Here is a 127250-nt window from a genome sequence, read left to right as displayed (position 1 = left end):
CTACAAATATAATTTCCAAATAAGAGCAGCACTCATCCATCAGCCTAGAAAACTACTGTATAAATAACTAAAACACACAAAACCAAAAATTTCAGGACAGATTACACAATATCTCATGCCACTGTCGACCTATAAAATATTAAGTTTAACATGAAAAACCAGAGGGAAACTGCAAAACTCTGTTTCGGTGCAATGTACATTTCAATCTCCCATATCTGACAGAAGTGTTTTTATTGCATCAGCGATGTTCTGCAGGATGACTCTCCTCAGAGCCGCTGACAGTGATGCCGTCTGATGTCTGTCAAAGGAACATCACCTAAATGCTCTTTCAGTGGCAAAAAATTCTCCTTACTGCCCCGTCTGTTTGTGAGACGGGAAGATTGCTGTATGATTTTGACAGAAAAAGTATTTGGATATGTAAATATCTAAACAGTAAAAAGTACAGCACAGTTTTTAGTGATGCCCGGCCTAGGAAAATTGACATCTTCACTCTTTTATTCAAATATTATTCAAATATCTAAAAATATTTTATAAGCATACTGTGTAGTTGTGCTTTGAGTCAGATGTTTTATTTGTGAAAACACAATGAAACAAATTGTGCCGACATCATTTTTGGCAAGGCTGTCATACAAAGAAAGCACATGCAAAAGAAAGAGAGTATATATATATATATATATATATGTATATATATATATATATATATATATATATATACTATATATACTATATATATATATATATATATATATTCCTCATATTTTGATGGGTAATGTGGTTCATAAAAAACGATATCCCCTTCAGACATCAATCGCAAAAAAAAGTACAGTACAGTATGGTGTCTATGATAAACAAAATGCATGTATTTAATTTTTAAGAACCTAATTCAATCTCATCAAATCAATGCTGCTTTATGCAGTCACTGTGTATGAACAAAGCAAACTGTAAATCCAGTGGGAGTGTGTGATTGTGAACTTTACTTTCAACAGCAGCACACAGTCTGCGACTCGCTTTCAGCAGTAAATCAGTCAAAGCAGAACAGCTTTAAAAGTATTGTTTGGAAAATCCCCTTGACCCAGAAGACTGCTTTATCCTTGGGTCTAGAACACGCATGAGAAAGATCTTTTTTACCGCCTTTGGGAAAAAGAGTATATATTCCATTTAAAGATGAATGAAGAGAACGGATGAAAAAAGATGTCCGTCTCATCGCTTCCTGCATTTTTAAAGTTCAATGTAAGTTCCAAAGTGAATGCGGCTTTTACATCATTCTTTTGTGACAAAAAAGACATTTCAAGATTAAAAAAATATGTTTGTCATTATCTCAGTTTATAATTAGTCAAGTGTTGGCAACTGATCAGCACAATATTATCTGTAGGGTGCATTGAACTGTTAATTAAGCACAATAATGATTACTGTATGTGAATTAACCTAAAATCATGTAAATAGCCTATATAACTGGTCATAAACTACTTATAAATCAGTATTAATAATAACATCCATTTTTATTATTTTGATATGTTTTGTTATAATTTGTAGATATTAGCATATTGCAGGTTCTGCTGCATACATATTGCTATTTTCGGTAACACTTTATTGTACAGCGTCCTTGTTACACGTTACATTTAGTTACTATAGTTCTTACTATAAATTCTGCATAGTTTTGTAGCTAACCCTAAACCGAACCCTCATCCTAACCCTATAAGTACATGTACTTAATTATTATTACTCAGCAGTATCACTAAAATAAAACAAAATGTAATACATTTTCCTTATCCTCAAATTACAAATAATTGCATCAGCACACAATCATTTCAGCAGAATATGGTGACATATTAGCGACAGTGAACAGCGATCGTGACATTTACACAGCAGAAGATTAAATGAATGTAACTGACAGACTGTAATAAACATATGATTTGGGGAAAAATGTAACTATTATGCAGAATTACAGCAAATATGCATAATAGTCACCGAGTTGGTATATATCAGTCACCTAACCTATTAGATTTTAAATAACTTACCAAAACAGCAAACAATGGTAAATTACCAGTAAGAGATCATGTGTGAACAGGACCTTTTCAAAAATAAAATTGGTTCCGGCAATTTACCAGTAAGGGAAGTTGTAACTTTACCAGTAAATTACCGGTAATGTGCTCTTTGTGAACGCGGAATGAAGATTACCAGTATGATCATGTGTGAGTTCAGAACGCGCTGACATAAAAAGTCTGCTTTGGGCCAATCATAAAGTTCTTATGGAGATGAGATGATTACTCAGCGCTGTTTACAGTAATATGCTTTCCATGTAAATATGCGCAAGATGATTATCTTTGACCGGTGCGCCACGTTGCTCAGCTTTTTCAACGCGTCGCGCTCGAAACCAAGCCTTCTTTTCCATTCATCAGCTTTGCGGTTCTGTAGTTGGATACTATTATGCACGTCTTGTGTTTTTAAGAGCAAAAACGCATTCTGATCATCCCCTTATGCCTTTCACTCAGATATCAAAATTGTTTTTCAAATTGTATATATAGTGAAACTAAAGCGCTTCTCATGCGGGCAGATGAAGACAACGGCACGGCGTTTAAAGATCACTTCCGATGACATCACAGAATTTACCAGTATTTTTGAGCTGATGTGTGAATGGTCTCTTACTGGTAAAAAGCCGTAACGACTAGGGGTCGACCGATATGTAATTTTCAGGGCCGATGCCGATACCGATACCGATTATTACAGATCAAGTAGACCGATAACCGATATTTTAGAACCGATATATAGCCTATGTCTGGTGTAAAAATGTAGCCTAAGTTAATGTCAAAATTAAGAATAACAAAGAGTTTTGACAAATACTTTCTTTAAATTATTTTAAACATATCTTTAAATCTGAGAACTGTTAATAATAACATTATTATTATTAATAATTATAACAAAAAAAATGTGCAGGGAGTACCCAGCAGGATTCTGTAAAACTTAAAGACTCTATTTTAATGGTGAAATTAAATTTTAGTAATCAAAAAGCATTTCTATTTCAATTTAAATAATCAAACGTATTCAATTTATTTACAGTTTAACAAAAAATACATGTTTAGGGCATTATAGATGAATATCAGATGATGTCACCAACGTCTCCTCACTGATGTCACTCAATTCTAAAACTTGTCTTCCGCCATCTTGAGTACCTGATTCGGCAAGATCGATACGTCAGTCGCAAAGGAAGTAGAGCTTATTCTCTGGCCGAGCCCGAACTTGCGGGCCGATATTTCCCGTCACTATCCTCGGGCCGGGCCCTTGATCTAGAGACGTGCTCTCCCAATGCAAAAGAGTGCGAACTAGAAATATCTATGAATAAAACATATAAAAACTAATACATTTTTGCAGAAAAGCAACAAGAACTAAAACAAAATAGAAACGATTTACAGGCCAGTTTCCTTTTAAAACACGTTTGCAGCGTTGAGCAATGTAGCCAAAAACAGACATACGTGTTGATTTCTTCAACGCAAAGGCCAATCAGAAGCATTTAAGATAGACTCCCCTCACTGCTCAAAACCTCTATGCTCAAAACTGACTTTTTGTTCAAAGCTCTGTATGCTGACAAATCCTCTTATTGTAACAAACAAAGTGTATATATTATGAAAGATTCATTGTGCAGTCAGCTTAATTGATATTAACAGAGAAGTGAGATCGCGATTAACTCATGTCAGCTTTTTAGGAATTATTAAGGGAGCGCACTTTGCGCGCATTCAGTCAAAATCCTTCAATCATATCTTGCCCAACCATGCACGCAGCTGCTTGCTTTTATGTTATAACAGTGGTTTGTGTGTGCAAACTCTCTGTGCAGTGTTCATGTTGTCTGTGGTGAGTGGATGTAAATGATAATGAGCTTACGCTAGCTTAGGGCTGTGCGATATCACGATTTATGATCGTGGATTAAAATATATCCACCATCTGCTTTTGAAGAAATGTCGTAGTATCGTGCATTCCATCAGTTGCAGTTCTGGCGCCTCCGTCTCAGCATAGGCTACAACGCGACGTATATTCACATCAAATGTTTACGCAAAGGAACGGGACAATGCAGTTCACATAAGTTCATTATTTGCATGTGCTAACAAGTCATTCACGTGTTGATGCGCGGTTCTAACGAGCGCTTTTCTGAGCGCGTACACCCGAAGCGCACGCGCACTAAGCCTGTCTAACAACAGCGACAGGTTACTGAACGAAGTTATTTTTCTAGTCTTATTGCGCGAATACTGTCAAATACACACAGGGTTTACATAAACAAAGTTGGTTATGTATAAAGTGAAACAAACAGAGAAAATCTGCTTCCTAGCTAATGCCGTCTGTATTGTAGACAGTACCCGGCAGGTAATCAAGATGGCGGCAGTCAACTGGAAAAAGAGCGGATGACGTAAGAGGTCATGTGACTGATATTCATGTATAAACAAACTTTTATTTTGACGGGTTGCCGTGGAGATCTTTGAGTTTCCTGTGTGTTTATGATATGACGATAACTTTTCTAAGTTGAAGCTCTAAAAAAAATCATTAAGTGACTAAGCGGCTCTGGAGATGATGTTTATGCAATTATGTCCTCATATAATGATGCGGCTGAGGCTGAAAACAGCGCAAGCGTCCGTGCTCCAGTGTGTGTGTGTGGTAAATGAAATCACTCGTCTCCACCATTCATTTAGAGACACGCAGGATTCATATTTAAATAGTCTTTTTGCGGTTTGAAATTCGATTTGATTTGTACTGATCTGCTTTTTATTAATTCATCAAGAAGTTGACAAATTCCGTGACATTCTGCTTTATACAGTAAATTCCGTTTTTATGACTGGATTCCGCGATTCGGTCCATGTTTTCTGCATCGCGGACATCACAGGACCCTATTATATTGAGGTGTTTTGCAACTTCAGTGTAGTATTTCAGCAAAGTCTGCTGCTGCCTTAACTTTGAGAGACAAGACAACTGATGCATGATCAGTGCAGCAGCTCCAGTCAGCGAGTGCTCTCGGTGTGATGAGTGCTAAACTTTCAGTGCCTTCAGCTTTCCTCATTGATTGGCCGGACGAGTCATGACTCCCAACAAATCAGATGTGCGGGACATTGCATTGGTCTAGTCTACAGAGTGGTGAGTTCTGACAGAGGTGGCTGCGTCAGAGCCAAATATAGCGCATTTCAAAATTAAATTATTTTATAGGTAAATCGGTTTTGAAAATGGCCGATACCGATAACCATAAAAATGCTCAATATCGGCGCCGATAATCGACCAGGCCGATAATCGGTCGACCGCTAAGTTGCTTTAGTGAACAGCATATTAGTGTATTTACTGTAAAGTCATTCTGGCAATTTTACGGTAATTTACCAGGGTTTCTGTGCGAAAGGGGCTATTGCCATGACTTTTCCCAAAGCAGTTCAGCGGAAACACTGCCCTGCAGACGATTTTTAACCTTTTATTTGTCATATCAATCACAGTACTTATAGCCTACACCAAACACTGATCCCTAAACCTACCCGTGTCTATAACCTTAACCAATAAAATTAGCTGAAGGGCGAGATTTCTGGTAAAATGGTTTAGGGGAAAATTCATGCTTCCTTCCTCATTAACATAGAGAAGACTTAACCCTCACACCTAATTCTTTTTTCATTTACTACTTATATTTCTCTTTTGATCACAAACAGCTCTGAAACGCATTCAAAACCTATCATTAAGCCTAAAAAAAACCCTTTAAATCTGGAACCTACATACTGAAACCCACCTAAAACCTACCGTTATGCCTGAAACCCGCTCAAAACATCCTCTTACGCCTGAAAACCCATTCAATCAGAAACCTACATACAACAAATCAGGTTTCCGGGGTGGAACATGGATGGGGAGTCGCAAGGTGACATCACATTCTGACATCACACTTGGATGTGGGAGGGGTTGGATGTCCACCGCAGGATGCAGCGAGCCCTGCTTGGGACCACCAATCACAAAACAGGAATTGTTAGGCGGAAAATTTCGAATATGGAGAAAATGGGCATCAACACAACACAAACTGAATAGGCAGATTTTAAGGGTTCATTTCCTCAAAAAGATTTAGATGTGTATTGTCAATTTATGAATTCCAAAAATAGCTTTAGAGAGTTTGTAAATATAATTTTTTACAACCCTCTCTTTCTGAGGGCCCTGACGGCTCCCCCATATATATATTTTTAACACCGCACTGCCAGTTGCTGCTAACTACACTATCAATAACCCCTCTTTTTTTGGTTGATTATATAAGCAACTTCGAGAAAATTAGTTGTTGTTTTCTTTCCAAAGACTGCGCCATCTGTTAGGAGAGTCTGGTGCGTCTTCGTGGGCCATGAATCATATGAACATCTGGTCCAGGTGAGAACATGATAAGCACACAAACACAGTCACGTGACAAACTCAAGCAGCTCTCAGTGTGTGAGCACTGTCGACTATGAGCAGCACAGTCTGCTTTGCTCTTCAGTTTCCATAGTAAAGTCTTATTCCTAACTGTGAGAATGTCAGTGAGGGTAAACACAGCTGATCTACAAACACTTTCACACAGATGTTTGCAGTTGCATTGATTCCAGCTCTGAATAAAGACAAAGTAATCTCATCGCAGAACAGATTAATGGAATCCAATTCAATGAGCAAACAAAGACATATTCAACACAAAACTGTGCATCTACAGCATATGTCTCTTCTCTGTGTCAGCTTATTGAAAGATCAGCTTTGTGTGAAAACTTTGAGAAGACAAGGCTAGGCAGCTTGAATCTGTGCAGAATGAATACTGAAATAAGTAATGAAGTATTTCTGACCTGAGATTTGGGTCTTCAGTGGAGGTGTATTAGTGAAGTTGAGTTTAAAAGCACCCAGTACAATTCTCCCTATTTAAATCCAGGTGTGAGATCATTTAAAGGGATAGTTCACCCAAAAATTACAATTCTGTCATCATTTACTCACCCTCATGGCGTTCCATACAAGTAAGACTTTCGTTCCTCTTCGAAACACAAATGAAGATATTTTAATGAAATCCATATGACTCAAGGGGTTTAGTCCAATTTTTCTGAAGACTCGATCGCTTTATATGATGAACAGATTGAATTTAGGCTTTTATTCACATATAAACATTCATCAACTCACACATCAGTGGTGGTAAATGGAAGCTCAAGCATGTGCGAGAACCAATGAGGATGATTCTCGTGTTACGCAGCAAATTTGAGCCTCTGCAAGAACCAATGAGGTTCATTCTCGTGTGTCAAGCAGGTTCGGTTGAGCCTTTGTTTATGTTCGCTGATCAATGTTTATGTGTATAAAAGTCTAAATTCAATCTGCTCATCATATAAAGCGATCAAGTCTCTTCAGAGTATTTTGACTAAACCACTCAATTCAATATGAATTAGTTTTACGATCTCTTTATGAACTGTTTGAAGCGTCAAAGTGGTAGTTGCGTAGCTGTCAATGGAGGGACAGAAAGCTCTCAGATTTCATCAAAAAGATCTTCATTTGTGTTCTGAAGATGAACAAAAGTTTTAAGGGTTTGGAACGACATGAAGATGAGTAATTAATAAAGTAAAATCCTTTTTGGGTGAACTATCCCTTTAATAAACCTTCTAAATCATTTTAGGATACTTTTATTAAGTATAAATTACAATCAGGTCACTGTATTCTTTTTAAAACAAGATATATTGTTTTTAGTCTTTATTAATGGATTATCTTGCAATAGAAACATTTCAGAAAACTGCAAAACAGGCCAATACTATATGATAAATACATTTTTACACACTTTTTGATCTTGCATCAGTTCTCTAGAACTTTTGCAAGTTCTCCTGTCATTACAAGTACAATCTATAATAAAAATCTATGTGAAATAAATCAACAAGCAGTATGACAGTAATTCAACCTCAGAGATTTAAGTAACAATAAAGAAAGCACACGTCAGAAACACTGGAGCATTGCCGGTCATGGAGAGCCAAAGTCCTGTAGAGATTTGCTTCAACCCTGATAAAAGCTCTCCTGCCTGTAGCTTTCTAGTCCAGGTGTGTTTGATAAGGGTTAAAGCTAAACTCTGCTTGACTTTGGCTCTCTAGGACTGAAGTTCGCCACCCCTGGGTAAGACGGGAAAAAATACAGATATGCACAGCATTAAAAAAATTAAATAATAAATAAATCAGCATAAGAATCTCAACCCTTTTTATGTGCATCAACAAAAATATGTGTACCCCTTTAACTTATTTCCAACTAAATTTTGTCTTGCTTAGATAGATTGAAAAAACGTATTTGTTGAATTATTCCAGACAGCAATGCAAAATGACATGCAGATAAACCCTTAGTTAGGGTCAGTAGTAGAGATGGGTTAGCATATCAGACTACTGCTATCAGTTAAACATGACAATTACTCTATGGTGACACAAAATCTGTTTGGCATCATAACACATTCAATGGAGTCTTATAGAGCGTCAATATTTCTGTCTCTGAACAACGAACGAAAGATGAGTTGTGAGAAGATAGAAAACTTAATTTGTTTTCATTCCAGTTCTGACTGGCAACCAAACCTAGTTAAAACAGAACTTTAGTAGTAACCACACCAGGAGTTAATGTACATATTCATCATCACTGAGATCTGAGTCGTCGGCATCAACTTCCCCTTCAATCACAGATTTCTTCCCTTTACAGCACGAAACAACCAAACCAATGAGAAAGACCTGTAACAAAACAACAGATGCATTAAGACACACTACTCTCAGGATACTGCATCAATACTTTAGGTCCCTTCATTAATTTCTTACAGTTCATAATAATATAGCAGATCATTTTTAAAAAGATTTTTTTTTTTTGGCAAATTCATGAACTTACCAAAAGGAAAGCCCAGTTGCCAAAATAGTAGATGGTGCTGAAGAACCAAAACTTGTGCAGGAACAGATATGATCTTGTTACTGTGCACTGGTCTGTAAAACAAAAGGTGTAGAAAACGGGTCCTTTTAATTTAAGACATTTAAAATGTTACAAAATATTTCTATTTCAAATAAATCCTGATTCTATTTTTCAAAGTCCTGGTTTAAACCAAAATATTAAGGAGCACGGTTTTAAACATTGATAATAATAAGATATATTTCTTGAGCAGCAAATCATCATATTAGAACGATTTCTGAAGGATTATGTGACACTGAAGACTGGAGTAATGCTGCTGAATATTCAGGAATAAATGACATTTTAAAACATTAAAATAGCACTCTCGTCCCTAGATACAGCTCAGGTCCCTGCTTTAATGTTAGTCTAATAAGAATAAGCAAACGCTAATGTGTTTGCAGAGTCAGAAGGTCAGTAGGTTAGTCTTTACCCCGCCGTCATGCAGAGCGAGGGAAAGTAATCACACATGCGCGACGGTACGTGTTTTCATCAAGGAGCATGACACAGTAATTGCCAACACACACTCTTTGCAGGTTTGTGCTAACAACACGCTGCCTTTCAATTAAATGCATGAGAGAACCTCTTAGCTAGAGCCGCCTCAAGCTAACCTGTCACACTGACCAGAGAACCGGCGTCAAGCTGATGACCATGTCAATGAAGAGGAAACCAGTGAAAACAATAACAAACATCAGGATTAAAATGACAACAAATATTAAGGTGGTACTTGGCAAACCCAAAATAGCCAACATTTTTGACAAATCCAGAGAAAAGAAAAATATGTATTATTAAAATTTCCAATACAGCTTCATAGTTTGAGGGAGAAAAAAATCAAATTGCGATATTTCTGAAAAAATTGTGATTGAGATTTAAAATGCGATTAAAACAAATTCCAGGTTTGCATCAGGCGGATTATGAGCTATTCGCATGTAAGAACACATTGCAGCGCTTCACTCTGAAACACGCAGCGCAGCAATTTTTTTTTTAATGAATTGAGATAGGATAATCGCATAAAGACATATTGCCATTTCAGTTTTATTTTGATTAATCATGTAGCCCTACAAATATATGTATTTTTTTCCCAATGTCTAAGTATGAGGTCTTCTATATATATATTAAAACATTTTATTGCTGTAAGAAGCCTTTTTGAACTCAATTAAGGTTAATTTTAAAATACCCTTTGAAAAAATATATTTCAAAGCAGATTTATCATGTGATGCCTGAACAAAACCAAGAATAATAAAATCGAAAAAAATATATAATAATCATAATAATATCAATAATTGATGTTTGATGGATATCATCTGCTTTAAAAACAATTGGTCAACATCATCAGCCACATTAGCGCTATCAAAATAACATTTTCATTATCAGTCCATTTTGATAATTATCATGATAAATGTCAAATCTTTCTTCCAAGCTTAAAGGCAGATTTTTGCTTTTGAGTGAAAGCTGTAGAAACCAGATGGTTAATTGTGCTTTTAAACTCTTTATTTGTCAGAAAAGGAAACAAAAACTTGCCAAACAGGTTTCACAAATCTGAGGTAGAAAATTCAAAACATTTGTAATGATCAAATATTTCTATACATCAAAATATGCATGAGAAACCCTTTTCCAGTATTTTTTTCCTTAACAAAATAAATATATTAATAGAAAATTGTATTTCTTAAGTTTCTGCATGTCTGCAGATGTTATTATTTCAAATCATAAAAAAGGTTTATGTTGCCTGAGTTTGATGGCATGTATCTTTGAGACAGTTTGTAGTGCAGGCTGCAATATTAATGCATATTTTGTCTCTTAGAAACGCACATTTGACAGTAACTTGAATTGACAGTAGCAGTAGCTTGAGTTGGGACGTAGATGTAACGCCACTCATATCATGGTAAAATGTAACTATATGGTTTCTTTCTATGGTATTTGTAATGAAAAACAGTTGCCCAAATACATGACACAAATACTGTAAATATATTCCATTACTCCTTTTATCCACATTTCTGCCACAATACCTTGGTGCAGTTACAGTGAATCTATGGCTAATGATGGTGATTTGTAGATTGAAAAGCCTCCAAACTGGATGGTTGATTGCATAGTGTTTCTCGTGTCAGTGCTGTTGAAAATGACCGCACTGTTTTATCTGGCTTTAGACTATAAATCTTAAAGACGTGTGTTCTTCAGTGAATTCAAGCGCTTCTCACTGGATCTCACAGTTCAGTTTAATGGTCATGTAAACACATCTGCTCTAATAATCTTGCGCTTATTAGTGACGTTGTTCAAGCGCGGTTTCATTCCGCTTTTGGTGCAAAGGCATTACATCAAACTTTTGTTATTTTATCAGGGAAAATTATATAGTGATAATTATAGTTTATCAACACATGTGGTTTTAGTTTAAGGTTAATATGTCTGTTGGTCTTATTTTTGTACTACGCAATGAAGTGGGCAGCAAGATAGCTAATGTGAGATGTTCCTGTATGAAGAAGTTCATCTGGGCTCACGGATCAAACGGAGCGAGTGTCACTACAGCAGGAGGGTTGTAATCAGCTCAATCTGTCGAGGTGCTTGTGAAGAAGCAGGCCCTACTGAGTGGGCTCTACAGAGGGAAGGGAGGAGAAGTGGAGAGAAAGATCTGGTAGTGTTTATGCAGATCATTAGCAGCTCCAGGCACGCAACAGGAGGTTGGTTGAGGCACCAGGGGTCACTGAACTCACTCTGTGTTTTACATCCTATCATCTCATGCACATGCAGTCTAAGGCTCCATTTGCACTCGGCATTAACCTCGGCCCCGAGTGATCCCATCACAAGTGGTCAGCCAGAACCAGGATTGATGCTCAAATCTAGTATTACATGCAGTCTTAAATGTCTGCACTGGCCAGTTGCATATCACTTCCTACATCAGAGAGTATGAACTCTTCTAAATGTTCCATCAGATGGAAGCTTCCTTTAAAAAGAAAAGCCCTAGCGGTAGTTTAGTACCTCCACATGTGCTTTGAATGATCTGATCATTTAATATTGTGTCAAATTCATGTCATTTTTAAACAGAAAAGCAAAGTTATTAAAAATAGACTTGTTTGTTTTGAAAACTTGAAAAAAGTCTAGACAGACAGACAGAAAGAAAGATACAGACAGAGATAGATAGACGAACAATAGAGACAGACAGAAGACAGACAGACGAACAATAGACAGACAGACAGATAGATAGATGCAGACAGACAGAAAGAGCCGAACAGTAGACCGACGATAGATAGATAGCACCAGTCCTCTGGTTCTGGCTCAGTAGAAACAGGACCTGTTTGAGAGCAGGCACCTTCCTCCCCTCCTGCACTTTTCCTGCCATCTGCAGCTCAGCAGATGCTCACCTGAGTTACGGGGCAGATGGTTCTCAACAGTGCTCTGGCTAAACATATCATCGTGTACACACTGACCCGGTTCACCTTCAGATCGCAGTCGCTGCTGACGGAGAACAGCTTGCCAAAGACCACTGCCATTCAGACCCACAGTCTGCTCACTCGCTCGGTATGTGTGGCATTGTGTTGGCATGGGCCTTTTGAGCACTGACTGTTAAAGGGGTAGTTCACCCATATATAGAAAATTGTGTCATCATTTACTCACCCTCATGTTTTACGAATCTGTACGCTGCCATTTTGTTTGTGGAATACAAAAGTAAAAATGTGTGAAAAACCTGAATTTATAATTTTATGAGGTAATTTTCACAGGTAAGGAATACAGGTAAGTGATACATAGTCCGAGTCATAGTCCGGACAATGAGTGTGAGACAATGAGCACAGGTGTGTGTGCTTATATGCCAGAGGTGATGAGTGTACTGATGAGGTGCAGGTCAGGAACAAGAGGGATACTGGGAAACGTAAAAAAAAAAAAAAAAAAAAGTGTGATAAGGTGACTGGATATGGGAGCTTGTGACAAGGACCACTAGAAAAAAAATACTGTAGAATACCACTCAAGTCTTAGTCTTCTAAAGCCATACAATAGCTTTGAGTGAGAAGCAGATGATAATCTAAAGTATTTTTGTCACACACACACACACACACACACACACACACACACACACACACACACACACACACACACACACACACACACACACACACACACACACACACACACACACACACACACACACACACACACACAGACACACAATCCAGTGAGCGCTATCCAGTTTAAAATGGTTTATAATTATAATAAATGTAAAACAGAACAAATAAGCCTGGCTTATGTGCACTACTGTTCAATACTTTGGGGTCGGTACGATTTTTTAAATGTTTTTTAAAGTCTCTTATGCTCATCAAGGCTGCTTTTCTTTTCAAAAATACAGTATTACAGTAGAATTGTAAAATCATCATTTTTAGTCAAGTCATTCTCTTCAAATGGTATTGAATTTGAACCACTGCATTTGTACAGTCATAAAACCAACTGTAAAGTGTTCATGTAGGAGCATGCCAGGCATGAATGCACACCTTTAAGATTTTTTTTTTTTTATATTTAATAAAATAAACTGTCAAATCATGTGTAAATATTGCTATTTTTTCAGTAGGCCTACCGCATGATCTCTCATTTATTTTAATATCAACTAGGCCTATCTAAAAAGTGTGCATCATGTCTGACAACTAAATTAACAATTTACAGTTGTTTTTATGACTGTAAGTCGTTCTCTTCAACTGCTATTGAAGTTAGAAACATGTGTACCAATGTCGTAACTTTAGAGACGGTCCCTAAATGTGCGAGCGTCGAATATCCAGTGTCAAGCCAACTTTATAGCAGTATTTTACTGGGAATCGCTCAGTGTGAAACTTTGCGCGTTACGATCATATTATGAGTCAGTTTGCCTGTTCCTATATCTAGTATAGCCTACCTCCCAAATAAGGTGAGAGGTTTGGTCTTTTTTATTACTTTATTAGTCCATTAGCGTCCATTAGCGTTAAGTGTCCTGACCGCAGGGGAATCCTGGAGAATGACGTATTGAGGGAAACACTAGTACTGCAGCACATCAGCGCAATATAAAGTTAAGAAAAATAAACAACCGAGAGAAATGTATGTCTACTACCTAAGATTTAACGTTTTATCTGTACATCAGCATCGGGGAATAACATTATAATCTCGTTCACGGTAGAGAAAGCTGCTAACATGTGCAACAATAACTGTGGAGATTTAAATGTAAGCACAGCTTTTGTCTTTATCTGCTTTTCCATGTATATACTGGCCCTGATAATCATCGTAAATACATTTCTGTAAATCCGTTTTTATGAATGAATGACTCTCATCCGTTGCTCTATAGTTTTCTTCATCAACAGCCGCTTGCACCTCCTGCTGGCGAGGTCGACTAACAGCTATGGAGATTATCAATCGGCAATCTACTGAAATTCCTGCCGTTCAAGGAAGTCAAATGTTGAATTTTCTGTTGAATTTGTGGAAGCGAATTTGTAAAGCGAAATAAAATGGACCTAAAATTGCCTTTCGAATATTATAGGTTGTATTTTTAAACAGAATGAATATTTTGGAAGTGAAAGCTGAAAGGTGAATATGGATTATTGTATTTTTATTAAATTAAAACATGTGTGAAATGTTTTTAATTGAAATATTCACAGCTTAAATATACAACCTTGTTGAAATGTCAGCCCATAAAAATGCAAGCCCTAAAAATACAATAGTGCAATTCAACAAGCTTTTTTGTTTCAAAAACATTTGTCATTATTTTACTTCCATAGGTTTGGAACAAGATGAGTGTGAGTTCATAATAACAGTTTTCATTTCTGAGTTTTCATTATCCCATTAACAGAGGGAAGTAACTGAAAGGAAGCCTGTGTCAGAGTGTGAGTTCAGTGTGTGGTCAGTACAGCGGAGCAGCCCTCTCTGAAAGCATGCATTATTAATGATGACTCATTTGTTTCTGTGTATACACTGAAAAAGAACAGGATGGAAAAGTGCTCTAAAGTGCTCTCTCCCTATGAGAAGAACATTCTCTCAACCTCTCAGTTTGTTTGGGGATTTTTGATTGTTTTTGCCCTTCTTCTACAATGTTTTCTGAAAGCACTCTGCACATTTCACTATGTACCTGAGTTTTCCGGGGCCGTTGAACCTCTGGCCATTGCTCTCGATGGAAAGCTGCTATTATATATTATGATTTTACTCTATACTGTCTTGAGGTCTGAATATTATGTCTCTCAGATACTACCTCAAACACAACCTTCTGCCTTCTGGTTCCAGATGATGATGAACCCACTGTGGGTTACAAAAAGTTCCTCATTAAGAATGCAGTACTCAAACAAAATCTCATCAAAGTTTCTCATCTCATCATATATCTACTGATTTTTGCAACCTTTGCTTAAAAATAATGAACTTGATGGTCCCTGTCAGTGTTATCATCATCAACAGTACTGAAAAACATTATCATTAACTGAAATAAACATAAAAACTGAAAACTGAAACTAACATTTCATGAAATATGGTTTCCTCAAGAGCAACACAACTATTTTAAACATTGATAATAATAATAATAATAATAATAATAAGAAGAAGAAGAAGAAGAAGGCCTCTCAAACAGCTATTTCAGTCACGCAAGTGCAGCTCTTATCTCCTTGAATTGGGAAACATCAAAGCTGGCAATTCAATTTCACCAATAAAAACTGACACCAAATGTCTCAAATTCAGTTTCTAAATGTTCAAATAAAAACGAATGGCTTTATTACTTAGAAGACGGGACTTATTCCACCATATTCCGCGTTGCACTTTCTCCCATTCATAGTAATACTAGTGCAATGTCTTTCTATATATAAAGTCTTTGCTATTAAGTTTTTTTGTCACATATTGAGATCAGAAGTACTAAACTGATGTTAATTGGCATACATGTGCAAAGAGCCCTCCAATTAATAATCACTAAAAAGCTGTCACTCATCTCAGTTCATCACAATCTTACAAAGTTCTGTTATAATCAATGAAGCTGTCTACATTGCACAATGAATCTCTTATTTGCATTGTGTCTAAACTTTAAGGCTCAACTACCCCTGCCCCAACTGCCCCTACCCCTCCGTTTTGCGCGTTCATGTCTAGGGGTAGGATGACCCGATTCTTGTTGTGATAGAGACGAAGGGCGAAGGGGTAGGGCTACATAGCTCTCGAAACGGAGATTTTTCAGAGGCACACTCGTTCGGAGTGTGCCTCTGAAAAATCTCCGTTTCGAGAGCTATGTGGAGGGCGGAGCGCTACGTGAAATTTCCCAAAATGCATCGCGAATCACCGGCGAGATGGCTTCGCAAACGGTTAAGCGTTTAAATTTAGCCTCAGATAACGCCACCATGCACTTTATTTACTCTTATTATAATAAAATAGTCATTTAAATAAAGAAATTGTATAATAAATGACCTTTCCGAAACAGAAAAGACACACATTTCGGGTAAGGAATGTTATAATCATCATGTTTCCTCAGAGGTAAGAGCAGCAGCCCTCATTGTCAGTCGTTGTCATGGAGAAATCCTTTAAAAACTCGTCGCTTCCATAACGTCAGAACGATCATCGACGACTGATGACGTATCGGGTTCATGAAGGGTTGTTCCATTTCGTAGGGGAATATTTCAACTCCTTGGCGCTTGTAACTCTGTTTTTAGGGCCAAGGGGTACAATCGAAAACAAGGGGTAGGGGCAAGGGGTGAATTGGTATTGAGCCCAATTGTTATAAAGTGAGAATTCGTGAGCGTGCAGTACCCACCACTTAAAAAAAACTCTGGCATTTAGAGCGGTGTGTGGAATCTGACTAACTTAAAACACTTCTGATTGGCCATTGCGTTCAAGAGATAAACATGTCTGTGATTGGCTTCACTGCTCAACGCTGCAAAAACAGTTGTAAACAGAAACCCTTTGACACTTTTCAGAGCGCAAACACAAATATGCCCTGGGGTGTTTGTCTAATATGATATTGTTACAGTTACAACTGAGGGTGCCGTAGAAGCGTGCCTGCCTCTCAAGTGTCACCGCCCAAACCCCAACCCCCCCCCCCCCCCCCCCCCCCGTCCTGCTTTAGTGTACGCTATGAAAACCTCATCTTTTTCATTACTTGGATTACATTACAAAAAATAAAAATAAAAAGCAAGCCTGTTATATCAATTACTGTATATGAAACAAATGCTATTGTTTAGCATTTTTTGCAGTCTCAGTAACAGCATGTATATGAGAACTGTGTGCACTGGGTCTGAATCAGCTTAAATGAGACTCCATTAAGATGCATTAGACTCTCTCTATGTACCAGCGGCCCACATCTACCACTAAAGTAACACCATGGGGTGCACATGGCGGCATGGACCCGTGCCAGGCGGTGCCTGACGTGGCTATTAATTAAAATGTTCCTTAATTATCTGCTCTGTTTTAGTGCTTAGCTGAGTGATTATAGCCAGCTCTCAATGCAACAGACCGGGGGTGAATTCAGATAGAATAAGAGACAGACAAAGGGAGGAAAACAAACGATCGATGGTTTAAAGCAAAAGTTCAACCAATAAAAGAAAATTGTGTCATCCTTTTACTCATCCTCATGCCATTCAAAACCAGAATGACTTTCTTCTGTGGGACACAAAAGGAGGATTTTGTAGAATTGTACTGGTCACTCTTTTTATTGCATTTCCAATAAATGGAAACTGAGGCATTTACGCTTTTACAAAAAGGAAGTAAAAAGCAACTTAAAAGTATCATAAAATTTCTCCACATGATTCATGCAATATATTCTTGAGTCTTTTGAAGTAATATGACAGCTTTGTGCGAGAAACTTAATATATTATTATATTTTTCCCCCAAGTGAGCTGTTAACCTCTGTGACCAGATCAATGAGTGAGCAAGTCAACTCGAAAAGACTATTTAGACCAGTTTTGTGAACTAGATGAACTTATTTATAAAATAGATCAGACTCAAAAGAATGAATCAGACATAACCATTTCTGTCTGATTCATAAATAATTAATTATTTATATCATTTCTGTTTTGTGAAACCATCCATTGAAAGAATTAAAACTCAAAAGAATAAGTCGTCCTTACCTTGATGAACACATTAATGTGAATGTAAAGATCTTCATTTTCACTTATATGGTCTTTTCCTCATTATACAAATCTACCATATGTCTTGTGAAAACTTGGAATACAGTGAACAATTAATATATACTACGGATGCATTTTCATCCATTTTGAAGCGTGTCCTCATTTTTTCTATAAGCATGGAAAAGATCAACCAGCACAACTCTTCAAAATCGTCCTGTTGTGTTATAAGGAGGAAATAAAGTCATATAGGTTTAGGTAAGGATGAGGGTTGATCAATAACGACAACATTTACATTTTTAGGACAAGAAACACAAATCCTGGAGGTGTTATCACTCACTATTGGAAGCAAATGCACTTTCAACTTTTCCTTCCTTTTTTTCTCTCTGTCTTTCAATCTGTCTCTTTTATTGTTTAGCCAACAGATGTCTAAATTTGGCACTGATTTCTCAAAAAGCTTCAACTGGAGCATTTGCAAACCTTTATCACAAAGGAATAAAAGTGAGAGCCAAAAACAGGCAGCGACAAGGCATGGGCTTTCCATAACAACCTCAAGGGGAAGAGAAAAAGCAGCAGAAAAGGTGAGTGTAATGTTCACATTGATGAAGCTGCGGAATGGTAGGGTGTCAGATCGAGTGCAAAATTGCATTAAAAAAAAGTGGCACTTTTAACTACAAATAATCTTGTGAGGTTAGAATAAAATCAGATTGAAAGTGCAGTGGAGGAGTGCAGCAGGAGAGCATGAGTGATATCAGAGCTGCTGTCTCACCTGTTACCAATTCTCATATTTATAGCAGCAATATAACAGACAGACTCACGTGGCTCATGATTCATACTAGTCATCCATAGCTCCTCTCTGGGTAAATGTGCGTGGAGAAAGAAAATGGAGCATGTGAATACTTCACATTTAAACTATTACTGAATCAGAACATCTTTAAAATGTATCAAGGAAATGTAGTGAATTTGAATATAGCTCTGGTTTTAACCACATATGAATAGTTTAATGCCATACTGTTCAAAAGTATGGGGTCAGTGCGGTTTTTTAAAGGAATTAATACTTTTATTCAGCATGAAATGCATTAAATTATGATGCATTAAAAGTGATAAAATTGTCAGTAAAGACTTTAACATGGTTACAAAAAAAATCTGTTTTTTTTTAATAAAATGATTATGCTGGTGTGCTCAAGACAGCCCGCTACCCCAGGAACTCCCCCCTTTTGGACAGATGTGTCCATGTACCAATTGACCATCATAAAGGTGGTCAGCCTCTTCGCCAGAATCACAAGAAAAATCTTGCCTTCGACATTAAGGAGTGAGATGGTATGGGATTGCTTAATCCCTATAGAGTTATCTTCCTTAGGGATGAAGCATCCCTCAGCGACCAGGTTTTAATTATTTAAAACCTTTCGATTTAAATTTCATCCTGTTCTTCACATATTAAGATCCTATATGGCTTCACAAGACATGGAATTCAGTGCATGAGTCATATGAACTGCTTTTATGAGGCTTTTTATTCATTTTCAGAGCTTGACAGTTCCAGACCCCATTCATGGAATGGAAGAGCAGATATGATAAATGATCAAACAACTTCTCTTTTTTGAAACTTCCCTTTAAAAGTCACTTTAAAAAAAATCACTTTAAAAGTTAAAGTGTTCTGCTGCAACCACATTGGCCAATGTGGGTCTTTCATGTTAGATGTCCCTCTGAAACTGTGTTGGATGATGTTTATATATTCCAGGTAAATGTTCTTCAGAAGACATTTACAATATAATATTCAATAAATACAATTCAATGAAACAAATGTGGCCTTCGCCTATTCTGAAAAACACATTTCCTGTATTCATTCAACAAGCACCTTTGATAGAACTATCACAAAACAACTTACTTCTGTTCTGTCCTTCAAACTAATTTATCAATCACTGACATTTGGATATTATCTCTCGGTCTCTCTTCATTACAGCAGCATCTGAAGCTACAGAAGAACACATTGTGGTGAAGAATCTCAGGTTTAGGAACAAACAGAATGACTGGCATCTGCCGACCTCCGTGAGAGCGAAGACCAATTCATCCAGATAATGACTAAACAGTGATTTGTGTTGTGAAGAAAATAAATTGTATTGTAAAAAAAAAACGGGCATAAGTATCTGCCATCTTTGAACATATCAAACATCATCCTCCCCTGAACATCCCTGATGCTGTTGCTAGGGAACAGTCCTGACAGTAGGGTGAACACTTGATTTCTTCAGCATTATAATGTGTCATGGCTTCCCATGTCAGACCTATGACACTTATGAAATCATATTTTCAACTAAAAGAAAGTTTACCATTGTTTCATGTATATAATGTCATATTATTGCACTGTGATTACATCAAATGGCAATATATTTTAGATAATATGGGACTGAATTAATAAAATATTAAGCTGAAATGTAAAAAATAATATCATGATAAAGACACCATGCATTGCCAAAAATCATGGTAGTACCATGGTAATTTAGTAACCTCCCCCCAAGCACATTTTTTTGGTACTTTTTTGTAATAAGCATTATGAAAATTCACTCAATTCAATGAGCTGAAATATAAAAATGGCACAGACGTGCTTGAGATGGTGCCAATGTTCCCTTCAGTCAAACTGAGGCCTGAGCAGATCTGGAATGTACACCAGTGAGATGGAAAATGAGAATTTAATTAAAACTGCGGATTAGACAAGTTTCCTAAAGTTCTAAGAGGTTTATGAGAAAAGAAATGCATGCCGAGTAAATGACATTAAAGATACACTCACCTGAAGGATTATTAGGAACACCTGTTCAATTTCTCATTAATGCAATTATCTAATCAACCAATCACATGGCAGTTGCTTCAATGCATTTAGGGGTGTGGTCCTGGTCAAGACAATCTCCTGAACTCCAAACTGAATGTCAGAATGGGAAAGAAAGGTGATTTAAGCAATTTTGAGCGTGGCATGGTTGTTGGTGCCAGATGGGCCGGTCTGAGTATTTCACAATATGCTCAGTTACTGGGATTTTCTTGCACAACCATTTCTAGGGTTTACAAAGAATGGTTTGAAAAGGGAAAAACATCCATTATGCAGCAGTCCTGTGGGCGAACATGCCTTGTTGATGCTAGAGGTCAGAGGAGAATGGGCCGACTGATTCAAGCTGATAGAAGAGCAACTTTGACTGAAATAACCACTCGTTACAACCGAGGTATGCCGCAAAGCATTTGTGAAGCCTCGACACGCACAACCTTGAGGCGGATGGGCTACAACAGCAGAAGACCCCACCGGGTACCACTCATCTCCACTACAAATAGGAAAAAGAGGCTACAATTTGCAAGAGCTCACCAAAATTGGACAGTTGAAGACTGGAAAAATGTTGCCTGGTCTGATGAGTCTCGATTTCTGTTGAGACATTCAGATGGTAGAGTCAGAATTTGGTGTAAACAGAATGAGAACATGGATCCATCATGCCTTGTTACCTCTGTGCAGGCTGGTGGTGGTGGTGTAATGGTGTGGGGGATGTTTTCTTGGCACACTTTAGGCCCCTTAGTGCCAATTGGGCATTGTGTAAATGCCACAGCCTACCTGAGCATTGTTTCTTCTGACCATGTCCATCCCTTTATGGCCACCATGTACATATCCTCTGATGGCTACTTCCAGCAGGATAATGCACCATGTCACAATCATTTCTTGAATCATTTCAAATTGGTTTCTTGAACATGACAATGAGTTCACTGTACTAAAATGGCCCCCACAGTCACCAGATCTCAACCCAATAGAGCATCTTTGGGATGTGGTGGAATGGGAGCTTCGTGCCCTGGATGTGCATCCCACAAATCTCCATCGAATGCAAGATGCTATCCTATCAATATGGGCCAACATTTCTTAAGAATGCTTTCAGCACCTTGTTGAATCAATGCCACGTAGAATTAAGGCAGTTCTGAAGGCGAAAGGGGGTCAAACACAGTATTAGTATGGTGTTCCTAATAATCCTTTAGGTGAGTGTAATCAGAAAAACTTGATCAGAGATATGCAATTGTGATTTCCTTTCAACTGTCCATCACTTCAAACTGAAAATACTGTCATTATTTACTCACCCTCATTCCATTCCAAAACCTTAAAGGTACACTATGCAACCTTTTTTTGTACAAAATTAATAAAATTCAAATGAGTTAATATATCATCAATCAGCATCAATTAGCCTAATTGTGAATGTTTTATGAGCAGTAGGAAAAGCACACTTTTTTTTAGTTATGAGAGAGAACCATATTCATCTGCACAGTCAGGCAGAGCCGAACCATAACCAAAACAATGTTCTTCTGCAAAATGCATGAAGTTTTATTTTTAAAAGTTATATAGTGTACCTTTAATACGGTTATATTTTAATTCATTAAACCCCCAATTATATAAAGTATTTTGAACTTGTATGTAAGTTTCCTGAATCCTGAAGTAAAGTAAACTATCATGCACACATCATATAGATTATTAAAGGGTTAGTTCACAGAAAAAAGAAAATTCTGTCATTAATTAACACTTTGTTTACAAAAAGAATTGACCTGCAACCAGACGCATGTGTGTTGTGTTGATTCGAGAGCTGATGTACTGTTGTTCCATGAACTCGCTTTGGATAATACATTTTTGTGCAAACAAAGCACTCGCGTCGCTTCATAATATTAAAAATAGAAACTCAAACAGGCTTGAGACATTATGACGGAAGAAATATTGACAGAGAACTAATCCTTTAAGAGTAAGACTAAAGTATATTTTAATCTTCTTTGGAGTGTGTGAAAATGCCTTATAATGTAACAGAGGCATGGATATTTCATTTTTAAAATCTTTATTATTTATTTTCTATCTTGTTTCAACAGTGCTCTGAGCTCTTAAGATCGGAGCATTAAAAATCAACAGGATATATATTTCCAAACAAACCACATCTGTGCATTTGCTAAGAGCCAGACGAGCATCAGGCATTCATTAGACCATGGTTAGAAATCAATCTGACAGGATGAGGAAATATATGCCTGGCCGACTGGAGGGGAGAGCAGAACATTGTAAGTTTCATTTTAATTTGCGGCTGCTGAATCTATTGGCACACCAAGTGACTTGGTGGATGGTAGCCATGGCAACAATACTTGATTCTCCAAATACACTGCATATATCTGAACTAAAATGAACAAATATAATATCATTAAACGAGTGCAGAGAGAGACAGGAAGAGAGATGTGCAAAAGCTAAAATAAATCTGAAAGACTAAGGAAAATGATAATACAGTTGCCTGTTGAATGCATACATGTAGTAAAGACATAAGTAATGCCTTTTTATGTTAAATGCACTCCATATCTGTGCATTCAGCAGTGCAGATGTCTTCAGCAGCGGTTTAAACACGAATACATAGCAAGATCCCATGAATCCCAGCGGCTGTTTAACATAAGGGTAGATGGTATAACCGTAATCCTATATCACGGCATGACTAATTTAGGGTACGGATAATACTGCATGTATCCCAATATTGCTTTTTCTGCTGATTATATGTAACTCTTAAGTTAAAAAGACTAAAAAATAATATTTTATTGAGTCTTATTTTATAAAAAATATATAATATATATATATAAAATAAAAATATGTATTTTCTTACTAAAAATAAGAACAAAGAAGCAAATTACAAAGAGTAGGACAAATACAATAGAGCAAAGAAACAACTTAAATAAACTTTATGTTTTTCAGCTACAGTAGGTTTATTTAAAGCTGCAGTCCGTAACTTTTGTGGGTTAAAAATTATCCAAAATACACGTTTGAGCAAGTACACAACCAGCCAGTGTTCAAAACTATCTGCTTGCCTTAGCTCGATTCAAAACGGTAAGCTTGTAATAATGTTTTTAATTCCAGTGGTACTGGTGGGTTTCCGTGGGAAATTCGATCATGTATTTGCGTGTAATGTAATAAGAAATAGACTATTACAGAAATTTAATAATCAAGTGTATAACCAAAACACTGCATAGGCTTTACTCTATGAATGAAATATGAAATGATTCTTATTAAAGATACCAAAGTGATTCAGTCAAGAGCAGTCAGTTTTACTGTCTTATGTTGTTTGATTAACATAAATGAGACAGACAGATTATTCTGCTGCCCCTTTAAGACTGAATGCACGGATCCAATTTACTGACACACATCCGGTTTTCACCCAACTGGATACGTTAAATTAAGTCATTCTGCATCCCGATTCGCCTACTTATACTATGCCCTAAAAGTATGTACTGTTTTTGTGAAGATAAAGTACAAACTTTTGAGTGTATAGCAGAAGACTAGGCAAGCTTTGGGACATACTACTTCATAATCGTGTTATGTGCATCCTGTCACCTGCCCTGTCAATTATCTTGTCACAGTTAAAATCCTCCACATTCAATTTAACTTAGTTTCGGAGAGAAATTTAGCTGCATGTCTTTCATGCGGAGAACTCTCCTTGTGCGTTTGCAATTTGCATTATGATGCATTTAAAAGTTAATGACCAAACGTATAATTACAAAAGTTCACAATGCTGTTGCAGATTAAATATAATGTGGGTAACATTAAATAAATATATTTTTGTCAGGTTAGATTCTGATTATTAATCACTCAAACCTATTTATCTTAACCTCTCTTCTTGACCATCAGACTCAATCTACCATATTTGCATATCTGCCAATGGGTTGTGGGCAATATTAACCATTAGAGTGTGCACAAATCTGCACTTCAGACAATCCAGGTATCTTTGGAATACTCATTTCAACATACTACATACTAATTCTCATTTTGAATACTATTTAGCACAGATAGTATGGAGATTGGGATGCAGCAATAACTGACTATATTTATGCGACTACTCAACACGACAGCATTTTGACATTATTGTGAATCTATCTGACCATTCAAGACGTGAAAGAGAACTAAATTTCCCGATCGTATGCTGTCAAAGAGAGGTGGCTTTCTGTGTGCGTGCTTCGAGTAAATGTATTAAGTATTATAAAGTAATATATTATTGATTACTTAAATATTTCATAATAAAAGTATGTGTACACACATACATAAGTATATAATTTATAAACATATTCAATTAACAAATAAGTAACTGCTCAATTACGGCAAAAATCATAATTAGAATTATTTTGACCAATATTGTAATCACAATTATTTAACATGGTTAGTGGACGAGATGACCAAAATCTTACACTAGTATTTTTATAATTTTTTTCACAATAGCGATAAATATAAAACATATTTTGCTGGATAAATGATAATAACATTTAGGTACTAGTGAAATTTCACAAACCTTGACACCAATTTCAATACCAAAGCAGAGACAGACTAACGTAGGATAAAAAATTATATTATTAAAGAAAAGTTAACAGTCAGTAATACAATAAAACAAAAGAAGAAAATTATAAACAATAGAACAAATACAATAGAAAAAAAGACAAAAATGAAATAATGGTTTTCATGTAAGTATATCTAACAGTGTAACATTCAGCAAATAGCCTAGAAATCGAAATAAAGTCGTCAAATGTAAAACATATAAAAATACACTGTATAAATTAAATATAAATGTATTCTTATTACAGCTACAAGTGATTCAGTCAAGGTTAGTGAGTGATTTATCCTTTTTTTTTTTTTTTGATAAACATTATTGACCAACTGCAGCAGGTTTATAAGGTTGCTGTCAGTTTAAGACTGAATACTCGGATCTAATATACTGGCACACATCCGATATGTTTCCCAACTGTTGTTCACTTAAGACATAACTGACTGTGTTTATGAGAATACACAGAAACCTGCTGAGGAACAGCGTGAGTTCTTTCATAGCTTAATGTGCAGCCTAATAACACTATAATATCAAACATGTTCCTGTACTTTGATTGGACATTAAGGAGGGCCAAAAACGCACCGAAAGGAACAGAATGGGGAACAATAATCCCTTTATTTCAATTATCATGTTTTCATAATCATTTGAAGCCAAAATAAAAAAATTATGGTTAATCACAGTCAAAATCAAAATTTATTCAGGCACCTTCAACATTTATCACATTTTATTTATTCACTAGAGTTTAGAAAATGGATATAAAATATGACAAGAACTCAGTTATCAAATCAGTTGATATTTCAAGGGTTATGGCCATCATTCTGTCAGACTGTCTGAAAAATGAATTATGTTGAATAGCTGTCAGCTGTTAAATTTAAGTACATAATTAAATACCAATTTAGCTCAACCAATTACCAAGCAATGCTTAACTTTGTTCAATCCGTGGTGAAAAAAGGTCTCATTAGCAATTAAAGAAAAAACTCTTAAGCAAAACGTGGTCAGGTCAAAGTGTGAATAATTTTTTGGTCCCAAATTTTTATAAATTTTACTAGTAATCCACTGGTTGAAGAAATTTGGGGTATAATATATCACAGTTTACTTTATTTTGCTATCCTCACTTACATAAATTAACTATAGTGTCCTGCACCTAGCCTGGTCCCACCAGACTCTCGTACATTTCATTTGTACATAGAGTCTGGCACCGCTCCATTGACAAGCGTTAACTTCCTTGTAGGCAGGTACTCTATTGAAGTCTAAAACTATTGGATCTGCCCAGAGTCACTCTGGATCTGCCATAACTAATCGCTAACGTCTGGTCGTGACGTATGCCTAGCGTTCGCCTTAGCCAACTCATTCACCACTAACGGAGCGAGCTGGAAAATCAAACTTTTCCCGAACTCCGTGGGGAGGAGGGCCACAACATCATGGCCACCAACAAAACTCAGCAAAGATTGTTCTTGCTCCGGCTTTAACTTTTTGGTATTCGGCAGCTTTGCCACAACGGACAGAATGGCTTCGCTCGCATCTTTCTCCACTGCCATTACTGAACTACAACTCAAAATAACGCATGACATCAACGTCATCGTTCTCAGCCACTCCCTCTGTTCGCTGATTGGCCCGGTAAAAAATTTATCGGAGAAAACCAAAGACTACAGCACAATCCCAGACCTAGTACTGAAGGAAAATTAAAATTGAGCGGAAGTACGTAGGAGGGCGGAGCCAGGCTATCCTGCACCCACTAGTAAAAAAAATTATCAAAAATTATATCTGGTGTCCGAATAATTTATTATACATACAATATACATACATACATACATATGTAAGGCCGTCTAACTCGATCCAATGGCGGTATTCGAATTAGCGCTGAAGGTCTTTGTGTGTTACTGTCTTTTCTCGCGGCAAAGTATTTTTGGTTAAATGCAATACATTTTCTCATATGTATTTTCTCGTTATTTCATTTGACTCCATAAATGAAAAGGCTTTAATGATATCTGTGCAACATTAAATGTGAGCGAATGTTTTACTATTCTTTTAAACTCTTGAATGCAAATAATGTCAAAGTCAATTAGAATAATCAAATATCACAATTTAAAATGTCAGGTAAATGTATCATTACAATTTAATAACCAATTCAAAGATAATCAATGCAAAACATCAAATGCTCTAGAATAAAGAGGAAAAAGTTTACCCGACAAGAAATGCGTGAGGCTGAGAGTCTCGCAACTCTCAGCCTCACGGGCCGATCTCAGATATAGAAAAGGCCCTGAGCTCTCGCTGCGTTTCATTATATACCCAGACCTCATTTCAAATCTAAACATCATCTACCGTGGAAATTTACCTGTAAGTCACCATTGGCTAGCAGTGGAAAATTAGCATTCAGTCAAATGGTCAGAAGGTGTTAACTCAAAGACAAACCCTCCATTGTGGAAGATATTTCTAAACTTCCTAAGAACTTTTGTAGACATTTGTAACAATGTAGACATTTGTACCAGTCACACCGAGACATTTCAAATAATACCAAACATGTCTAAAACTTGATGATAATCATTCACATTAAACCATTTAGATTTGTGTGAGTTTGGGAGATCTCTGCCAGGATGAAGAATGGGGGTGAGAAATGTAGATTAGGATGAGGGAGGTGAGACCTTCGTCTCAATAGTGCATGAGGGGGAGTTCAAATGTTAATTTCCTTTGTTTTCTCAGAGAGTGGCCATCTCTTAAAGTCCTTCCAGTTTTTCCAGTCTTACACATACATATATATATATATATATATATATATACATTATATATATATATATATATATATATATATATATATATATATATATATATATATATATATATATATATATATATATATATATATATATGTACATATAAAACAAATACAATTCTTGAAATTCTAATTGGATGCCACATTCAAATCCATAAAATAGTCAATATCTGCATCTATAATTGCACATCAACTGAAGTCTATATAAATGTGTCAAGTTGTGACGTTGCTTGGCAACTTTAAGCAACTAAACTCTTAATGCAGCATACCCATAATAACAAGTTCTTCCACATTTTGACTTGTTTAGGATGTCACCCTCTGTATTTTCACATTTATTCGTATTTCACGTTCACGTGAAAATAACGTAAAGCAGTCCTGCTGACTACCAGCAACACACATATATCTACTACCTTAACGGATGACACATTCCTACTGTCGCACGGTATATCCCATCATACCGCCCGGCACTAATTGACACTCTCCATCACTCAAACACAAAGCACTTCCTCTTGCGCTTGAAGGACAACCCAACCCTGGCATTATTGCCAATCCAAGCTGTGCTCTATGAAGCAGGACTCGCCTCTTGCTATGTCGACTTAAGGCGTGGAAGTGGCGGGGTTCGAGAGCACGGGTCGGGCCCTGCGGGGAGAGATGCTCTCGGTTGGATACCGCACCCACCCTGTCGCATGTGTTCTCCCTGCTTGACACTTCCACCCACTCACGCCTGGTTGTGCAACGGCTGTTACGCAAGACAGAGCAGCTTCCAGAGTGATGAGAAGAATTGGGTTGCTGCACAAGAGGGAATGATCTGGCAGAGCGAGTGGACTGCAGATGAAAAACGGCAACAAAAGCAGAGAGAGCGAGAAAAAAGTCGATATTATTCAATTCTTTCATCTACAGGCCAGCTAGCATGGCAGGTTTTTGCTGCAGGTCAACAGGAACGGAGAGGACACAACCAGGAAACTCTCTTCTCATCAAGGGTCTCAAAGTGACAGATTATAGGTTGAGAGTAGAGTCTGGAGAGAATTGAGGAAACGGCTGAATTGATTACTCATTCAATTACAATAATTAAGCAGCTACTTGAGGCACTCTGTCCTAACACGCTTTTTTGTCATTTATTACTCTTTGAAAGAAAAGACGAGTCCTTCATTTCACTTTAAGACAAAAAAGAGCTCAACAAGGGACACTTTTGTGTTCATGAGCATCCAATTAATCCCTACGACCATACATACGGTATCAGCATCCAAATTGCCGTAAAAAAAAAAAAGAATTTTGTTACCAGCACATAAAAAAGGCCAGAAACTCTTAAAAAAAAGAAAAGAAAATGAGGTTCTCAGCCTTTGTAGGTTCTATTTATTTTCAACAAAAATAGACATTTTAGGAAATATAATCTTACATTTTGACTACTTTTACATTTCTTTTGACCTAACTTGCCACCTTATCATATTGATATAAAAATAATACAAAGAGAAAGAAAATTCCATAACGTAAGGGTTTCCTAAACTGGGGTTAGTAGAGAGACTACAAGGGGTTTGTAAATTTATAATTTAATTTTATTAAAATATTAAATCTTAAAAACATTAAATTAAAATAAATGAATCATTTTAAAATAAAAGGTGGCCACTTAATTTTCTGTTATTATGGTCGCATAACTGGTGGCCGATCAGTGTTTGCAATTTCACAAAACTAGAAGATTTTCCATACATATATAAGCAATAGGCTTTTTTTTCCTTTTTTTTTTAGATAGGAATGATTAGGGAAACTCAATACATGATGACTAACCTACTGCTATTATGTGAATATTATGTAATTATTATAATCAATAAAAAAAATACCTGTAGTCTGATTAAGTATTTTAAAACATAATATAATCTAATTATATAGAAAGCATAATTAGTCAATATAATGATATACATACATCTGTGACGCATTAACTGAAGTAAATCAAAACTGAATGTTTTATAAAAGAAATTAAAAATGTATACGGCAGTCAGAAGTACAAAAAAGGATGCACATATTGTCAGAAGTAGCTGTACTGTATATAAATCACAAGGAAAGTTTGATCTCTTTAATCCACAATACTCAAAACAGACCAGCATAGCAGAGAACAGCAGGGAACACAACCACTAAATTTAGATGACATGGAACCATGAGCAAACAAAACAGGAAGTATATACAAAGGTTGAACGAGGAAACTAAACAGGAACATCTGAACCGAATGATAACTAATGTGTAGCCATAGAAACTAACAAGACTGACGGACCACAGCGGCATCCACGGTATGGAGGGTAGAGGCGCAGCCGGAGACCCGAGAGTCCTTGGCTACGCTTTGATCCCTTTATATATATATATATATATATATATATATATATATATATATATATAAAAGGGCCCAAAGCGTTGCTTATTTGTTGAACGTTCAAACCATCTTATAATCAACATGAAACGCTGATTCATCCAGTTGCCCAAATATCAAGTAGACTTTGTTTTGTTACAGCTGGTCTATCATTCATCTGAGTGGCTGTTGAATGATGTTCATTTGAATGACCTCTACCAGATATTACACAGCCATAAATCATGTCAACACATAACAATCATTTATGCTCACTTTCTCAACCAAGCTGACCAGCTCTCTGCATCATTAAGCGGATCAAAAACAGTCTATTTTTGGACTTAGGCGTCGAAAATCAACCGTTAGCCTGTTCCTATTATCTAGAACAAAGACAACAAATTTGACTTCACTGCAACGATCTGAGAAATCATTTGGGGTGAGAAACAGCCGCCAGCGACTCCAATCACAGAAATCAAACCCCGATAATGAGGCGAGAGTCTCAATATCAGAGGCAACCACAGGAACAGTCAAATATTTGCTGCGATACACCATCTGGAGAAAGATCGAGACAGATGATTCAGAAATATAAGAAAAAAATAAAATAAGCGATTAACTTGTACCGCAAACAAACTGCTGGGAGCTTTTAATTCCACTCAGCATGCCGAATGGATTCAAACCTCAGTAGAGGAAACTTGGTTAAAATAAAACGAGATAATATCGAGGAAAATTTCAAATGCTTTCCAGATTGATGTAGATTGTCAAAAACCTTTTATTGGACTATGCTTTTTTTCCTAACCATTTTACCAAAAGCTGTATCACATTAATGTGAACAGTAATTCAAATAAAAGCAAATGGAAATCACATCTCCCACAGTGAAGCGATGGAGAGTCCCGTGCTAATGGACAGTGTGCAGCTCGTCTTGCGCTGTTCTATCTGAAAACAGTAATGAGGCGTTTTGCTGATGATGGGTAGGTGGCAGAAACACAATGACTGGGCTCAGCTGACCGACTGCAGATGGGAAAAGGCCAAAACCCACACAAACAGATTGGGAGGCTGTGCTGGTTGGCAAGCAGACGCTTAAAACTACGCTGGTTCTAAAGTGCGAGTCAACTGGAGATGGATCAATTTCGGGTGACCCGCAGAGCAACTTCTGTTGCACAGATTTATCCTCCATTGTGCGAGACAGCGCCTCATTTTGGCTTTGAGAGACTTAATTGGGTTATGATGCAAAGCATTGTTTGAAGGAGGCATATGTGGAAGTGTTCACGCAGGCACAGACTAATGCGACACAACCATCTTCTACTGTTTTTTGTTCAGCTTTTTCTGTCATCTTATTATTAGAAGTATTTCCTATTGAAAACATCACAATTGTTATTGCTCCTACAGTACCTAAGGTTAGGGATTTGAACAGCATGTGCTACGAACATGAATGATACTTCAAATCAAGCGGATTGTTGAGGAGAGGTGTGTTATTACTGTATAGAGCGATCTGACTTTTTCTTTTCACCTGGCAGGCGATAAAACAAGTGGCATATACTTACCCTGAATGGATCCGAGCTGTAACAGTGTAGAAACATGCTAAAAACCATGTTGAATACTGCAGCAAATGCCTAGCAATCACATAGAACACCCTAGCAACAGCAAAGAAACATGTTTTAAGCTATTCAGAATCAGAACAATTTAGCAACCGCATAGCAACTACCGTGGGAGTGAGTTTTGAGCAAGCAACACTTACATTTACTTCAGAAAGCTAGCTAATACGATCATTTGCGGCTGAAGTCAGGTCTAACATGTTAGACCTGAATTTTTAATAGCAGCCTATAAAAATGGGGAGTACAGGGAATTCTTAGCCTGTCAGTATGATATTCTGGCAGAATCCGAGGACTTGAAGAGAGTGAGAAGCAATTAGAAGGTGGAATATTGCCCAGCATAGGGAGGTGTATTTTAGGAAAGGTTACAGCTGATGGGGGACACGTCTTAAGGACATTACGGAAGATTGGCCACTTCTTCTTGGTTCACTGATCCAATTGCATATTAATATTTTTGATTTCACTATTATTCCAATATCCTTCAATGAGATTGGATTGTAATATCGGAGTGCCCTCCTCTGGATGGAAAACAGTATCATGACTGCACACTCAGGCTGGATAGCAGTATTTCAAACCATAACCAATCCCATTTGAATCCACCATGACATTAAGGAATAACTTATAGCTCCATTTCCCACGGTTTGAAGTTGATCTCATAAAATGTGTCAAAAACACACTGAGAGACAAACCTAGTATTAAATTAACTAGATGTTAAAGAGCTTAAAATCACTAGTCACAATCCATCGCATGACATCTCGCTGTTAAAACATTAAATCAAAGCTTTTACTGTAAATCCGGTACTTTTAAATCAGATTTTCCCCCTTCTGCCATCATGAGAATACAATCTCTGACTGCAGTCTCTATAATACATTGAACTAGATGCTGCCTTTGTGTACTGCACACTCAAAACACACAGATCTATCGGCAATTAACTGCAAACGTATGGTGGCAATTAACCTTATGGATCGTAATTAACACTTTCGCTGGTTTAAGCCTCTAATTTTACAGCTTTTTAATTAATGTAGATCTCTCTCTGACAGACTGTGCTATTTTCCATCTCACCCTTTCGTAATAAAAACCGAGTAAAGCTGCAAGGGTCATTTTCTGCAGGCATGACATCTAACCTCGTATCTTTGTATTATCATCAAGCCATTGTCTTTCCTCATTGACGGATTACACAAAACCAAAAACTCGGAAATGTTAAAACAGATACAGCAGCACAAAAACGCAATGGTCTGTCGCACCTGAAACGAATTTTATCTCCTATTCGAGTCTGTCTCCTGCTGGTTTACGATTTCATCTCACATCTATCATCATTAATAGCTGCTACCTCTTATATGCAAACTGTCCTCGGCAAAATCCATTTCATTCTATTTACTGAGTACTCGGCTCATCTCTTCATAACAGAAATACAAATAAATATTTAGAACTGTTTGGATCAGGGGGCGACTGATATATAGTCAAGCTTGTATTTGCATGGTTACCTCACTGTAATCGAGAACACAAACAGTTCAGAAAGAGCAAGTAAACATCAGACTGTTGCATATATAATGGGTGAGAACAGCACAACCGTTGGGTTCCCGAAGTAAAAATCCCATTCATTTTCTCCACAGAGAAACTGATGTTCAACAATAACATAAATCTTTCAAACAAGACCTACTATGAGCTCTGAGGTTGCTAATGGATGATATATGCTGCTTTAGAAACCGTAAGTGAGATTTCAGTTGTTTAATTGCAAAATTCCCAATGAACAACTAAACTGCCAACATAATTCTGAAGACACTAATTGCTGTTACCATGAAAACGTAAATCGTGGCAGAAGAGATCCAATCTCACGAAGCACCATGAACGATGTAATCGGGCCTCTCAAGCTACAGTACTTGCATACAAATTATTATTTTGCAATAAACTTAAAATATTGCGTTTATATTTATACATTTATTGTTTTATATTGTACTATTATTTTTTATTCATTTGAATAGTATATATAACAAAGTACACACATGTTCAAAAGTTTGCGGTAAGATTTTTTAAAATGTTTTTGAAAGTCTCTCAGCTCACCCAGGCTGCATTTATTTTATCAAAAATACAGTAATATTGTGAAATTGTATTACAATTTAAAAGAACTGTGTACAATTAATACATTTTAAAATGTATTTTATTCCTGTGATGGTAAAGCTGAATTTTCAGAATCATTACTCCAGTCTTCAGTGTCACATGATCCATCAGAAATCATTATAATATGCTGATGTGCTTCTCAATAAATGTTTTTTTTATTTTTAAATTACAACCCCAAATCAAAAAAAGTTGGGACATTTTGTAAAATGCAATAAAATCAAGAATCTGTGATTTGTTCATTCTTTTTAACCTTTTTTAACTGACAAAAGTAAAAAGAAAAGTTTTCCAATGTTTTCACTGACCAACATAATTGTATTTTGTAAATATGAACAAATTTTGACTTTGATGGCTGCAACACACCCCCAAAAAAGTTGGGACAGAGATATGTTTGCCACTGTGTCACATCACCTTTCCTTTTAATTACACTTTTTAATCATTTGGGAGTTGAGGATACTAATTGTTGGAGTTTTGCTAGTGGAATATTTGCCCAATCTTGTCTGATACAAGACAGCCGCTCAACAGTCTGTGGTCATCGTTGCCTGATTCTCCTTTTCATGATGAGTCATACATTTTCCATAAGAGACGTATCTGGACTGCAGTAAACAGGCAGGCACATCCCTTCCATGGTGCAGAGTGTCTAGAAACCACTCAGTTTTAGCATGTGCAGAATGAGGCCTGGCATTGTCTTGCTTCCCAGGAAAGATGTAATCTTGATGGCAGTTTATTTCTCTGTACAATCCAAATACTATATATGCCTCCATTTCAATGGTACCTTCACAATAATTCAAGTTACCAATACCGTTTGCAATGATGCACCTTAATATCAATACAGATGTTTGCTTTTGCACGTGTCGCTGGTGAAAGTCTGGTTGGTCCCTTTCGTCTTTGGGACTGAGAACTCGATTTCCATTTTCTCCCAAAAACAAGCTGAAACATGGACTCATCTGACCACAGCACACATTTCCACTTTCTTCTAGACCATCTGAGATGAGCTCAGGCCCAGAGAACTCGCCGGCATCTCCACATAGAACTGATGTAAAGCTTTCTCCTTGCGTAACAGAGATTCAAGTGGCATTTCTTGACTGTGTTCAGTGAAAATGGTTTTCCAAATTACTCCTGAGCACATGTGGCTGTATTTAACGGATTAGCATGATAGTATCTTGTGCAATGCCATCTGAGGGCTCAAAGGTCACGCACATTCAACAGAGGTCTACTGCCTTACCCAACACAGACTGAGATTTCTCTGGATTCCCTGAATCTTGTGACAATATGGAAGATGATGAAAGGCATAAATTCTTTGCAATCTTGCATTGAGAAATGGGATTTTTTAATTGTTTGACAATTCTCTCATAATATTTGGCACAAATTGATGAGCCAGGACTCATCTTTGCTTAAAAAGACTGAGAAGCACTTTTACACCCAAACATGATACCCTCAACTATTACCAATTCACCTGCTCATTGTGGATGGTTTCAAAATAGTTGGATAATCTAATTTGCATAATCTTTTCACTTTTATTTGGTCTCTGTCCCAACTTTTTTGGGGTGTGTTGCAGCCATCAAAATCTAAATTTGTTCATATTTACAAATACAATTATGTTGGTCAGTGAAAACATTGGAAAACGTTTCTTTGTACTTTCGTCAGCTAATAAAAGGTTAAATAGAATGAACAAATCACAGATTCTTGATTTTATTGCATTTTACAAAATGTCCCAACTATTTCTGATTTGGGGTTGTATTATCAATATTGAAAACAGTTGTGCTGCTTAATATTTTTGAGGAATACATTTATTTCAGGATTCTTTGATGAATAGAAAGTTCAAAAAAACTTTATTAAAATAACTTTATTTGAAATAGAAAATCTGAAATATAAACGAATGTAAACAACTAAACGTACAGAGAGTCTGAATAAAAGTACTAATTTATTTAAAAATGAGTGCTCTTTTGTATTTTTTTTGATTTACAATTTTTTATTAAGTTATTTATTTTTGCTTTAATTCAAAGTTTGTGTTGTAGTCATTCATCTCATAATTGGTTGATTTAGGACATGGCTTAGAAATCTTTACTTATTTTTTGTTTTTTTGTTTTTAATAGCAGAGATGATGCATGGGAAGTTGGAAACAATACTGAAGGAACCAAGGTGCAGGAAATGTGGGTGTTCACAGCTCTACCAAAGACTCTTTAAAGGAGCCACACACTACATTTTTCACCTGAAGTTCACTTAAAAGTGTCAAGGTTCCTTATCAAAAAAAAAAAAAATACATGACCCTTTTCTGCCCTCCCGGTAGAATTTTACAGGCTCTTTTTGCTACTGTACATTTAACACTTCAATATGTAAACAACCTCTGTCATGACGTTGGTCACTCTGTGGGTGATAAAAAAAATACCAGTCTTACCTTCAGGAGCGTCTGCGTCGCATATCTTGGTGATGGCATTAGAGTGATTGCCCTGTGATGAGTTTGCTGTAGGCACTGAGGTCTGGGTACAAAAAAAAAAGCCCAAAACAATAAGACCAAACTGATCTATGGAATATGACTCTAACAGCATGCAAGTTAACCCTATGCAATTTGCTTTAGTTTTTTTTTTTACATGAGAATAAGACATTAGTAATGTGACAGATATGATATGTCTCTTTTCATGCTCACTTGATAACTTACTACATTCTGGGACAAATTCACAAGTCAGTTATGTGCACATTATTTCAGTGTAAAATCATATTCACTAATCCCCCGCAATCCAGTTTAATAGCCTTGCAATGTTTAAATTAAGTCATTATCAATCTTTACAATGCCTCCTTTCTATTTAAATTAGACTTGTTACACTGCACCATATTAAAACAACTCTATTCTATATTCCTGGCACAATGATATGTAAATGGCACTATTAGCGCTAAAGGGAAAGCAAGCAGTAAAAGCTATTTCATTTAAAAAAAAAAAAAAGTAATTCATCAGTTGATGGAGAAGAGCAATTTAACCTGCCATATACGTAAACATGTAGTGTTGTCGAGCACACTTTCGTTATTTTAAAGAGCCAATTTATAATCAAACCCAATTGACATAATTCATTAAATAAACTGGTGCTAAAACAGACTAAAGTACAAACACTTATATTTCTAGAACCCTCTCTTACAAGAATACTGAAAACAAAGCAAAGCATATATAAGAGGAAGACTCATAAGCTTTTTGGGTTATTACATTATGGGAATGTGTTCAGAAATTCAAATAGTTTCAATTACAAATTCCATGTGCTTAGAGATAATATTGATGTTTATGAGTATGAGTAAAACTAACTTGTCAAGTAAATACATGAACTATATGGGTTAGTGTAATAATGAGTCAAATAATTAATTTTAGGCTTGCAAAAATCTGATTCATACTGTCTCCAGATTCATAAATCTCCATGTGTTTCACCATTTATTATTCACATGAATTTAGAAGTGATACTATTTTCTCCTTGTCTTATTGTCCAGGATTCATTAATCTATCTAGTATACTCATATTTAAATACTTTATGCACTATTATTTAATTATACAATACACATAATTTATCGTACTGTCGCAGGTGTTTTACCAGTGACTGATTTTTTTTTCAGGATGTTTTTTCCATCTGCTACTGTGTGTGCCAAAATGAAAACCAAATGTATAAATATTAAAATAATACATATTAACAAAATAACAAACATTTGATACATTTTTTTAAATAAATTAAATACATCATTAACATGAATTAAAACAATACTTTTTTTCTATCTACTAAAATATACGAGTTTCTTTTCATTGCACTTCAGTAAATCACTCTTCCTACCATTTCAATTTAAAATTGAATTCTACATCCTGTTTGCTTCCTCAGATTCCAATTCAGAAATTCAATTGGAATTTAAAAAGCATTCTCAATTCAATTGTGCATGGCGCAAAACCCTGCAAAGCACATGCGTTTCTCGGTTATTCATTTATGCATGTTTCGATATTTACATCTGATGTTGCAGAGGTGCGAAGGACAGATGTAATTGGTCAGATTGCGACACATGCTGTGATGTTTGCCGAGTAGAACGGGAGGTTTGATCTTGCCGCGAGCTGTTCTTCCTTCTCTGTCCTCAGCAGACGATTTGCTCCATCAGCCTTCCGACAGCTTGTCAAATTATTCTTCATTTGAGCTTGTATTTACGTAAAAGGCAGCATAACTTTTGGAAGTAATCAGACGGGATAACATGCACCACTGAATAGATGCAGAATGACTGCTACCCTTCCAGGAAGTGAATAGAAATCAGATTTGATCGATGAAGAGTTTGTCAGTCTCAGCCTCAGATGCCCATGGGCCGTTCACAATCCGTTCAATGACCACATGATGCCTAGCGTAAATAAAAATATCAAGCACTGACTGAAACTGCCATGTGCACCTGCATTGGCTAGCTTTATCAAACTTTCTGTTGAGTTTTTTTCCCCGCGATAATCTATAACATTTGGTATCATTAAGCAGAAGTGTGGACGGAGGCGTCACGTGTAGGTCTGAAGGTCTCTTCCTGTCTAAGTGGGTGGTTCTTGGCCAGAATAAGCTGCAACTTGGATCAGCTTTCATGCTAGAAGTTGCTAGGCTACATATGAAAAGGATGTATAGATTCGCAGAAAAGAACACGAGGGCAAGCCTTCTCACTTGAGCAGGTCAAAGACATCAGACAGTTTTTAACTTCCCATAAATGTGCGGACCTTTGAAGAAAGTAAAAAATAAATAAATAACAGACGCAGGACGGCCTTAATGGATTTTGAAGAGAGTCGGGAGAGAAGGTTTTGAAATGCTTTCAGACACTTGCTTTGTAAAGGGTTGATCATTACATACGCATGTCACCGGCGCGGACCCTGTTTGCTCAGAATCCGACAGCTGTAATCCTGTAATCTGCATGCAGCGCAGCACAGGGGATTGACTGTTACACAAACAAACCCACATCTCACCTGCAGCAGGTATTTCTGGCTGCCGTACATGACGTATTGCGGGGCCAGACTGTAGATCATGTAGCTGGTGTGGAGGACGATGAGGAGGAGGATCATGCAGAGGAAGAGGAGGGCCTGCGGTCGGGTTCTCTGAGGCCTGATTTTATACAGCTGCACAAAAAGAAACAAAAACATCCTTATACTGTATTACTGATATGACTGAGTGCTATGAGTCTACATCACTATGATCTGCAGAAATGTACATATACAACATGTATATAACTAATGTTGGATTAAGAACAACAAAAACAAGGAGAGGTAGAGCATCCTCTCAGCTATAGTGGATACTTTGAAAATATAGAGGGTCAAAAGTAAAATGGTCAGCCGTTATGGCACAAAGTAAAAACTTAAATATCAGAATTATTCCAAGTCATTTTTCCAAGTCATGAATCTTGGTGTGCTACCCAACACTTGCCCAGCAGTCTACATTGGATTTTGATTTGTAATGAAAAATAAAGATTTAATTCTTTTAATTAGTTTTTAATTATTGTTAAATATGTATTACTTATTAAAATATTATGAATGTATGTATTAATAAATCAGCATACTGAGTTTATTTATTAATAATTGTTATTTTATCAGCATATCTATATTTTATTGGTACACACTATAATAAAACTTAAGTCAATTTCACATTCATAGTCTTTATAGAACTATAAAAAAATCCATAATTATATAAGGCCTGAAATATACCATATATATATATATATATATATATATATATATATATATATATATATATATATATTAGGGCTGTCGATCGATTAAAATTTTTAATCTAATTAATTACATACTCTGTAATTAATTAATCTAAATTAATCGCATACACAATCTTACAATGTTTACATAGTACAATTTCTGGTAAGCTACGTTTTTATTATTATTGCTTGACACAAATTTCACGATTTCAATTTAATTTAATTATTGTGATTTGATGCAATATTGACTCATTTGGATAAATATTAGGTACACAAGATAGGCATTCATTTTTCTCAAGAAAAAAAAAAATCTCACCCAATGCTGTAAAAATACAGGGAGCCATATCAGCTGGTAGTATTTAGGGTTAAAAATAGCTCAAATTAAATATAATGCGTGTTTATTACAAATAACAACTTTGATATAGGCTAAGTAAAAATATAATCCATACGTAATATACTAGTAGGCTACATAAATTTTGAAAAATACTCTCTATAGCTCTTTTTTATAGCCAACTATAACATGCTATATGGTCATGAAATGGCTTTCCTGAGGTAAGTTACTACATTTCGGTAAGTTTTAGGCTGCCCTACTGTATCTTTCAACATTGGTCATTCGTGTTTATTTACTATTAGCTAGAGATGATCGGTTCACGTACCGCTATAGGGATCTGTCATTTCACATTTACAAACGGCAAAACGGTATTGTTTGATTTTCGTAATAAAATTAACAGAATCTGAGAGCTGAGATTTTTTTAATATCATAAGTAACGTGCTCTGTCTTGTCTGTTTCCGTGTCCTCTCTTTGGTGCGCGATTATTCTGTGCGTGAGAAAATGGTTGTGTGACGTGAGAGGCCGTGAAAAGTTACAACACACACACACACAAGCGCGCTTTCTCTCAGACACACTCGCCGACTCATGCACACACTCCTGGATGAAACTTTAGAGTTTGACGAACTCCGTTTGTGAAAAGTAAATGTTCCAAACAATGATCCAAGCAGCGCGTTCTTGTCTCCCTCCTTCTTTTTACACGAATACTAGAACGGCTCCACAAAGGTCAAAACGGAATGGATTAATCTGCGTTATTTTTTTTAACGCGTTATTTCTTCTCAGATTAATTAATCGAAATTAACGCGTTATTTTGACAGCCCTAATATATATATATATATATATATATATATATATATATATATAAAAATCAGGCCTCACGTATACAATAGTTATAGTTGTTATATTATATGAATCGATAACAAAAACATGCCTTACTCACATGCCTTTAAACTACCTTTGGCCTATACAAACAGGCTAAATTTAACCACTGAAATTCAGTACAATAACCCTAATAAAGCAGGTAAATGAGGATTAAAAAGAAACGGCGTTGTCTCACCCGTATCCAGAAGAACCAGATGCCCATGTTACGGATCCCGGCCATGGAAGTGAAGACAAAGTACATGGTGATGGTGGTGATGAGAACATAGTCCAGTGGGAAAACCTGAAGGAGGAAGAGAAACATCAACGTCAACTCCAGAACTCCATTCACACTATCCATCTACACACACAACAATCACTTAGTGTCAGGCTTTATTATCAACTAAAATAACTATTAACTTGACAATGAAGATGGCCGGAAGTGTTGTCCGCTTTCAATTCCTTTTCATTGTGTACCAGAATGTTTTTTAGAGTAAGTGATGCATGTTTCACAAAAATCACAATGCTGGAGGCACAAAGGATATATATACACTCGCATTCTCAGTGGTGGCCTAAAATACTGCCACTCCTGTGCGAGAGATGGATCGCGTCGCAACTGAGGTGATCTTTCAGCAATTCCGACTATTTTCAATGCATTTTATCTCAAAAGAGCCACAGGAAGTACATGGCAGAACTGTTTGAAAGTCAAGCTAAAAATGGTCTTCTTTTTCCTGGAAGAGCTGCTGGCTCGTACAAATGATAATGCCTCTTCTGTTGGCAGCTTGTCCTCCATAACTCCACTGGTGCTGAAATGAGCAAAACACGCACTGACCTTACCTGTTGCCCTCATATGACATCACGAAGCACAAATTAGAAATGTTTCTGGAAGCATGAGCAATAATTCTCTGGCCTGTATGTCTTATCTCTTTGCAAATTACTTTTCTTTTTCCCTTTTCGCATGGCCTAATTGCTGAAATCAATGGTCTGGATTCCTGAACAATTTGGTTTAATCAAGCCATCTTAAGTAGCGAATGAAACAAGCGATCATATTTTATTCAAGCACATGGAAACTGATCATTGCACTACTTGAAGAAGAAAAGCACTAAATGATGAAAAGCATACTTATTTCCAATTCATAATAGCACTTAATTCAGAGGTCATCACATCTTTTTATGAGGCAAGCAGCCACAGACCAAGCACCAAACTGTTTAGGGTTTTAGATTTCATTTTGAGATATGCACATTGTTGTACTTGCAGATTGTGGTATTGTGGCTCAGTGGCAACACATTTCCTGGTTTCTGCTTTGACTAGATAAAAACTAGATGAAACCACAACTGTCAAGCATTATGAATATAAGAAATGTTTTTCAAATCTGATCGAGGTGAATGTTTAGTCAGATCCAGTGAAATACATATCTACAAATAAATACATATCTACATATCTACAAAAACTTGGGGATACGGCCTCGGATTGTAACCTGTCTCACCACACTAAAAAATAATCAAATCAATATTACATTCAAATCTAATCAATACCAATTAATAAAAGCTCTATATTCTGCTACCCAAACCTTGCCCAATAGTTCACATTGGATTTGGTTTTGTAATGAAAAATCTCTACTTTTTTATTGATTAGCTATATTTTATTTACTAAAATTAATATTATTTTAATTCTAAAAACAAATAATTATTTAAAATAATCATATAAATTGCAAATAAATTATATATAGATATATTATGCCTTAAATGATTATAGACATTTTTGTGTTTTGATTATAGACAAATTGACTGGCTTCTAACAGTGTTAGTCAGTGTGTATAAATAAAATATTGATATACTGATAAAACTGTATTTATTAATATATATATATATATATATATATATATATATATATATATATATATATATATCATATTTATTGTTGATGTATTATAATAAATGCTCAATATTCATAGAGGTCATTTTTTCACAACAGCAATATGGCCCAATTAGAGGAATTTAATTGGTAATGTTCATACCTGCCAAAAAATTTTCAGACACATTTGACTGAATTTATGTTTCTCATGATGTTAAAAACCTTTTGATCTGACACGCTTTTTGCTTAAATACTTGAAATGAGTTTTGCAAACAACTATTAATAGCGCTGACATGCACTACTGTGCAAATGTTTTTTTTTTTTGTTTTTTTTTTAAGAAATTAACACTTTTATTCAGCAAGGACACATTAAATTGATTGAAAGACATTTATAAAGTTACAATAGATTTTGATTTCAAATTAATGCTTTTCTTTTGAACATTGATATAAGAATCCTGAAATAAATATTCATCACGGTTTCCACAGAAATAAGCAGAACCACTGTTTTCAACTTTAATAATAAGAAATGTGATAGGGTCATGTCATGTGACACTGAAAACTGGAGTAATGATGATGAAAATTAAGCTTTGTCATCACAAGAATAACATTACATTTTAAAATTAATTTTATGATATTACTGTTTTTTTGTTCAAATACTACTTCACAATATTACAATTTTTAATGTATTTTCTTCAAATAATTGCAGTCCTGCTGGTGAACCCGTTGCACACATTACAAGTAATGGGAGTTACGTAATCAAATTGCTTTTTCAAGTAACTAGTAAAGTAACATTACTTTTACATTTACAACAACATATCAGAGTTTCTTTTTCAAATAGGTAACAAGTTATTGTGTGTTTCCATTTATTGACTGACAGCTCTCCTGTCCCCATGTTGAGAAAAATTGAGAGTAAAGGTGCAGAGGCGTAAATTTGCATTTCCTTCAGCCTAAAGCTTATTCATTTCACTTTTGGTGTGAAAGGGGCCTTTATATTTGAAAAAAAACAAAAATAAAAAAAACAAGCCCAGCCCAGTAATGCAAAAGTTAAGCATAACTTCCCACAAAAAGTAATTATGCAATGCAATTAGTTTCTTTTTAGGGAGTAACGCAATATTGTAAAGCATTACTTTTAAAGTCCCCCTTGTAGACAATAATTTTATCCCTTAAAACTCATCTTCGATCACCAGAATGGCATATTTAAACGTTTTTTTTTCCTTGAAAAAAAATTCGTCATGGCCTTAAAATAGCTGGAATGTAACTCTACACACTTATTTAGTATACGCAGTTCAACAATTATCTATAACAATGTTATAACACAGGGTCTAGGACTCATGTAAAGCTTTTCAATACTGCTTAAAAAAAAAATCAGTATTTGGGATGCCCCTCATGAAGTTTATTCAAAAATTTTATACTTTCAATTTGTGTTATTTTATAGATTTAATGGGTTTAATACGATTGAAAAATGAAGGAACTAGCAATAATAAGGAATGAGTAGGTGTGTCCAAACTTTTTGAATGACAGCATGAACTTGCCAATTAGAGAATCATGCATTTCTCACGGCTGCTGGTCTCGGCAGAAACTGCCTACGCGGAGCAGATCACATTCTTCACATCTCTTGTGACACATCCACGGCTGCTACTTCTGAGTGTCGTAGTAAAACCAAATCGAACAATGCATTCCATTTCTGGCACCTTCTCCTCCCGAGCCATTACACAGCTCTGGTTGCACACAACTTGCCACTAGTACTTGAGAACACAAATGTGATTCAGAGACAAAAGAAAGAGAGGATGCTGCTCACCGGTTGCAGCGCCAGCAATAGCTCATTAAGAGGGTTGGTTAAGTTGGTCCCAAAGATGATAAATCCAGTGCTGATTCCAGCTGAATGTAAAGCTTTATCCAGACTGCAACAAGACAAACACATTTAACAACATCATCACATAAGAGACTGAATTAGAAACATCATTAACCACAGTTCTCCATGGTCTGCTAAAGTAAATTATTGTAAGTGTGAGCTAATTTAGAGCGCTGCAGGTGTTGATGAATGTATTGGGTGTAAAATAACAACAAATTTATGGTCACTCCAGCATTGAATAAACGTGTCCCTCAATTGCTCTGTGCTTTAAGGAGACGGCATTCTTCAAGAGCTTTTCAATAGGGCCAGTCATTTGCTGGTAACATGTGAATGTGTGTATGTAAGAAAGACGATTTAGATGGAGTAGAGTTTCAGTTTCAATCAGTGTGACATTTCGTGCAGGTTGATGGAACATACTTGGAAATAAACAAGGTCACGAAGAACAAAAGGGCCACCAGGATGAAGAAGACCCCGAGCAAGATCTGACAAGACATAAAAAGAGACAACGTTACAACAGTAATTTGACAAAGCTAATTTAAAAGTTTAGTAAGTTTACTTTAAAAACTATCCAGAAAAAAATGTGTGGAATATGTAAAAAAAAAGACTATTTGATCAAAAATACATGAAAAAAAATTATTGTGAAATATTATTACTATTCAAAATAACTCTTTCTATATTAATATATTTTCAAATGTAATTTATTCCTGTGATGGCATCATTACTCCGGTCTTCAGTGTCACATGATCCTTCAGAAATGTTTCTAATAAGCTGATTTGGTGCAAAGAAATAGTGAAAACATTTTTTTTAAGGATTCCATGATGAATAGAAAGTTCAAAAGAACAGCATTTATTTGAAATGGACATCTTTTATAGCATTGTAAAATTCTTTACTGACACTTTTGATCAATTGCTTTAATTATAAAACTAACAGATGTCTTAAATTTATTTAAAATATCAGAACAACACATCAAAATAATGCAATATAAGATCTCGTTTTTGATGACAGCATTTGTTGTCAACACAGATTTACACAGTAATTAAATTAATTTAAAATAACTGACAAAAACATACACATTATAAATATATATATTCAACTAAATATAGACATATATTTTTTTAGATCTGATTTTTATATATAATATATGACTTTAGTTCCTGATAAATTCCAAACCCATATGACCATTTTTGTTCTCAACTCGGAAAAATAAATAATGTAAAATAATGTAATGAATGGGAAAAATTACCACTGCATTCCTTGAGTTTTGCTGCCATACATATATATATATATATAGGAAAGTTGTTCACACAAAGCTATTGTATAGCTTAGAATACAGAGATACATGGACTAATTTTATGATACTTATATTGTGTTTTTCTGTCATTGTGGATCTTGACAGCCTCAGTACTCATTTTTTTTATTAATACTGAAGAGTTGCCTGGATATTCTTCACAAATTCTGAAGACAGACAGTAATGCAGGTTTAGTGCAGAATTTTCATTTTAAGGAGAACTATGCCTTTAAATAAATCAGTGAATTGATTCTTTTGAAGTGGTTTACAGAAATGTAGTCTAAATAGCTCAAATTAAATCTGATTTCCCAACATTACTTCACTACTCCTCAACACTGATTTACAAACACACTAGAAAGTATACACAAATATACACTTCAGCAGCAAATGTTTATGCAGAGGACTGAAATCTAACCCAGAGGTTGTCACTTTTTACACATGGCCATATGGTGCGGCCCACCTCAGCCTGACACAGTCGCCAAGAGTAATATGGACAACATGGTCACAAGCTCTCTAAATAAGGAACAGACTGAACTGCAGAGTAAAGAGTAAATGAACAAAGATGGAGGCACAAACACTCACAACCCACAAAGCACAACAAAACCAATATGCCAGACTGAACGGCTGCCTTTGACTGGACTCCCGGAGCTCACGTCTGTTTGACTTGAAGGAGTAAACAAAACCCTGACGTGTGCAGTAATCACTCCAGATTTTCTCAAAATAAAGTAAGGAAAAAAGAACACAAATTCAGAACAAATGGAAAATACCTTATAGATATAAACAGAAGTTCTACCGATCTATCTATAAATCTATTGATTATACACATCTATCTGTCTGTCTAACAATGCCAATACTGACTCTGACTACACTAAAGCAAGCGCAAAGGCATTCGCATTGGACACAGATTTCCCTCAAGAACAATATGACAGATTGTGAACGGTAGCGAGAAGATATATTTGTAAATGAGCGTGAATCTGCCTCCGAGACATAATCTATAACTAATTCAAACCAATGACTGCGAGTTATTAGTGATGCTGGAATTACGGTTTGTGGTTAAAAACACAGCTGGAGCTATTGTAAGAGTATATTAGGAATTTATGTCTCAAGCTGTTGCTGTAATACCAATAATAAACGCTTGCAGTTATAGCCGTAATAACCGTGACAGCCAGAGCTTTAACTTTACAGAAAGAGTACATTAATAACAACAAAATTTACAGCATCACTCAATTCATTATTCAGCATGCCTTTAGCTACACAACACAACCACAGACTTCAATACCCAGCATAAACACAACTACCTAAAGTATGTGTGCCTGTTTTAAGTCCCTTTAGGACGGTGCCAACATAAAGTTACATGTCAACATGTTTGAAATGTTTCCTATGTTCTTGTTCCCCTTAGAGAGGTCATGTGGACTGTAGAAGAGTTTTCCACAAGCATCTACTCAGATGCCATGTCCAAAAAAGAAGCAATATCATAAATATGAGATATAAAGATGCAATATGTGAATTATACACAATATTATACACAAGAAGAGCTACAATAAAGCGTTCAGGATGAGCACGGTTAGCGTTTCTCATTCAAGCTCTATTCTTCAGTGGATTGTTTCTGCGTGTTAGGCCATAGTGAACCGCTCAACGCCCCTGGCAGTCAGATGCCCCTGGTCACATTGGCCCGGTTCATAATCGTCCTTGCTCTGAGCATTGCCAAGGGCTGCTTTATCAGTCTGAAAGTGCATTACGGGAGAGATTTTTTTTTAATATCCTTTGAATGATAATGAAAGCCTCTGTAGGCATCACACTCACTCAGGCTTCATAAACAGGTTTATTTTATTTTATAATTGGGCTCGCGACCACCTGCCACAGCCATCAAACCGGGGCCTGCTGGGTTCTAATGTGCGAACCTTTTGACATGTGTGAAAAACCGTGTACATCTACTACAGCTCTGTGGTTACAAGTGAATCGCCATGACGACTATATGTAAAATATGCAATATAGATTCAATGTGTTTATTATTTGTCGCAAAGGGAGGGAATACATGCAATTTGCACGGTAAGTGTCATTTCCCCTTTTCTCTGGGCTTATTAAAATACTCAAGCACCTCCAATACACCACTTTCAATTTTCCAAACCAATTTCCTCTGAAGATTAAACGGTAAACACAATAATTAAAATCAATCACAGTTAATCAATCAATCTGATACAGAATTTAGGTCAATTAACCTGCTCTCTTAACGGAATCAATCACATCTGCCGGGTCCACATTAGAGGGTAATAGAAGTGTGCGTTCATGTGCTGGTGTATGCGCACGTGTGTGTGCAATCTATTAGTCTGTGCTGACAGTGGAATTTATCTAAAATCATCAGCAGGGACTCGCACGTTTTGAATCGCCCCATTGGACCACCCACGCTCCAGTTAACAAACCACCCACTGGACCTCACTTTCTACAGCCTCGCAACTCCATTACGCGATGTCATTGGCTCTCGCAGGAAGGCGTACTGTGACAAGAAATGTGTTGAATATCAGTACACATGTTGTGTTAACGACAACTACAAGTACATGTGAGACTTCTCTGCAGGAAGCGCGAAGTGAAAATGGCCCATGGAGGATATGAAGAGGAGATGTTGACCTCGAACATATCTGAGTGCTTTGAAAACCTTTGCATTACATCATTAAATTTAACTGTAAATCAAAGACTGTAGGCAACAAATGCTAAACTAAAACGAGCGCTCAACTACGTGACGGTGTAAACGAGGCGCAGTGAGTGACGGAGAGAGCAGTTTGGCAGACAGATTTCTCTCAGTATGCGTTTCCCCTGAAGCTCTTGTGGGGAAATTAGTAAATCTCAAGCCTAGTTTAGGTATAAATAGAGCCTGGAGTCTATCATTATAGTGTCATGCTCATGTCTGCTGCTAGTGGGCCACTAAATACAAAAACAAGGAACCCCTCTGGTGCACAGCATGCTGGGAGAAGAAACAATTCAAAGAATTTGAAAACCAGCAAATAAATAGAAGACGGCAAACATTTTAAAGATAGACTAGAGGAATGTAGGAGTACTACAGAGAGGTTTGTGTGACAAACACAGCTATTTTGTGCAGGACTAGATCAGCAGGGATTTCTTTGAGACTGCAAGGGAAGCTCGGCCTCCCCTATAATGTCAAAATATGAATGTTCAAATATGTACTATTGTGTTAACATTTTATTGACTAAAAATGTGTTAGAACACGTTCATCTTGAAGACGAGTTTGTTCAGAATCAGCTACATATAGCAGGTCGGCTGACTCGATTTCCTTCTCATTCATTCCCGAAGCGTCACAGTGCATTTCCCTGTTGAAGCCCAGCGTCCACTGACTTCAATGGGCCTGCATAGAACAGTTTTTTTTCAGTGCTTCGAAACTAGATGATCATTGGATAAACCTGCGATTATGTCGCAGTCCGGCTGGACTCCGGGCTTCCGCGTGATGATTGGAGGGTCTGTAGAAAGACTGCATCTCCTTTTGATTGACAGCGATTTGTACTACAAAAGGTCGCTGACGCTGAAGCTATTCGAGCTCTGTCCCATCGCGGATATTGCAAGTGTAGTCGAAAGACAAACTGCTGAAACCTATTTCTTGGTATTTGCTTGGCGAAATTGCTAGCCAAGTTTCATCATACATTTCACACAATTACCCACCACATTCCTTGTTTCAGTTTAACCTAATTCCCACATTTCCTCCGTCGAGTTTAATATCTTTTTTTTTAGATCGTTTGTTCATTCATACAGTTATATATATATATATATTTAAGTATAAATAAATGAATCATTTTTATGATGTAGGCCGAAAACGAGCTTCCCCTCTTTGAGAGACCAGCAGCCGCCACTGGACTAGATGCACTGTATATTAAAAAGGACCGTTCATCTAAAATGAAAATTCTTTCATCATTTCATTACCCATATTTTGTTATTTTGAAGCTTGATAGCCTCAGTCCTCATTTACATTATTGAAAAGAACAGCCTAGATAATCTTTAAATATTATCTGACGATGTTACCGTATGGTTTAACAACAACAACAAGGTCATATGTTAGAATCCCAGTAAGCACACGTATTCAAAAAAAGATCTGCCAAAGACATACATATAAATATTATATATTCAATCTACATAATTTGGCTTCATTAGCTGGACAAAATCAGAGCAATAAGTAATATAACGCATGTAGCAAAGTGGTTGTTCAGGTTGGCGAACCTGTGCCAAGGTGATAAAAACCAAAGGATTTCTTGATTCTCTTAGGAATACGTGTTGGCATTCAAATGAAGTCATAATGTACGCGTTACATCAAAGTCACCATGCAAATTAATTTCCTTCACACCTCCCCCTTCATTGACTAGACTTGATAGAGCCAAGATAGGATAGTGACAATAATTGAAAAATTAATTAGTGACAAGATGACAAAAATGCTTGAAAAAAAATCAAAAGGGAAAAAAAAGAGAATATAGATGGCAAGTAAATGTTATACATTATATTTAAGTCAATGCTTATATAACCTTTATCCAAGTTTATATATGACACTTTACGCAACTGCTCTAAAAATGTATGATAGTTAATAGCATGACAACTTTTAATCGCAAAATCTTTTAAAGTGAACATGGAACAGTAAGCCATTTTACTTCCATAAAGTGGATTTATAGGTGAAACAGGAATTTCAAGGAGACCTAAATGAGTGTTTGCAAGCAGAATCTAATTTATTAATTATTAACTAACCTTCATTCTTTTTAACTGCGTTACCAAACTGGCAAGATTTAAATGTACAACTATTTGCCCCCACACTGACATCAAAAGGAAAGAAAATTAGTTTCAGATGCAGAAAAAACATTCTGATGAAAGCCAGGAAAATGTATTATAGAAGTAAACAGGGTCAATTTTGATTTCATGACTTTGAACACTTTTGAGAAAATGCAACCTATTCGAATGATTTCAGATAAATGTGGTGCAACAGGGTGAATATTGAAGTTCGCAAAGAGTTGAATTCGATCTGGCATCATTTGACACTCTAGAATCTCTTACTAATGCCACTCTTACTCCAACAGAGAGAACCGCCACCTCTGGATATGTCAGTGTGTGGGAAGACAGCTGTTTATGATTTGAAGTATTTAGTGTTTGAAACAAAATGTGAGTTTTAGAAACTTAAAAAATAGCTGCACTAGTATTGAACTACTGCAAAGGCTATTCAAGTTTTTTTTTTAGGTTTTTGTCACATTTTAGTCTTTCACTCACTCTTAAAACAATTTTGTGCAATTTTGAAACATCAATGAAGTGATTCTGAGGCAAAACTCAACAAACCTTCATGGGGCGGAGAGCAGAGCCCACTTTACTGCAGCAGTTCCTCTCTGCAATCTCCAGATGACGGCCCCGCCGATGAAGCATCTGTAGTTTGGCTTCAAGATCCTCGAGGTTCCTCCGGTCTCTCATAGAGAGAGGGCGCCCATCGGCACACTGAAGAGTAAAGTACAAAACAGATTATTGCATAAAAGTACATTTTTTACACTGGATTATATTGTTTTTAAAATGAGAGTGTTTTGTTTCAAATTCAAGAAGTCTCTAGAATTTTGATGGCTTGATTTTTTAGGCAGACAATAAATTATCATAGAAAGCTGATATTGGCCCTAGCCATTGTTTATCCGTTTTTGCATTCATGCATTTGATGATGTAATTAAAGTGCCCCTATTATGCCTTTTTTAATATTACCTTTCATGCAGTGTGTAATATAGCTGTTTGTGAATGTGAGAGGTCTGCAAAGATCTTAAAGATCAAAGTGCACGACAAATAAAGTTATTGTCTCCTAAAAGAAAGAAAGAATTGATTCTGAAATGCCGAAATGAGTCGTCAATAATTTCAGTCTCACTTCATGTTACAAACCTACATAACAATATAATATAATTTGCATAATGCAGCCTATGCTCTTTACTGCCGGCCCTCGAACAACATCTACTGTGACCCGCCCTCCAACTCTGTAGTTGTAGCAGAGGCCTGAAAGAGTTTGATTTGTGTTGTCGACATTTTCAGCCCTGCAAATGCACTTAGCATGCACTTCAAAAGGATGAGGACACTTGCTGGAATTGATATGGACAAGCTGACGCCATGTGTTCGTGTCACTGTATATCAAGCGCTGAGAATTTCGTTTCTGATGCGTGTTGTAAGCGGTCGACCAATCAGAGCAGAGGAGGCTCTCGGAAAGGAGGGGTTTAGAAAGACTGAATCTTCGAACAGACCGTTTTTAGATTGAGAAATTAGGTGATGTGAAATGTATATTATGAGAAAATTAAAGTGTTTTTTGACCTTGGATGCATGTAAAACTGTTGTATGAGACCTCTAAAAATTAGGAACCTTTAAAATAGCATAATTTGGCCACTTTAAATGATCTTCCATAATCTGTAACAGTTTTGCTTGTAAGAGAACCTTCATGTAGTCTGGGTCATTTTTTTCTTTTTTGTGAAGTTCAGTTTATGGTTTATGAGGATGATGAGGGGCGTCCAAAAATCTAACCATGCAGAAATTGATGTTTCAAAATTGCACAAAATTGTTTTAAGGGTGAGTGAAAGACTAAAATGTGACAAAAACCTCAAAAAATCAAATGCTGATAACTGTAACAATGATTTTTTACAGCGTCAGCTTGCCTCTAGCAATTAAGCCTATTGATTTTGCAATCCTAACTACACTACTCTTCAAAAGTCTAGGGTCTGTAAGGTGTTTTAATACAGTTAAAAAGTCTCTTAATCATATATACAGTGCCTTTTGAAAGTATTTAACCCCCTTCATTTTTTTGCTACCTTATGTTAATCTATTTTATATGACTTTTTTCACATCAATCTACACTCCATACACCATAAGGACAAAGCAAAAAAACAGATTGGTGACAACTTTGCAAATTTATCAGAAAAGAAAAATGTACATAAGTACATTGTTGATGCAACAAGCTTTGCACATCTGCATTTGGCAATTGTCTGCCATTCTTCACCTCGAATCGTCTCAAGATCTGTCAGGTGGACAGACATTTTCAGGTTTTTCTACAGAGATGTTCGATTGGGTTAGGTTTTCTGGACTAGGTTTTCATTAAGGCTATCTATATAGTCCCCGTGTCCTTGCCACTGGAAAACACCCCCACAACATGATGCTGCCACCATCACAATTTACGGTTGGGATTGTATTGTGCAGGAGATGAGCAGTGCATGATGAGCAGTGCTGGATTTTCGTCCATATTGCGCCAGAAGCCTACCACACACCAGCTTACTGGTGGAGAGGAGAGAGTGATGAATATGTGAATGTAAATGAGGATGATTAGGAGGCCATGATGATGGACAGAGGCCAATTTTGGCCAAGATGCCAAAGTTGCACCCCTAACTCTTTTTTCAAAGGACATCATGGAATTTTTTATGACCACAGAGGACCCCGGTTTAACGTCTCATCTTAAGGACGGTGCTTTTTGACAGTATAGTGTTCCCATGACTATGCTGGGGCGTTAGGACCCACACAGACCACAGGGTGAGCACCTCCTGCTGACCTCACTAATCCCTCTTCCAGCAGCAGCCTAGTTCTCCCAGGAGGTTTCCCATCCAGGTACTAACCAGACTCAACCCTGCTTAGCTTCAGTGGGCAACCAAGCTGCAGTGATGTTTGTCCATCTCCATTTATGATCATGAAGCTCGACTAGAGTGACCATCAGCATTTTGGTCACCACTCTAACCAAGGCGCTTCTCCATTGATTGCTCAGTTTGGCCAGGAAGCCAGCTCTAGGAAGAGTCCTGGTTCTTCCAATCTTATTGAGGCTATATGCTTCTGCGAACCTTCTATGCAGCATGCACATTTTTTTGTTGTCTTCCCCAGATCTGTGTCTTGACACAATCCTGTCTCTGACCCGGGCGCCTAACACCGCCGCCATGGGCCGTGACATCCCCTGCTATGAATCACGAGGGCTCTAAAGGCCGGAACATGTCCCGAATACCAAGCGCTCCTCATAAAAGAGGAATCTGCTCTACAGGCAGTTATTTTAACCCCATGACTTGGTTTTTACTTGACCTTTTATTGAGAGGTGTGTGCCTGAATTTGCCACAGGTTAACTCCACTCGGAGTGTATAAACATCTGCAAGTTAAATGGGAATGATCCGGAGTTAAATTTCAAGTGTATTTATACAGTGTAATTATTGTAGTTTTTTATTTTTTTTAAAATTTGCTAAAATGTCACAAACCTGTTTTGTTTTAGATTTTTTTGCTTTGTTATTGTGGTGTATGGAGTGTAGATTGATGTGAAAGTAGATTGTGTTTAAAGTAGTTTAACATAAGGCAGCAACATTACAAAATGAAAACAAAATAAAGAGGTACTAATACTTCTCAAGGCAGTTTATAATGATCAATTGCATTCTTTATTTGCGTCTCTTGACAATCCTCAGACCAATTTTGGGACAAGACCTGAAGGACAGTGGCTCATCCTAAATAAAGGATGATCTGATCGGAATTCAGTTCACACACACACAGACCTTGGCTTTGAGCTTGTCTATTTGGTGCTCCACATCCTCCATGTCTTCGGTGTTCTCCAGCCGCTCGTACAGGACGCTGCGCGTGCCTTTAATCAGGTTCAGCGGCAAGACTGACATCCCGTACGCCTGACGGAGAAAGAAACAGCTTTAAAGACCAATAATACACCACTCACAATCATTGGGGAAAGTGTCATCACAATTTCATCAAGAGTCCCACCGATAGCCCCTGTGAAATGAAAAATAAATCCATACATTATGGCACTTGATAAAAGAGCGCTTTCTAAATGGTGTCATTCAGAAGCCCACTGAATCCATGTATGTGTTTTCTGTGCAATGAGGGTGAATAGGAGGAGATGAGAGGGAGAAAAGAGTGTGAGAGTGTGTGTTTGGATGCAGCAACCATTTTAAAGATTCACGCATTGATTTCCACCAATGCACAGCTTAACAGTGCCCCCATGTGACGACACTCAGCCGGAGCTCACGTACATGTTCACAATGCATCAGAGAAGAAATATCGGAGCTCATGTAGCGAAATATGATCAAACCTTGGACTTTCTGAGAGCTGAGCTCATCGATGAGTTTTTCCCCCTTTCTCTGCATTAGGAAGCGCAGGTCTTATGCAGTGAGCAGAGAAAGGCTGGGGTCAGAAGCCCGCTAGTCTTCACAATATGGGCTTTTGTGAACTTTAATTAAAAATGAAGACCTTCTTTAATACACTCCTAGTGGCAAATCAATACAGGCAGAGAATAAGAGAGACCAGGTTTTGCGTGCACACACACCTCGAGAAAAAAAAAAAAAAACCTCATGCACTCTCACTCGTGGGGTTCTGCCATTTTCAAAAGCTTTCATATCAAAATGCTGACAAAAGTCAGCAGCACAATTAGATCTCCAGAAGGCGGCTTAAACACTGGTGACCTTTTTATCTCCTCTGCCGAAGATGCTTTTAAAGCAGAGAAATTGGTGCTCTGTATAACTCGTTGTCGCGGGCACCTAACACCGCCGGCATGGGCCGTGACACCCCCTGCTATGAATCACGAGGGCTCTAAAGGCCGGACCATGTCCCGAATACCAAGCGCTCCTCATAAAAGAGGAATCTGTCCTGCATCCCCTGGTGAGACGTCTCCTCCTCCTTTGCCTCCTCTTTCACATTCTTTCCTGCCCTCCTCGCCCCTGCAGTCCGTCAAGCGTGAGAAAAATAAAAGAGACACTCCAAACAAAAACAGGTGTGTTCTGTGCTGATTGGAAAAGAAGACCTGAGGCACGAGAGAGAGAGAGACAGTATGATAGTTTGAGAAGGAGAGAGTAAGAGAAAATATGTAAAGATGTAAGATGAAGGGATCGCGGTTGTCAGCTGGGAGATCGGAGGAGAGAGGGATGAAAGTGGGGATTGGAGAGAGAGAGAGAGAGAGAGAGAGAGAGAGAGAGAGAGAGAGAGAGAGAGAGAGAGAGAGAGAGAGAGAGAGAGAGAGAAAAGTGTAGGCGTACACCCTCTTATACAAGGATGCTTTTGTTCGACAGCCTACATGGGGGAAAATGTGCGCTCTGCCACAAAACTATGAGTTTCCTCTGACTTTCCTTATACTTTTCAATGTTGCAGATATTGGGGGGGAATAAATTATGTGAAATTTTTCCAAGCAGACTAATATACTCCTCTGAACTCTTTATCAGGGTTTCCACATTTTTTGACTAATGAATTGAGGACTTCTCTAAGACCTTTCTAATTGTTTAAAAAAAAAATCATTGTTTCAGTAAAATTTTCCAATGAACCATTCAAAATTGTTTGTTTGTTTTTTTCAATAATAATAATAAAAAAATCACAATAGAAATTTGGATTAAAAAAAAACAGCTCACAAATTGAACATCACAAGTTTGATTAAAACATTTTTAAGACATTTTATATAAAAAACAGTTTTTATATTCACTTAATAATGTCCATGACTAGTAAGCATTTACTTACTAATTATGGTGGCTTTTTAGAAGCATGTTAAAAAAATTAAATAAAATAAAATTTACATTTTAAACTTTAAACTCTGTTTTGAAAAGAATTTCATAATAGGCCTTTTTGAAAATAAATTCAAAAGAATTAAGTCATAACATTGTGAGAGGTTAAGTAATAAATGTAGCATTATGATAATAAAATAATGATTTTGTATGAAAAAAAAAACATTTTAGAATTCCAGGATTTCCATGACACTTTTATCATTTTGAGGAATCTAACAGTAACTTTGTGTTCAAAGTCATTCAAAGTAACATCCAATTCATGTTTTCTTCTTGTCAATGGACAATAATTCCTGTCTCCAAGAAAAAAAATCTGCTCACAAAAATAATGAAATAAATGTTATAATCAGAGCATCCACTAAAGTAACATGCACCATTAAACTACCAAAAGATCAATCTTGGATTATTGTATTAAAACACTATCTTACTCAGTGTCCAATGCTATAAGGAGGACACATAGACTAACTAAAACGTTCACACAGATGTACAGAGAGTTCGCAACAACCAATGGTCTTCTGCCAGATGGTGTCCCTGTGTTTCTTCTGTCCTTTGTAGTCTCTAAATTAAATTCAAACGTGTTACACTGCTGGAAATGAGGGGCTAATTTTATTTGCTGTTGCTTTGGAAAATATAAATCTGTCAATTTACACCACTCAGGCAGATGTGGAACACATTGTGTGTGGAAGAAACACATGTGTGTCACTTGTCATGGTGAAAACTAAATTAATATAATATTGAAAATGTTTTATAAAACACATACTATAGCTCTGGTTCTGTGTGCTGATTGATCTATACAATGTTTCAGCTAAAATGCTTAGAAAAACAGTACAGTTAGTGTGCAACTCCCATAGCACTGTTAGCTGTGAACTGTCAACTTTCTTAAAGATTTGTAATGAAATTGTAAACAATAACAGAATGGATTAGGTATAAATGTCATTATTTATTACTTTATTGATGGATGGATGGATGGATGGATGGATGGATGGATGGACGGACGGACGGATGGACGGATGGGTGGATGGGTGGGTAGATGGGTGGATGGATGGATGGATGGATGGATGGATGGATGGGTGGATGGGTGGATGGGTGGATGGGTGGATGGGTGGATGGGTGGATAGATGGGTGGATGGATGGATGGATGGATGGATGTTCCTTCATTGAAGTCAATACATACTATGAAACTGAGATAAGCAGCCAAAGTATAATCATATGCCGAAAACCAATCAACAAACAAACTTTAAAAAAAAGAAATAAAAAGTATGTTGTGTCTCAAGAATTTTATGAATAGGACTGAGATATGGAAAAATAAACTCTGTATAGAAGACAGGAGAGAAATGAGAGCTAAGAAAATTTAAATTGTGGGATTTTGTTGTTGAAATGGCCCCTCGGATGCACCCGGGATGGTGGGAAGGAGGGAGAGGCTCTCTTGCCAGTTGCAGGTCATTTTTGCAGCACCGTGATTAAATCAGTGGAAATTAATGCGGTCACTCTCTCGTTGGGAATCAGCATCTTTGGACCGCAGATTTAAGAGGGAGAGGAACCCTCCAGGGCTGAACATCAGCACGCCAGCCAGACTTTTAAATCACCACTGTGTCAGGCAGCACAGGGACCGAGTCGGTCCACGGTCAAGCAGACAGATCAAAGAGCCATGATATACGCTCATATACATATGCAAGTATTACATGCACATTAAAAAGTCAGCGGGTCAATAATTTTTATTGTAACGTCACACCAGCAGCAAAATGAGCTTGATATAAGACCTCAGCATCTGTATTAGCCAATGAAGGATGTTAAATGGGTTCAAGTGACAATGCAAGTGCCGTTTTTGATGTCTAAAACCACTCAAGCACAGGAACCGGTTTAGACTTTGGGAGGTCAGGAATCGTTTTAAGCAGAAGTGGGCTTGATCAAGCATAAAACACACTTTTGCACCTCGTAACGTTGAGGGTGATAAAGGCTTCTTGAAACGGCAACTTCAAGCAGGAGAAAGAACCGTCTACGAGTTCATAAAGGTGTCACACAAAAGAACTCTTTCAAACGATAAACACAGATGAGGTGCCGATGAGTTCAAGGTGAAGTAACTGGTGATCACGAATGGGAAAAGTTTAAAATAAAGTGTCAAGAACTGACGGTACACACAATAGTAGTGATGTGAAAGATGTGAAAAATCATAGGCAGAAGGTTTACAAGAAGTGTCCAAATGCTTGAATTCACTGTTCTGAGGATTAAAACAAAAATATGAAACAAACAACATTTACCTAGAAGGAGTTTTTCTGTATTTTTCTGAATAAACAATTCACCCCCAAACAGCCTGAAACTTTTGGAACTCCATGCTGTCGCACTTAAAGAGTACGATTAAAACTCCCAGCATGATTGTTTTTGAGAGCTAGCCATCCAAGCATTGGATAGGTAAAGTTAGCTTCGCCTGCCCTGACCATATGGTACTTCAGAGGCTTATTAACAAGCCGAGGCTCCTGTTTGTATGTGCTTAGGTTGAATATTAATTTCCCAGCAGCTCAGCAAAGTGTGATGTTGGCCAAAAACAGCAAGTGCTGAAGGTTTGAACTGCTTGCTTTAGCGTTTAGTTGAAGCGCAGCCGGCCGTGGTGTTGTCATTACGAGTTTACATCCCGGCCAGCCATATGAATTAAGAGCAAGTGGCCACCTTGGCTCAAAGTGCAGTGATAAATTAACCTGCCCACTCTGGACAACACTGCTGCTGCATACGGCGCCCATCACTTAGATTCCATTAGGTTAATCATGCATAATAATAACACATAGGCCAATATGATAAATCACCCATGGCCTTGGAAACTTGAGGAGGATGGGATTGGGGAGAATGGGTGATTCGGCATCTTTCTTGAGGGTTGGTGTAGAAGGGGAGGAGAGCCGAGAAAAGAAACAATAGGAAAGAGACAGTGCAATAAGAACAGCCTGAGCGAGTGAACCCTGCTGTTTGACAAGGAATCTTTGATTGATTCTGAGTTTCTGTACCACAACCAAGAAGATCAAAAACAAGAACGCACTAGGAGACTTTCTTTCTCCATAAGCCTCTCCTCAAGATTCTGACAACACAAGGTCAGACAGGGGAACATTATCATCCACAGAGCGTTCTGAAAATTGTCAAACCTTTTAATACAAGCACTTTGAAAGCCCTAATTATGAGAAAAACAGTGCAGCAACTTTGTATCTCAATAGTGAACTACATACAGATATTTCTGGTAACACTTTAGTTTAGGGTGCGATTCTCACTATTAACTAGTTGCTTATTAGCATACATAATACTAGGATTTTAGCTGTTTATTGGTATTTATTACACGGCTCTGTGGAATACTTGATTCTGATTGGTCAATCGAGGAATCCTAACACAGGCTCATCCGGGTTTCCGAAGTCAGCAGCGCTATATGCTTGCTAGGAATTTTTATACAAACACAGCTGTTGCCATTTTGCGACTATTGCTTTGTACATGGTTGTTTCATCTCAAATCAATATATCTGATCCCCCTAATTATTTATGGGGTGAAATGTCATGTAATAAGTGGTATGACTTTACTGTATCCTTTAAACATCCATCTGGTTTGAACTTGCGCTAGCAAGTGCTCTCTCTGCGGAAGCTTTGCGTTTAAAAACCTAATTAAATATTTAGACTTTAAATATAAATTTAGAATTAAATATTTTGTATCTAATTATTTACTTATGTGGCAAGTATCTGTGTAATAAGCAGGATAATGTACATCCAGACGGTTCTTATCTCAGAATAAACCGGTGTTCTTTCTGAAATAACCAGCTGGATTTACATTATCCCTTACTTATAAAGCACATATTAATGCCTTATTCTGCATGACGATATTCCAGATCCCTTAATCCAACCTAATACCTATACTTAACAACTACCTTACTAACTATTAATAAGCAGTAATTAAGAGGTTATTCAGGCAAAAGTCATAGGTAATATTTAGTATTGGACTCTAATCTATAGTGTTACCAAATATTTATATGAATATATATATTTTTTAAATTGTGTGCCACATTCAAAGATATTCCACCTCATTTTTTTCAATCCCTGATAAAGCATAGATTCTCATATCCCGGTTACTCATGATGCTGGTGATGAAAAATGGATGACATTAACAAGTGTTACAGTACAATCAATTTATCTTATCCGAATAGAACAGCTAAAGTATGCTGAAGGAATCAGAATACGGGCGTTTATTAATGGCCTTCAGGCTCAGATATATAAATAGGCGAGAGATAACAGAGCATATACATCACACTGACGTCTCAGGCACACGTCCACACACATTGGTGAAAAATGACAGTGTGTCATTTTGAGCGATTGCAGGCCAAAACTCAAGAATCACAAAACATTTCTAATGTTGAGGGGTCGCTTCATCATCCAGGATGACTACAATCAAAGACAGGCGGCTTTTCTAACATACGAGAAACCTACACGTGAAGACATATCCGGGGTCCACCATCAACAACCTCTTCAGCGGAAGTATTCTTTTCACATCTATAAAATGCAATAATCAGTGTCTACTAGTAGTTGTCATTACATTGTTTAAAGATTGCTGTTTGTTTGAGCTTCCCAATCAACCTGACACTGCAACATTGGTACAACCAATGGTGTGAGTTAGAGGTGGGATTATCTGTTTATTCAAACTATGATGAATGGAGCAGGTTTTGGGAAAGTGTTATTTTTTTTGTGCAATTTTCCAATGTGGTGACACAAGTGCTACAGAAAATAAACACTTCAACCTGTAAAACTGTAGATAATAACAGAATGAAATTGTGACGACACACAGAAACATCCTTTTTATGTCTAAAAGTGCTTTCCTACGAAAGTCTCTTCCCACAACCCACGTAAGCACATGCAAATCGATGGGGCACAAGTAACCACCCACCTCAACTAATCCTCTGTTGGCCACTTACCGTGTATGTGATCACTGCCAGCATGCCAATCAAGGTGAGCGAGCTGATGGAGAACGACAGGGCGGCCAGGCCATCTGCAAGACAGAGGGGAAATTTATTTATGACATGGGCCAAATGCAGAGCTCTGTTAAGTTTTGGTCATACGCCAGATATTTAAAGCAGTTCTTGCCCCCAGGGAAATTTCTCATCTTCTCTCCACTCTCACTATCATTTCTCTCAACCTGCTCTTACCCTGAAATAGTTACTGAAAGGTCAGCTAAGTTTTTGCCCTCTAAATTTTAAGTCACAATGACATGTTGAAAATATAAAGGACATTCAGTGAAGTAATTCAATTTTATTTAGTAGTCGATATCAATACCAGTAAAATTCCACGATTCTTGATATTACAGCAAACCTAATATGCTACTGAGCATACTTTATTTAAAATTAAAAAATTAATACAAAAATGTTATTTTATAAAACTTAAATTCTATATTTTTAAAGTTTAAGCTTTAAGTAAATTTGATCAAATTAAGTAAAAACTGCTATAATAAAAGGTTAAGAATCTGTAATAAGACCGAATAAATACACAAATGACAAGAAATGCAAGAAATAAAAAAGTAAGGCTGTAAGTTAACAGAATTGTCAAGTGTTTAAGTAAACATTGAAACTGAAATTGGGGGGAGGATACAAAAGCAATACAATGTCAAATAAAACGACTTTAATTTGAAAAGCATCACAAATCAATTTGTCCGTGACTGTCGTTGTTCAAATTATTTTTTTTTACATGCTGAATATAAGTAACGTGTGCTGTAAAAGACAAAAAAAGCTTTACCGTGTAAAGGCTAGCCTACAAGCCTCACTGGTTATTACCGTCAATTATCAGGCGCACACCTCTATGCCTTGTTTCAAAAGAAATTGCAAAATTTGTAATATTTTAGTATGGACCTGGTAACAAAGTACATAAGACTTTTTGTGAATCACCAGTCCTCAAAATACAGGATGAAACATGGAGCCGAGAGAGTAAAAATGAATGAAAAGAGGAAAGGGCATGATGCCAGCTGTCAGATCTGAAGCCAGCTGAGGCAGATTTATGGGAAGTGACCGCCACAGCACTTCCTGTTAGGATCCCACCTGTCATAGGGAGCGAGAGAGTTGAACACTCACAAACTCGCGCGATTCCCCCATTTCCTCTAGTTCTGAGCTATGGCCCAGCGGAGCAAAACACAGCATCCTGGCAGCCCTGAGCCCAGAAAGCCCCCTTCTGACTGCAGCCTACCTCAATTGAATGCAACCTACTGTTCTCTGTTTATTTTCCTCAGGAGCAGCTTTACATCACTCATGAAATGACTTCTTTCCATTTTGTCGAACCACATGAAGTCTGAGAACTGTTTGCTGCGCCACCCACCACGTTCCATACACAAAAAGCCCCAAGACACAAAAGCCGTCGAGAAGAAATGAAGATGATTACACTCCTGCTTCCTAATGTAGCAAACGGAAGAATATAAAAAGGAGAGACGCTTTGATGTCTGATGGCTGAAATGAGCATTTACATCTGAATAGGTGTTTCCCTTTGTGATGTCCCCGCTTTTGTTAAGTGACGAAGGCGCGATGCCGGAGACAATGGCGCTCGTGTTTGGTACGGAAAGCGGCTCTGTTTATGAACTCCTCACAATGCAGTTGGACCTGCGTTTTCTGCCGCTTCCCCGGAAGACTTTCTAAGGGATTGGACAGAGAATATATTGTTTGTTATCTGCGGCGGCTCTACAGCTGCTCTAGCGCCTGATTCCTCGGCACTCGGAGAGAGTGGAGGCCCTTATCTCGACATGCACTGAGCTCCTCGGGCTTATGCACGCGGAGGAGACCGCTGCCACTGAGAAGTGTATATTAAAGAGCTCTTAGCTGAGGTATTCACAACATGAGCTTGCTATGATAACCTCATGGAGATGGAAAGCAGCTTGCTAAAGCTAACCCACTCGCTCGATTCTGGATTACTGAAAAAGAAAGCGCGTTGCTCCCAAACAATTATTCACAGAAATATGGTCAAACAAAAGTGGAGCAAACCACTTTGATTGAGAGAGATTATATTTATCTTAAACTTATTTGAAGAGTATTTTTTTTTTAAGTTTTGAGCATAGCCATATGCTAGGTCTATATAATATGTAGCTAGTCCTGAGTAGCCGTAGAGGAAAAAGCAAGGCACCAATATTAAAAGTCTGACTGATATCAATAATTATACTCATTTTATCAGCCAATAAAGAATAAACAAATGATATTAAAATGTTATACAATTTAGTCTAAATAAATAAATAAATAAAAGTTTAAAAAAGTCAATAATTTTTTATGCTACAAGTTAATTTATGCATTACAGCATTATAATGTACAGTATGAAAAATGGATATTCATTTTGAGATGTTTTTTTAATGAATATTTTCAAAGATTAAAATAAATTAAATTAAATTAAATTAAACAATAGTTTTCCACACCCATTAAAACAGATCTAACACCTTGCAATATGTAAACACTCTTAGAATATAGATACTGGATTTCTTTTTTTGCAATTCTAGCTATCATTACAGACTAGCTCTATGTATGTAAAATGATGTCATCAAATCTAAATTAGATACAGCGTAGCTGACGCCGGATGCCTTCTCGTCACACTACGTCACGCTAGCTCCAATTTGAAATGTGTCTCTCCGTGAAACACATTCGGCTCAGTGGGAAGGTAAATCAGAGAGAACAACAGCTGTCTGAGTGGATTCTGAGTTTGGGTCTCTGCTACATAATTGACCCTTCGCAGGGAGTTTGATTGACAGGCGATCTAACCAATCATAATCCGCTATCCGCCGAATCTGCCATTTTTGTCCGACAAAACAGTCAGGAGAGTTTGCAGATTAATGTTGGAGGATTTGAACTTGAAAAACAGAATGTGATGTCTTTCTTCGGTTAAAACAACATCCCTTCTTATGTTCTTTCATGTTTATTTTATGCTATAAATGAACTAGAATCAAGAGATAAGCGCTTCACGAGCAGCTTTAACTGAGGCTCTAGCGATCTCTAACGACACATTAAACAGCCACAATCAATGGCATGCAAAAAATAACCAAATTTGAAGGTTGAGACTTTGTTTCATATCAAAAGTAACCTAGTCTGTCCTGTCTGTCAGTGTGTTGTCAGAGTCCTCTTTGCTCTGGGATGTATTTTTCACTGCCTGAGAACATGACGTGGCGTGAGAGCGGCGAACATAGCAACAGTAACTAAAGGGGGTGGGTCTTTGCGAATGGTCAATTAAGAGGAGACTTTTTCCAAGCCTATGTCTGTGATAAGATCAAATCTCCAGCTGTCTACCCTTCTGCATGCTCCCTCGCTCTCTCGCCTGATTCTTACCTGCTAATGGGGAATTGGCTATTGCATTCAGGTTACAATTTACGCCTGTTTCACTCAGGGGAACCGCCGCATATCTGCGGAATCGGAATCGCAGACTCGCGATGACGCTTGGTTGAATTTGTCAGCTTGTCCTGGCCTTGGATCAAGATGCTCCTTCGGCAGTCCAGGCTTCTCAGGGACATCATAACCCTGCTTTACTAACCCACAGGGTCTGCTAGTTATTAATTTCACATGTGGAGTGGGGATGAGGAGAAGGGTACCAAGACCGTCAACCTCAAGCTCTGCTGCAGATTTTGACAAACAAGCCTTTTTCTGATGTTCCTTCCACCAAGACTTTTTTTTTTTTTTGCTTGATTTCTATTCATTAGGCCAGGGCTGCTAGGAAAGGGCAATGACAGCTCTAAGACCCCCTCAGAGGAATCAGGCACGGTCTCAAAAAGCCACAGACTTACTCCAGGCTATTGGATTAGGTTTGGGGGTTTTTTGTGTCGCCATTCCTGCCAGCTTGAGGGTCTTTCAAGGGAGAGTATAGCAAAAGTGACGATCCAAACAAACATGGGAACATCTCTGAAGGAACACCATGATGTTGGAAACTCACACTTGCTTTCTTGGAGCAAAACAAACCTTGGCACAAAAAAATTACTTGTACTGGAAGGAAAAAGAGACATGTGACTTGTTATGTGACCTTCAAATAAGCCCTTTAGAATATGGTAAGATTGAAGGAAAGGCTCTGGAGAACATTGACACAAAAATACTCAAACATGGACAGCTTGAAGGAAAATCAGAAAAACTTTACTTTTTTTTTTATTTAGTTAAGTTTTTTTAGAATCATTGATATTCTATTGTAGTTTTTGTTACGGTTTTGATTTGGTCTTTATTTTTTATTTTCTGTTGTCATTTTAAAGTGTTAGTAATTTTGTGTGTTTTTTCATTTTCATAATTTTTTTTTGTGTCAATATCGTTTTTTAGTTATTTTAGTTACACTAAATGAAAATGAGAAATGTTGCCTTGGCAACACGGTAAGTTTGAATTTTAGTTTGGTTTAGTTTTTCAATAATAACCCTGCAGTCTGCATGAAAGCAGAATGAGAAAAAAAGAGGTGAATGTAAATGGCCACACAGAATCACATATATATATATATATATATATATATATATATATATATATATATATATATATAGTGCAGGTGCAAACATGTGCCTGCCACTCCTGCTTCAAATGGAAGCCTTGATTGACACGTCAAAAGCACCTGGCCTTTCCTTTTTTTCCAAGACAGCAAATTTAGGTAGCACAATGAGGTCTGTTGACATTGACGAGGCTAAATGTCAATGCTGCCAAACCCACACATCACCTCTACTTGTGGCTCGGCAGCATCCGCCGCTCTCTAAAAAGCACCTGTCGTTTCGGTGTTGTGGCCCCGGAAGGCTTCAATAAAGCTTTTTTTTTGCTGTTTTCTTTGCAAGTGTCAGTAAAACTGAGCTGCAATTTCATTCAAAGAGGCTTTTACGGTACTTACGGCTACTGCCCAGCTCCTCAAACAGATACTGCACCTTCTCCCACTGAGTGGAGTTCTGGTTGGGTGGAGATTCCAAGGGAACAAACGTCCTGAAACAGAGGTTTAAACTTCTCAATCATAATGTCATTATTTACACACTACCATTCAAAAGTTGTAGTAAGATTTAATTGTATTTTTATTTTTTAAGTCTCTTGGTGAGCATAAGGCTGTAAAATAATATTTAACAATAATATATCCTTTTCAAAAACAACAGTATCCACATACACACTGCGCCTTAAAGGGATAGTTCTGTCATGACAACTCTCAGAGTGTTTGGCATGGTAATGGGTATGACAATGTTGATATGTTACAACATACTATTGTGATCAAGTAAGACAATATAGTGTACATGAATTACCCGTAGCAGATCTATACAGGTCGAGCTGGCGTAGGTGGGGGGTGTCTGAAAGCCCGCTGCACTACTATGGCAAAATATAACCAAGTATTTGAAGGTTGAGCATGCAAGCTTATTGGCTACTGAAAAAGCAGGAACCAATCAGCTGTGCCTTATAGAGAATGATGTGATTGCAAGCAGGTTGAGTTAAAGGACCTATTAGCCTGTGCTATCTACAGTTTCATGACAGAACTTTACCCTCAAGTTGTTCCAAACCTTTTTGGTAAGCTATTCTTCTAAATATCTTCTTTTGTGTTCAGCAGAAGAAAGAAATTTACATAGGTTTGGAACAACTTGACGGTGAGTAAATGATGACAGAACTGTCATTTTTTGGGTGAACTATCCCTTTAATATGACCATAAAGCAAACACAGACTCTTCAATCAAATGTACAAACAAATGATCAAATCAAATAGAACAATATTGAATTTTATAAAAGAAAAAATGTATACATGATTTTCAAATATATATTTTGGTTTCCAAAAAAGTGTTTTTATGGGTAAGTTGTGGGGGCACATCCAATGAAAGTTAAAATTCTAATTAACAATAATATACATCATTTATCATTGGAAAAAGGCATGATTAGGCAAGATTTCCTCAAATGTGTTATAAGCTTTAAAGGTGCATTATACAAAATTGACAACTAGTGGTTGAACTGTGAATTATAGTCCCAATTTAAAATATTGGAGAGGGGTTTTTTCCCTGCCAACTTTAGATAAGTGCTCAAGCGGGTTGCCAGATTGATGACACGTAACAGAAACAAGCATAATTGGCAATGGAAAGCGACGAGTGTTACACTGTAAATTGATCAACTAATGTATGTGTTTAAAAATGGTTTTATTGCTGAGACTTTTTAGGTTGTAGGTAGAATGTGTAATATCTGACCCAGTTTGTTTGCTGGCTTCCATTGCTGTGTTTTCCACCAACTTGCAACCAGGGGTGTCAAAATACTATTGGGTAAATTGACAGTGGGCGAGATCTCAAAGAACAAAACAAAACGCGCATGTTCAATGTAGAATAACTGGCTGTAGCATTGTTTTACAAAGAGACAAATATATGTACTTTGTTTCTAAATATCTGCAAACATGGTATTTTTATGCTTTAGTAGGGGGAAAAAAATACATAGAGCACCTGTAAGTGGAGTTACTCAGTGCACCTTGGCTTTACCCAAAAGGCAAATTGTTTTCTTGTTTATGTATGTATATTTATAACTGGCTGACGACACGAGAATGATTACTGTGAACTATCGTGTAGATACCCATGTACTCAGCTCATGAGATGTATCGCCGCGAGCTTTAAAAGCAACCGAGGACACAGTATGCTCACATTCTGAGGAAATACCTGCAACACTAAGAAAGTGAGTCCTCTTCAATGAGGAGAACACTCACAAGATGAGATTGCATAAGCAAATACCTCAGGCTACAGCTGCTCTGAAAAAAATAAACATAAGTTTTAACCATAAGTTTATTCATTTCACTTTATTCAACCATAAGTATACCTAAAAGGCTCTTTCACCTAATCACTAATTATATATATATATATATATATATATATATATATATATATATATATATATATATATATATATATATAATAATTTTAATAAACAGTGCACATTATATTAATTATTATTATTATTAGTATTATTAAAGAGGTATTTATAATACATACATATATAATAATAATAAAACACCATGTACACACTATAATTATATTTATATTATAAAATGTTCCTCATAAGAAGAAGAATTTATATTATCATTCCCATCCCCATTTCAAAGTTTGTCTGGATATCCAAGCAGCAATATAACATTTAAAATGTTTATCATGTTGCTGTTCAAATTCCAATCAAAATATATGACACAACAATCATGCAGCCCTAAAGAACACCAACTGTTAACATCCAGTCAGAAACTTGAGAAAATGCAGCAAAAAAAAGCCACATTTGAATCACAACAGATGTAAAAGGCTGCAAAATAGGGTCAATTTAAATGCAGCCAAATCATTTAGCATCACTGGCATTATCTGAGTGAGTTCATTTGACGCGTCACATCAGAAAAGCTGCGTCGTGCATGAAAATGTCATCTTTTAGGTGTGTCAGTAAATTACATTGTAAACTGTATGTACAGCAAGATGCAGCTTCATAAATCGACCAAGAACTCCGTGAAGGTTTATGCAATGGTTAAAGACTTTTCACATATCTGACCTCTGCATCCAGTCTCTCTGTTGTTTGTCATCATCAATTATGGTCCAAAATACCATGTCAGCAGCAAAATTCTGTCATTTACTCACTCTCATGTCGCTCCAACATGTTTATGTCTTGCGTTCATCTTTGCAACACAAACTACAATAATTGTGAGGTTTCTTTCCCTCTTTTAAAAGACCATGCAATCAAACCTTTGAAGATCCAAAAAGGTCATAAAGGCATCTTAAAAATAATTAATATCAATTCAAAAATAATATTAATTAATCCAAGTCTCGTGAAGAGATATGATCGCTTGTTATGAATAGATGTCATTTAGGGGCTTATTTGACATTTTTTATGATAAAAGGGCTTATTTGACTTTTTTTATGATAAAAGCACATACACAGAGTGCATCAAATATGGTAAACACAGAAGCGTAAACATGCGTCGCATACTAGAACAAACCTCACTGGTTCTTGAGCATAAGCTTGCAAAATATTTACTATAATTGTACTTTATTTAATGTGCTCCATGTTTTTGTGTAGATCTTTATTTATTTGTGAATAAAAGCCTAAATTAAAGCTGCTGTAGGTAACTTTTGTAAAAAAATATTTTTACATATTTGTTAAAACTGTCATTATGTCCTGACAGTAGAATATGAGACAGATAATCTGTGAAAAAATCAAAGCTCCTCTGGCTCCTCCCAGTGGTCCTATTGCCATTTGCAGAAATACACCGCTCCCGGTCAGAAACATCCAATCAGAGCCAGGAGGAATGTCTTAGTAGTGCCAATCCCGCTTGTGTACCCGTCTTTCAAACTCAAGATTGCCGATGTGCTTGAGCTGTGCTAATGGCGGAGAAACAACCTAAACTGCCAATTTCTCGAGTGGCACCTGCTCATAAAACAAAGAGGTAAAAGGAAAAAGACAGATGACAATAAACAAGCGAAAAAGAAAAAATTAGACAGAGCCCATTGACTCTGTGTCAAAACTCTAGCAGCATAACGTAGATAAAATGTCACACACTGTGGTAAGCAACAATTAAAACCTGCTCATTAACAGGCTTGTTGTCATGTTGCTGAAATAATGTACTAGCAAACCTTATCTAGCATTACATATCGCTAGAATAATTACTTCCATACTGTAACGTTAGTTACCGTTATATTAACGTTATCTTACTGGCTATTTATAAATTATAGAAAGAGTGCAACGTTATAAAGTTACATGTATTGCAAAATACATAATGATTTGAGTACCAAGTTTGTAGTCAAAGTATGGGCAGGCCATAGTCAATGTAAAGCATATTGTTGATGTTTCGTCCCTATTAGTGAATGTTCCATAACTGTTTATAATCCGCCGTCATCGGTGGCCCTGCTTACTAGCCTGCGCGTTCACGGCAGGCTCCGCTGTGGGGGAGGAGCTGTGGAGGGAGGAGCTGTGGAGGGGGCTGTAGCGCAGCAGAGAGCAAGGGGGTTGGACCGGTAGGTTGTGCTTGTTCAAATTTTCAGGCTAAGTCAACGTTTTCTCAAAACTCCCTACTGCAGCTTTAAAACGTTTCATCATATAAAGCGACTTTATCTCGATTCATATGGATTACTTTTAGGAAGCCTTATAATCTTTTTGAATCTTCAAGGTTTTGGTTGCATGAACTTTCAATGGAAGAACAGAAACCTCGGAAGATTCATTAAAAATATCTTAGGGGTTTGGAATGAAAAGAGGGTGAGTAAATTATGACAGCATTTTTATTTTTTGGAGGAACTCTCCCTTTAACTTTTACACTGCCAGTTAGAATAATATTGCATTAGATGTTAACTTAAAAGGTCACAACTTAATTATTAAGCAACTTTTGGTGACTAATCGCAGGCTATCAGGACAAATACGATCTGTTGAATAAGGATTTGTCTCAAATGTCCTCATGAGCACATTTCTGTAACCTAAAATGACAAATGGGACACTATACGGTGTCGTGGACTTCACAGACACGCACCAAAGAAGGCCACATGACTGCAGGTCCACATGAAGACATCCATTTGGGACAGGGCCCATGTGTCTAGAGTTTAGAGTAGACCAAGCACGGCATTGATAGAGTGCACTTAGAGCTCTCGAGACATCCCCATGGGTGTGAGAGAGTGAATTGGACTACAGAGGGTGGGAAGGGTCAGCTGTCCATTTATAAGTTCCATCCTTAGCGCAGACCAATCAGAACAGACAAACAAAAAGAAGTCACACTCCAAATGAACAATCACAAACACAGGAACTTTGCGTTTCACCCTGAGAAAAAAGACTATGGAAAAAGCCATCATGCCCCCCCCCATCAGGAACCCTGAGACACAATACTCCTGGTAAAACACTGCACTGGTTCAAAAGGTAAAATGAACACCAAATTGCTTCTGTCCAAAGTGACATCCCCACTTTTAAATTTGGTCCACGCCGTGTCCCTCTTCCCATTCTGCGATCAAAGTAACCCATCCCACTTGGTCTATACGACATGAAGGTGTGATGAAGGTATCCTGCCCCACAGGAACACTATTTAATGGTTGAGAGCACATTAAATTATATGACCTGGTGAGCAGACGTGTTATTCTTGCAGCGGCAAAGAAAATCCATTATGTTTATGCTGCACGAACACTGCTGAGAACAAAAAGTATAAACTCGAGGTTAAATGGGACAAAGCCACAACCATGTATGTTTACACATTTAGCCTGAATCGTGGTTTTTAGTTCAGTTAACCATTGGACACGAAATTGTTACATAGCTTGACAATAAAACGTCCAAGGTCGTGACAATCTTAAGGTTTAAAGATGGCAGATAATTAGATTTTGCCTCATGAGTTTATGCTTTTATTTTGTGAAAACTGTAATAATCTTTTTTTCCAGATTCTTTGGTAAATAGAAACAAAAGCAGAATTTATTTGACAGAAATCTTTTGTAATATTAGGAATTCCATTACTGTCAGTTTGTATCAATTTAATGCATACTTTCTGGAAAACAAAGTAATAATAAAAAATAAAAATAAAAAAAGTAATAAAAACACTTTTAAACGGTAGTGTACCAATAGAATAGTTGAAGGAGGATAACAAATTTGGGTGGAGAAAGAAAAGACTACAAATATTACAAGGTCCAACATTTATATTTGTAATAATAAACCACACTGAGGAATCATACACAATAACACCAGGAATCTGAATCAGAGAGTAAATATGCTATGCTAATGAGTTCATGTTGACTTTAACGTACATTTGATGTCCTGCAGTAGATTTTGAGCTCTTTATAACTAAACTGGGCATATCTAACTTATCTTTAAAGTGGAATATATTGATTGATATCTATCTATCTATCTATCTATCTATCTATCTATCTATCTATCTATCTATATATATATATATATATATATATATATATATATATATATATATATATATATAAAGCTTATATTAAGCTAAAAATAGCAACAAGGATTGGTGTTTTGTCCAACAAAATGCTTTACATTTTCACAGCATTCTGTACAACCGATAGAGGTTGAAGATGAAGACTGAATGATAAAGCTCATATTGACCTCTCCACACACACACACACACACACAGACTACTATATTCCCAAAAAGCGCACTTACCCAATCAAAAGCAGCGCTGAACACACAATCACAAATCCTATTGTATACTTCAGTGCATTTTTCACTTGCTGTAATGAGAGAATACAAACACGTTTATCAAACCGCATTCATCAAGTCATCAATTCATAATAAATCATGCTTTATGTAGAGAGGGCCTATGGGCTGGATATAATAACATATATGCAGCAGTTAACAGTCCCAGTGTCCTTATTTCATTCTCTATATTACTATACTCATGGAGACATTGTGCTCTATTCCAAAACCTAGTGAGCTAATGCAGTGTCCTAACTGAAATGGAACCTTTCATTTCCAGATTTAGATTTAAGAAGTGACAGATTTAGAACATTCTACATAGGCAGCAACTTTAGCCGCTCATAAACAGGTGTCATCACAGAGAGACTCAACTAATAATCGAGTAATTAACCTTGTAAAATAAGTACAGTTTTCATTGTACACACAAATATTTAGTAAAATTTAGCATGTTTAATTTCTGAACTAATCTATTGCTACTTTTGAAATATACATTTAAAATATAATATAATATAATATAATACTTTCTTGCCTCCTTTTCCGGACAGCACCTATGATGCTTTGAAAATGCTGCCTACGCAGGATGCTCAATAGTTTTTGGACTGCAGCCACTTCTGACTGTTTCAAATGAGAGGAAGGAGTGTAAAGATTGAAGAAGCTCCTTAGCATGTAACGTTGCACATCACTGTGGCATCCTTAGAGAACATACTTTGATATTTGAAGTGAGCAGCATTACAGTGAGAAGGATATATTTTTTGTCACTTTATCAACTCACTGCAGTTAAGCCTCTTGCAGATGGAGTGTGGGTAAACTGAACTGAACTGAATTAATAAATGAACTGCCATAACTGTAATCAGGCAAATATCACTTAGCAATACCTCAAGGGCATTTCTGTTGATATCATTGACGCTAACTTTTCTAACCACAGACAGCAAGCCTTGCTTTACGTACTAGTATAGTACACACTATTTATTGACTACAAATAGCTTAACGTAGCTCTTTTCCCACCTAGTTTTTCATTTTGTGTGTAAATTATCCCTGTAATGCTGAAAAGGCGTTCCGTTTTAGAGTGCATGAGTGTACTAGATAGACAGGAAGGAGTGTCAGGTTTACCAAGCACTTGTTGGTGTTGTCTTCATCTTTCTCCTCGTAGTAGAAATACACAAAGGGGATCCAGAGAAAGACGCAGAACAGAATGATGGAATACAGAGCTGTGAAAGAGAAAAGATGGGCAGTTACAAATCTTGAACACAATCAACAAACAGGATCCACATTAAATATACAGAAAATTACTCATGATGTGTTTTGATGTCACAGGGTCAATGTCATGGCACTCATTTTATTGTGTCCAGATGTATTAATGCATTAAAAAAAACATTAAAAAATCAACTTCTATTATGAACGTTTATTTATTTTTGAATACATTTAATGACAAAAAGTTACAAATGTCAAGGTTGCATGAAATTGTAAAACCGAAAGTAAAAAAGGGAGTAATTAATAGGCTAACATTATTTTAAAGGAATGAAAACAATGAGGCAATCTGGAAAATAACTAATCTTTTAAAAATACTAAATATTTATACTTTTTACTATGATTTTTTTCAAAACTTGCTTATAAGACTTCACATTTTCAGGTTTGCTAAATTATACCCTCTGTGGAACAGTGTTTACATTGTAAATAAAAAAATAAAAATAAGACACCAATATGAATTTAAATAAACCGCAAAGACCCCATTTCTAATTAGGTACTTTTGACATTTTATTTTCTTTTGATTATGTCAAGGGCGACAAAAAAGATTTACAAAAATTAAAGCATGATTCAATTATAGCAAATATTAGCAGGACTGTTTCATAGCAGTTCTATAAATGGGCTTCATAAATTATCTAAAGCCAATTTTGTATGGTACACATACTGTATACATGACTACGGACTAAGGGGTATGAATACAAATCAAGAGTGAATTCAGTGTCATTACATGTAAAGATTCCTAGAAACCAATACAACTCCCACATGATGAGTCCTAAGCCCCAAAGCACAGACAAGCTGAAATAATCAAGTTAAAGGAGCAAAGATCACTGATATTGCAAGAGTTTACGTAACAGACTGTGACAGGCAGAGAAAGTGATTTAGTTGATTCCTCTCTTTCCCTATCATGCAATGAATTAAAATCGTCAGCTTGGCCTATTTCAGTCCAGAAGCGGATTAAACACTTTTGTGACCCTTTAAATTGTCATCTCTCCCTTCTCATGTAGGTTACTCAGTTGATACAGGCGATATGAATAACACAAAAGTTGTCATCACAGAGCCCTGGAGAAATGTTTGTATACATGAATGGAATGGATTAAGAAACTGTAGCTAGATACACAAGGAAAAAAAGTACACAAGACATAACCATATCACACAGCACCCAGAACATCTTTCTCCATATAGAAACAGACTATGGGACTATATCAGACTATATCCCATACTGGCATCACACCAGAACGGCTTGCAATGACCTTATGTGAGTGAAAAGAAATGATCCATCATTCTGTCCACGGTCATGTAGGACAAAAAGCTCATTTCCATGAACATGTAAACATGCTCTGCACACATCAGTCAAACGTGTACATGTGTGTTCATTTAGATAGATGTGTGAAAAAGGACAGCGGAGTGCATTTTTGTCGGGGGGGGGGAAAACAAATGTTTTTAACAGCAGGCGAGGAGAAAAACAGAGCAGCCGCAATTTATCAAAATAAAAACATAATGGGATGAAAACGGTTATTGTTATTGTTTCATGAGCCCTGCGGCTGATTTTGCCAGCTGTTCGTGTGCTTTTTCAAAACTTTTTTTTTTTGATTGCTGCACTTTTTCTGGATTACTGTGAGGGATTTGCTCATATGGCTCATATCTGTAAGTGCAGTGGATCAAAGCCGCCCATACAGATAAACTCTGCACTCTCAAACACTCTCGCTATACAATTTACCTTGTTCCATCCGGCCATTGCTCAATTTCTTGTGATTAAAGCATTTCTCATGGTTTTGAATATTTGTGTAAAGCTTTCAAGGGGTTCAAACTATCCTGTATCCTGACAGAAACACCACACAAGTTTGTGTTTTCAAGGTTAAGCCAATGCATCAAACTCTAGACCCGTCCAACACACCCGGAATCCATTTGTTGCAATTAGAAATACAATAACAATTTAAATCGTGTCTGTCAAGAGTGTCTGGTTTTGTTCATTAGCGTGTTTGCTGAGGAAAGCATCCCTGTTTCTCATACTTAGGGTCTAGGTTTTGAACAATGTCAGTTTAGGCTATAGACATAAGTGACGCATCAAACCATGCAGCTTGTCAATGTGTGGTACTTTACTGATATTCACACTTTTCCGCTTATTACTATACTACTGGTTGAAGCCATTGTTTCTTATGTTTTTCTTATATTATTGATATTTTTCAGCTGTGCTTTAATTAGCATGCTGACAATACTGTGCTTTAGCTGTTAGACAGTTTGCATGGTGAATCCTTCTCAGAGATGATGCCTGCAGGTTGGAGGAAAGCATTTACACTTCAACATGAAATATGAAGTATAATTCAAGATGAATGTTTCATGCAGCCTTTCTAAAACAACGGAACGAACCAAAGCAGCCATTATCTCACCGGGAGCTGTAATTGCTGTCATTGAAGCGATGACATTTCACTTTCACATTTACTGGCCCTCGTTTTCCACAGCATGTTGTGTATTTAACCAGTATGCTCTCAGTACTTCAGTGCACCACAGGAAGTGTGTTATTAACGAAAATGCGCAATGTGTTTTGTGACGAGGGACTAATAGGTGTTCTTTTTGCCTGCTTCGTTTGTCTTAATTAAAACTCTTTGGGATTATTGGGAGGGATTGAATGTGTTAAAAGACAGATATACACTGAGAGTAACCTATATACCGGAGCGCCCACCATGGTCGTGATTGTCTGATTATGTTCTTTTTTTTTTTGTTTTGTTTCACGTTCTGACTCATGCTAATAAATCACGTTATCGCCTCAAGAAAGCGTTCAGCCAAGACTGTCTCGGTCGGGAGTTATTTCGGGTTTACAGGGGCTGTCTTCAGAGACATCCATTAGCTATAGATAACCCCCCTTCAGTCTAAAATAGCTTTGTAGCCCCTGAATAAGTGTCCGCTCCTCACCTTCCCATGAATTTATAATGCCTAGTGGTGTCATCGTACATAATACTAGAGCTGTTTCGCTCGCTCAGAATCTGCCAAACAAACACAATATGGAGGCATTTACCATCAGTGCAGGGGGGAAAGTGGAGGAATGAAGAGAACTGCATATTCAGTTTTTTTTTTCTTCCAATTATGATCTTAAGGACAGGTAGATAACTACATTCAAAACTTCCTCTCCAGTCAAAAAAGACCATTTATTGATACTATCAAACTATCTCACAAGAACAAGCAAGTTAAAATATAATGTATTTCAAATTGCCTCTGTCAATGCAAGTCCATCCGTTCATCCATCCAACATCATTATTACTTATGTTTGACTTTGTTTTTTTAGTTAGTTAGTCAAAAATGTGGTTAATAATCTTTATGCAGAAAGTGTCACAGTGTCTGGTTGTGTTTCCCTGGGGTTCACTAGAGATCCTCGTTGTCACGGTGTCATTCACTATAGACTACATCTCCCAGCATTCTGTTCTGCCACTCATTATTCATTATCACACTCAGCTGTTCCCACTCACCTTGTTAGTGTCTGTCTACTTATACCCTGTCTGTTTTATCACTTGTTCTGGAATCCTTGTATTTTGTCCCCACACTTTGGATCTCGTTTGGTGTGTCTTGATCTGTGTATGTTCTTGTCTTTGGATTGCTTACATGGTATTTGACCCCTGCCTGGACTGGTTGTGAGTATGGATTATCCTTTAATAAACACTGCAATGGGATCTATTTTATCTCTCGTGTATGTGTCGTGACAGAAAGGGTATGCATTTATTTGTTTATGCTTGCTATTACCGAAACAATTGATACGTAGTAATCATATTGTCTGTTGACCCATGAAACATTATATTCAAATAAATAATCCACCAAAATTTACAAATCCGACTGTTTATGAGGATACTCACCAATATGGCATTTTGACATACTTTTGTTGAATGCATTATTATATGCAAGTACTCAATTCAGTACTGGTGCGTGCGCACAGAAAACAGTGTGCAAGTACAGAATTGAGTTCTCTTTTCTCTTGTATGGTTTAAAATCACTTGCAAGTTTAAATTGAAAAGACTTAAAAACACGTTCAAATGATAAACTTTTGTGAATACGCAGCACTGGCCCAATGTGACAATTCCGTCAACTGTCCCGAGTCTTTAACTGCCCCGGGCCATCGGGCAGTCCTTATTGTCCAGCCTTGGTAAAAACTTTAATAATGTGAAATATTATTACAATTTAAAAGAATTGTTTTAATTTCATAAAGCTTTGTCTGTAAATTTGATTTAGATAATTTAAAACACTTACTCACATACAAGAGCAAGGGGGCATTGCAATTTATTTTCATGCACTAATGTAAGCCAATCATAACAGTGGCCATTTACTGATAATCCTTAAAGGAGTCGCCAGATAAAAAAACGAAATGAGGGTTAAAAACAATCATTTTTGCACAAAAAAGTGTTATTAACATTTATAAGTGAACATTAAGGAATATATTAAAATGATGAAAAACAAAATCTGTCATGACCCCATTTTTGGACATTGACATAAGACAAAACAGCAATGCATTCATTTCAACAGGTTTTGGCTAATAACAATGGACTGTTTGCCTACAGACACCAAAGCAGGACCATTCAATGCTAATGGCACACATTGTTGCTCTCGTTCCCCAGTCTGTGAGCTCATGGCATCCAACCAGTGGGTAATATTAATCATAACAACATGAATATTAACACAGCGAGGGAATAGGCAGCACTGCATTGCTGCAGATCATCCATTTCAATCTAACCAGATCTAATGGGAAAGCACCTGACTGGGGAGAAAAAGTTTAGCATATTAATCCCCCTGACAAAAAGAAGAGGGAGCTAAATAATTAAATGACCAACCTCGGTCCTCCGCTAAGTTCAGGCTCCTTTTATAGCACTCTGGCAATTCCCCCTTAGGTGTGGAGACGAGAGGGGGATACTGCGAGACACCCAGTTCGGACTCGTAAAAACACACTTGAGAATTCAGACTCATCTTCTGGGTATGGTTAGTTTGATGGCTATTAGTTTAAGAGAGTTCTGAGTTGTTACGTATTCCTTCAAGCTAAAATAACAATCGTGTTATTTTAAAACTAAATGTGCAAGTGTGTCTTCTGGGGAGAGTTGGTTTATTTAATTTGCTCGTTTCTTTACAACTCTAATGCACTGTGAAGAAGTCAATGGCTGCTGACAACATACTTTTGCTAAATTAAAGCTTATTTTGTTTGTAATTTTGTTGCCGATAGCAACACTTTGAATAGCACGTGATCTTAAAGGGGCAGTTCTCCCAAATTGTCATTGTTTATTCTCATGTCTTTTCAAACCCATCTTATTTCCTTTGTTCCGTTGAACAAAAAAATGAAAAGTTAGGCAGGACATTGTCTCAGCCTCAGACGCCACACCCACGGACCGTTGGCTGCACATCTGATGCAAAAGGTACACAAAATTGAAAATACTTCAGGAATTTCAAAGTCATCATCTGATGAGTACTACAGCATTTCCAATAGACGTGTGTTCTACGTGTCTTTAACGGCCCACCTGGAAACAAAGCCGTTGTGATGCCAAATCCCTGCATGGAAGAACAAAGCCATCGTGTTTACAACTGAGAAAAATGCGTGCTTATCACGATCAACTAAACGCTGGATTTTCAAAAGTATGTGAAGTATGTGTAGGAACTGAGAGCTAATCAGACAGATATGACTACTTAAAACTGTGAAAAGAGCCAAATTCCACAGAGAGACCGACACTCAACACTCATGACCATAAAATAGGAAGATCCTGTTGTTTTGGTGTCATTCAGTCTAGAAAAAGTATTTTTAAGTCCATGATCACTTGTAAGTGTTGGTCCCAACTAGAGAACAAACACTTAAGATGTAAACTTTAACAAGACAGTTTGGTTCGAAGATGCCACATCTAGTTAACGCCAAAGGTTGCTTGATTGCCAAGACAGAGATCCAAAAGAGATCGTCTTTTTAAAGACCTCTGTTTGACCCGACCTCTTGAACACAGGACTGAAATCCTTTCAAAAAACACAGAGACTACTTTTAGACATTAAAATGCATCCGTTCATTCCAGAACAATGCTAGACATCTGCAGACTTGTATAGACTTGTAATCAAACATAATTCAACTGCATTATTCTATATCATATCTACAACCTATATATGTGACAATTATGCTTAGATCACACATAATTCATGCAATTGTTCAAACTATTGAATGGTTTATTGGAGGTGTGTCTTGTTTACTATCAGCGTTAATGGTTTTTCATTTCTCAAATTGTGGTATGAATCAAATCTGTGAAAAATGTATTGTACTCTTATTAGAGAAATCATTTCTAAATTGTACTCTGCTAGAACGGGAAAGTTAAGAGACCATGTGACTAATCAGACAACATGTAATTTATTTGAGAGGAGGAGAAATAATCACACCCCGAATTGAAGACAACGTCTAACTAGTCAGAACTCCAAAGGACACGGACAAAGAATAAGAGATGAGAGGACGAGAAGATGAAATAACAGAGACGACATCAGATCAGATTTAGGAGACCTGTAAAATGGGTTAAGACCAGACAGCTTCATATAAGCCATCTAATTACTCTCATCTCACTTATTTTATTTCTTTACTAAGTTTCTTTTCTTTTCCGTTGAGACTCTCGTTCCATTCATCCGCCAACACACAAGAACGTGATTGGCCTCCCAAAGACGTAAGTTTAGACACGATGAGACCCCCAACGAATTAACGAACATGGAAATCAATTTCAGAAAAGAGGCTACAGAAGAGAATCCCCATCAAAGACGACAAAAAAACAAAAGCAAGTAATGCCTTCAGATTCTAGCTAACCTGGTGCATTGATATTTAATTTATTAACCCTGCCTAAGAAACGATAGAAGGGTTAAATTAATGCTTGATGGTTCGTTCAGGTCAGGTCTTATAAAGTGCACAGATTGCAAGAAATTTGGGATTTCATCATTTCACTCTCTTAAAACTCATTATTTACTCCCTTTCTTTCTGAAACTCGTGTGAGTGTGTGCTTATGTGTTAGAGATTAGTTTTGTGTTAGAACAATCAAAGTCTCGTTTGTATTAAAAGAGAAGTATTCTTCGGTTATGTGCTTATAAATGTAATATCTTAAACTGTTGACCTTCTTACCTTGCTAATAATAGTGTTTTTACTATAGTTTGGATATTAATATCTGCTACAGAGGTGATAGTTACCTCCCGTAGTACAATTGAGCGTTGGGCGATTCAGTAGTTTGGCCGTAAAATAAGTGATTCCTTCAAAATTCCCTGTAAATTAATTAATAATTCCCTTGAGCTAAATTGACCGGTTTCCCTTACATATGTAAAAGGTTCATAGCATATACTCTTTAAAAGGCATCCAACAGTCATCCACGCCGGTGTGTTAATGTAGGGACATCGACTTTACATTTTCACGCACTTAAACATAAACGAAACAAACTGTAATTGGTTGCTTTACATGTCAGTCAGAGGGCCTCCAGGCGGTCCTTGGCCTATGAAAGCTGCTATGGAGTCAATACCGTCTGCCATCAGTCTGAAGGTCTAGCTACACGAGACAAGGCAGAACATGTTCAATCTGCTCTTTTCCATACCTTCCAACTAATTTTAATCTTTTACAGATTTTGGTCTGAGTAAATTGACAAACTTTTCATTTTTTGGTGGACTATTCCTTTGAGGTGCATTGTAGTATTCCCCGGTTGTTTTTTTGACCCCAGCAAACTAGTTTCACACTCTCACTTGTCTAGCTACTTGTGAATACGTGAACGATCAGAGGGAGATATTTTAATAGGTTCCCTAGTTTAAATCTCATTAGCAAATATGGCAATAGATCTGGGAGTTTCTTGTGAATTGTCTGTTTAAATTAATTGGGGTCACGACACTGTATTGACCAATTCGTTTACCTCATCACTCAAAAGTCAATCAAAACCATGAATACGGTTTGTCAAAAGACTAACTAAAATATCAAAATATCATTATGTAGCTATAATCCCCAGCCCTAGGTTGTCATCATGTACATAAAATTCCACCACATCGAAGACAAAGCCCTGAAGACTCCTCTGACATTATCGGTAAAAAATACTTGAGTATGTACTGTGAAAGGGGTAAAGCAAGAAAGAATCAAAGTTTCACAGGCCTCACAGACATCAGGGTCAAATGTGGAGGAATCGCCCCCTGAAATGACAGTATAACCTTTAAGTGTGAAGCTTGACAGGTTTTTTTCAATTTAATGTTTTACCTCGAGCCCATTATAATCTTTTTTTTTAAACTGGAATTCAAAAAAGTCTTCAATTTAAGTATATATTTGGTGAATTTAAAAGAATATACCACTAATGTACAGCTTAGCTGTATTAAAGAAAATTATTTAGATTCAACTATCAGTTTTAGAAAAAACAAAGGAACATGTACAGTAATGGAAACCTGGAAACATCGTTCCAAAGTTTAGTTGTTGTTTTTTAAGAAATTAAGTATATTCAGCAAAGATGCAACTGATTAAAAAGTGACAGTAAAGACATTTACATTGTTAAAAAATATATTTTTGTAACAATAGATTACTTCTATTGTTCTTTTGAACTTCCTATTAATCAAAAACTTAAAAATGTATCGCAGCTTCAACAAAAATATAATGTTTTTAACTGATAAATTAATAATAAGAAATGTTTCTTGAGCACCAAATCAGCATATTAGAATGATTTTCTAGTCAGAGACTTGCTTTGCTATCACAGGAATAATTTACATTTTAAAATATATTTAAAAAGAAAACATGTTATTTTAAATTGTAAATTGTAATTTCACAATAATACGGTTTTACTGTATTTTTTTTTCAAATATTATTTAACAATATTATTGTTTTTACTGTATTTTTGATCAAATAAATGAAGCCTTTTTGAGCATAACAGACTCTTTACAAAAATACTACAAAATCGTACCAACGCCATACATTTGAACATTAGTTTAATATAATACAATGTGCAAATGTCACACTGTTTTGAAAGTATAACCAAAAAATTTTAACATTACACACGTAAAAGTCTAAAATTAGTTATTCAGTATAAGAATTCATTTTATTTGCACTTTGTTAGCAGAAAAAAATTATGAATAGTCCTTTTGTGATGGGAATTTAAGAGTAAATGAAATTCTGGTACCATGCTATCAATGTAGCAATGATGTAAATGCCACATAATTCCTGTGAGTGCAGATTACTTTTGATAAACGGTGCTTTACACATGCTTTAACATGTTAAACAGAAATGTATCCACTCAGAAATGTCCTATTAGTAGGGAGGTTAAGCCCAAAAAATAGGCCTTTGACTTTAAGTCATGATGCAAAGGTCTCCTTTGGTATGGAAGTACCTTTGGGTCATACAAATCAATTTATCCTAAGACACAAGTGAGATCACACTTTGTATCAGAAATAAACATTTTTTTTCAAAAATGGCCGCCAATGCGCCGAAAATACTCTAGAGCCCATATCTTTGCTTATGTTATCGCTATAATGACAAATTTGGTGTCAAAGTGTACATTTTTGGGGTCAAGGAATCCAATAAAATTGGTTTCAAGTTTTAAAAAATAATAATTTTCCCCATACTATGACAATTGGGGTAAATATGCACATTTCACATAAAAATTGACATCAGAGTGACTTTACTTATCTTTTCGTTCAAAAACTTTAATTTTGTATTTAAGCAGTGCAGCTAGTTCTGTACATTACATTTGTCCTAAGTAGCATGAGATTTCGACCAGTCAGGAGTAGCCTATAGCATATCAGTTCCTGCAACACATCCTATCTGCACCAGGAGCTGTGACAGCTGTTGAAGGTCAGAGGTGACAGGTTAAGACTTTGAGGTTCGTATGACTTTCTCATTAAATAGAAAAATGTTTTTAATGTTATATAACTAATAAATAGCTAGCTAGTTGACTATGGAAAAAAAACCTTAGAGGGAAAACCTGTTTTCTCGAGAATACTGAAGCCAAAAATTATACTTATAATTTTTATTAATTTAAAACACACTTTCTGCAGCTAGCAGACCAAGGCGAGGCAGCTTGCGCACCTATTGGATGCTATGCGGCAACTGCTGCAACCTATCGAGGCACTGCACGTGACGTAAGCACCAATGAGTGGGCGTGTGGGCGAATGGGCGTGGCTTATGCCTATATAAGCCAGAGCTCGATAAGATGCTCCTTGGTTTTCATTGACTGAAGCGAAACCAGATGGTAGCACAAGCACGGCAGGGATACGCAACAGTCATTCCCTCTTCTAGAGAGAACCGAGGTTACATTAGTAACCGTGACGTTCTCTTACGAGAGTACTCTCATGTTGCGTAAGCTAGCTTACGCTACGGGAATCCAATTTAAAACGCTGTGCGTGCTAAATCTACCACAACACTGACCCAAGGGCGAGCGCCCTGAGTTCATATGATATGGGGATATAAAAATGGGCAGCTAGACCTTTAGATCGGCCACCAAACGAAACAAATAGCTGTCCTGACCGTCTGAAAGCAGCCGAACGTTCCACGTAAATTCTAAGGGCCCTAACCAGGCAAAGGAGATTCACGTCAGACTCGCTGTCAGATCCGAAGAGAGAATGTCAGATTGAAGAGGCGGTGGTACCAGTACCAGTCGGTCGCCTTCCAAGGTTTCAGAGCTGCGACGCATTTCTGATTGACCCTGAGGCGAAACAGATGGCCCAGCATTTTCTGAAATCTCTTGAGCGGGACTATAGTGCCGCAATGTTCAGTATCCGCTCTGGCGATAGTCACGCTGTCATTGACAGCGAGATCAGCTCTGTGCCCAGAAAGGATATTTCCTGGCTGGGGGACAGCGAACTCTTCGCCCAATTGACTGTGAGACCAAGATTCTCGAGGTGTTCCAGTAATATGGTCCTGTGTTCTATGAGCTCTGAATGAGATCGAGCTAGAATCAGCCAATCGTCCAAATAGTTCAAAGCTTGTATGCCCTGAAGTTTCAGGGGCGCGAGAGCAGCGTACATGCACATCATAATATACAGGATGCCAGGGACAGGCCGAACGGTAGGACTGTGTATTGATATGCCTGGCCCTCGAAGGCGAATCTCAAAAATCGCATGGGACGAGAGAATGTCAGACTCGCTGTCAGATCCACAGAGACTTGTGCTCTGAAAGGAGTGGCAAGTACTTTGGGGACATAATCATGTCTTGGTTTGAGGATGACCTTGGAGTCATTAGGCCCAAACTCAAGGCACGACGCGCTAACAGAAAGTGCGTGTAAGTCACCCACCAGCTTGACTGAGGCGATAGCCACCAGAAAGGCTGTTTTCAATGAGAGATACTTAAGGTCCACAGACTGTAGAGGTTCGAAAGGGGCACCCTTCATGGCCTCCAGGACCAAGGAAAGGTCCGAGGGGGGGCAAGGAGGGTTCATCCTTCTAGCTCCCCTGAGGAAGCGGACTACAAGGTCGTTCCTACCCAGTGACTGGCCATGCGAATGTTTGACAAACGCAGCAATAGCCGCCACATATACCTTGAGCATGGATGGGGATCTACCCTTATCCAAGAGCTCCTGTAGGAAGGAGAGAAACTCCGACACCCCACAATCTTGTGGATCCAGGTTGAGAGCTGAGCACCAACCTGAGAACACTGACCACTTGGAAGCACAAAGCCGTCTAGTAGAGGGCGCTCTAGCTTGCGTAATCGTGTTTAACACTCCGTCGGGGAGACTGACAGGTACATGTTAATGGCCCACACATGCAGAGCCCAAAGCTTGGGTCGTGGGTGCCAAATCGTACCCCCGGCCTATGAGAGGAGATCTCTCCTCAACGGGACAGGCCACGGAGGCAAGCTCTGAAGCTGCATCAGCTCCGGAAACCAAACTTGGTTCGGCCAGAACGGAGCTACTAGAAGTACACAGGAACCGTTCTCCCTTATACGCTTGATTACCTGTGGTAACAGCATGATCTTAGGGAAAGCATAGAGAGGGCGGCTGGGCCAGTGATGGGCCAGCGCGTCCTTGTTCTTTGTGAAGCATATTGGACACTGAGCGTTGTCTTGAGACACAAAGAGGTCGACTTCTGCTGAGCCAAAGGTGTCCCACAACAGCTGAACTGTCTGAGGGCGGAGGGACCATTCCCCTGGGGGAACGTTGTCCCTGGACAGCCTGTCTGGACGCACATTAAGATGGCCTGGCACATGCGCCGCTCTCAGTGAGAGTAGGTTGCGTTGAACCCATACAAGGATGCGTTCTGCCAGTGCATGAAGTTTCCTTGAGCTCAGACTGCCCTGGCGATTTATGTAGGAAACCACTGACATGTTGTCCGTGCGGAAAAGGACATGGTGGCCCTTTAGAAGGGGAAGGAAGAACAGCAAGGCGTTCTCGACCGCCTTCATCTCTAGACAGTTTATGTGCAGGCTCTTTTCTTGGCTTGACCACAGGCCAAAAGTCGGTCTGCCCTCATAGAGGGCGCCCCAGGCCGAATTGGAGGCGTCTGTCGAAACCACTATCAGTTTAGAGATTACTCCCAGGTATACACCTGTCTGATACCAGTCGACCGCCTTCCAGGGCTCCAGAACTGTGTCACAGCTCTGGAGCCCTGGAAGGCGGTCGACTGGTTACCTTGAGACGTAAACGTCCGGATGCCCATGCTCGACGCAGGACCCGCGTCTTCAGCCAGTGCTGTAAAGGGCGCATGCGAAGCAGACCTAAACGAAGAAATTATTAAGTTGTGAATGGACTGTGTGTTTGGCATGCGTTTTTTAATAAAAAATTGCATACTTCACCTCCAATTGTCATGTTAAGGACAACATTATAGTTTTTTTAGTCTTGGAACCTATTTTATTGGACTCCTTGACCACAAAAATGTACCCGGTGATACCAAATTTGTCATTATAGCGATAACAGAAGCAAAGATATGGGCCTCTCAAGTATGGTCGGCGGCCATTTTTAAAAAATGTGCGTATATAAGATACAAAATGTGATCTCACTTGTGTCTTAGGATAAATTTATTTCTATAGCCCTAAGGTACTTCCATACCAAAGGGGACCTTTGCATCATGACTTGAAGTCAAAAGTCACTTAACCTCCCTACTATATCTCTAAATGATTATTTAGAACACTGTACAGCTCGCATAGAAAAATAAATAAATACAAATATTATCATGTTCTAATTCATTACTCACAAGTAAAAGTTGTGAATAAAAATGTGCTTCTACACATTAGTCCCATTTTAAGTGCATCACTCTACACACATTTTCCCTTTGTTTTTACAATCTGAATGACAAGTCAGAATAAGCTGTACTGTAGTTAACCCAGAACATTCCTTAAATAGTTTTTTATGACCAATAGACGCTCATTACAGGAAGTTTGTTTTTATCAGGGCTGGTGGCCAAACACTGAACACTAAAAAAGGTTAAGCAGGTTTGTCCAAAAATTACCTCTATTCATTTGGAGATACGCACTTAAACTCCAAACGTGATCGCATGTCACAGGTGGTTTATGTGAAGGAGGCGTCTACTCTACTCAATGGTGAACCTGGAACTGATTGTCACCAGATTGAAAATTAGCAGTCTGCGAAGCCTCTTGGCCTACGCGAGGCCTGTGGATTACAAATCAGCACAGGCAATAATTTTCAATCGTATTGTGCTGTTAGAAGCACTGACCTCTCGGGGCCAAACATTCTCTGACAGGAGCATTGCAAGAATACTGATGGTAATACAGTGCTGCGTCTGAAGAGACTGACGTTCAGTAATATTCACGGGAAGAGACTTTGACAGAGCACATATTATTATGAAAACAATGCAAAAAGAATGCAAGAACAATGTTCTACTTTTTCAATTTGCGACCTTCAGCAAGTAGGGTAGCAAACAAAAAACATGGACCCACAGAAAGACATGATACCAGCTCTTGCAAGAAGTATAAAAGATGGTTGTGCATCATTCAGAACTAATTTGTGACTGTCTTTTAATCTCCAATTGATTTCCTGAATTTGATTTGATTTAATAGTATGGCAGACGGGAAGAAAAATTGCACTTCTACTACCGGCACTGATAAGTTGGGATTTCGGACCAAAATAATCCAACTGAATCAATTTGTCAGCAGATTTCATTGCATGACATCATTTAGGAAATAAAATAATTTTCATTTTTTTGCAACTTTTTTTGGAGTGCTTGAAAGCCAGGAAAGAAAAAAATGAAGAGAAAGAAATGTCAGAATTTGAACTGTATCTCTTATACTTTACAGCTGTGAATAGTTGACTTCTGATTGAAAAGAAATCACTGTACCCTTCGTGGGGTGCATAGACTCGATGGGATTCCTCTGCCGTCTTTACAGAAGGGAAAACGGCATCAATTTCTTGAAGAGGTGGTGTAATTCAAGTCACAAATGGTGAATTAATGTGAAAATAGCACAAAAGGGAGGTAAGATCATCTTCATGCAACACGTTACAGAATAAGGCACGGACTGTGAAGAACTGCCACTCCAAACAGTTTCCTGAATTGATTTCACAGTTTATTCCCTCCTCAACCCATGCCTTTAAATATGCTTTTAAATGCAGTATTATGGAGCATTTGCTGAATATTGACCATAAATGGTGAATGCCGACAAAGAAACTCACGTGTTGCAAATTCAAGATGTATTGCATGAACAAAAAATATTCAGGATGCAGTCACAAAGCAGCAGAATATGGTTGTCGGCCCTTTTTTAGAGCGCTAAATACGGTTACATTCACCCGGATTTTGCGCCATTCAGGACTGAACTGAAGTATCCTTTTCGATTACAATTCAATTCCAGGAATTTGAATTGTGGTTGGTGGTTGGTGGATGGATGGATGGATGGATGGACGGACAGATGGATGGGAAAAAAACGTCATATGGCTTTGCCATATGAACTATCCATGACAACACATTATTTTGAATCCAGTTCAATCATAATTTCAACAGCACATCTTTATCTCTAGCTGCAGAACTAAATATTGGATGAGATATGATTTGAATTACCTTACTTTTATCTTTTATACTCATTTTGAGTCCAAGAGCTCTGCACAAGACACACCTGACTGACTTTGGCCTTTGTTTATTCAAGAGGACGTTAAAAGAGCCGATGGAGAGCGAGCAAAGATGCGAACGCCTAGTCTAATTTTCCAGATATGTAGATTTAAATGCGCACCGAGCTGGACACCTCAGTGACTCCTCGACAGTTCGATCTGATTATCTTACAGACTCAAACACATTTCTGATATCCTTCTATGGAAGTTCAAAAACCTTCAAGTTAAAATCCAGGAAAGCTTTCAGCTTTTAAACAGTCTTGACATTTCAAACAAACACATGGATTCGTAACAGAGTCCAGGCTGGATGATAGGAAGCCTTTAAGCTCCAGATACCGGATGTATCAAGGGACTTTTAGGGATGCTTTTCCATTTAACCTTGTACTTTGCAGCCAAACCTCAAGGTAGAGGCTGTCCACTCTAAAGAACACTACATTAAATAGAAATGCTGCCCAAGGACTTGGCCCCAGGCCATCTGAACAAATATATATTTTCCCTTTAATTACTTAACCTACGAGGTTAATCTCCAGGGATGTCTTGGATGGTGGCTTCAGCTCCAATCCATCTTGGTTTACCATCCCAGTCCTGATCATCAAAATCCCTGCCACGAGGCACAGGCACCATGATGCGCCTCTCAGAAATTGGGCTGAGCATTAATGGCAGGCAGAGCGGGGCGACATTTGAATCCTTCCTGTATACGCTTTGGCCTGAGCTCTCATCTCAGCAGGTTCAAGGACCTTGCACCATGCACAGCTGCCCACTTCAATAAATGCACAATCTGTCAGTGTTTGCTGCTGTTCGGCGCCACCAGTGACTTGCACTTTCCATTAGCGATCATACTGAAACATGCACGAAGAACAGAGAGCAAGCCAAAAAACACATTTATGCTCACACTGGGTCTCTTTGACTAATAACTGTGCAGTGTTATTTCTTAAGTGTGCACAATTTACACCAGAACAGGTGTGTACATAAAAAAAAATATATATATATATATATATATAATATCCTATACACACGAACACACACACAGTATATAAAGTATACAGTATACAAAAATATTACAAATAAATTATACACATAATTATACAAATATATATATAAATGATATATAGATAGATAGATAAAAGATAGAAAGAACAACAGACAGAATGGCAGACAGATAGAATGATATAGAGAATGATAGACAGAACAATAGACAGAACAATAGAATGATATCAAGAACAATATAACAAAAGACAGAACAATAGAATGATATCAAGAACAATATAACAATAGACAGAACGATAGACAGAACGATAGACATAAAGATAGACATAAAGATAGACACAGATAGATAGATAGATAGATAGATAGATAGATAGATAGATAGATAGATAGATAGACATAGATAGACATAGATAGACACAGATAGATAGATAGATAGATAGATAGATAGATAGATAGATAGATAGATAGATAGATAGACATAAAGATAGACATAGATAGACACAGATAGATAGATAGATAGATAGATAGATAGATAGATAGATAGATAGATAGATAGATAGATAGATAGATAGATAGATAGATAGATAGATAGATAGATAGATAGATAGATAGATAGATAGATAGATAGATAGATAGATAGATAGATAGATGAAAATATATTGATGTGGGCCCCCTCCACCCTCAATCAATATCATATACTGTACAATAGAGGAGCATGGAGGCCCGCATATAACAGAAGATGGTGATGTTGTTGTAAAACCTTTATTTTAAAAGTTAAATGTTTATATATAAATTACAACTAATACAAACTAACATAAAGCAAGAAATTGTTAAAAAATAATAAAACCAATTTTAAAAAAGTAACAGCAAAATAATGCCCCCCCCCCCCCATCAGTCTGTTATAATTCATAAAGCAAACATTTAGAAATTGACAAGAATGCAGTCAAATAAAAAAAAAAAAAATATTGTCTTATTTTTTACTAAAGAAAACTGTAATATATTATTAAATAAAAATAATTTATCCATCCATGTTCAGTGTGTTGTATTTGTGTTTTCTAGATGTAATAAAGTAGGCCTACATCATCAGCCGGCAGGTCATGTGCAAAATGCGATGCGTCGTGACTCGTGTAATTTTTTTTAACTCTATTTACAATAGTGTAAAAAGACAGGGATTTTGAACAAGTAATTATTCAGTCGATTGTGGTGCTCACCGATAATGAAAAGTGACAGTACCAGGCAGGCTGCAAACGGTAGTTTTCTTAGGCCTATTCCCAGAGAAATAACAGTACAACCTGTCTTTAAGAACGTACTGATCGACTGGGATACAACAATTCTGGCCTCCCTCTCCTTCTTTTCATGGCGTTTCTGGTACCCTGATTTATGTTTTCTTTTCCCCGATGTTTTTCAGTCAGTCAGGCTCGTGCTCTTCCACCAAATTCATCGTTAACTTCAGGCAGCTGCCGCCTCAACTCTGATTGGTTCTGTTCACGAGCTGGGGAGGGACTTGTATTGGGTCCATCTGATGTTTGTCACTGACTGAATAATTCATAAATACTTTAGATCGTACTAAACCATTTTTAGGGAGGTAAGAGAAGCAGATATTTGGAAAACATATTTAACCAAATTGCATGTTATTGTGATTTGCATTTAAATTTCAGGCATACAACTAATATAAATATTAGAATTATTTATACAACAGGGGCCTATATAGTACACCTGCAGGATTCTGTGGGCCCCCCTGGGCAGCGGAGGCCCCTATAATTGTCACCACCTTTCACCCCACTAGCGACGGCCCTGGATAGACAGGACGATATTAAGAACGATAGAATGATAGACAGAACGATAGACAGAGCGATCTGAAGAATGATAGAATGATAGAAAGAACGATATTAAGATAGATAGATAGAAAGAACGATATTAAGATAGACAGACAGACAGACAGACAGACAGACAGACAGACAGACAGACAGACAGACAGACAGATAGATAGACAGATAGATAGATAGATTCATGCATTCTCATGGTTAGTGAATGTGTGATTATTAGGAGGACTGCATCTCTAAACATCAGCCCGTCCTTCAGCCTTCAAATGTACAGATGAACACATGCAAAAGAGTGTTAGAACATAATAAAATCCACTCATTTACTTATTCAGAGGGCTCTGGGGGGGTTCTGTGGACCCGAGCAACATGGGAAACTTTGTATAAATGTATGATGCCACCCTTTAAAAGAGACTTTAAAAAGATTACACTTCATAAAAGATCAGGAAAAGAGCTGTCCGTACACATATGCAAGGAAATTCAGTGTCAGATTTGCTGAACCAAGATGTTTCAGGGTTTGAAAGCAGTCACATGATTACAGCTAAAGTGTTGTCTTACACAAAGCACAACCCCATGTTCAGCTTAACACATGACACAGCACTGCAGAGTTTGATTAAAACAAGCTAAAAAAGCTCTTGAAGGGGCTGTTTAGCATGTCAGTTGATTTTGAGAGGGCTTCACGTTGAGATGCGAATTACGCCTCTCACAAAACGCTGAATATTTGTGCACCTGACAATGCACCACAATAAAATAATTACAACCATGTCTATAGAAACCAACTACTTTAGAAGAAAGCCATCTCTTCCTCCTTCAGGACAAGTCTGTGGTGATTTCCACACACTGCGCCCGAGATAAAGTTAGCGCTGTAATTATTCCGTTTGCACAGACATGGGCGGACAGGGATCTCAGATTCGGCTTTGTAAAGAAGCCTTTGAGGCTTTGACCTGCCAGTCTCCTCAAAAGCATTGGATTCGGCTTTTGCTGTGACAGATGGAGCTTGATCTCCACCTACAGGCTGCTGGGAAATCTCTTCTGCACATGATGCGGAGATGGGGGGGGGGGGGTTGTGGGCGCAATCAATGCGACTAATTCAAGAACTGCAGCAGAGCAAAAATGCCACCAAGAGGAAGAAAAAAAAAGCAGCAGCAGGATCATTCCGTTTGAGGCACTGCAGTTATGTCCATGGAGAAAACAATACATACATTCCTTAATCGCAGTAAAACGACCTGTGTGTGAGAGACCGCAGGAGCAGCTTGCGGGACGCAACTATTGATTGAGGACAATCTATTAATTACTGTTAGATTTCACTGCAGCACGTGATTTTAATGCAAATATACCCCCGAGCTCAGATGGCTGAGTGTTAATGGCGGCTGGTGGGAAAAACAACGTGTGGCATCTTTTTTTTTAGAGAACAAAGGCACTTTTCTGGATGCGCTCTTGAGAGGTTTTGGCACCACACTTTTTTGCAAAAGATTCAAATTTGTTTTTATTCCTCCTCCTGCTTGGCTTGCGTTTCTCTGGATGAGACAGTTGTTCTTCTCCGCGTCCATCCCCGAGAGGACAACGGGATGAGCTCGAGAGCAAACGAAAATGAAGACAAACATTTGTCATCAGGAATACAAAAGCAAACAGTAAATCTCTGCTGAATAAAGCCCTGCACTCTCAATGACTGTAGTATGTGGAATATGAAAATACAGGAAACTGCACAAGAGTCATTCCATGCAGGAAATATACCATGTGTGTCCACATTTGTCCACAAACTCAAAACACAAAAATCACAAACTCAAACATCTGCTACTGCGCCTTTTGAACCTTTAAATGTATTAAATAAAAATGTATTACGTACATATTCTTTTAAAAATATATATTATTATATATACCTGCTAATGGTATAGGTTGTATTTGTATTTTAAATGGACAATAGATTGAATGTTTTCCCATGTGGTTTAGATTTATTTATCAAATAAATATGTTTAAAACATGTATAAAATACAAAAAAATTAAACAAATATTACTAAAACTATTACTTTTAATATCATATCATCTATCATTCATATAATAAATACACAAAATTATACACATAATTATATACATAACATATATAAATTATATATATATATACAAAATGATTTCAAATAAATTATACACATAATTATAGACAACATTACATATATATATATAATTTATATATGTTGTCAATAATTATGTGTATAATTTATTTGAAATAATATTGTATTTGAAATATTACATATATTGTTTAATATATGCTGTATGTGTGTGTGTGTGTGTGTGTGTGTGTGTGTGTGTGTGTGTGTGTGTGTGTGTGTGTGTGTGTGTGTGTGTGTGTGTGTGTGTTTGTGTGTGTGTGCACACATACATACACACTCTTTCCCCTGTTCCCCTGTCACTTGTTTAGAATATCCCAAGATATTGATTTCTATTAATGCATCTTAAGATGGCACAAAGTAATTTAGGTTTGTCTGAAAAGATGTATTAAGTCTTTCTTACAGAAATGTACTTTAAAAGTTAGCATCCCAACAACTGTCTTTTAAATGACTCGGACGTAAAACAGCACACACAAGTATAACTCTACATCGTTCACATCTACTCAAACCCCTTCCACACACAGGTCTTCAAAGCCAATGTATTTGCCCCCTATAACCATCTTTCCAGTGAACAGACCGTTCTGCAGCTGAGGCTCTGTTAGTCATAATCACACACGCCATCAGACAGCCATCTCTCCACAAGCTCAAAGTCACCAGTATCTCGTTTTTTCATCTATTCCACCTCCACGCATGATGCCTGCACAGAGGACCACACAGCACACCAGAAGCACTTGAACAGTGGGGCTTCCTTTTCTTTTCAAATGTCTTTTTTTTTTTCAGAAGTACAAATAAACCATTCGCTCGACTCGTTGAGGGTAGTCAGCATGGTACAACCCCTGATCTTCCAGAAAATCCAGAAATGAAGCAACCAAACCCTTTGTAGATGCCACAGCAAAGGGAGAAGAGATGCATTATGGGAAACAAAGTATGGGGAGGACATCATAAGAATAGTGTTAAACAACACAGAAATGTGGGTTTAAAAGGACAGTATGAATGAGTGTTCTGTGGAATTTGTCTTGATAAAACGCAGTTTATCGACTTTCATTTTGGAATTCATATTCTCAATGTCTACTGGTAAAATCACATGTATTTTATCAGTTTCATTATTGAAATGAAACAGCCCTTTAACCCAAAATGTACAGATTGCAGAAATATTGCTTTGTTTCATATATTTTTTTTTAATTTATCTTCATAAACTAGACATATAACTCCACACTATTTGAAAGCTGAAAACTTTAGGATTCAACCTCTGAAGTCAATAAATGTCAGCAAAAAATAAGGTGAAAACTAGAAAAGACAAAAAGATTTTTGCATAATGTTTCAGCTCTACTGTTTGTGATCAGACTATTTTAAGCTGCTAATCTAAAGAGGTTTTAGTCCAAGGATCCAAGTCCTTGGTCTCATTGTGCACAATTCATCACTTGAATGTTCGATTTTGTTTTCATAATCCTAATGACTTTCTTTTTCCAACTTTTTTTGAATCTGGAATAACTTTTCTGTTCCACACAAGAAATAAAGTCATTGGTTTGGAACGACATGAGTAAAAATGACAGAACTACCCCTTTAAACAACAAGATTTTTGACTTTTATGAACATTTTATGTGAGCTGAACTTGCCGGTGGTTTGCTATGCAGTTTATGTTCTTAACACTTTGACAAGGTGTTCTGGGTGGTTGTGATTGCTTATTAGTCAAAAGCATCAAACTCCTAACCATAATCATGAGCAATAGCAATGTAGATGTATGCCTTAAGTACCATTAATGATATAATACTGCACTTTTTATGATCCAATCAATTCTCAGTTAATGTTTCACACTAAATATATATTCACTCTGACTCAGAAATCTTACTGTAAATGCATTGCGAATGCGAATGTACACAAACAACATAAAGCTAATTTCCCTCTATTATGTTCTGACACAAATCTCTCCAAAGTTCTCCTGAAAACAGAAGTTTTCTAATCAAATCGATTTTTAGATTTCTTGTTTTGTTCTTTGAGAACACAGGCCGACAGCTGGACAGGGGATTTTGCGGCGTGTCTACCTGCACTGTCATCGTTAATCTTCTGATGCTTTTCTGACGATGGAAGTGAGGGTTTTTGATTGGCTGGTTTGTATTGGCTGACAGCTTGTCTCTAGCGCATTTGGCACTGCTCAACAGACACCGTGCCGCTCTACTACTGACGGCCTGTTCTGCGCGGCATCTGTTTGCAAAATGCAAATTCAAATGATAATCAAGCTTCTGTGCCATAACTCAATTTTATGTTACCTTGTCCCAGCTTCCAGCATTCCTAAAAGATATTATTTAAAGTGGAAGCAATGGAGGACTCAATTAAAGTGTCCATGCATGTCACTGAGATATATTTAATGCTATGAAATCATAAGGAGAGGATGCGGTTCCAAAAAAGATGTGTTTAACCACGTTCATGAGTCCTTCCGACCTTGTTCATGGAAAAGGTCACTGACTAATGCGTTTTTTTTCCTTCGCAGACAAGAGATTTATTCAGCTGAAAACTGCACTTTAGCTTGATTTGACCAAGACGGTTTCGCACAAATAAAACCGTCCAGCGACTTAACTGCCAGCTTTTGTAGGCCGATGTCAGATCATGAGCATCCCGTAATTTATAACCCAAGTCAATGGACGTGAACAACGAGCTGCAGACTGGACTGTGCCGGCTTCCACAATAAGACCCGAACAATAAGGGCAGCAGATGATGGAAGGAATATGAACACTAAACTTTCTAAAATGCAAGGTAAGAAAAAATGTAATTTACTGCACCAGACCAGTGTCATTTAGTACTTACTGTAGTAGCCGTATAAAACGGTGGCTTCAATCTGCTGTCTTGTCTCATTGTTCGCCGCCCATTCCTGGATTTACAAAAAACAAAGTAGGAAAAATATGACATACACTGGCATACATTCAATCACATCAATATAGATCTAATTCTTCAGATGAGTTGTTATAGGGCTGTCAATTGATTTAATACATTACCGCTGATTCATTAATCACAATAGAATATGAATTTAAAAAATGAGTATTTTCTCAGCATATGCTCAAAATGAAGAATAAACATAAAAACTGGCTTCAAATGTTGATAAATTGTTTTTTTTTACATATCATCAAAAATTGATTATTAGGGGTCAGGTGGCATGATTAATTGCATTATTTTTTATATTTGTATTCACGTAATAATACTAAACTCATGTGTTAAATTGACAGCCCTACAAGATACACAAACAATGCAGCACAATATATGATGCAGGATGTGAATCTCAAAGGATAAAAACATGACCAACAAATATCTTGTTCTATACAGTGAGATGAAACATGATTTTTATGAAAGGACTTAAATTGGTGCCATGGGACATTGGTGATACAAAGAAGAGGCTCTCCAAGCGCACTGTTTTTTATTCCCAATGTGTCAGAGATTCCATCAAAAACGTGACCTGACACTTTGATGACTCACAGGTTCTCAGAGTAGATCCAAATAGAATTGCTGTCTGCCCTGCCGCAGTAAATCACTCTCTCTCTCTCTCTCTCTCTCTCTCCCTCTCTCCCCCTCGGTCTCAATGAACTACATCCAGCATACATAACTCAACGTTTCATCATGCCAAAAGAGCAAACCCATAATTGCTACACAAGCCTTAGAAAAACATAATTCCGGTGTTGGATCAAAATGAACTTGCTGTCGGCCCTTACAAATCTAAATGGCTTGAATGTAACTCTACACCCTTGCTTCATTTAATATGCAAATCAGTGAAAATGAGCTCCGCCTCCACTCACACCAGTTCAGAGATCCACTTGGTCGACTCCACAAGTCGAAACATTAGAATGACAATGCGTTTTATGTATCGCTCTCTACAACATCAGACACATAACGGTAATTGATTTGAGTAGCGTTTGGCTGGACTACATTATCAAACAGCTAATAATGCGTTGTTAATGTTACACAAACCATGTTCCCATTCACCATCTCAGAGTCAGTCAGCTGCCTTCTAAAAATCAGTCTCCTTAGAAATGTTTTAAACAACATAGAACGTAAGTGGAGAAAGACATATAGTTATTAGTTAATCATAACATCCTTATATGCACAATTCACCCGCTATATTGCTAAATGTACTAGATTTTTCATTTCAACAGAAAAATATACTGAGGTAACCTGTAGAGACTCCCCATAGTTAATGATATGCTAAAGCCTGCAACCCTGATGACGTGATTGGTTATAAGGTAGTTTATGACGTCAGAAACACCACCGATTTCAAACTGCTTTTTTGAGACTGTCTTTTTTTCACTGTAGTTTTAAGAAGAAAACACTTAGCACTGGTGTTCACTCATGACTTTGCACATGCTTTATCTTAAAGCATATTAAAAAAAAAAAAACACAGACTTATAAACAACATTTTAAACTAGATTTTCACCACAGGGGGTCTTTAATTTAATTTCCATAAGTTTTTCTGTAAAAGAAAAAAATAATAAATTTAAATATCAACTTTAAATTTCCCTGTAATGATTTTATTTGCTTATCATTGTATTTTCTGTTAATATTGGAAAACAATTATTTATATTTTTGAAAGAAGTCTCTTACACATACTAAGCTGCATTTATTTGATCAAAAATACATTAAAAACAGTAATATTATGAAATATTATTACAATTCAAATGAACTGTTTTCTTTTTAAATATAATTTAAAATGTCATCAATTCCTGAGATCCAAAGCTGAATTTTCAGCATCATTACTCCGGTCTTAAGTGTCACGTGATCCTTCAGAAATCATTCTAATATGATGATTAGGTGCTTAAGAAATATTTAATATTATTATGAATGTTGAAAACAGTTGAGCTGCTTAATATTTTTGTGAAACAGCAAAAAGGAAACCTTCTGTAACATTAAAAAAATGTCTTGACTGACACTTTTGATCAATTGAATGTATCCTTGCTGAATAAAAGTATTCATTTCTTTAAAAGATCTATCTGACCCCAAACTTTTGAATGGTAGTGTACAGAGGTCAATCAATTCACACTTAATATGTCACTGCATTAGATAATACATTTGTTTGAAAATTATATATATATATTTTTTTATTTATATAATAAAAGCTTTTGTGAAATGTTAAGCGTGAAAAGTAAAAAAAATGTCAAAAGTCAAAAGCGTGAAAAGTCATAAATCATTCTTTAAAATGAATGCCACTTTTATCAGACATATCTGTGACTTTATAAAAGCCTATTTTGCGTATTTAAAAAAGGGCGAAATGGATTTCACGACAAAATGAGTCAACACATAAAAAGAAAGTGTATTTTAATTGTCCAAATACTTCTCGAGGCCTCTGTAGGTGTCATAAATCTGTCTCCTGGTTTAAGCAGATCAGCTTTGTGGGTTTCTAAAAAAAACACCCACAGAATAACAAAAATCTGTAGAATAAAACAAGCCTGATTTAACAACAATTTATCTAGTAACTCTAGCACCGCTACAAGTTTAACGTTCGAGAGCGCATCCTCATTAGCCAAACCCAGACCTGTCAATCATTGCTGTAATCTCTTTAGGGCAGAGAAACAGAAATAAACCTACAGAGTCCTACGTGCACAGGCTGCATTAAGAAGATGTTTAGACGAGAAGGTTCCTCTGCCCATTAAGCCAGCTTACTCGACTGGAGGAAGAGAGATACATTTGATCGTCGCAACAGAAAAACGGATTACCGGAGGGCCGGAGCCAAGGAGATCGCTGCCATAATCTTGCATGTTTATCCAAGACTTGATGGCTCCTTCTAACTCAACCTCCTACAACAAAAAGCACCTGTCTGCCTGATTTATTATGCAACGTGAATCACAGAGAGCTTCAGAACGATTATCAAACGACATTTTCCCACCCATTTGGGTGAGCGTATTTCATCAGAATCTGTTGCAATCTTCCTAGAACAGTTAGAATAAATACTGTTCGGTGCTCTTTAACAAGGGCAAAGATGGCTTACACAAGGCGATATGCAGAACTTTGCATTTCTGGGATATTCTAGGGGCTTCTATGGTTTGGGCCCCTATTTCAATGCAAATCTATCGATCACTTAAGATAAGTAACACACAACTCTAATCAACAAGTTGCACGATTGAGATATCATTAATGTTTCTTGCACAAATTAAGTTTAATAGGCTTCACATGAACAGAGGAAAACAGGTGTCTTCGCACCAGTTTGACGGAGAAAGTGTTAACGCCAGTATGCACTGCCAGCAATATCTATGGACTTTTAAAGTCCAGCTTTTAATGTTATTGTTGTAAAGTAGTATGTTGTTGTGGGAAGGAGGAGGCCACGACACATAATAAAACAAAACATCAAATAAAACAGTCCAGGCCTGGTCCTCTCTCGTCCTTCATGATCGTCGCTCCTTCTTTTATGCCCCCGCTCCTCCATGAGAGATATGAGACCGGTGCGTCGCGCAGGTGTCGCTCATCAGCAATCACGCCGTTCTCTCACGGCCCTCTGCCTCGTCCTGCTCACCACAGTTGTTTATACGTCTATGTGTTGTTTTTAATATGCTTTAAGACCAACCATATTAAAATTCATAAGTCAACACCATTTCAGAGTATTTTCTCCTTGAAACTTCAGTGAAACAAAGACAGTCTCAAAAACCCAGTTTGAAATCGTTTCTGACGTCACAAACTACCTTAATCGTCAATGTGTGATCGTCAACGAGTGGATCTCTGAGCTGGTGAGAATAAGTGGAGGCGGAGCCAATTTGCATATTCATAGAACCACGTATACTAAATGAGGCAAAAGTATAGAGTTACATTCAATCTATTTTAAGGCATTAAGATTTTTTTTTTCAACGAAAATTTTTTAAATATGTAATTTTGGTGATCAAAAATTAGCTTTAATGGATCAAATTATTGACTACATGGGGACTTGTATGCCTAATTTTGACAAATGCCTTATTTTAATGGCATTTGATTCCATTTTAATACCCAAATGTTAGTGGGAAGAAGAAAAAACGTTTAGATATCAATCTGCATACGCGATGGACATCGGTTACAGTGTTTCTGAATTTTGAACATTTTAAAGTTAAATTCATCAATCTGGTGCACTTTGAGAGTTCAAAATTGAGATCTCCAACCCATATCCAGTGTTCAAAAACAAAAAGTCTGTGCATTGACTTGTATCTGAACTTTAAAGGGGACTCAAACCTCTTTTTAGTTGTGATATAGTCTCAGGAGTCTACATTACACTACATAATACTAATATGATAATGTTATAACATTATTCCTATGACAGTAATAGCCATATATTGTAAAACAAATGCACTAAAAAAATAAATGAAACTTTCATAATTCGTTCTAATTTCTATACATGCAAGAAATAAACCCGTGGCCTTTTATTTAAAGTTTACAAACGTGTCTCATTACAAATCTAGTCAAATGCTGTAATTGTCAACAATGCAAATTTGAAAAAATGCGTAACTGCTTTCCCACATGCACGCTAAACTCAGCACATGCACAGATGGAGTTCACTGCATTCATTCACTGTGAACCGGTATTGAAAATCGAACCTGCAGAGCTGATTATGAGCTGATTGCATGTGTCCTTTTGTTGGCATCTTGAGTAAAACAGCTCTATACTTAAAGAAGCACATAAGACCTGAACCAGAAGCAACGCAACTTGTTTTAGAAAATTCAAAAGTTTGTTGTGCATAACCCATATACTTTGGATTATGGAAGGGGTACTCAACTCTAGAGTTGTGCTCCAAACCCAATCAAACACACCTGAACAAGCTAATCATACCCTGCGTCCAAAAGCGAATACTTCCCTACATGCATAGCATTGAAAAAATACAGGCGAAAAGTATCCGGATGACCTACAACTTCCACGACACAATTGACGCTAGTAGGTCACGTGACAGTAACAACATGGTAGATGTAGTACATCTGAATTTTATTCATACTACCCTATATAGAACAGGGCTGTCCAATCCTTCTCCAGGAGGGTCATTGTCCAGCAGAGTTTAGCACACCCAATTAAACACACCTGAACCAGCTAATCAACATCTTACTTGACAAATTCCAATCGGAAGTGAACATCCTTATGGCCTACTCATTCCGAAAGGCAGAACATGACCATAAATTATTCAATTACTACCTTGAAGAGACCATTACATATTCCCCTCACTAACGGAATTGTGGAAGGGCCCTTCGTAAAGGGATTCAGTTGTTCACTTTCGTTTGGAACACGCCTACAAATGACGTCCCCTTCCCGAAGTACTCTTCAAGGGTGCAAACACACAGTTCACCCATACTAGAAACCTCCAGGCAGGTGTGTTGAGGCAAGTTGGACCTAAACTCTGCGGCACAGTGGCCCTCCAGGACAGAGTTTAGACACTCTGATATAATATAAACGGTAGCAAAGTAAATTCAAATTTGAATGTAGCACCTACTCAGACAGTATGCGATTTCGGACGCACAGGACAAGGTCTTCAGGATTAAATGAAATTTACAGGCAGGTGAGTTTGATCAAGGTTGGAGGAATAAACTTTCTACAGGAAAGTGGACCTAAGTTTTGTATAAATCTCTAACTTTATATGAGCAAACAATAAAAGGCCTAATAATTACATATTTTTGAACCGCTATTTCAGTATACAATATAGCGATTATATAACTTCAGTGTACAGTCCCAATCTATTCTATTACGCTACAGTGCTCTACAACTCAAGATCATCAATGAATTTTAAAGTGTTTCAGAGAAGTGTGGTACAGAAAGATCAGTGGCTTCATCAGAGATCTAATTAACCCGATAGAGTCACTGGGAATCTCTTTAGGTTAACCTCCTCCGCCTCGACAGATGATCTCTGATATGATCGAGCAAGTCTGTCTTCTTCAGAACACTTCAAAACCCTTAACTTCCAATTAACAAAATTAAACCAGTAATGAATCTTGTGTAACTCTGATAAAGTCAAATCTTGTCTTGACCTCTACAAGCCCTTTTTAACAATCCTAGGGCTGATCATTATCTCAAAAGAAAACCAGGCCAGCACTGTCTGCAGATCTCAATTTATTCTGGCCAACAAACGCTTGAGTAGTGGTTTACACAACCAGGGGAAAATACTACCGGTGTGTTCTGTAATTTCTCTAATGTGTTGATTCAAAGATCAACCGTTTTGGGGGACAACAGGCTCACTGCTTATAGTCAAAATATGTTTGACTACTAGACAATGGAAATAGCCTCATGCTCAGGCTCTATTCCACATTCTGTGTATTTTGGAAGGACATCAATAAGCTGTAATCAATCACATAGAAATACTGGAATTTGAATTATTCAACCTCAAGGTTTAAACCTCTATGACTTCAATTTTTCCGTGGAACACAAAAGGAGATATTATGCAGAGGTGCTTTTCCCATACGAGAAAGTGAATGAACATCCAGATTGAAAAAGGTATTATAAAAGATTTATTTATTATAAAAAACTGTATATTTGGCCACATTTTCAAAATGTCAAAACCAACTGTAAAGTAGCAAGTTTGAATATATGTGGAAGTGCAAATTAAATTTAAAGGCTATAGAAAAGAATACGTTTTTTAGCGAATAACAGTTTAAACTTCAGAAGACTTGCACAAGTTGACTAAATTACTTTTATGCTACATTTTTCCATTTTAGAACTTGACAGGCTTGGGTCATAATATGCTTTCATAGTATGCAAAGTAGGAACAAAGTTTCACGGAAGTTCTAAGTGAAGCACTCATTAAAGATCTCATGTCAGAGAAGGTAATTCTATGCTTAATTATTCATTATCCGTAAGGAAGAATGGTGGGCCCGTGGTTACATTAATTACGCCATTCAGTTGTCATAGTAACCACTGTCTCATTAGACCATTTAAGTCTCAATGTTAAAAAAAAGATGTCTTTAATTCAGTCCTTGAACTCAAACCTAAAGTATTGATCTTGGCGTCTTATTGCAATTGACTGCATCATGGGATGTTTTAGGAAAGAGTGCAACAAGAAATGCCATTGTATTCACAAGTGGTGAAAGTAAACTACCAATTTCATGCAATTCATCCAAATCACTTATTCTGCAGAGCTCTCAGTCTCTTTGGTTTTAAATAATGGATAAATTAACCTTGAACGAGAACATGAAATGGCATCAGCAAAGCATTTAAAGCAACACAACATCAAGGTCAACGCCTAAATTTAATCTGTTCAGTGTATAAGTGATCGTGTCTCTTCAGAAAATTTGGACTAAACCACATATTTTATGAAGCATCAAAGTGGTAGTTCAGTAGTCTGTCAATGGAGGGACAGAAATCACTCAGATTTTATTAAAAAGATCTTTATTTGTGTTCCGAAGATGAATGAAAGTCTTAGAGGTTTGGAACGACATGAGGGTGAGTAATTAATGACAGCATTTTCATTTCTTGGTGAACTAACTAACCCTTTAAAGCTGAAGATCGTGATTATGGTTAGGGCTGTTACATTTCCAGCACATGCATGAGGTGTTTGGCCAATCCCAACGCACTGGGTCTGAATGACCCCTTAAATACTATTCTTTCCAGGCATTTACATCAGAAAAAAAAAAAAAATTAAGAGGCAAAAAAAAAATTCTATCTTTAGAATAACACATTGGTTAATCATATAATGCAAAGTGACGATGAATCATGTACAATAAGACCAGGGACATTTAATAAGAAAGTAAATTGGATTTCATGTTGCATTTAAACAATGCAAGACAGGTTTATCTGTCACACCTGGAATAATGGAGCAACAGGATTCAATCAATGTGTGAGTTATCATGTACGGGAATATGGTTACCTTGTAAGTGCCATTGGGATACTTCATAAAGGACACTAGGAAGATATCCACAGGAAGAAGAGCCGATGTGATGAGGGCAATGGCCAGAGCACATATCGCCGTGATGGTGGAGATAACCTCGCTCTCCTGCCGGCTCTGATACTTCCGAATATAAATCCAGCAGAAGGCCACGATGACCTGAAGATACAGTGGGACAAGATGAGATGTGCATCAAAATAATGTTAAACACAGTACCACCAGTTTCATGATTACTTATGATTAAATGTTTGAAATTAAATTTTTAGACAAAAATAACTTACATATTAAACAAGTCTTTACGAAACCTATTTTTTTATGTATGACTTCTAATGTATGATATTGACTAGTCATAAAACCTTATCAATAAATTATACTAAAAATAAAACTTTCAGTTTTTAAAATCATACAAACTTCCACAAAAAAAGTGAAAATAAAAGTACATGAAATAAAATAAAAATTTAAGAACTGCTAACTAATTGATATGTCAATCTGTACTCAAGCCTTGCTTACGATAAAAAAATAACTTGTTTATTTAGCCTAAGGCCTGATATTTGTGACAATTTATTATAACTGTGTGTTAAATTTGTGTCTCAGTTTTAAAAGGCCTAAATCTCTCTGGTGTTAATCCGATGTGTGTCATATCAGACAGTTGGCTTACACATAACACAAACCCACTGTAAACTCACTATTAAATTAAAACTGACAATCCTTATTTGTTTATGGAATATTGCAATAGGCTATTTATTATAAATAATTTATCCATGCTCGTCATTGTTTTGGTTTTGTTTTTAAATATGGGCCTTTTTTCATGTGCCTTCATAATCTTTAATCAAAATAACTTGCAGTGACATCTCTTCTCTGATAACCTGTTTACTGACGCGAGGACAGGACAGCCTGACACTCACATGAGATCACAGCAATAACAAACCACAACCATCCAAGCAATTCCTGATGGACAAAATCAAGTCCCGCCCTACATCTTTTCTTGTTCGAGAAGCCGTTTCACTCGGATATACATAACAATAGGCCCAATTGAATAGGGAATAGGGAATAGGAAAGTCAATCGCAACTTCCGTTTCAAGCCGATAACTCATGTGCTTCTGTACAGCACTTCTGATCTATCAACCGCTAGCTCCTCACCTAGAAAGAAAAGAAAAATCCTGCCTGCAGATTTAGAAGTCTCTGAGACAGTTGTCTCTGAAAAGCATTACATTGCATCTCATTAAAAAAAACATAAATAGAGTCCAAATTTTAGGAAGAACTTGTATGCGAGTGAAAGGTTGTATTCCAAACACATCCTCTATAAGCTCTCAGGACACCACTAAAAAGAGATTGTGATTACGGGATGCTATTTTCAAACAGGATCAATTGAGAGCCACTATGCGTATTAGATTCTGCCTGAATTGTTGGTCAGATAATGACCCAAACACTTTGCATTTAAATCAGGACGCTCCAAACCAATGGGAAATACTGCTCTCTTTACACGTGTTAAACTTGAGCAGGCTGCATTTTAATTAGAAAATTATGGCATAGAAGACACTTTAATTAAACACCTCGACCAGACAGGATAACAATTAATTGTTTAAAGTTGAGGGGTGTTATTTCTCTGCCACTAAATGAAATTGCAAAAGATAATGACTATTTGTAAAGTTTCCTGAACACTCCCCCTTTCAGCCATTGGTCACCAAACAGAAAGTCCTGCCCCAAACAAACACAACAACAAAAATCACTGACGGTGTTTATGATTTTAGGGGGGAACAAATACTTCTAGTTGACTCTGACTCTGAGATGTAACATATTCACATTTGAAATACTAAGAACTAAGAAATGAGAGCCTAGAAATTAGTTTCACATACATAATTGTGGACATAAAATAGAATAATACGATTAACGTTACGTAAATGTTTTTTATCTCATTAACACACGTACTTGTACCTGGAAAGTGGGTTACGTTTAGTAAAACAGTACAGTGTAAAATTTTAGTAAAACCTGCCAAAAAGCCTCTAACTGTTAACATTAACAGGATTATGAAATGACGTATATAACTAAGGTAGTGCGGCGTGCCAATATGATACATATCAAGCTAGAAACCAGTATACCACGTGATAGAAACGCGGAAATCGCGCGTTTAACAATAAAATACAAGTAAATAAAAATTTAAGTGTATAATTTATGTATCTCACCAGTAAAACGATAGTGAAAATAGACCATCCGAGCACAGATTCAGAGACTAAAGCTACAGGAGTCGCCATGACTGCTTCACTTCCTGCAACACAGCTGACGCGCGCCATGTGACGGGTGACGTCACACAACACACCGGTGGGGAGGACTGGGTCAAATACAAAACAAACTGAAGATTTTTACATTGATATTTTACATAGCCTACTTAAATGATACTTAGATTTCATGACTTCATATTAGCTACTGAACACTTTAGAACACTTTGTAAATATGTTAATGTCAATGTAAAACTTTTTTTTTTAAATAATCAAAGTTTAAAGCTGCAGTCCATAACTTTTTGGGGTTAAAAATTATCCAAAATAATTTTTTGAACAAGTTCCTTAACTAGCCAGTGTTCAAAACTATCTGCTTGCCTTAGCTCGATTAAAACGGTAAGCTTGTAATAATGTTTTTAATTCCAGTGGTAATGGTGGATTTCCGCGGGAAATTCAATCATGTCTTTACGTCATTACGTCACATCTGTACACATAAAGAAGGTGTCTCGGCTAGTAGGCTATGAGTGTGAGGATGTTGGAGGAGGAGATTTATAGCCTTTTCTCACAGCACTTGATATAATTAAACTTATCTATTTGATGACGGATCCAGAATGGTTCAAACGACAATCACTAGTGAAAAACTGGAGATTCACCGTTTGTAAAATGCAAAAGACTTCAAACTTCGGAGTGGCTACAGAAAAACAGAGACTGCAACCGGGCCGATGCGAAAACAAGGATAAATATCGGAAGGGCATTAAATGTAGTCACGCAATGCTGATGTTGTTAACATTAACAATTTGAGAAAAAAATATAATTTGCACGGTTTGACGTGAAGCGATCGTTGGATTTAATCAGCACGATTTACTGCAATGCTTTTTTCCCCTTAGTAGGTCTGAACAAAAGTGGATATTACTTACAGTACTTGTTCAGAAGACATTTTCCGGTGAAAATTCTTATGTTGGTCATACCTCCAAAAAGTAGAATCTGTGATTCCGAATGACCGGATCCACACCGACACGGTGACTGACAGCCGGACATTCTCCTCAAAACATTAGCTGTGCCGTGCCGAGACACAACCCACGTAATGTTGATAGTTCCGCGAATAACTGCAATTGCAGATTTCCAACAGAGATTCAATTCAATTCAATTCAAATTTATTTGTATAGTGCTTTTCACAATACACATTGTCTCAAAGCAGCTTTACAGAAAGTGCATTTCGGACATGTACATAGAAAAATACAGTTAGTTAATCATGTATTAATTTATGGCATAACATATCGCCGGCTTTGAGTCGTCTCTTCACAGGCGTTGGGGCATCTAAAGTCTCCGTGAGAGGCTGGATACAAACTGGAGCTGACGAACGCTATTTACCTCGGGACTAGCGTCCCGAGATAACAGCAGAAAGGCAGATGGGAAATAATTAGCATAGCTGATGTTCATAATGTTAATGCATTCGAACTGATTCAGCAGTAGTATTAAAGGTTAAGCATTAAGTGAATGCTTGGTTAAAGAGATGCGTCTTTAGTCTAGTTTTAAACTGGGACAGCGAGTCTGAGTCTCGGACAATATCAGGAAGGCTATTCCAGAGTTTAGGAGCTAAATGCGAGAACGCCCTCCCTCCTTTAGTGGACTTAGATATCCTAGGAATGACCAGAAGCCTCGAATTTAGTGATCTTAAAGAGCGCGATGGATTGTATGGGGATAGAAGGTCTGTTAAATACACAGGAGCTAAACCATTTAGGGCTTTATAGGTCAGTAGGAATACTTTGTAATTGATACGTAACTTAATAGGTAACCAGTGTAGAGATGATAAAATTGGTGTTATATGATCATATTTTCTTGATCTAGTAAGAACTCTAGCGGCTGCATTTTGCACTAACTGTAGCTTGTTTATTGAGGATGCAGGACAACCAGCTAATAAAGCATTACAGTAATCTAGTCTCGAGGTCATGAATGCATGAACTAACTTTTCTGCATCAGAAACAGATAGCATGTTACGTAGCTTAGCAATGTTTCTGGGGGCAGTCATGGCCTAATGGTAACAGAGTTGGACTGGTGACCCAAAGGTTGCTGGTTCGATTCCAGTACCGGCAGGAATATGACTGAGGTGTCCATGAGCAAGGCACCTAACCCCCAATCGCTCCCCGGGCGCCACTCAAGGCTGCCCGCTGCTCCGGGTGTGTGTATCCACGTTTGCAGTGTGTGTGTGTGTGTTCACTACTCACTACTCTACTCCTAATGTGTGTGCACTTACTTGGATGGGTTAAATGCAGAGGTCAAATTCCAAGTATGGGTTACCATACTTGGCCATCACGTGTCACTTTCACTTTCACTTTCACTATTTTTTTCTAAGGTGGAAAAAGGCTGTTCTTGTAATATATGAAATATGATTTTCGAAAGTCAAGTTGCGGTCTAGTATAACACCCAGGTCTTTTACTGTAGTGGATAAAGTAACAGGACATCCTTCTAAATTAAAGTTTAGATGACGACAAAGAGAAAAACGGACTGCAGCTTTAAGAAACCTGCAAATCATGAGCCAAACTGATTATTTATTTGTAGGGGAGGGGTCTATTGTCATCTTTCTTTTTATTTAAAAAATGTTCTGTTATTTTTTTTTGTGATATTTAAATTTTCATTCCTCTTCTGTTGTAAATCCTGCATGCATCATGGGAACATTTGTTAAATATATTGCATATTAACAGCCTAACAGTCCAAAAGTTCAAAATATAGCAATTAACAGTGTGAATGTTAATTATATTCTTACACTAAAATATATTAAGCCTATTTTATGATATACTGATTAAAAGATACCTAAAATGTTGTTGCATCTCAAGTAAAGACAATATTGGCTTAAACTGCAGGTTTTATGTGTTTTTCCACACCAATATCTACACATCTGACTCTGATGTTGGTGTGTTGAATTATTTCGTTTTAATAGAATTCTCAAAGAATATGCAAGAACAAAAGAGAATGTGAATTTCCAAAAGTAAAATGACCACCAGTCTTTGCTCTTACCTCATAAGAAAGAAATAGCTTTCCAGATTTAAAGTTTAATTTCTTTAAATCCCTTATCCCTTCTGCTGGGACATTGAGCAAATGTTTTAACTGGAACTATTCATCCAAAGTCTTCTTATATTTAATCTAGCCCAAGTGTCTCTGAAATAATTCATGATACGTGCTAAATTTTAATTTCCCCTTTCTGAATTTGAGACCCACCATGTATGAATTCATAATCTACTTGTCCTTGGTGATAACCAGCGAAGTAAACCGTAAGGGTTCAATCTTTTTCAAGTGTATGCTTGCTTGCCAACTTTTGACTGAGTGACACATTGGGAGCCATTAAGCCCTTAATGTAATCAAGACTATTTCCATCTCTTACACCTCAGAACCAATTACCTAATATTATCGACATGTCCTTAATGCAGCTTTTTGAACCTTTGAGTTCAATTAGCACATATATGATTGGTAATGAGTCAGTGCTGTTCCAGAGATGGAGAACTCAGTGTAGAGGTCATCCACAGGTCAACTGTGATTTGAAGCAGGACTCCACTTTGACTTCTGTGTGTTTTTAAAGCACACCAAAGGAGCCAAGAAATACATAATCATTGTCATACATCTGGATTTTAAACACACCACACCAAAACAATGTATGTCTAAACATCCACACGGTGATCTATGATAGCAAATTTTTCCTATAATCAGTTTAAAGACAAAACCACTTCACGTTCTGTGTACAATGAATGTGTCTTTACTATAGATTAAGTGCAGAACGATAAATCATGTGAGAGTTTATACTAAATAGAGCACAGACATTATCAATTACACACACACACACACACACACACACACACACACACACACACACACACACACACACACACACACACACACACACACACACACACACACACACACACACACACACACACACACACACACACACACACACACACATGCAAACACACTATCCATGCATTCTAACACCGATTGATAAGCTCACAAGCAATCTAAGATTTTCCTTTTGGCTGTGGAATCAGAAAATGTCTAGCTCAGCTTCTTTTCATTGAGATTCATCAAACATAATCTGCTTTCTGTCGCTATTTCTAATTAATTTTTTATCTCCTCAAATGGCTTGGCTGTACATCAGGAGAACGAATCCGGTTCGATTTAATGAGGATAATTACCAGTGTAAAAGGTGTAAATGAATAACCTTCTCAGTGATAATCCACACCAGAAGCTGGTGTCCACAAAAGGCTTACAGGATTTTAAAGGAAAAGGTATTTTACTGAAATCAACAGGAGATTTGCTAAAGACTGTTTTAAATTGAATGTCAACCATCCAAAATGTATAATGCAATTTTAATACTTGTCTCTATTTTCAAGAAATCAGGCACTGTTAAAGGGATAGTTCACCCAAAAATGAAGATTGTGTAATTAATTACTCAACCTCATGTCGTTTCAAGACTTTCGTTCATCTTTGGAACACAAATGAAGATCTTTTTGATGAAATCTGAGAGATTTCCCTGCACTGACAACTACGCAACTACTCTGACTTTAAAAAGTTTGTTAAAGAGATCGAAAAAGGAATCCATATGAATTAAGCGGTTCCAAATTTTCTGAAGAGACTTTATATGGTGAACAGATTGAATTTAGGCTTTTGTTCACATACACCCTTTAACAATTTTTAACAATTTCATCCCGTTTTTTGTCAAGTGGGTCAATTCTGCAACACTAGTGACACCAATGACATTCAAACAGGTTTCCCAAACACTTCCCTGTCTTTCATTGGTCAGACACAACAAATAGCTCCACCTCAGGCTCATGCCATTGATGAGTGTGTTGCATGGTCGGAACTCGGGATTCTCAAGAACCCGGAGCAATCCCTTGATTGCATGATGGAATCACAGTGTTTGCACTTTGTTTTGTTTTTTATATCAACCTATGAATGGCTTAATTATCGCTGTTTCTGTCATTTAAATTGAGATTAGAGAAAGTTTTTTAACTAGAGATGGAAGAAACAAGGTTTTTCTAAACTTTGAGTCAATCGAACCATTTATTTTGCAAATGAGTTGCTGTTTTGAAATAGCCTACTCAAATACGCATGCTGATATCTGCTGTCAATATTCCCATCAGTCGCATTGCATGTATGTTCTTTGCTGCTCAGGTATCTGGTTTTTATATAAACATGGTATCACTTTACACACTTTGGCACAGTCAAACAGTTGCTATAGTGATTAAAGAGCAGTGCAAAGTGATCATGCAGGAGAGCAAGTGGCCACAGGATAATCACCGATATATGATACTGACCATGAGACCTGGGTCCTCGTACAAACTGTGCTGCAAGGAAATGACACGCAACACTGAACGTTTATTGTAAACTCAAGATTCTCATTTATGCATTTGGCACTCTTACTGTAAATCCAAACTGCAAATCATAGTGCATCTAGGGTAAACTTTTGCATAGGCCAAGCCGTGTGGTTCAATCAAACCCCTGACTTTGACATTGTTATAATGCTGTAGTCTACCAGTTGAGATACAGGAATGAAACTGATTGCTTATCTAATGACAATGAACAACTAAAGGGGTTAAAAATAGGGAGTAATAAGTAGTAGGCCTACTATCACAAGACCTCATATTCAATAGCCACTAGTTGAAATAGCCACATGGGCATGAGTTCTTTAAAAAAAAATATTCTCTCAATATCATAATATCTGAAAGGTAAATTTCTCTCAGGATCCTTTAAAATGCACACTCAGCACTTGTATGCGCATCCATTCTCTTTATAAGTGCAGTATAGACTGTATTGTCTAGTCTCAAGGAGACTGATAGGCACCAGGCGACTTCCATTAGCTGTGAGATACTGTGAGATACCGAATCTAATTGCGTTTACTAAAAGCGTTTACTATTTTCTAATGTTTCGGACCAGACCAGAAGGCTACGTTCGCTCTTGAGCCAGGATTGCAGCAAGACCAGGGAAATAATCACAGAAGACAGGTTTATAGTTGAAAAGGTAAGTATTTTTACTTCTTTGTATTCATTTGTTTACGTTTGGGAAAACCAACAAACAAAAAGGGAAAAAACAAAACAAAATGACAGCTTCAATAACCAATTCATAACAGAAACTTCTTGAATTAATTTCTTTGGAATAAAGCAGTTTTCACTCAAATAATGACTCCTTGTGTGTTATTTATTTCTGTAGCTAGTACTTTAGTTATTATGTTAATCCTGGTTTACTCAATTTAGTTAGCATTAATTCCTTAGCTTGGTTTGGTTTATAGCTATCTACTTTTTAAACAACCTTTATTTTCACATAAAGGGTAAACAAAGTTTACATTCAATACCAAAATGTAAAATTATTTAACTCAATAACCTTTTTCAGGAAAATTTCAATAAAAGATAATAAAACACAAAACAAAAACAGCATTGGAGACAATAAATATCAGGTAAAATGTCCAATGACACACCAAATCAGAGTCATAATCAGAAATTACTCAAGCTAATAAATAGGAGTTCCCTATCGAGAACGGTTCACTTGGCCTACTAATGGCCTCTTAATCATCCCCATATACGGATTGGCTTCATCACTGTCTCATCTCCACCAGTAAGTTGGTGTGTGGTGGGCGTTCTGGCGCAATATGGCTGCCGTCGCATCATCCAGGTGGATGCTGCACACTGGCGGTGGTTGAGGAGATTTCCCATTCCATGTGAAGCGCTTTGAATACCTAGAATAGCGCTATATAAATGTAATGAATTATTATTATTATTATTACAGTATGAGAAAACTCCTTTCTCAAGAATATTGATGCATTTATTTTAAAACACAGTGTAGCTGCACACCGAGCACAGTGCAGGCTGTCTAAGCACGCTGGTTGGCTGGGCTGCGGCAACTGCTCGAACCTATGGCGAAGCAGCGAGGATACGCAAACTTATCAGGGCGCCTCCCGCTGCGCCAGAATGGGCGTGGCTCCTGACTATATATATTTACCATAGGAATCAGATTTAATCTCCTTCAGCGAACAACAATCTCTTCACTGATTTCTCCGGACAAAGAAGTCTTTCTCGCCGTTGAACAGTCCAGGAGCAGAACGCAGCGATCTGCAGCAGCAGCTCAGTGTTCGGCGGCCTCCTGCTCAGCATTCCTGAACTCGACACCGTCAACGCTGTTCGCCGTATCCCTGCGCCCATCCGGCAGAGTATCCTTTTTCAAAAAGCCTTTCACAAAAGAGCAAAGGCCGTTGTTTCAAATGCTACGCCTGGTCTTTGTTTCATACGGGGTCCCCCTGCATTGCACTGACGGGCACTTTGAGTGTGCTTCCTGCCTGGGCACTGAACATGCTGAAACTACACTCACTCATACCCTTTTTCCACCAAAAAAGAACTGGTTCGGAACTGGTGCGTGTTCAAAGTTGGTTTGGAGTTGGTTCAACTTGCGAACCTTCTCAGAACCTATTTGTTTTTACACTGACTAGAGCGCCCAGCGAACGACGTCGTTACGTCACTGTGTACGTCGCCATACGTCTTAAGCCTCCGCGAACCCCTCCGCCGTAGCTCGACGTGCACCTCCAAAAAATTGTAACTACGCGTCGAGGCGACGCAGACCACAAGGGCTGTGATTGGTCAGATGCACCGCGATGCAACTCAACCTGACGCAGAACCATAAAACAGCCACGACGCCGTAGGAGTGACGGCGTAGCTACGCCGTGGAGTTGACGCAGAAGCATAATGAGGCCTTTAGCTAGAAACGCTTGCAAGTACAACATTACTTTGGGATTATCTCTAACTCGTGTACCAAGAAGGCTTTAAAAACAATTGAAATATGTAAGTCATTTCCGTTGATATGCAATCTTTTCTGATTAGTTATGTACCCCTGTCTTGTCTTTTTTTCTTTCCGTGTATTTGTTCTATATTGTGACTTATTTCTTCTTTGCTTACATAATGTTTTCAATAAAAAAAATAAAATAAAAAAAAATAGAAACGCTTGCGCCAACTTCAAGCATAACAATTACAATGGCGGACTACATTGTGTTTCTGCAAATGTTTCTCCTGGCTTTGCGATCCTATATTATGGTCAGAAAAGATGTGTCGAACACATCTAAACACGCCCCCAGGCCCCGACGTAAGTAAAAGAACGATTCTAGTCCAGCAAAGAGTTGGTGCCGCTTTGAAACCAGTTTTCCTGGCCGAGAACCGGTTCTTTGGCTGTCGAAACACAAAGAACTGGTTCGCGCGCAGGCACCGGCTCCGAACTGGCTCTTAAAATGCTTTGGTGGAAAAGGGGTATCAGGGCTCTGTGCTCTGCACTCGTGGCTAGCAATCTTTACGTCAGAGAGCGACCCCGCCCCTCGTGCCCTCCCGTTTCCAACCATCCTCGAGCCTCGGAGGAAGAAATGGCGGGGTCAAAGGGTGAATGAGCGCTCGGAGGTTCCCCGAGTTAATGCAGCTGCTAGGGGCAGCTCCCTGGCCTATTCCGCTGAGGAAGGACCTTCTCAAGCAGGGGAACAGGACAGTTTGGCTCCCCTGTCCCGACTTGTGGGCCCTCCATGTATGGCCCCTCAATGGGTATTTAGGGACATCTCGCAGGGAGTCCTAAACACTATTGCTGATGTTCAGCTCGGAAACTAGATGCTCCTGTGGCCGGCCAATCTTTAGGGAAAAGCGACCTGATTGTGCGCTTCCAAAATAGGGCCAGGAGGCTTAATCCGCCTCAACCTCCCTCTATCCCTGGCTGGGACCTATCTACAGTCCTCAGGACTCTTAAGGGACCCCCTTTCGAGACGCTTCAGTCGGCTGACTTAAAGCCACTTTCGCTTAACCCATGGCCTCTTCATGGGCATGGTCCAGTGGTGTATCAATTAAAGACATTTGTGCGGCGGCCGGCTTGTCTTCGCCGTCCAGATTTGTAAGATTTTACAACTTGGTAGTGCCGGCTCTGCAGGCACGAATCCTTTCTATATAAGAGGTCTTGGCCTCTACATATCCGTTCGAGGCCCCCGTCTCATCCGGTTCCTGTTGGATTCTGACTTTAGTTCTACTATAAGACTCAGGCTTCTCAGCTCCAGGCGATGGTCAGACTTAAGTCGTCAGCTAATAGCACGCCGTTTTAAAATGGGTTCCCATAGCGTATAGCTACACAAAAGTGAACCGTTCTCAATAGGGAACGTACTCGGTTACCAACGTAACCTCGGTTCCTTGAGAGATAAGGGAATGAGCATTGCGTAGCTGGCCGTGGTATTATGCTGCACATCCAGGTGCTGTCGCTTCAGTTGATTTAACAATGTTTGGTTACCAATATTATTCAAAATATAATTTTTTGTGTTCAGCAGAGTAATTCAATTCATACAGGTTTGAAACAACTTGAGGGTGAGTAAATGATGACAGAATTCTGATTTTTGTGTGAACTATCCCTTTAAGTACAGTCTTGTACCATTGTCTTTTTGTCTGATTTAAAACAAATATATCTTTAAAGAAAAATGTGTATTGTTGTGATTCACCTCTGATTGGCTTGGTTTATGACTTATAACTCTTTAACCAAGACTTTATCAAAATCCCTATATGGGAAAAAGAATGGAAAAAATATTTCTGCAACCAGTACAGCTGAAAAAGTGGGGCACTATACAAACTAAAACATACTACCTTGCCCAGGAAAACAAAATTCGAAATATGTTAAATGTAATAAAACATATTTGTCACACAAGTCTAATCGACAAAATCTTGCCAGAGACCCTTACAAAAAAGTTTATTCAAGTGTGCTATTAGTATACTTCTTTTAAACTGAAAATAAGAAAGTATACTTTTAGTCTACATTTTCAGACTGATCTCATGAAATGGCGTATGTATGACACGCCAATTCGTATTTCCATTTTTGGCGTGCTATCAACACGCATAATCGCTTTTCAGCGTGTTTATCAACGCCTTTGACTTAACGTTATATTACTGTATTATGTATATATAGATATATGACCTACCCCAACCCCGTCCCTAAACCTACCCGTCACTGGGGTTAATACCATTTATGAGTGTTCTCCTACCATCCTAGGAAAAAAAAGATCGCTCCACAGATGTAGATATAGATTTTGCTTCGTTTCGCTCGGACATTTAACGGCGTACACATACACGCGGAATCACTCGGACATTTAATGGCGTAGACATACACGCAAAAGATTTCGGCGTGGACATACACGCGGATAGCTCAAAATGCGTATAGATAACACGCCACTTGACTTGAAAGTGGCGTGTATGTTTACGCAAAGTCATGATGTCATGTTGCAATTTTATGTACTTCTCAGAAATATACTTTATGTACATCTCAGAAATATACTTTATGTACTTCTCAGAAATATACTTCAAATTGTACTTAAGTATACTTGACATATACTGACAGAAAAGTCTAAGTATATTTGGCCTATTGTTGATCGAGATATACTTAAAAGTATAATTAAGTATTCAAAGTACACTTGGCTTGCAGTTAACTCTTTTGTTCGAGTAGCTTATTAAATATACTTTTTTTACATAGTTTTTCATATACAGTCTTATGAATACATATTTTAACACTTTATAAGTTGCAAAATTAAAATGAAAATGTATTAAAGAAATTATTAGATCTGTTTAAAATGTTCAAGCAAAAACTGTAGCAAAATGATCATTTAAATGTTATTTTTCTTAATTGCATTTACATTCACAGTTAAGACACTTGCGATTGCATTTTCATTAAATGTCCCGCAATGAATGTAGCAAAATTCAATGTGCAAATTGAAAATGCATTCCGCGCCGCTTCCATTTTTTAGATATTTAAAGAATATTTATAGGTCATTCTGAGGTCACCCAGCCCCCCACATCCTCCAAATAAAATAGTCTCGTTCGTTTGTGCAGGTGTTCTGACGATTCATGCTACCCATCGAGATGTGCTACTTACTGGTTATGCGCATGTGCAGACTCATTTTTCTTCTGCTTACCCACCCATAAATCTATGCATCCTTTCTGTGGAGACTTGTAGGAAATTTTGACAGGTCAAAGATGAATATTTGATGATCATTTTTACTTTTTAAAAATAAAAACAGTACAGTACACTGTACTCTTACCATCGAATTTTATTATAATTGTATTTCATACAATAATGTCATTTTTACTTGTTATATCAAATGTGATAATTGCTAGTTAATTTAAAATATCAAAATATGCTCCCCATACCCTTACCCTGATTTAAATTAAATAACGATGTCATAATATTGTGAGATTTACACAATTATGGAAACAATAGAGAATGAATCAACATTCTCTGTGATCGATTCGCCCCTGGGTAGCATTTTTTTGCAAAGGCAGCACAAATCGACAGACTCTGCTATCGATTCGCGCTACGGTAGCAATTTTCGACAAGGCAGCACAAATCGTCAGAACACCGGTTAAAGTTTTGTTTGTGCGGCTTCGGTTTTTAAAATATTAGACCAATTATAGACGATAGTATCAAAACCCGTCAGATTCCGTGATGACCCTATATATTTATAAATATCTGATCAATATGCTTTTTAAAATAGAAAAGGGAGATGGTTAAACATCACATGAGTCACTTTATTGAACATTACAGTCAGTTATGAAGAAATAAAGAGCGGTCAACTTTTTTGGTAGCTATGAATTTGACCCATCAAATTCTGTGATCTCAGAGTAGGTGAATTTGTAAAGAAAACCTGTAGGATCTCCAACATTATTGGGTAATTATAGTTATAGTAATAATAATAAAGTTAAGCATATGTGTATCAGACAATGAGAATATTTAATACAAAACGAAACAATCATTAACTGAGTCCTGCATCAGACAACAACAGCGCTGCATAATGTTGACATCAAACGGGTGATAAAGCAGAACTAGGGATGGGACGATTACCGGTTTCACTATAAACCACGATAAAATGTACTGACGGTTAGTAATATCGTTTAAAATTCAATTATCATTAAAACCGTGTTTGATTATCGTGATTTTAATGACTCACTATAAATCCTGTCCAGCCAGCAACAGTCTGACGCAGGCGCGCAATGTTGGGGTTTTTCTTTTTATTCGAGAAGGAATGGCGGAACGCGGTGAGCGTGTTCGGGAGATTTTTCAGCCTTTTAAGAGGAAAAAAATCTGAGGTGTGGCCATATTTTGGCATTTACAAAAATTCTGAGGGAAACTTAATCGAGGATGGTCACTCTGTCTGCAGAACATGCACAAAAAGAGTCGATGTAATAACAATTCAAATCTGCCGAGTCGTCCTGTGACCATCATCCACTGTTGTAGCGAACGCAAGGCAAATTAACTTTGACCTCAATACTTAAAACTACGTCTGGGAAATAATTGTGCACAAAATGTTGTTTTGAGTTGAAATATTTTATCTCACTCACTTGAAATAAACTTGAAGCTTCCGCAAAGAAAAGTTCGCAGCAGGTGGCTTTGAGCCAAAGACGAACGAACAAGTTCAAACAACACTATTAAGAGTGACATTTAAGAGATAATAATGTATATTCAGTGTACACTTATTACATCGATTTTTTTTTACCACATAATTACAGGGACATATTGAATAGAGATTAATGTCTCTATTATTACCTGTTAAATCCATTTTGTACAGCGTACAAAACTCGTCCAGACAAGATGATCACAACAATATTATCAAATTCTGTAAACAATAAATCAACTCGGATTTCATTTTCAATACAATCAAAAACGGAGACGCAAGATGACACGTTGTATTTGAATGAAATGAGAGCGCGCGTCCGTTGTGATATACATGTACAGTAAAAGAAAGGTATCAGCTCTGCCGCCGCCATGTTTCCTTCCAACGCCTCAAAATGTTGTCGAGCTCCGCCTTGATGCAGTGATTGACAGCGAGCGAGTGAGCGAGCGGGAGGGAGGGGGCGGGGCAGGGGCGTGATCGGCTCGGCCTACTTCAAAGTGTACTTTCATAAACTAAAAATTTCCTACAAATATTAAAATAGTAAACTACTACAGTATACCCATAAGTTCACTTGCAGTACAAATGAGAAACGGAATTATGAACTAGTATTGCACTTAAAGTTTACTAATGTTACACTTTAGTACACTTAAACATATACTTTTATGTACTAAAAGTGGGTCAATTTAGTCCCAAGCGGTATTAAAATATAAGCACTTAAAAGTTTTCTACTAGTAAATATTGACATTAGTATACTTACTACATAATTATACTTAAAATATACTTGAACATTACTTAGGTATTCTTCATAAAATGAACTTGAAGTATACTTCTTTTTCGTAAGGGGAATCATCAACCCTTCAATTCCATGTGAGCTTTTACAATAATGTATCTATCAAAATCAATTTCAGTTAATGACTTTGGCTTTCCAAACATTGGCAGGCTGCATTTAGTGATTCTTCTTTTGTAATAGACCTGCATAAATGGATATGAGCTCACCAATGCTGCAAAGTGAATGACGTTTTTAGAATCTGTTGTTCTCAGTTGTTTGCAATATCCATTTATTTTGTTTTCACTATAGCAAACTGAGTAACATGAGATGCAGGAATATAGCTATTGTTTGAGAAGCTCTTTGGGGGAACAAAGAATGTGTGCAAAACTTACAAACCATATGGCAATAAGCAAGAGTAATATAACCCATGCTCTGAGTGATGCATTGAGCTAACAGACATTTAGATAGTGAGAAATATGCAACAACTGAGGAGAATGTAAATAGTATTACCTGTATTTCAACAACAGGTGTGTTGGAAAAACAGATGTTCTGTCTGATATCAGACGATATCATGTGTGGATTGGGATGTTTGCTTGCCAGGAAAACAGCCTTCGAGAAAGTTTCACAATTTGAATAAGTGAAAGAATTCAGAAAGTGTGACTATTTGAGAGCCAAACAGCAGCACATGAAAGTGGAGCAGAAGAGAGGTTTGTGTGTTCCTCTGCTATATATTAGAGAGGATCTTAAAATGCATGTACAAAGAGTTTGTTTGAAAGTGAATTAATTACTGTAAGACATCATCAGTCTAGCAATGAACATGATGTCTGCTGATAAAACTTGTGTATAAAGATTTAAAGGGGTTACTGAGGGATTATGATAAATCATACATGACTACGCTTTTTAATTTTTTAACAGATTTCTTTGTGCGTCTTTGCATGCGTAAACAAGTGAATGTTTTTCAGACTTCTCAGCCGTCTAGGCTCTGAAATGTGAACTTGCTTTGAGAAAACCCATTCCCATTTTTGTTTATGGTTTGTTGTACACGATTACTCATTTATACCTGGAATAAACAAAAGAGACAGACATATAGATTATTTTCCTTTCTATTAAACCTTACTTACCCCAGACTTTTGAATGTGCTTGGGAGGAACAGATAATACAGGGAACCGGGGCTGGGCAGGTAGTTCAGGGATAGTACCCGTGGTTGTGAAGAGGGGAAATGGAGTAGCCTCTGTGGCCGTGATGAAGGGACTAGGAACACTGGAGATCAGAACGGCCTCCTTGGACGAAACGAGGGAACAAGGAGCACTGGAGATCAGAACGGCCTCCTTGGCCGAAATAAGGGAACTAGGAGCACTGGAGATCAGAACGGCCTCCTTAGCCGAAATAAGGGAACTAGGAGCACTGGAGATCAGAACGGCCTCCTTGGCCGAAATAAGGGAACAAGGAGTACTGGATATCAGAATGGCCTACTTCGACAAAACGAGGGAATTAGGAGCACTGGAGATCAGAATGGCCTCCTTGGCCGAAATGAGGGAACAAGGAGTAATGGAGATCAGAACGGCCTCCTTTGCTAAAACGAGGGAACTAGGAGCACTGGCGATTAGAATGGCCTACTTCGACAAAACAAGGAAACTAGGAACACTGGAGATCAGAACGGCCTCCTTGGCCGAAATAAGGGAACAAGGAGTACTGGATATCAGAATGGCCTTCTTCGACAAAACGAGGGAACTAGGAAGACTGGAGATCAGAACGGCCTCCTTGGCCGAAATAAGCGAACTAGGAGCACTGGCGATTAGAATGGCCTACTTCGACGAAACGAGGGAACTAGGAACACTGGAGATCAGAACGGCCTCCTTGGCCAAAATAAGGGAACAAGGAGTACTGGAGATCAGAACGGCCTACTTCGACAAAACGAGGGAACTAGGAGCACTGGAGATCAGAATGGCCTCCTTGGCCGAAATGAGGGAACAAGGAATACTCGAGATCAGAATGGCCACCTTTGCTAAAACGAGGGAACTAGGAGCACTGGCGATTAGAATGGCCTACTTCGACGAAACGAGGGAACTAGGAACACTGGAGATCAGAACGGCTTCCTTGGCCAAAATAAGGGAACAAGGAGTACTGGAGATCAGAACGGCCTACTTCGACAAAACGAGGGAACTAGGAGCACTGGAGATCAGAATGGCCTCCTTAGCCGAAATGAGGGAACAAGGAATACTCGAGATCAGAATGGCCACCTTTGCTAAAACGAGGGAACTAGGAGCACTGGCGATTAGAATGGCCTACTTCTACGAAACGAGGGAACTAGGAACACTGGAGATCAGAACGGTCTCCTTGGCCGAAATAAGGGAACTAGGAGCACTGGAGATCAGAACGGCCTCCTTGGCCGAAATAAGGGAACAAGGAACACTGGATATCAGAACGGCCACCTTGGCCAAAACGAGGGAAAAAGGAGCACTAAAGATCAGAACGGTATACTTAGACGGAACGAGAAAACTAGGTACACTGGAGATCAGGATATTAGATTCAGGAATGGCCACTGCACCCAACCATCCACAACCCCAACATCCAACTGCCTGGGGAATTTCACTCTCATGAAATGACTCGGGAATTTCCCTCTCTGGAGCAGACTCGGGGATTTCACTCTAGCAACAGATCATGAAGAGAACTGAACGAACAGAATCATTAACAAAGAATAATCAAGAAGCAGCATGTTTCCATCCAAAGTTGCGATTTAACTTAAGCACAGAAAAGGAAATATCGCATTAAACATTTGCGAATAAAGCACCGTATCCATCCAGTGAACCGAAGAGAACAATATCGTCACTTCCTGATAAACTGATGCTAAATGTAAATAAGAAAATGGAAGTTGCAGTAGGAGAAGCCACTGTATATGATAATTTTTGATATAATAAATTACTTGCACCTCAGAGAGCGCAGACGAAATGTAATAAACGTGATCATGCTATCTTGCTTTCGCATGCCCGCTGTTTGGGAACGCAGTCGTGCAAGACTAAGTTCCCGAACCACTTTGACAAAAGACTTTGCTCAAGCATTTCAGAACAACCAAAACAGCATTTCAGATGCTTTGCAACAAGATTGGTCATTGGCGCAAAGTCACATAACTTTTTTGATGCGCATTGAGGAATTTATTCGTTTAATGTGTTTCCATTGTATGTACATGATTTCTTAACGGATAAAAAAATTGATCCGACTCAGTTGAGCATTTTTTTATGCGCATTTTTAGGATTTATGCACATCTTGGCGTTTCCATCCAATGTTTTTGTTATGCGATATCCCAAAATGCACGTAAAAATAGGTGGACGGAAACATAGATAATGATAACAAACTAACAGAACAGGAAAACCAAATTAAACAGAGTACAAACGTGAATAAAACATACTTACAATATGACAACAGGGAAGTTTGTTTCTGGATCAGCAGAAAAAAAATATTTGAGGTCAAAATCTCTCTATAAGCATTTTCACTAGTGTTTACTCAAACTGTATTTGTCATCATCCCGGGTAATAAGCACAAGAGAAATTGATCTTTCAAACTGATCTAGGCAGGGAAGTTTGATTCTGAGTTGGCATGGCACGCATGTTACATGTTGTTCTACTGCCGAAATTCCCACCTGCAGGCTTAAGGTGGTTGTTTCTCGATGGTGGGACATTCTTTAACAGAACACAGGGGTCATTATGATGCTATCGCAGCCGAAATGCAAGTCTGCAAGTGAATCACAGCTGAGAAGTCTCATTGATTCCTTGTCTGAGAAACAGCTGTTCCGAAAGCAGCTGGGTTGGGGGTGCATGCAGTGTGGAGACACACTAAAAAGGCCAATACAAACACAATCCTAAAAATGTGTCTCATTATTCATCAGTGTTGAGGGCCTTGGGTAAACACAAAAGTGCTGGTCAGAAGAGTCAGATGGTTAGGTGAGATATTACAATGCACTGCAAATCCCTGATTCAAATGAATAATGCTTTAAAAAGTAGAAGATTGAAATGAAAGCATCCAGAGGAATAAACAGGTTGCATAGATAACTCCATAGACTCTGCTGGAATTCATATCTTGAGTAACACAACCACAAACACTGTAACATCTCCCATATATTAAAGATTTGTGTTCAATATATTGGGGATTTGTAGTGTTACTGTTTGTGGTGTTGCATTTCAATATCAGTTTTGACTCAAATCTTAAGCTTTTTTGTTTCAAGCATTGTGTGTGCAGTGTAAATTTGTGTAAATTTATATATACATTTTTTATTTTAAATATTTTAATAATAAATTGTTATTTAAAAAATATTTGTGGTATTTGTAGAGTGAAATACACAAGGTAACAAGCCCATCTGAACCAATAATTATAAAAAACAAACAAACTAATGAACAATGACCAACAATAAGACAGGATTAATAAAAAGTAAAACATGGACAAGACAGAGCAAGATACAAAATAAAAGCTAGCCTATATAAACTTCAAAACAAAAAAGATTATTCTTAACTTTTTTTACTTCAATACTAAACAAAGTTTTTACATTTAATTAAAATGTTTGTCAGCCAAACCGCTGGCTGATATTTCCATATGTTAGCTTCCAAATTGCTCTGTTATGTGTATCAAACATTGTTTTTACTGTTTAGCTGAAATACCTTTTTTAAGGTTGCCTTAAGATGTTAAAAGTATGTGCTAGAAATAGATTTATATCCCATGCTGAAGAATGGAGTAAATTTATCTGGTTTCATTCATTTGTATAATAAAAAGGCTAAAATAAAATGGACTATAACAGGCTATAATTTAATAGGCTATAATATAATGGGCTATAATAAAATTTAATATAATAGGCTATAACATAACATAATATAATATAATATAATATAATATATAACACAACACAACACAGCACAATCAAACAATCAAAAATGTATACAATTGATTTAAAATGTGGAAAAACTTAAGTACATAAAATATAAATGCTCTCACTTTTTATTTAAAGTTTGTCCTTAAGATGTTGACCTCTAATTAAAAAGAAAAGTTATTATCCCTGCTATTGGTGAAGTACCCCGTGTGTGTGCTGTAGCGTGTTCCACAGGGAGCCCCTGAGAGTGTCCTGTCCGTCCGTCCTGATGTGTGCTTCTCTAATGAGTGGGTGGGAGGGTCAGGCAGTGCGACAAATAAGGACACGGTTCCTGCACGAGCTTTCATTCTCACTTTTATTTGCAAGTGTGCTTTGGACCCATAGCTGCCTAAAATGCGCTAATTAGCCCAACAGGATTTTTGCTTGTGCTGTGTGTTTACGCTGGAATAATAAACTTTCTCAGCAAATGTAAGTAGCCGGTGTTCATTTGTCTCGGTTGCTGTGACTTTGTAGGTGTTTTTGCTCAGTATGCGTGCGGTGTCATTTTTTAAATGATCATGTTTGATGTCATCTGAGTTTAACACGCCACTGTGAGTCCTGTGCTGTCGGCGTTCGTGTACTTCAAGAAGAGAGAGAGAGAGAGAGGGAGAGAGAGATCGTCATATCATCATTCGGTTACACCGAGAAATTGCAGTAAACAGTAGCTTTTTTGACCATGCACGTGACACATTTAGGCATCAGGTGTATCTTTTTATTGTTGTTTATTGTTAGTTGGGTTTGGATTAAGTTTTAAGAAGCTATTTTGATTATACATATTCTGTATATTTATTATTAAACAAGTGCACGTGGCGTTTTAGCACTATTATTGATGGATTCATATACTGATATTAGATAGCCTATTAACACTCCAGTTTTAGATTCACGTTGAATAAATGCATTGATAAAATTATTCCGTTTCTCTAATTTAGATGACTGTTTTTAGTGTGTACCAGTTAGTTGACATAACATGCAGATGATAACATGATAACATAACATGCTACTTTTTTTAATAATGAAGATTTTAGGTTTAAATGTGAATGAAGAAAGCATAACGTGTTTAATTCCTGTTTAAATTGCAAATATTCCACATAGCGCAATAACCGCTTGAATGATCGGAGTAGGCTACAGCATAATTGGTTTCCATCTATCTTTTACAAAAAGTTGTCATTTTTGATTGATAGAAGTTTTTGCAGATTTTTAGCTTGATTTTATGAATTAGTAAAGCCTTTCAAAGTGGTTAAATAAGTGCAATGAACTTTTTAGTGAGTTGAATTTTTTCATTCACTACATTACATTGTGTAAACTACACTACCCATGTAGTACTCCATTCTATTCACAAAATATTCCTAGCTTAGATATCACAAAATTTCATCATATTGCTTTATTGAAAGTTCAAACTTTGAACTTGAGTTTGAAGCTCACAACAAACCAATTTATTCAATGTTTATGTACAGAGATGCACTAATGATTGTATCCTGCAAAACTGCATGTGTTTTAAAACTCCATAGCTCAAGTGTTTAATTATTTAGCGCAATTTGTTTGCCCTGTTACTTAAGAGCTCAATAACAACAGTCAGCGGTGGGTAACGGATCGTATTAGTTTACAGGAATCTGGCACTGGGTCCCCAGAAGCACCTCGTGCTGGAAACTTACTCTGGCCTGGAGTTTATTCTGAGGAGTGAAATGTCACACTTGACATTTTGCTTTAAGACGTTTCACCACATAATTGAAGTGCTAGATGCATTTTACACAGCATGATCTGTTCCTGCTTATTCTAACAGATAGAATAGCTAATATCTATTTGATAGTGAATATCCTTGATTATAGGACGCTAGAGTTATTTTCAAATGTTGATTATCAGTAAAACCTAATGAAAAGTAACTGAATTGTGAAGGCATATCAAAAAGAAAAGCAATCAATCATCATACAGACAGTAACAAGTGGTGTTGCGTTACCCAGAAGAGCATCAACGAGTTGTAAAAGTGACGTTGTTTTCTATTTCTAGGTTTTCAAGGGGCCCTTTCTCATGTGCCAAAGACGACATGAATCACTATCTCAGATGGACTGTTTTCCTGTGGATCGTAAATTCCATTCCTTTTACTTCAGGAATGGCAGTGAATGAGAGAATAGGTACGTATGCTGTCACGGAGATGTTTGCTTATTCTTGTCCGTTTACAAAAGGTTTGATTAGAAGAGATTACGTCTGTTTGGTTTTTCAAGCCTTGTTCGTCTCCGCACAAGAGGTCAATGTTGACTTCACCGCCTGGGGTGCAGAGCGCCGCTGTCGTCGACTTTAATTAGCGCTCTGTTTCGGCTTTCTTGTTTGGAATCCTTGTATGCAAATGAATTGTTTGTGATGAAAGGCGTCTCGCCCTTCTTTAAGAAGCAGGGACTCTTGCACAGCTATTTGAAATTCCTTTTTGCAAAGACATGGTGTCAAGCCCTTGACCTGGGTGGCATTAGTCAGAAGGCACCAGGACACATCCGCTGTGGTGTTATGTGTCCGGTAGAATTGCTTT

At 37.4% G+C, this 127250-nt stretch overlaps 2 protein-coding genes across 5 annotated transcripts in view; one reads left to right on the top strand and one right to left on the bottom strand.

Moving 5' to 3' along the window:
- Positions 1–7649: 7649 nt before the first annotated feature.
- On the bottom strand, positions 7650–106726 carry lmbrd1 (LMBR1 domain containing 1). The gene is made up of 16 exons (XM_077236474.1): positions 106610–106726; positions 104409–104585; positions 96434–96497; positions 73610–73707; positions 72467–72534; positions 66239–66327; positions 61357–61430; positions 54429–54554; positions 51238–51390; positions 45052–45116; positions 44581–44683; positions 41129–41233; positions 39007–39156; positions 36457–36538; positions 8839–8930; positions 7650–8687 (listed from the first exon to the last, which is right to left on the bottom strand). The coding sequence occupies exons 1-16, from the start codon at positions 106715–106717 to the stop codon at positions 8577–8579; spliced, it is 1665 nt and encodes a 554-aa protein (XP_077092589.1). The 5' UTR covers positions 106718–106726; the 3' UTR covers positions 7650–8576.
- An 18312-nt stretch (positions 106727–125038) lies between these two features.
- LOC143744800 (uncharacterized) overlaps positions 125039–127250 on the top strand; it is a 178020-nt gene continuing 175808 nt past the window's right edge. For 3 of the 4 annotated variants that reach the window (XR_013205917.1, XM_077236466.1, XM_077236468.1), the window contains exons 1-2: positions 125059–125161; positions 126737–126861. Coding sequence is in view for 3 of the 4 variants with exons in the window: in XM_077236466.1 (XP_077092581.1) it covers positions 125160–125161; positions 126737–126861 (127 nt within the window). In the remaining variant the exon portion in view is untranslated. Of the gene's footprint in view, positions 125162–126736; positions 126862–127250 lie in introns of all 4 variants that reach the window. The other variant, XM_077236467.1, reaches the window with a different exon arrangement.

The sequence above is a fragment of the Siphateles boraxobius genome, unplaced genomic scaffold (assembly GCF_051911475.1).
Source record: "Siphateles boraxobius isolate OS27281-9 unplaced genomic scaffold, OSU_SipBor_1 20, whole genome shotgun sequence".
NCBI classification, from domain to species: Eukaryota; Metazoa; Chordata; class Actinopteri; order Cypriniformes; family Leuciscidae; genus Siphateles; species Siphateles boraxobius.
This window is presented reverse-complemented; position numbering and strand designations above follow the sequence as displayed.

Bases quoted from the DNA above. Each gene is read 5' to 3' on its own strand.
- lmbrd1 (XM_077236474.1), bottom strand. From the start codon at position 106,717: ATGGCGCGCGTCAGCTGTGTTGCAGGAAGTGAAGCAGTCATGGCGACT. The intron at 73,708-96,433 runs GTAAGTACTAAA...TCTCTTTCACAG, and splicing joins CGTTTTATACGGCTACTACA to CTCTGTATTCCATCATTCTG. The intron at 72,535-73,609 runs GTAAACCTGACA...CTCTCATTACAG, and splicing joins ACAACACCAACAAGTGCTTG to CAAGTGAAAAATGCACTGAA.